The sequence below is a fragment of the Podarcis raffonei genome, chromosome 6, assembly GCF_027172205.1.
Source record: "Podarcis raffonei isolate rPodRaf1 chromosome 6, rPodRaf1.pri, whole genome shotgun sequence".
Classification (NCBI taxonomy): domain Eukaryota; kingdom Metazoa; phylum Chordata; class Lepidosauria; order Squamata; family Lacertidae; genus Podarcis; species Podarcis raffonei.
In genome coordinates this window covers 33,469,392-33,606,735 of record NC_070607.1, presented here as the reverse complement: position 1 = coordinate 33,606,735, position 137,344 = coordinate 33,469,392, and the positions used below count along the sequence as shown (strand labels likewise).

At 41.3% G+C, this 137,344-nt stretch overlaps 1 protein-coding gene across 2 annotated transcripts; it reads right to left on the bottom strand.

Annotated features, from left to right (window-relative positions):
- Window positions 1-37,234: 37,234 nt before the first annotated feature.
- Window positions 37,235-120,397, bottom strand: ADGRL4 (adhesion G protein-coupled receptor L4). Of its 2 annotated transcripts, none has more exons than XM_053391959.1 (16): window positions 119,690-120,397; window positions 117,940-118,104; window positions 79,873-80,025; window positions 73,926-74,081; window positions 72,220-72,293; window positions 71,244-71,423; window positions 70,952-71,135; window positions 68,919-69,035; window positions 67,584-67,777; window positions 63,629-63,805; window positions 60,893-61,096; window positions 59,951-60,171; window positions 58,342-58,408; window positions 40,881-40,972; window positions 38,608-38,776; window positions 37,235-37,789 (listed from the first exon to the last, which is right to left on the bottom strand). In XM_053391959.1, exons 1-16 carry the CDS (start codon window positions 119,814-119,816, stop codon window positions 37,727-37,729), a joined length of 2,343 nt encoding a protein of 780 aa, XP_053247934.1. In that variant the 5' UTR covers window positions 119,817-120,397; the 3' UTR covers window positions 37,235-37,726. The 2 variants fall into 2 exon arrangements, with proteins under 2 accessions (XP_053247934.1, XP_053247935.1); XM_053391960.1 differs by having other exon boundaries at window positions 72,220-72,290.
- Window positions 120,398-137,344: the final 16,947 nt, after the last annotated feature.

The window sequence follows — 137,344 nt, the reverse complement described above, 5'->3', positions numbered from 1 at the left end:
CTAGACTGATGTTAGTGCATATCATCAAATATGTTCCTTGGAAGATGCCCAGAGTAGCTGAGGCAACCTAGTAAGATGGCTAGGGCATAAGAAATTTATGATTATGATTATGATTAAAAATATTATTCCTGTATCTACACACGCCAGGTTAATAATACTGGTGTGTGTGTGTGTGTGTGGATGCTTTTTGTATATGTCAGAAGTTAAAAACTTCAAATAATTCTGAGAGTTATTATTCATTACATAGGAACATGCCTTATACCGTAACAGCTGCTTATTGAGCTGAGAAGCAGAGAAAGAAGAAAGTTTCTCCAGCTGCTGATTGATTTAGAATATGAATGGAAGCCCACTGGGTTTCTGAAGCCCTTGAGTCTGAACTTGAGCTTCTATTTATTGGAGGGTCTATCCAGAAGCTGCCTCTCCTCTGTAATGATATTATTACATTTACTCAGAGTTGTGTCACCTATCTACAGGAATAATGAAGGCGGTTATTGCCGTGCAAGTTCACCTGAATTCTGCTGAGCATGTGAACCAGTCAGCTATGCAAAATAAAAAGGAAGCACATTTGCAGTGTATTATCAAGAGTGCCATTCAGCTTCGCAACAGCTATGCTCTGAAAGCATGAAAATTGCACGGATTGTTCAAAGATGGAGCTACTAGAGTGCCTCGTTGCTGGAGGTGAATGAGTGGACAGTGAAGGAAGGAAGTATAAAGAACACGAGGGGAAGATGTGAAAACATGGAGTAAAACTTTGGGAAGCATCTAAAAATCAATAATTATAATTTGGATTATAATTTGGTCTTTTTATGTTAGTTTTTTATTTTAATTGGATTATGATTGGATATATTAATTTGATGTTTTTTATTGGAAAATTAATAAAAATGTTAAAAAATAAAAATAAAACATGTGCAGGCAAACTAAGGCCCGGGGGCCGGATCCGGCCCAATCACCTTCTACATCCAGCCTGTGGATGGTCTGGGAATCAGTGTGTTTTTACATAAGTAGAATGTGTGCTTTTATTTAAAATGCATCTCTGGGTTATTTGTGGGGCATAGGAATTCGTTCATTCTCTCCCCCCCCCAAATATAGTCCAGCCCCCAACAAGGTCTGAGGGATGGTGGACCGGCCCCCTGCTGAAAAAGTTTGCTGACCCCTGATCTAAAAGTAGCTAACTCTGTGATACCCCTCTTAGATTTATGGTGACAAGCATCCTTTCAACTGGGGATGGGGACAGGGGTAGACAAATGTCCCATGATGTGTCTCATTCCTCTCTGCTACTGCGATTGAGTACTGCTCTGTGTTGTGTTCACAGTGTGGCTTGGAGCTCCAGGCACTCCCTCTATTTTGCTCCCAACATGATTCTTCCCACACCAAGATATGCAAAATGTGAGCGCCTACCAACTCCATGCCCTATGGCGTTGTTAATGCAGTGCTTCTCTTCACATGTTCTTGCCGCACCCTTTGGCTGCTTGTCAGAGGAGAGTTCCTCCCTGGGTAGGACTTGAACCCTTGTCCTTGGAGGGCTGTGTGCGCCTTGCACATGGAGTTGGGGGCTCTGTTATGTGCCTCAAAAACCATCCTTGTGAGTAGCACGAGGGGATTTGAACCCATGTCTATCAGTATGCCTGGGGACTTGCAGTAGAGAAGTTGTTCCTGGGTGTACCACTGGGACTGTTGGAGGTTTAGCATTGTCTTGCATGTTATGTGTGTGGTGATGCAAGGAGGATGTCCTTACTGTAACGAGCTCATTGGCTGCTTCTGTCTGAGGTTTCCCTGTCAGCACAGTCCCTGATTGGTGTGCACTGGCAGAGTTTCCAGGAACTGTGCTTCTTGTCATTTCCCCACCATTTTGGAATGTTCTCAGATATGGTGGCTTCTCCTTTGGATATGGCGGCTTCTCCAACCCTGCAGCAGGGCTATATATCCCATCATGTAATAATAAGTATAGAACTGCTCAGTCAAGGAACTATTATAACGATAATGCATAAGTAATTCACAATTTATTTTTTAAAAAAACACTTGGAGGACAAAAATGAAGCATGATTACTCGTGAATTTATCAAAGAAAGAATGTAGAACTTCACAGTGCTACTGTTTAAAAAACAGCTCACCTGCAATGCCCCCAATATGTGAACATAATTGCCCATAATTTCAACACATGAAGGTGAGAGTAAAATAATACATGATGCTTCTGTATGCTTATGAGGGTTGTGGTGCAACACAGGTGGATGGTTTGGATTTACAAAGTGCTTTCTCCATAAATGAAACCTGAATAAACCTGATGAGAATGATCCCTTCTACTATTGTTGTCCTTCCATAGCATATTCTTCTCTTGTAACAGAAGTCTTATTATCTGTTGCTGGATTGCCACCAAGAGCCCCGAAGTCTCCATGTTTTATATTCACATTGTTAAATTATGGTGCAGTGAGACCATTTTCATACTGTTCATATAATGCCAAACAACAAAGCAGGGATTAGGAAAATAACTCCCAAACAAAGAAACAAAATGCTTGCATGGATGCAGATAGTTAAGCACTGAGAGTTTATTTATCCTGTTTCTAAAGAAGGGTTAAAATATTGTCTGTTTTCCATTCACTGTTCCCAGGGCTTAGAAAATTCTAATATCACTGCTTTTGTGGAGTAGGATCAGCCCTATCATGAGGCAATATGAAGCAGCACCTCAGGCAGCAGGTACTGAGAGATGGGGAGTGGGCAGACCATTGTGTGCTACATAGCCTTCCCTGAACCCTCTAAGATTCTTTCTCCCTTTATTAGGAGACAGATGGGGAATCCTACCCTGTTGGTTCTCCTCGACCTTCCTGTGGTTTTGACCTTGGGGTTCTTCTGGAGGGACTGAAGGAGGTGGGGTTGGAGCTACTGTATTCCAGTGGTTCTGCTCCTACCTGCAGGATTGCTACCGGAAAATAGTATTAGGAGATTGTTGCTCAGCTACATGGCTTTTGGGCTGTGTGGTTCGCAAAGGGTCCATTCTGTCTCCTATACGGTTTAACATCTATATGAAACCACTGGGAGCTCTCATTCAGAGGTTTGGAGTACAGTGTCATCAGTATGTTGAGAGCATGCACTCCCATCTCTCCATTCCATCTGAATCAGGAGATGCTGTGAAGGTGTTGGACAGGTGTCTGGAGTCAGCGATGGACTGTATGGGGGCCAATAAACTGAAGAGGAATCATCATGATAGCCATGGGGCTATGCCAGCATATCATTCTGACACACAAAGCAGGCCATATGGTAGCCCTGGTGCTGAACAAGGAGTTGTTAGTAGTTGTGGAGGTAGGAATGTCCCCATTCCTAGATCATTTTCTGGTGAAATTTAGATGGATCTAAATCTTTCTGGAAAGGATAGTGTATCAATTAAATTCTCACCCATCATTCTTGCTCATGAAAAAAGGCCTCCTTTGAAGCAGGTGATTGCAACAAGTGTTGCCAATCACACATATCCCCTTTTTTATTAAGGTGCTCAGGTGGATGCTGGCCATCTTCCTCCAGACTCTGTGGGATGAGATGGATTATTGAGACCAATTTTAATCTTATTGTAGGTACCTGGTTTTGGTACCAAAGCAACTTCGACCATCCTGATAGATGGTCTCTACTGGGAGAGAAGACAGGGGACGTGTGACACTTCTGATTCTCCTTGACCTCTTAGCAGCTTTTGATACCAGGGACCACTGTATCCTTCGGGATTGGCTCTGTGAGTTAGGAGTTCATAGCATGATGCTAGACTGGTTCTGCTCCTACTGACAGGGTCACTTTAAAGAGTTGCACTGGGGGACTTCTGCCTTTGCAGGGGGTCTCACAAGGATGCAGCTTATTCCACATGCTCATTCATATATAAAGATTCTGAGAAAGGGTATCTGAGGATTCAGGTGAAGTGTCACCAGTGTGTTGATGACACCCAGATGTGCGTCACGTTGTCCTTGGTTGACACTGCAGACATGCTCAACCAGTGCCTAAATGCAGTAAGGCATGAGTGAGGGCCAATAGAATTAAGCTTAATATTTAAAAATATTATCAGGCAGTATACCCACGTTTTAAATAAAAAGAAATATGTCACTTTGTATCACAAAGTACCAGGTCACCGAGACTCCACTGATAAAATGTGCACAGCGACACTCATTTTTGTGCCAGTACAAATAATAGGTATTAACATTAATCTAAAGGCAATGAAAACCCATCTCCCAGGATTTCAGCAACAACAGGGGCATCCAGTGACCCAGAGTGTGATTCTGTGCATATTTACCTGGAGGGTGAAGGTCTTTTCTGGGTCCAATCAGAAATACTACAAGTAAGTGCACTTAGGACTGCAGGCTCAGTAATCTAAACATATGAAAATCAAAAGGAACTGAAGGCAGAGTTTAGTTTTAAATATATATTGTAAAATAAGGATAGCATGAATATGCTACAATGCTATATTTTAACAGATAAGGAAAGAATACGTTACATTTATGCAATAGTTTTATGCTATGTTTACTCACGTTTGTTTCTCTCCTTTTTTTAAAAAAGCCTTCAATTAATAAATTAAAATACATTGTGTCTCAACATATAAACTGCCAAGACGGCACAGACCTGTGCTAAAGAAAGGGAGTGGACAAGTTAGGACAAGAGTTCAACAAACATCTCTGATTTGACATTATCCTAAAAGGCAGCCATCATTCAGGTTGGATTAAACAGTACACAAAGCATACTAGAAAAGAAAGTGCAGAGTATCAATGGGGGAGGAATTAGATTATGTTTGCAATCAAAGCCAAATTTATCAAATTTGCACTTTCCAAAACAATGTGAGAACAAAAACACAGACATCTTAAATTTTGCGCTTATCTGAATTTTGTGATTCAATTCTCCAACAAAACCAATGTTTACAAAAAATCATGTTTTGGGATAAAATGTGCATGACACTGAATATATCCAAGAAAATAACATACAAAATGCATTATATCAGGAAACATTGTTTGCAGAAATGTGTACCTTAGTCAAAATTGCATACACAAATGTGTTTATTTGGAGAAATCCACAAAAAAAGTTGATGAATTTTCTAGAGCATTAAAAAAATTCATAAATTGCTGCAGGAATGCGGGGAACTGAATTTAAGATTGGAAATTGTGTGGGGGTGGTAGATTGTTGAAGGAGGGGCCCTGGGTAGAAGGCTGTAAAATATTGGTCTCCTAGAGAGAGAGTGGGAGGAGAAAGGAAAGATACCAGCCAAGAGCAGGAAGGGCCTTACTACTTTCTGTGGGTGGTAAGGATTAAGAACTACCGTATTTTTTGCCCCATAGGACGCACCTTTTCCCCTCCAAAAATGAAGGGGAAATGTGTGTGCGTCCTATGGGGCGAATGCAGGCTTTCGCTGAAGCCTGGAGAGTGAAAGGGGTCGGTGCGCACCGATGCCTCTAGCTCTCCAGGCTTCAGGAAGCTATCCGCAAGCCTTGCAAGCCCGGCGGGAGTTCCCGCAGGCTCACAAGGCTTGCGGGAAGCAGCCAGCAGCCCGAAGCATGGGGCGCCCTCCGGAGGCCGCCCCCTGCTTCGGGTGGGTGTCCGCAAGCCTCACGCGCCTGGTGGGAGGTCCCACTGGGCGCGTGAGTCTTGGGGCGGCAGCCTGCAGCCCAAAGCACGGAGCGCCCTCCGGGCAGGTGTGTGCAGGGCTTGGGGCTGCAGCCGCGGCTGGGGGGGGAAATAATTTTTTTTATTCACTTCCCCCCCAAAAAACGAGGTGCGTCCTATGGGCGCCGGTGCACCCTATAGGACGAAAAATACGGTACATTTAAGAGAGGACTCCGCATTCTATTTTTTCCCTTGCTGTTTTTTCTGTGTTTTTTTAAAATTTACATTAGTTTTCTATATCTTATTGAATCATGAAAAACTTTTAATAAAAATATTAATGCTGAAAAAAGAAAAGGAAGAAATATGATAAATTGAAAGAACAGACAGATATTTCCATCCCCAGGTGCCTAGAAGTGGAACCATTTGCTATAGAGGAATTTTGGCAGATGTTCTTTTTTAGTATTAAAAACTGTCTCCTAATTTCAAATCTTGTAGTAACTTACCCTAGGAACCTGACTGAAAGGGTAGGATATAAAATGGTATAATGAACAAAGAAATGGAATTGAATTGACACGCTAGTGCCCTTCACAGAGGCATTGTAGGAAGGAAGGACCCTAGCAGTGACCATAGCTCTGCCCTATTACTCACAATGCCAGGTCTATCAACATAACTGGTAGATTCTAAATCTTAAAATAAAGGCATTGGAAAAATAAGAAGTCACCCCACTACCATGGTAACCCCTCTCTCAATGTGGTACAGATCACCTTTTCTGCAAACCCTTTCCTCAGTTGGAGGTTCACCTGAAATGCGCCCCCCCCCATATTAGGTAAAATCCAAAATAGGGAGGAAGTCCAGCAGACAGAGTCACAGTGGGTATTGAGGAGAAGTTTTTGCTGTCGTCATTCTTGATCCCATTTCTCTCCCTTCCCTGCAGTCTACTCATTTTGGGCAAATGGACCTGGTGTTGGTGACTTAGAACAGGATAGGGATTCTATATTGTGTTAGTGCACTTACACAACCCACTTCCTAACTGTTTCTCTGACTGGGCCAATATGGCAGCATGTGTGATGTTGTCAGGCCCATGCAGAAGGGGGACAGCCAGGTGCAATTGCCCTGGGCCTCAGAGGACTAAGCTGACCAGCAGGCCCCACCAGGGACTGGCTGCTTTTTTGTTTGAGTTTATAACTTTATTTCATCAAGGTTCTTGCCCCAGGCCTCAGACAAGCTCTGCACGGGCTTTAATGTTGTGGATCACACAGACCCAGTGTACCCCTCAGCAGGTGTACTTGTGTACTTAGCACCCCTCTTTCTCTTTGAAAGCCAAAATAATTTTGTAATAGCAGGTTGCGTGCTCAATTTTAATTTGCTTGTGGATGGGCAAGATGGTAAATGTGAGACTTTGGATTTTTCAGTACTGTTCCAGGTCAGAGTGACTCAACTGATAAGAGAATCAGTGTAAAATATTAAGACAGCTGCACTTGCTTATTTACCAGTACAAATAATTGGCATGGACCCAGTGATTGCAAGTAAGACAGCAGAATCATTGCAGGGTATCAAAAACAGCACACTGTGCACCTTTACATGGAAGTAAGTCCTGCTGTGTTCCACCAGTCACACTCAAACATAAGCATGCAGATGATTATAGACTCCCAGTGTAATCCTATGCACACTTCCTTTGTAGTAAGTCTTACTATCTCCAACCATGCTATGTTCATCACAATGTTATGCCTTGTTAGAAGTATGTCCCACTGTGTTTGAAGTTTATTCCCAGGTTAAGACTGGAGCCTTTGTAATCTAACCATGGAAGAACTAGAAAGCAGTGTATATAGAGTTCAGTTTTTTAAATGTGCAGTGTGTTATACAGATAATATACAGATACAAATATGATAATAAGATAATACAAATACGATAATGCGGTTCTATAGCTATAATACAAAAGCTATAGAAAGTACGAACTACACTGCTGAGTACAATTTCTCACTTCTGGATTCTTTACAATTACAGTATCAATAGTTGGTTAGTTGCTGCAGACTCTTCTCTTCCCATGTGACTGAGCTCAAATGATGACTGTTATTATTAGTGTTCAGAAGAACCCTTTACAGGATTATAGCCAACATCTGCTAGGACTGCAGGACTTTGCTTGCTTGCCTGGTCCATAACCTCCATGCATCTACTAGCCTTACCCTTCAATGTCCAGAAATTGAGTGGGAAATTATCTAGGAGGATGCCAGTGTGAAGGGAACCCTCTGTGTTCAGTGGGCATGGTCCTGATGTCCTTCCCACACATTAAATATACGCATAAGAGTTGCATTCTGAGGATCCCTATTCTTGTTGCACTCTCTAGTTCACATTGTGTGTGTGTGTGTTAGAGATGGGCCAACTCTCCTGTTAGGTTAACCTAGAATCACCAGAAGTCTATTCTGAACCAATCCATGGGTTTTGGGAAAGTATAAATAAGTCGCAATACTATATTTTAACAGATAAAGAAGGAATGTGTTACATTTATACAATAGCATTATGTCATGTTTAACTGCTGATTCTCTCTCTTTTTAAAAAAAGCATTCAATTAATAAATTAAAATGTGTTCCACAATGCATTTTAATTTGCACTTCATGCCCAATCCTGTATCAGGCCATAGGGTGTGCTTGCAGTCTGGTGAAGAAGTCCCAGCCTCCATCTTGCTTGTAAGTGAATGGGCACCCTCAAGCACAGCATGCAGTATGTGGCAACATGAGGAGTGGAGCAGCTGAGGGCACATAGGCACGAGCTGTGCCCACCCCTTTCCCTCTTTTGCATTGGAGAGAGATAATGTAGAGAGATATTCTGTCTTGCAGCCAAGGACAGCTGTTAGCAGCACAGAGGAGGGAGGGCTGAGTGCACAGCAGCCAGGAGAAAGGCTGGTCTGCTGATATAGACTAGAATGGCAGCAGCAGAAATGCACCATGTGAAAACAAAAATTCACAGCCTGTTTCTTGGGCATTGGTTTGAATTTTAGCTGTATATAGCAAGCGGCTTTCACAGCTTCTGTTTCTCCATCTCTGGGCTCCTCCCCCCACATTGGATCAAACTTTGTTACAGGAGCTACAATGCACAGCCTTCTGCTAGGGAGGAACAGTAGTTATGTGGCCTGCTCTTTAGCAACCTGCCCTGGGCATCAATTATAAATCCAGGCAGTCTATTATAATCCTAGGATCCCACTGACCAGGTTTGCATTGTAGGTCCAGTAGCAAAAGTGCCCAGCTTTGGGTACATAAGCCCAGGCATTCTTTTGACTGGCATTTTAATGTGCCTCCTAACCCCAGGTGTGCTTCAGGCTGTGAGCCCATCAATTTCTCTTGGCCAAGGCATGTAATTGGCCAGTTTTATTCTGGTTTACTGGCTGGAGCAGGCCTTTGTGCTTGTTGTCCAATTTAGACACACAAAAAACATTGTAGTTTTCCTTTTACGTACACAGTTTTAAAAAACTGCAGTTTGCCTTTTATATATAGGCATGTTTATTGTGTTATACCTTAGTTTGGCCTTTTAAGGACCAATAACATTGTTATGAGCATGGTTTACCTCAAGCACAGACTGTCACTTTCACCATTTCCATCAGAGTTGGCCCACTCATCAGGAGGGGTGAAGCACTCGCCTCAGGTGGTGGAAGCGCAAGAGGTGGTGCCTCCATGGGTTCCCTGCCCATCTCACCACTTTCACTGCTGGTGGAGAAGCAACTCAGTTAAGGGAGGCTGTGGTGGCAGTAGGGAAGCACAGCATTTAGCTGCAAAGAGTTGCTGCTGGTGTGTCCTGCCCCTAGGGGTGGAGAGAGACCAGTGGCAAAGCCTTGCAGAACACACAAGTAGTCTAGTGCACAGTTGTCATGGTCTGGTTGGATGCAGAGGAATGGTGGAAGGAACCAGCTGGGGAACCACCAAGGGGTTTTGGAGCCCAGGAAATGGCAGTGGGAAGACGGGGAAGATGAGGTGCCAGAAGCTGAAGTGGTAACAGGGCTCAGTGAGTTGGGAGAGTCAGTGGCAGAGAGAAGTTAAGAAGCAGAAGGTGAAGCAAGCACATGGGAGGAGGGTCAAGAGGCAGAGATGATGTCCCCCTCCTCCCGAAATGCAACAAGCTCCCCTCCCTGCTGTTGTTCTTAATGCGCAAACAACATAATCCACACCAGCCTTTATTAAAAACCTAGGCAGGGTGCAAATTGTCCTCAATAGGTTTTGCTCTCTGAACACTTATTGGTGATGGACACAATAAGTCAGTGTTTGGGTATAGAACCAGTTTAGCCCTGTGCACTTAGCAGCTCCCCTCTTTCAGAAAGCAAAAGTAATTATGTAATAGCTGGTTATGTGTTCAATTTTGATTTGCTTATGGATGGGTAAAATGGTAAATATGATACTTTGGATTTTACGGTACCAGGTCACAGTGACTCAACTGATAAGAGAATCACCATAAAATATTAAGACAGCAGCACACATGGATTTGCCAGTACAAATATTGGTCATGGACACAGTGACTGCAGGTCACAAGCAATAGGACAGAATGATTGCAGAGTATCAAGAAACAGCATGCTGTGCACTTTTACATGGAAGTAAGCCCAGATGTGTTCAACCAGACTTACTCAGAAACAAGCATGCAGATGGTTATAGATGCTCAGTGTGATCCTATACACATTTCTTTGTAGTAAGTCTTCCTAGGAGGCTGGAACATGGAAAATAAACTGATTTGTTTCTGATTTTTTAAAGACACAAACCAATTCACTTTTGGGCCAGTTCAAGAGAACCAAAGAATATTTGCCAATTTCAAATTGCACATTATTTTGAAGAGTAATTAATTTTTTTCTTTTAAAAAATGGTCCCAATGTGACAAAATTACACAGAGGAGCTAAGGTTATGTCCACCAGGGTTGCCATAAGCCTGGGAAAACCTGGACATGTTCTCTTTTGGGGGGCCAACTTGCCCATCTGGGTGGATATTTACATTTTAAAGGGCTTGGACGGCTTGAACTACTCTGCACGCCATGGCTGCTGCCAGCCTGTGCCAGGGAAAGAGGGGCATGGGCATGGTGGCCCCATGCACCGGCGCCCATGCACCTCTTTCCCTGGCTCAGGCTGGTAGCAGCTTGGCTCTTCTCTTTTTTGCTCTTCAAGATATGGCAACCTTAATATTCATATTAGCTAAGAAGGCACAAATCCATGTGTTTAGAGTATGCTGATATTTTTACATACAGATTTGCAATGGAGCTACCGGCTGCACTGTGAGAGTTTTCAGTCAAGATATTCCACCATGCATTTTCGAATAGAGATGACCTCTCCATAGAGGTGTATTTGCAGGAGCTCTGTGCACACAGTAGATCTGAACAAGGAGTTGCTTATTATAGCTGCACTGGTGGACTAATGCAGGCCATCTTTTAAGTAAATATTCCTGTTTTGATAATATTTCAACAGGCATGCAGGAACTATCACATACGCTGGAATCATTATTGGGTGAAGTATGCAAAGCAATAGCCCCATTCACATCTTAATCACATGTAGGGCGCTTTTGAAGTAAAATGGGCTTCCCAAGATTGTGATTCTAGCATGCAGTGAGAGGTCAGGATACAGTCAAAGTCAGGTTAGATGGGTCTGTAATTCAGTGGTAGCAAGGCATGTTATATGTGATTAAGGTAGGAGAATTGGCACAGGGTTCAGTAATGAGAGCAGAGAAGAAGATGTTGTCTATCATGCTACACAGTGCTCATCGGATGTCAACAGTTGCAGGAATCAGAGAAGGTGAATGAAGCATTAAAGGAGCCTGGCAAGTCCCAGAATGGGCAAGCAGGGGCTACTAGGTTTCAGGATTTAATGCCAGGAAAGATGTGCATCTTTCTAACATTTTGCTTGGCAACAGCAACAAACAACAACAGCAGGCCCATGTTAGGAAACCGATTAACACCGGGAATAGTTTTATAGCTCTGCTCCCTCCCCTGTCCTTTCCACATTAATTGGGAACTCTCCCGCTACAGTCGGTATTAACCTCATTACGGAACAGGTAATCATGAAGAGAGGTTTCTCTAGAGGGCTGTGTTCATGATCAAGAAGGATGGAGCTCTTACTTTCCATCTAAACCTGATTTTATTCAATTTCACAAAAATCTGGCGGTGAGTAATGAAGGAATCATTTTCTATGAGCTCATTGAAGGGGAGCTATGTGAGAGCTTCATAGTTCTTTACATTCAACAGTACACGAGTGAGCCTTTGGGGCACCTTAAAAAAAAAAAGTTTCGAAACACTTGATTTCATTTAGTCTGAATTCAAAGAGTTTAAGCAGAGAAATTGCCTTTACACACATAAAAATGAAGGGTTTTTAAAAGGATCTTTTAGCTAGATGACAGCAAACCTGCATTTTGTAATACCACAGGGGTTCTTTTAATAAGTCACCGAAAAGTTCCATTTGATGAGGTGAGCCTAGGATTTTTCCCTCTTTCAGACTTATTATAGCCAAGGAGGTGCTAACCTAACACAATGGACAAGGGTGTGCGATTGCAATTCAATAGAGCAGGCTGAGTTAGTACAATGCTAGGAAAAGGGGGTACTTAATGCAAGGAGTGAAAGCGACAGTGTCGGTAAAACAAGAAGTGTGCTTTAAAATAAGCGACACCTGGAGCTGCTAGTGAGTAGACACTTAACACAGCTTCACCACAAACTAAAGGCAAAATAGCCTTAACTTTGATAACCAAACACACTAAAATAAAAAATGCAATAATGCTAAAATAAATCATAGCAATATTTTGGAGTCTTGTAGCAAAGCAGCAAATTAACAGAGGGTTAACCCTCAGCCAATAAAGCAAGATGAGCGCCGCAACCCCAGAGTCGGCCACGACTGGACCTAATGGTCAGGGGTCCCTTTACCTTTTAATGTACCATATGTCAAATGCATCTTCCTTGAATTAGAACATGGATGGAGAACCTCAGACACAGGGACCAAAGTTGCCCATGCAGGATTCTCTATCTGCTGCATGGCTCTCTCCCCAGGCCACAGGCCTTACAAGCCCTGATTTGCACCCAAGCGCTTTGGTCTGCCTGGAATGTGCTCTGGAATTCTGATCATGCCTCTTGCTTGTCTGGATGCAGAGAAAAGTGTGTGAGCTTGCGAGGAAGCTGTGCAAAGGTAACATTTGCATTCACTGCTTTGCCCACTTTTGCTGGTTTTGCCACCTCGGCCTCACCATTGCAGAGTCTCCAACTGCCCCCAAATGGTGGGCCCATCACAAAAACACTTATACCACTTATGTCATGCAGAAACGGAATGCAGACGTGCAGGGGAAGGCAGAGATGGCGGAGGCCTGGCCGCTCACAGTGGTGCAACGGGACCTGTAAGGCAGAGAAGAGGTTAGGGCACCAGCTCCTCAGTCACGCAGGCACACAAAGGCCCTTCACTGACCATAGAGACTGCATTGCTCGTGTGGAATTGCAGCCTTGTAAACATCTGGTGTGGGTGTGTCCTCTGCTGCCGAAGGCTGGCTGATGGACGCTTCATGATTTTGGCATTTATCATCCAAGGCTTCCGCATATAACCAAGCCATTTGGTGGCAGAGTATTGTTACATGCTCCTCTTGGTATTAGCCATTGGGGCAGCTCAGCAGCCCCACCCTTTCCCCATATTCAATCGGAAGTGTGTGTATATAGGGGGAGCAAGTGGGTACTGATGTAGAATAGAATGTCCCTATTTTCATCTGAAGAATGTTGGAGGGTATGTCACTGGAATGTGGCCCTCAGAAAGTTTCCCAGAAGGGAATATGGCCCTTGGGCTGAAAAAGTTTTCCACACCTAAACTAGGAAGTCTTAGCTTGGTTAGATATCACCTCCAGTCTGTTAGATGCATGTAGGATATTTGTGTGTTATGGCCTTTGTAATGGGGCATAGAAATAGTCTGCGAAAGGGTGGGTAGCACATATGAGGCCTGTGGATAGAGAAGAATGTCACAGTGTAAGGCACTGACAAATTGAAGTAAAACGAGAGCCATCCTGCTGGCTCTCTTACTGATATTGCATGCTTGGGCTTCCACAGCCAATGATATCTTTGCATTGCATATGGATGACTGTAGAGAAGACCTTATGCAGGAGACGTCAGAGGCAGGTCTGGCCTGAGAATACAGCACAGAGACTTGGTAGCTTCGGTTGTACAGATGTCACATGTCTATTCCAAGGAAGAAACAAATCTGAAACTTAACTCCACCCTTCTGCAGCACATATTGTTTTGTAGCTTGAAGCAAAATGGGAATGTGCCCTGCTAAAGCATTTAGTTTAATGCAGAGTTGCAGTGGAAGGCATGTGGGCTCTCAGTGAGAAATTTGCTCGACATTTGGTCAGAGTCTCTTGTTGCTTTGTTGTTGAACAATTGCTGCTTTGGTTTTGCTGTTTTTTATACAGCCTTGCATATTGTTGGGTTTTATTGTGTTTTTATTGCACCCTACCCTGATCAGCCCTGAGCGCTCACTGGAAGGACAGATCCTGAAGCTGAGGCTCCAATATTTTGGCCACCTCATGAGAAGAGAAGACTCCCTGGAAAAGACCCTGATGTTGGGAAAGATTGAGGGCACAAGGAGAAGGGGACAACAGAGGACGAGATGGTTGGACAGTGTTCTCGAAGCTACCAACATGAGTTGACCAAACTGCGGAAGGCAGTAGAAGACAGGAGTGCCTGGCGTGCTCTGGTCCATGGGGTCACAAAGAGTCGGACACAACTAAACGACTAAACAACAAAAAACAACCCTGATCTTGCTTGTTGAAGAAGCTCAGTATAAAAGTGTTCACATTTGTAATAATGTAAACTGCCCTGTTATCCTTGGTTGAAGGGCCGTCTAGAAATCAGTCTATCAATCAATCAAACAAACAAACAAACAAACAAACAAACAAACAAACAAACATCTTTCTAGCTATTTCTGGAGCCCATGGGGAAAGTCCATGGCATATTGGGAGATCATTCTCCTTGCACGCAAAAGGTTCCAGATTCAATCTCCAGCAATCTCTGGGTAGGGCTGGGAGCAGGGCCATAGCTAGCAGGTGGTGAGGTGAGCCCCTGCCAGGGGCGCAAATGAGAGGGGGGTGCAAAATCAGCTTTAAAATATGTCCACAAATATCTCTATAAATAAAAATATCGATTATTGCCTCATAAGAAAATGTTTTAAATAGAGGTGAATTGAATGGGTGGAGGGCAGGGTTGGAGAAGAGGCGGAAAGAAGAACTAATTTGTCCATGGGTAGGGGGCGCAATCTGGTCGGTTCTGCTCTGGCTCTGGCTGGGAGAGAACCAATGGCTTGGCAGTTTCCTTTATAAAGTAACACAGAAACTCTATGCTAGAAAAGCATGGTATTCATGCTGAAACCTAGAAAGGCTGGCATGTTATTGAGAGACCGAGAAAATGTATTTCTATTTCCCACAAAGTGTCCTGTGGTTACAGGTTCTTGCCATAACATTCAAAACCTGCACTGTGTCAATTTCTGTAGGTAATTCAGGTGAACTAAATTCTGTACATTTTTGCTGACCTGGTTTATGCTGCCCTGCTTAATACATAGCAATGTCCCTTTTGCCAGTCCACATGACAGGCTCCAATGTGCTGCATGAACCCTTGATCTAAGGCAAGTAAAACTGTTGAAAAATGACAAGAAATAAGGCAAGAGGGAAAGGTGGAGGAGAAAGTGAGATGTGTTAAGTGCTAAATTTCACATAGCACTGGGCAAAGTGCACTGCTGAGGGAAAGTAGTGCTTGTTTCTGTTGTAACTGCTGGAATGATACGGTTTGGAAAGAATGGTGTCATTGAGAATACATCTGATAGTCAGGGATGCATCCTGATTTCATTTTAGCATTCACATTGCAAGCTTTTCCTATACCTAGTTAACACCTTTCTGCATCTGTTTAAGTGCACTAAATACAAAACCAAATGTTGCAAAACATCTGCTTGCCAATAATTGTAAAAACAGTTAAGGCTGCCAGTTGATTAAAAAATGCTATAGTTAAATTGACCGTGCTACCTTTTTTGTAATGTACCACTTTCCCCTGCTCATCTTTGTGTATGGAGGTTAGCCTCACCGGTGAGTACATGGAAAGAAATAGAGGAATGGGCTGATGATGTAGGAATTCTGTAAAACCCATTATCAGTGAGGCCAGTGCCACGTATGCAAGAAAACAACCTGACCACAAAGCTGGTAAAAACCAGTTTAGGAGGAACCCCATGCTGATTGTTAGAGTGAAAAACAACTCCAGACAGGATACAAGAAGGACTCTGGATGTATGGTAAAAATGAGTTGAATGAAGTTGCATTGAAAGGACTGTGATTCGATGAGAGACAGCAGAGCAATGGGATGGCAGAAGGTGGCTGGAAAAAGGATAAAACAGCCAAGACGATGCATTTTGCCTATATAGATTGCATTTGAATGGAAAGCTTTTACAGACTCTCTGGGCTCTGCCCTGTTACTGAATGAAATCTGACCAGTTGGGAGCTTGATGTGATGTGAGAAAGGTAATTCCGGTGGATCACGAAGCATCCTGGCATTCACTCCCATAGATGTTCTAGGATGATGGACTGTAGCTCTCTGCTGCTATCTCCCTGCAATTTTTGTTGAAAGGATTCTGCCAAAGGAAGCAAACAGTTCCTATTACACAGTAGTTTTGAAGTTTTTTTGCAAGGTCTTTTGCATTAGCAGAAGGGTGAATTTTAATGTTGTACAACAGAAGAATCCAAAGCAGCAGTTGCACTGGTGGAAACTCGTTGCAGTAAAATTATCAGAAACCTGCTTATGCATTCTCTTGCACAACAATGTCACACTGGCTCAAAACAGTTCACCAGTGGAGCAAGTGTACCATTAAATGACTTCAGCATAGGATACAATCCAGTGCTTTATGCAGTAGTTATGAGCAATACACTTGATCATTTTCCCAATGTAAAGTGTGTCCCAAGCACACATGTCTGAGGCTGAAACGGCTCTTGCTGTTATTACCCACAGTCAGAGCAATTTTTAAGCAGGTGATTGCTTGATGGAGAATTAACATCATTTTAAATAATGCATGAATGGTGAATCCTTAGCATCAACATGATCACTGACATGATCACCAATAACTCCATTTGCCTCCTGGAGGGCTGCTCATACTCCATCCGTCAATTATTTTCCTGGACTGGAACAAGTGCACATACAATTTTGTCTTATGCTCTCTGCTGCTCTTTTGACTTCAGGCAGGAGAGCCTATGGAAATTACAAACCTCATAACATTTCCCATTGCGCTGTACTGTATGAAATCTTCAAACTACAATTTTGCTATAAAAAGAAACCAGCCTGACAGAGAGCGGTACACACAGTGAGATGCCATCACTTCTTTAAGAAGATCTTTGTCCCATGAGCTGTCCCAAATTGAGAGAACAATGTGTATGTGTCATGCTTCTCATACTGAAGACCGGCCAGGAGACTGGTTACTGGATAGATTGACAGATAATAAAAAGAGGTGAAGAAGCTATATACTTTGGCTTCCACCCAGTTGTTTTCTTCATTCATGGAAGGCTCTTTGCTCTAGAGGAGGCTTCTGTAATCAGGGGGAGGAAAGAGAGGTTTGTGCAAATTTCCCTCCCTCTCTTCACCTCCCAAACGGTTCCAAGGGATCCTCAATCCCTCTGGAGCAATGGTTTTTTTTTTTTTGCGGGGGGGGGGAGTGCAAGGGGCTACATAGAAAAGGGGGGAAATAAGGGGAACTGCCTTCCTTTCTCCTATTTGGGAAAGCTTCCACTGGATCATCTAAGTAGCCTGTCAGAGCTGATATATACAGTACAGTGGTACCTCTGGTTGTGAACAGGATCCGTTCCGGAAGCCCGTTCACAACATGAATAGAACGCAACCCACAGCAGCGTGTCTGCGCATGCGCCGGTCATGTTTTGCCGCTTCTGTGCATGCGCATGACGTCATTTTACAAATCTGCGCGTGCGTGAGCAGGAAACCCGGAAGTAACCCTTTCTGGTACTTCTGGGTCACTGCGGGACACAACCTGAAAAAAGTTTCATGAAGCAAACGTAACATGAAGTATGACTGCACCTCAGCAAAAGAGATGGCCTCTTTTGCCTGCAGCTTCCCAAAAGACACACAGTGCAAGAGTCTTGGAAGGGAGATGGATGAACTGCAGCAACAGGCCATGGTGCTTCCTCAGGTCTCCTTTATAAGCACTTTGGGCTGATCTTAGAGCAAACTGTTTAGACCACGTGGCAAAACCCTCCTCCTTCTCTGTTCCTACTTCAAGTGGATTTAGTGCTGGAACACCAACATCAGCCATTCCTCAGGCTATGTGCTATTTGGGATGAACATTTGACACCACATACCTTGTATTTCCCCCTTCATGGATCACTGCATTGTCATGGCGAATGGGCTTGAATATCTCCAAGAAGCTACGAGCTATGCCATGCAGGACCACCCAAAACCGACAGGTCATAGCCGAGAGTTTAGACTAAATGTCATCCACCTGGAGAAGGAACTGGCAAACCACTCCAAGTATTTTGCCAAGAAAACTCTATGGACATATAAAAGGAGAAGAAATTGACAGTTTCCAAGGCATGCTCTGGTTCATGGGGTCACGGAGAGTCGAACACGACTAAGACGACTAAACAACAACAACCTTGTATTTTGGGGAGCAATAAATAGAAAATACAATTTAACAGGTTCTTAATAGCTGGGCAGTTGTATACAAGAGATCCAAAACATAAGCTGAATAAGAACCCTTCTGTTGTTATAATAATGCATAATAATGCAAAATTAAGTGGACAATGCAATATCCTATCCCTGTCAGCAACCATTCTATTACTAAATTGAAGTAATTTCATGACCAAAATGCAAGTATAGTAGATATGATGACATATTTTTCGATTTCAGTGCAACCAAAATGGTTAAAATTCTGTTTCTGGTTATTTTAAATGTGCAGCTGTTATTCCTGGTCTGTAGTTATATCTTCACCTCATATTCCCCTTGAACAGCTTTGCACGGCGATAAAAGTAAATGATTTGAATAGGATGCAAAAGAGTAAACAAACCTTTACCCTGCAATTGTTCTGGGCACCATGAAAGAACAAATAATTCTGACAGGGAGACAGGGAACAGGTCAAAGTGGTCTGATGAAAGTTTGCTTAAAAGCAGAGTTTGCCAACATACCATTTTATTTTATTTTAAAGAAATTCAGGGTGACCCAACAGCATTTACAGGTACAAAGCTAAAGCAATCACTGACTTCATTCGCAGACATAATTCCTGGTTTCTCCAGTACAGGTGTCACTTTGCTGAAAGAAGTACTTTCCTTGCATTTTAGAGCAGGTGGACAGAATTCTGTTTACTTCTGCAGCACATGGCATTTATGGCTGTGCCTTAAAATGTCATCTAAATTCCCTTGAAGTGTCATTGTAATTCCCTGGAACTCCCCTTTATTCCTTTTGTTATGGCAATATTTATATCCCACCTTTCCATAAAGTGCTCAGAACAATTCGCAGCAACCATATAACATAAAACCATATAACCATTAAAAAACACAATTTTCAAAGAAAAGGACTAAAGAGCAGTCAAGAGCAGCCAAATATTAACACACCAAAAATATCAACACACCAAAAATTAGTCACACCAAATTCTTTGGAGAGAGCATTCCACAGCCTAAGGCTCAGAATCTCCCCCACTCCCAGAATCTGCCTCTGTGCCCCAGAAAGGGATTACAGGGGATTTTTTGGGAATCCAAAAAAGCCCAACTGTTTTCCCCAACCAATTCTTTTCTTATTCTGTTGTTTCTTTCATGCTTGATATCAGAAGGGGGAGAGGTGAAGGAACACCTCTGTACGTGCATGTGTATAGCTAAACAGAAAACAGTGAACTATTCTTCCCTAAGGTCTGAATTTAGTATTTCCTTTTTCCATGACAAAGCTCTTTGTGTGTATGCATGTTACCATAATAAACACTGAATTCTTTGTCATTCTCTCACACATTATGTTACCAGTATTCTAAATGAATATCAAGAAGAAAATTTGTGCTGATGTGTCCTCCCCTTCCTACGCTTGTATTCTCCTAATTCAGGCAAATCCAAATCAGCCATTGTTAACTGTATCCACAAAGGGACTATGGCACAGGACCCTCCACCTTGGACATTCCTACAATTGTGTGGGGTTCTCCATCATGGAGAGACTGCAGAAATGTTCAACTGAATGTACAGTTGCCCTTCAGATCTTCTCAAGCAATACAAAAAGGTCAAAGGTGGAGAGGCAGCCCCTCCATAGATATAATTAACCAATGCCTGTATAGGGATATATCTTTATATTACAACTGAACCAGCAAATTGTAGTCTGAACATGCACTCCACACAGGGTGGAAAACCATGGTTGGAAGCTGGCAAACTACAAGTCCATTTCTGATCCTCCATGCTGTGGTTTCAAAGATCAGAAATATTGTGTCTGAATTTACTGAAAGCTGGCTTTTTATTTCTCCACACTGATGGATTCCGGGCCTTCTTTTCCCCAAGAGGCACCACTTAAAATAATGCTTTTGTTGAGATATTATTTGATGGAAGGTGCTTAGCTCAGATTCTAAGCTTCTTCTTTTATTGACCTCAGGGGACGCTTTATATGAGAGTCTTTTCTAGAACTCAAGAGTGTTTATTTTCTACTGAAACAGCTGCATTCCCTTTCTGGGCCATCTTTTCCTTTAAAGCTATGTCAGCTCAATGGCTCCTAAGGCTGGTATGTAAGTGTTTATGACAAAGCACCTTTATCGAAACACTGCAGTCCCCAAACACATTAACAGTATCGTCTTATACATGACTGCTCAGAAGTAGGCCCCATTGAGTTCAACGGGGCTTACTTCCAAGTACATAGGTATAGGGTAGTTCCTAACACACTCTGAAGCATATACTGGATTCTCTGTCTCATGTTTGTTTCATAATTCTAATTTGGCTGTATACTTCTTGACTCAGTACATAGTTAAATTGTGGAGCTTGCTCCTGCAATAAAGGCCATTAGTTTGGATAGCTCTAACAGACATTTATTTATTTATTTATTTGACACATTCATGGGGGACAAGGCTATCAATGGCTACTAGTCATGATGGCTGTGTTCTGCCTCCACTGTCAGATGCATTATGCCTCTGAATACCAGTTGCTGGGAATCACAGGTGGGCAGAGTGCTTTTGAAGCCATGTCCAACCCAGTGTGGTGTAGTGGTTAAGAGTGGTAGACTCATAATCTGGTGAACCGGGTTCGCGTCTCCGCTCCTCCACATGCAGCTGCTGGGTGACCTTGGGCCAGTCACACTTCTCTGAAGTCTCTCAGCCCCACTCACCTCACAGAGTGTTTGTTGTGGGGGAGGAAGGGAAAGGAGAATGTTAGCTGCTTTGAAACTCCTCAGGGTAGTGATAAAGCGGGATATCAAATCCAAACTACTACTACTACTACTACTACTACTCTTCTTCTTCTTCTTCTTCTTCTTCTTCTTCTTCTTCTTCTTCTTCTTCTTCTTCTTCTTCTTCTTCTTCCAACATGCAGGCTCCCCAAATGCACCTTGTAGAACATTGCGACAATTGGATTACCTTTTCTGGGGTAAAATGCACTTGCCCCTCTTATATTCACAGATTCTTTTCCAATATTTTTTGCTGCCCTCTCTCCAGCTGGGTCGGAGACTGCAAGAAATACAGCAGTGAGGAAAAGTGGCATTGAGGAAGCATTTACAGAGCAGAATTGTTGGGTGCTGGATGGGATAAGAATAGAAATGAGGGAGAAATCATATCAATTTGCGTTTAAAGACAAACATACAGAATTCATGCCTCCTAAAACAGTAAGTACAGGAACTGAAATGCAGCCACCGTTCAAAACTTACACTTTTCTGAATTTTGCAATGCAAAATTTTTGCAATGCAATACAAAAATGCATATACTAAAATAAAGTGGGCATAAAGGCACATATATTAGTGAAAAGAATGTGTGTGTGTGTATATATGCTTTCTGCTAGGGGGAAATTGCTTACAAAAGCATACAGTATATATCCGACAAAATCCCATTCTGTAGATTTAGGAAAAACACCAATTCGTCTTCTCAGGGTCATTTCAAATTTTTGTTATTCTGTTATGAAAGCAACTAAAAAATACCATTGGTCCTCTCATATTTAAAGGCAAGACCACCTCCCTGAAAACTGGGGGACAATATTTGGTCCATGTTTGGTTTAGAACTCTCCACCTACAGCCATTTCTGCTGTTTAGGTTGCTTCACAAGGATTATCCAGCAGATGGCAGTAAAATGATACGGCATGACATCTCAAATGTCAGAAGGCTGTAAAGATGGGGAAAAGGTGTACTTGCAAACAAAGGCTCCTTCACTATATGTATTTTAAAGATCTTTCAGTAGCTATCTTGAGCTGGCCTTCCTATTTGAAAGAAAAGAAATGCAACAGAGATGGGGAGAGCAGAGAGAAGGTGTGTCATAGGGATGTGTTGAGGTGAGAGTAAATGTATGCTTTCTGAAAAGAGTCCTTTGTTATGTCTGGGTAAATGTGATATAAAAGAAAATCTGCATGGAACCAGAAATAAAATAGTATATTTATTAATATCCTCAGGGCAAGAGAATCTCTCTTCCTGAAACAAGGGGAGGAAGGAATTATACACATACTCCATGGCCTATTAGTGTTAATGCAAATTATATGTGCAAATCCCTGAATCTCATGAGATAACTCCTGCCACAGAGGCAAGACAACAAATTCTTCCCAGCACAAACTCACTTAAACTAATCAGACGAAGAGATCCATTCTTTTCATGAAAAGATTGCCACATGAAGGGCTATGTGAGTGAGGCAGGCCTTCTAAGGATTACATCTGTAGCTGATTTTCTTGATACTTTATGAAGGGGAGAGGAGAATCTGCTTTGCTAACTGCCTGAGGCAGGAAAGTTTTACAGAAAAGTAGAAAGATGAAAATAGACTGAGCTATACAAACATCTGCGTAGCTGACAAGCCTCTTTTGAAGGGAAATAAAAATACCAGTCATGTGACCCAAAATCTCCCTCTGGTCTCCCCTTCTCCATGAATTCACTTCTCTGATGAGAAACCAGAGGGAGTTCTTCCATGAAAAGTGATATCCTTCCTCTTCTTAAATATTCTGGTTGATTCTTGGTCAGATGTTGTAGATTTAATCCCTGGACAACCCTTATTTGCAGGCCTGTGATTGTTAATTGCTTAAGTCAGAGTCAGTGCAAGACATTGGGTTACTTAGACAAGCCAAGCGGCTACCATTCCTACTTCCGACCCTCTTCCTTCCACTACCACCTCATCCACTATCTCCTTAACTCCCCCCCCCCATTTACTCAATCTCCCCCTCCTCAATACTGCCATCTCTGCCCTTTGCATATTGCTAGCTTTGCTTGGAAAAAGGGTCTTTGCTCAGAGCAAGGCACTATGGGTGAGGTCACCCTGGGAGCACTGGCGCCCCCATCCAGCACTTTGCTCCACCTCAAACATCAGCTTAAAAAACACTTTGAACATTCATAGCAATTTCAAAGTTTTAAGGCGATTGTGCTATAAAGTTGTGGTTTACAGATGCAGTGAGTCAGATACTGACTGGGCAACCTCACAATGCCTTTCTCAGCAATGCTAGGAATGCATGTACCGCAGTAGCAAGGGTGCATGGGTGGGCGGGCAAGAAGGGAAGAGTAGCAACAGTGGGTGGGTAGGAGGGAGGGAACAGGTGAGTTGCAGACAAGCAGCAGATAAGTGGCAGGCAGGCGGGTCAGTTGGCTGGCTATATGGCCACAACTTTGTTGATTACAGATGTCAGGTGGTTTGACACAGGCATTGGATGTGTATCACAATATCAGCCACCCCGGTTGAGCATTAAACAGTCTTGACCAAGGTTAAGAGTCAGCCTATGCGTCACATCTGGCTGACTCACCAAGATCACTGAGGGTGTATTTCCTAAGGCCCATGCACCCCTCAGCTGGATATTTGGACATGAAGCATCCATCCAGGCATCCTTATTGGGATATTCCATGACAGCAGAGCAGGGTGGCCACACACCCTGCCTGTGTGGCAGAAGAAGAAGAAGAAGAAGAAGAAGAAGAAGAAGAAGAAGAGAAGAGTTTGGATTTCATATCCCACTTTATCACTACCCGAAGGAGTCTCAAAGCGGCTAACATTCTCCTTTCCCTTCCTCCCCCACAACAAACACTCTGTGAAGTGAGTGGGGCTGAGAGACTCCAAAGAAGTGTGACTAGCCCAAGGTCAGCCAGCAGCTGCATGTGGAGGAGCGGAGTTGCGAACCCAGTTCACCAGATTATGAGTCTACCACTCTTAACCACTACACCACACTGGCCCACCTCAATGCCTTTTCCACCAAAAAGATGTGATGATTGCTAAGAGGCAAGCAAAACTCTCAGATAGGAAAATTCCTCCTTGGCCCAGAATGTAATCCATAGCAAAGTCCCACAGGGCCATTCCTCCTAAGTATCAGGTGGCCCATAATCTTGAAATTGAGGGTGGAGCATCCAGTGTAGACTGATGACTGGGCCCTGGCATGGCCATCTTTATATGGCCAGTCAGCGGGGCAGAGAGAAAAGGTTCCCTCTGAGGTCTGCTCCCAAGCCCTGCCACATCACATGCCCACGATTGGCCAAAGGGCCATGCGGGTGCGACTTCTGCAATTGGCACAGCAAGAGGAGGTGGAAGCGCCTTTTCCCACCATGCCAAAGTCCAGCCCCCACCATGGCCATGTCAGAGCCACAACAGCTGCATGTGGCATGGTGCAAAGGGGCATTCTGGTAAGTGGGTGGCTACTTGTTTCATTGCACTGAGAGATGGTTGAGATGATTGACTCATTCCAACTCATGAAGGGGCCAGCCCGGACAGTTGCAGGTACCCATTGGTTGCTAACAGACGGAAATGAAGTAGTAACCAAGTTAGTTTTGTTCTTCTTATTAGACTTCTTTATGCCTCTTTGTTACTGATCTGCATCTTGTGGCTTCACATCATAAGCAATTCCTCAAGTACTGCATTGCTTTGGCTGTTCCCCCCAAACAACTACCCCCACCACTATTCTTCTTGAAGCAGGAACTGAGTCCTGAATCCTAAACACACTTACCTGGAAGTAAGTGCCTTTGAATTCAATGAGATCTACGATTGACTATACATGCATAGGATATTTTTCCCCTTTTCTGAAGTCCAGATGAAACTTTGAAACAGAGTACATTTCTCTTCTTCTTTAAAACACAGTGAAAAGCTGTTGCAGCATTGCTGCAATAATTTGTTTTGCCAAGGGGAACAAGGAGTTTGTTGACAGTGGTTGGCAGAAGCTGAAAGCCGGATTCAACAACACAAATGCAGCAATTTTATTATTAGAAAATCGTCTTCAGATTGGAAGGCCATTCTATTATATTCTTGTTGGCAACAACAAGAATACCATGTTAATTTGACTTGCAGATTTGCCTTGATAGTTAATTGCATTGCAATTTATTTATTTTAAAATGTGTATTCTGCTTTTCATTTAAAGTAAGTCCTGGCACAGATTGGAAGAAAATCCTAAAGCAATAAACAAAACAAAACCAATGTATCTGCAAAGGGGGGGGGCAACCCATTCCATTTCCTATTCTATTCATGCTTACTCAAAAAATAAGCCAGTTACCTGGATTCAAACCTTTGACTAGGCTATCTTCCTCCAGTGCAGCAGTCTGCTCATTGCACTGCCAGTTGCATATCACTTTGAGTAGTGATCAAATGGTTGCAGCTGTTGGTATGCAACTACCAAGAGATGCAGGTTACTATGCATATAAAAATGTATTGTTTTAAGGCTGTGTTTTTCAAAAACCTGAGAAGGATGAAACAGGCTAATGAATGGACACACGTGAAAGTGGCATGGACCAGAAGAGATCTGTTCATCCATACGTCCTGCACAAGCTACAACAGGAGCTCCCAAATTTATTTAACCAGGGTGCTTACAAAACCAGAGCTAATGTTAGAATAGTGGGGTGCATCTGAACAAAAATCAGGATCAGGAGTGGTACCTCCACCCATCTGGGATGGATCCAAGCAGTGCTCTTTTTCTAGAAAAAAAGAGGGGCTGGAACTCCCCATGAACACCTCCCTCGTTCTTTTAGAATGGCAATGGCACCCACCTGAGAGGTGCCAGAACTGTGTTCTGATGAGTTCTAGCTGAAAAAAAGCCCTGGATCCAAGTATATATGGGAAGCATGTTGAACTAGTGTCAAAGAAGAATAGTTAGGTAGCCTAGATAATAGGTTTGCTTCTCTTTGTTTTATTATGTGACTACCTGATAGAGCTCTGGACTGCCTGCCTGCTCTCAAATTGTTCCTGTCTAACCCTCCATTGTATCTTATATGACCCAACATCCACCACTTCCATTTCATGTTTCAGTTGACTGTGATCTGATGATAAAGGCACTGGGGAACCAGACAGTGTAAATCTGACGATAAGATAGTGAGGCTGATGCTAGAAAATTGCCACCGATTGACATAAGACAAAAGAGGGGGGGAAACATCAGGAAGCAAAGAACTTTTGAACTCATTTAAACAAATATGTAATAGAGACATATCTTTCTTACAAGAATAGATTTTGCTAGTGCCAAGCCAAAACATCTAAAAGCTAATAACTAAACAGAGGCATCCAGCACTCGTCTGCTGTGAGAATTGATCTTTGAAGCACAACGCCCCTGCCTTTCCCAAAACAATAGACAGGCAGTGTCCTTTCAACTACTGTGGATAAAGACCTACATCCAGTTTTCTTTTATTGCTCCAGTGGTGCACTCAGAGAGGAGGATCCCATTGTGTCTGTATGCTGGATTATTGCTACACCAGGCTAATTCAACATAACAGTCATGTTCCTATACTCTTCTTCTTTCTTCTTCTTTGGCAATCACTTGCAGCCGAGTAAGATTGTCTTCCATAAATATGGTTTTTACAGTGAGTCCGTAAGTGAGTGTGGAGGCCGATTCAGGATCCACACGTCCTTCCACAGTGGGGACTCCCAATGGGAGTTGATCACGATGAGAGTTTGCCAAGTGTGCCCTCCTCTTAGCACATTTCTCCCTTGCGTCTTGAGTTCGAGTGCTTGCAAAGTCCATGACACCTTCGGTAAAGGCTGTTCTCCAATTGGAGCGCTCACAGGTCAGTGTTTCCCTGTTGTCGGTGTTTATACTACACTTTTAAAGATTTGCCTTGAGAGAGTCTTTAAACCTGTTTTGTACTTGCCCTTTCTATGAGGCTGGGGTTTGGTGTGGCACCTCTTTAGCCAACAGAAAGTGATGGAGGAGGAGGAAGACCACCAGAGAGTTCCTCTGGAGTGAAATGGTGTCTCTTTGGGACCCTAGTTGGTAATATGACAATCACCTCTTTTATGCTCAAATTGGGTTTAAAATTTAAAGACAAAGTAAAAACCTTATCTTCCTAGCCATCGGGATCCTGATAAATGAGAGTAAGTTACCTGAAATGTCCAGTAATCCTACCATTTCCTGAGATAGCAACGGAGGGTAAAAATTAACATTCAGCTGAAGCAACACTCCTGGGGAATTTCTAGGCAGGAAGGAGCCTTAAGGCATGATTTCTCAATTTAGAAGGTGATTTTTCCAGAGGAGCACAGGACATTAGGGAGCAAGTTGTGGAGAACAATAGACCTGCCAGGGGTTATTGCTTGAGACGAGATCTGCCTTGAGGTAATGGCAGAGCTGCCTCTCCTCCGCCATTTATTACTGGAATGAAACCTCATTCAGCTGATGCAGGCTACCCTTGTCAAAATTAATCAGAATTCACTTGATTTCATAATAGGGTTCTGAAAACTCAATCATTATTCATCTACCTTTCCTTTTCTTTTGTCTTTGTCACTTTTTGGTGTTTTGACACTTGTGGCAAGCATTCCCTTCTAGCAAAGTACTCAGTCACCTATCATCCTTGTGCTCACTTATGCACTCCTAGTCTAGACTTGGACCCTGCATGGTGTAAGACTGTGTCATCCATATGCAGGTTGTAGTGACTGCAGTAGTGATCAGTGTGGCAGAATGGGGTGGAGTGGGCTTCCCAATGCAGAGGTCAAGGCAAGGCAAGGGGGAGCAAGGCAAGACAGTGGGGAGGTTGGCATGGTGTAGCTGCTGCAGCAGAAGCAACCCAATGCTCCTTCCACTGTGATGACACCACACCAACTTCTTTGTAACCTTGTTCCTACCCTCTTGGTTACTAGCAGTGACCTCCATGTTGGGAAGCCCGGTAAGCAGCACTGCCCCCCCCCAGCTACAACTGTGTGACTGTATCTGTTGGATGGTTCTTATGTATACCCTTACTGGAGTGCCACAATTGAGGGCACAGTAAATCACAATCATATCCTCTGTTGTGCCTGTGTGGCAGAGAGGGAATATTTGGGAGAGGTTCAACCAGGGGGGTCTCCATTGATTTATTTGGAAATATTTTAACATACACCCAGTGGCGTGGCGTGGTGTGGCGGGGGAACAGGGCGGTTGCCCCAGGCGCAAAATTTGTTAGGGGCACAAAATTTCAACACCTGGTGTTGCCTCAGTACAGCTGCACACTTCAGTCACCAGGCTCTGTTGAAAACAGCTTCTCCACGTGAACTAGGAAGTGACTGCGCCAGACAATGGAATGAATTTTCGTTTCTTATCTCTGCAGCTGTAATGCCCTGGGTGATGCAGACACCTAAGGCAGTTGAATGTGCATGTGTATTCCATCTGTTTCCCTCCCTCAGAGCTGCCCTGGATGCTGGCAACCCATGCTATGCCACTGCATACACCCACCTGTTTACCATTATGCTGCTGTTAGGGGTGGGGCTGACTTCTGAGTAAACTTTCTGTAGAGCATCTACTTTTCCTCAGCCATGCCAGTGGTAGTCTCCTGTCAGTGCAAAGGTATTGCTACATCAATATTTCCTTTTTGCTGGCTTAGTGTCGTGGTCCACTGAAGCCAGAAGGTATATGAAAGATCCTATCCCACCCAATGATTCTATGATTCAATCATTATGCTTATAATATTTTAGTAAGTCATGATTTTAAAAGCAGAAACTCGGTGAAGGAAAAGATACGTTACTTGAAATAAAACCCTTCATTTATGGAGGTTCTGATGCAAAGGCTCCCTTCTAGTTAGCTTTATCATCAGCTCTAATAGGACACTTGTCTCCAGAGACTATGGTTACCGTGGTTCCAGATGGCCTTCAGAATTCTCCGAAGATTTGCTGCCGTGATAAATGACAGATGTGGGAGCTGTAATTTGGCTTTTAGGTCCAATAACGTTAGTCATGGTGAAATCCCAGTAAACTAAATTGCTAGTTATCATGAGACAGCGGTAAAGAATTACAAAGTCTTTCTTTTAATACTGAAACAAGGAACCTCAACAGAATGAAGGAAACCAAATTACCCTTTCCTATAACTTCCTCTGCTTTTAAACCTACTTCAAACTGTTTATAAGAATTTTGCAACAGAATTGACGATCGAGGCAATGCCACAAAACAGATTTGGCAAATGAGGGGAAAATATTATTATGTTATGAGTTTTAAAAACTGGAAAGCAAAAACACCATGACTATATTGTTCTTTATGGAGTTTCATTTTGCATATAGAATTGTGAAGAAATAGCAAGGTGGTTATCAGTTTGGTTGCTATTTCCCCCCGAAAAAAATGACAACATGACGTTTGTCACTCTGTGTTTTGCATTTAGATTTGAACTGGTGCAGATTGAAATAGCACTAAATACATTATATGAGTGGGTGGTTATCAGGAGCTGCACCTCTACAGCTTTCCCTTAGCTCTATGGCCCAACCCAGGCCCAGATTAAATCTAGGAAGGCCTGAGCTAGGAGAATTTGGGAGGCCCAAACTTAATAGCATCTGATCATGAGAAACAAAACCTTGTTCTCTTCTTTACTGTTACTAACCAACTGGGTCTAGATAGTATAATCTGCCTGTTAAAAAAAACAGACTGCAAGAGGCCCAAACCCCCCTCCCCTTAGATTATGAGGCCATGGACTGCAGTTTGCTCAGCCCATATGTAAATCTGGCACTGTCCTAATCCACCCGAATCCCTTAGTGGTGGTGTCTTGAGTTGGCTTGCAACAATAACATCCAAAAACCACAGGTCATTTTTGTTATGCCAACTCCAATACCCTAACAACTGGCATGGCAGATAATAGGATGAAGTCTTAAAAATCATGCTAGTTTTTCCACTACAAAGTCACTAGCCATACATTAGTGAATCCATGTGATATTTATGTCTCAAAGGATGGCATCTCAGACCAACATATTGTTGACAATATTCACAAAGCAGTGGCAAAGGGAATGGGGTCAAAGGTCTCAACTAGAAGATGTGTTGAAGATCTAATTAGTCCAAAGCTTTGCAAAGATGGTGGCTTTGAAGACAGCTTGCTGAAATCTAGGCTCATAGACTTTCCCCATTACTGCAAAACATTTTCATGCTGTGTCTACAAGGCAATTGTGTCCGATTCAGTAGCTTCTAATACCCTCATCTCTCTTGGAAGTGTTGCATACAAATCATCTATTAAAAAGGTAGAATATGTGATATCACTGGAGTTTTTTTTAAGCTTCAGTCCTATGCCTTTTCAATTTTGCTTAGCTTCAGGGGAGATATCCCTTCAAACTGCAATCATGTAATGCATCTCTCATTTCCCCAATAATTCATAAATCTGCTTTCCTCCACTACCACCAGTGCTTTTCTTTTTGTGTTGTTGTGTGCAAATAAAGACCATGTGTTTCTAAATGAGATAATTCTGCAGTCTTTGATTTTGGATATAATTCCAGATCCCAGCCCCCTCACCAAGACACTAGGGGTGTGTGTGTGTGTGTGTGTGTGTGTGTGTAGGAACTAAAGCTAGTTATAATGTGACTATATGAGCCCTTGATTGAGGGAGACATAGTGTTAATATGTTGTATGGAGAAGTGGGACTTTGCTCCTGACCTTGTTCCCATGGCTGGAACAAAGCTCATCTGCAATGCATGGACTTTGATTGCACAGAGAGAGCCTATGCTTATGCAGTCTTTGAGATCAGCAAGGCAGCCGTTGCCTAAGTGAAGTAGCCATCCCTCTTTTCCTTGCACCGATTTGGGTAATGCTCTCTTTCCCACAATACTTTACAGCACAGTCCTAAGCATATCTACTCACAAGTAATTCCTATTGAATTCAGTGAGACAGAGAGGTAAGCAGGGTTAGGTAAAGGGATCCCTGACTGTTAAGTCCAGTTGCGGAAGACTCTGGGGTTGCGGCGTTCATCTGGCTTTATTGGCCGAGGGAGCCGGCATACAGCTTCTGGGTCATGTGGTCAGCATGACTAAGCCACTTCTGGTGAACCAGACCAGTGCACAGAAATGCTGTTTAGCTTCCTGCCAGAGTAGTACCTATTTATCTACTTGCACTTTGATGTGCTTTCGAACTGCTAGGTTGGCAGGAGCAGGGACCAAGCAACGGGAGCTCACCCCGTCGCGGGGATTTGAACCGCAACCTTCTGATCAGCAAGCCCTAGGCTCTGTGGTTTAGACCACAGCGCCACCCGCGTCCCAAGCAGGGTTGGGATAGCAGAATTTGGGACTCAGCAGTATCCCTAACCTACGCTCCCCTACCTGCACTGTAATGTTCAGGAAAGGAGCAATACCCATGGAGAAGCACCTAGAACAGGGGTTGTCAACCTGGTCCCTATTGCCCACTAGTGGGCATTTCAGGATTTTAGGTGGGCGGTAGGAGGTTCTAGGGCACAAGCAGAATCCTCCTTCCATCGAGCACTGGTGGGCGGTAAGGAAATTTTACCATCAAGAAAGATGTATTAGTGGACGGTAGGTATAAAAAGGTTGACTACCCCTGACTTAGAGTCTAACCATGACTTTTCCTGTGGCCAACAATGTGCCATGCCTTTCTTCTTGGGAAGTGGGACAAAGAGTGCATCGCACAGCATCTGTGGAGGGAAAGGTCAACATTATGTTTTCAAAGCACGATACGACCCAGCAATTCCTGTTAGGTTAACTTCTTTTTGTGACTTGGAAAATTCAAGTTACATTGCATTATTAAACTTTGCATCATGGAATTAGCATGAATTTAAGCCTCTGTGAATGTTAACAACAGTGTTTAGGGACAGCGGGAATAGAGAACAGAAGGCAGGGGAAGGAACGAGGATCCATGCAGAGCAAAGGTCCTACACTCTGGCTAAGGGATATTTTCTAGTTTAAAAGCATTTTGCATCGCCTGCTCATGTGGAAGCTAGAAGCTGGTCTTTGAAAAAAAATAAAATTTAATTCAGATTATCAGGATTCCCTGAGGGATAGCTACCAGAATCTGTGTTGGCATCCTCACTTTAAATTTTGTGATGTGATTGCAAATAAACTTGTGCTTAGCCAAAACCTTTCATCCAATTTCCTAAAAAGTTGTATTCACCCATGAAAGAGGCTGCTATTTTCAACCTCTTTTGAATGATGCTTTAGAATTTCTTTAGACTGAATTTAAGGTATCATTACCAAGTGGCTGTGGATTGGATGAGTGCTTTTCTTACATTGATCCAAAACTTTGCAGCCTCACCAGCTGCTTGGACCTCTTGATTTCAAAAATGCCTCATTTATTGCCTCATCAGACATTTTACCCTGGTATTTAATTGAAGTGTTGGAAGAAAGGGGGTTGGGGACTATTGAGCACCTGAGAGCAGAGCTCCCATTGATTTTGTTTTTAAGGGTAGCTCTTCCTTTTACCGTAAAAAATATTTCTGCACTCACTTCTTTAAAAGTAAATAGGCTTCACAAAACATCATAGGAATACAGTCTTACCTTCGGTTGAAGTAGCTTCGGGTTGAGCGTTTTCAAGTTACGCTCCACGGTGACCTGGAAGTAACGCTCGCACATGCGCAGATGCTCAAAATGACGTCACATGCATGCGCAGAAGCGGCGAATCGTAACCTGCACACACACAGACATGGGTTGTGTTCGCTTCAGGATGCGAACGGGTCTCCAGAATGGATCCGATTCACATCCAGAAGTACCACTGTATTACAAAAGGTAGGATATGAATGAATGAATGAATGAATGAATGAAGTATATTTGTCTCATGAAGAGTAGACATTTAGGGTTTTTAGTATTGGGTATGTTTCATGCATTTGCATTTTTTAAAAAAACACTGGCTATTGAATCATTACTAATAATTTAAATTTTCAATCTCTCCCCCAATTTTTGTGCCCAAGGATGGTATTAAGCTTTACTCATTCAAATTAGACCCATTCAAATTAATGCATAGGACCTCAATAGGGCCATTAATTTCAACAGGTCTTTTCTGAGTAAAGCTTAGTTGAATACCACCACAGTACTATTTTTCTAGAAAAAGAGGTGCCGGAACTCACCACGAACACCTCCCTTGTTCTCTTATAATGGCATTAGCACCTGCCTGAGAGGTGCCGGAACTGAGTTCTGGTGAATTCTGGCTGAAAAAAAAAAAAACTTTGTGTATTGTACTGTGCCCAAAAGCAAGCAAGGCAAAAACTGATTTGGCTAATATCAGGAACCCTTGCAGAAAATTTCATTTTACAGGTCTACCTTAGGCTAAGGTTACCAGACGTCCCCGTTTCCCGGGGACAGTCCCCGGATTTACAGATCAGTCCCATACGAAACCAATTGAAGTTGAAAAGTGTCCCTGGATTTATTGAAAAAATCTAGTAACCTTACCTTAGGCCCAGTGCATAAGAAAAGTGAAAAGACCTCCCTTCTGGAAGGGGAGGATCTGGAAGGATCATGTGTGGATGGAAGGAAGGGAAGACCAAAGGAGTTGCATTCTTCTCCAAGTTAAAGCAAAGATGAAAAAGAATTTTGTGGCCATTGGGCCTGGCCTGCACTTTAGGCGTGCATTGAAAGTGACATGGTCCATATTTTCAAGCTGGGAAAAATCAGTGTTGGCGACATCCCTAATTGATTTCAATAGCTCTTGCCGGCTTGGAGGTGCACCTGATTCCCCTTGTGCATATTTCTTATTACTCGAAAGCTACGTGAAACATTTCCTGCTCCTAAGAATTATCACTGGATTAGAAGCAGAATGGAGCATACTCTTCTCGAAAGAGATAGGATTGTATTTCACTAGAAAATTGAGTGTGTAACTTTACCACAGCTAAATTGTTTTGTACAAGGTGGATTAGGTGAAGTCTGCTACAGTAAGTGACTAAATAAGACCAGCGTGGCTTATATCCTTTTGGCAGAGAAACATGAAGAAAGCCGAATGTTGCGAACAACTTTATTATGCTGGCATCTGACACTTTAGCCAAGGCTAAATGGAGTGTCAATGTACTGAACATGTTATGCTTCCCCTTCTATTCATTTTGTTTATAAATAGCTTTTCCAGACAGGCCCAGGCTGTGGCTATGTCTTGACTTAACGTAGATCTAATCTAAAAGTCTAGCAGTTGACAGGTTGGTTAACATTTTATCTCCCCCAGATGTGTGCATTTGCAGCTCTTTGTATTTCTTATACGGTATATTCGGGACCTTGTGCAATGCTTACATTAGGTGGGACAAGTTCGCACAAGCCATATATATATATATATATATATATATATATATATATATATATATGTTAGGATAGCTGAGAATTAATTAACCACACAGGAACTTTCTGTACAGAACAGGTTGTGCCTTCTCAAAGTTCTGTAGGGATTTGGGGCAAGATGTCTACAGTGGTGAGCCTTCCTGAAGCGTGCCAACACCTTGTGACCCCTGTGCATTTTCTTTCTTTCATCCTGCTTCCTCAGGCAAGTCCAAACAGTAGATGAGGCAAGTGGAAGCAGTTCCTCCTTCTCATTACTGTCAATGCTGTGAGGGAATGACAGCAAAGAGGATAGCACTAGCATTGGATACAACCCATTGATGACTAAGCTAAGTGCCCAAACCAACAGCAACAACAAAAGACAAGCCAAATATCCCATTTCTCCCCAATTTTTCACAAGGGATTTCCCTTTGTCCCCAAAATGGTTAAATAACCCCAACTCAGCTGGTGTTATTGGCTCAGAACTGAACCTCTAATCTTTGGAAAATGAACATGTGAGAAGTGGTTGTTATCCTACCCGCTAGACCCTCCATTGTCCTCAGTATGTTGATCCAAGTCTTTACAAAGAGCCTACATGCATACAAGCTGAAAGCATATACAGTACTGCAGACTTTGTGTAGCAGGTTGAGCAGAGGTACAGTGGTACCTTGGGTTACATACGCTTCAGGTTACATACGCTTCAGGTTACAGACTCCAGAAATATTACCTCTGGTTAAAAACTTTGCTTCAGGATGAGAACAGAAATCGTGCTCCAGCGGTGCAGCAGCAGCGGGAGGCCCCATTAGCTAAAGTGGTGCTTCAGGTTAAGAACAGTTTCAGGTTAAGAACAGACCTCCAGAACAAATTAAGTTTTTAACCCGAGGTACCACTGTACAGCGGTTGACTCCCTTCTGGATTGTTTTGGTTTCCTGCTGAATTGTGTAACAGAATCCTAGGCCCTTGATTATTTCTTTATGCGGCTTTGAAACCATGAAATCTAGAAGGGATTTCAACCCTTCATCAAGTTAGCAAATTAGCATGTTACATAAAAATAACATGCCCTTACATAGAAGGAGGGCTCTGTCAAGGAAGGCTTCTGGACACCTGAAGAGCTCCCCATGCTTTGCCAGGGATGGTGGTGTAATTTGGGGGTGTGGGAGGGACCATGTGTGAGGTGCACTGAAGAAAAAACAATACATGTGTTTAATAGAAGATATGGTTCTTGGAATTGGAAAGTAGGAGTGATTACAACAAGGTGAGTAAATAATTAGTGTGTCCAGAGGTGTTTTTAAAGCAAAAAACAACCCCCAACCCCCCAAAAAAACAAAACAAAAATTGACATTAGTATTACAATATAAATATAATCCTCTGGTTGCCAAGAGGTTTGAATGCTAGAATGGCCACAATGGGAAGCGGTTGTTCAGCAGAAAATGGAAGAGTCAAGAAAAAACAGCATTCAGTGTTTAAGGTGTGGTTCTAACGGAGATTGAAAACCTGTGATTAGACTACACAACTTCACATTGCAGGTGGGGACTGTATGTTGCTCATTAATAATAATCATAAAAATACTGCAACTGTAGGTTTTGGAGAAAAGAGTTCCAGCCTAATTTCCTCACCACATGCTCCTTTTCTATGTGTGGTTTTGTTTGTTTGTTTTTATATTGAGGAGCGTTCAGTTATGCAATTTTCAGAAGCTGTCCCGGTTTCTGATTTGATCCCGGAATGTCCTGCTTTTCCTTAGGATGTCCTTATTTTCATCGAAGAAATGTTGGATGGGACCACGAGTCATCTGAAAGCAGCCCTGTATAGGGAAGCTTTTTTTAAAAAATGTTTTATACATGTTGGAAGCTGCCCAGAGTGGCTGGGACCACCCAGTCAAATGGGTGTGGTATAAATAGTAAAATTATTATTAATATGGAACAGGATGTCCCTATTTTCATCAGAGAAATGTTGGGGGTATGTTCTTCATATCAGACAGTGGTAACAGGGCATCTGTTCTGCAACACTACACTTGCTGCTTGAAATTTCCAGTGTTTTGTTTATGGTAAACATAATTAAATGCTAGGCCCCTACATAACTGCAGGGTCTTTGAAAGTCAGTTCCAAATACAGAATGGAATGGTGGACGGGGAGGGGACAAATTACTTTTAGTAGAGCTAAGTTTTCTTTTCTGAACACTGATCTGTTACCATTATCATCATCAACATTATTAGCAGCCACTCTGGTATTGCAGCACTCTTATTGACAGATTTAATAGAAGGGATTCATTTCACTGAATAGGCGGAGAGTTTAATACTTAAATCTAAGCATTTATGTTCACCTGCCATTTGAATGGTCCTGTAAATTTAGTTTTTTTTAACCAAACCCTCCTGGAGGAACTATGCGCTTCTGAAGGACTCTCTATCTGTAGATCTCAAATAAGTTTTGACTCCTTGAAATCAGTCTGTCAGTGAATAAATTGGACATGGAGAGCTCTTATTGGAATCAAATTTGATTGTTTTATGCAAGATACTTTGCTCAGACACAGGAAATTGTGTTACACTGAGTCAGACCATTGGTCCATCAACTTCAGTATTGTCTACACAAACTAGCAGTTATGCTCCAGCGTTTCAGAGAAGAAGCCCATCTGTCTCGAGAGTTGATGGAATGAGATTCCGGGACTGAAGGCAAGCAGCTGTGTTAGCAGGACGTAAACCTGGCAGGCAGGGGTTCCCAGACATCAAGACCCCTTCTCAGCCTCGCTGATGTAGTCCAATGGAAAGCAGAGCAATACATTTGGCACCAGCTTGGCTGCAGGAGTTGCCAGAAGGAGGTTACAAGATTCCATCCAACCATCTTAGGGACTCCTTGGCCTCTTCTTCTACTTAAGATGTTCTGCAAGGCAGGGGAGGTTGAGGATAAGAGTTTTCCTTATCTTAGATGGGCTATGTTCACAGGTTGATGAAACCATCTGCCCCACACCTCAGCTTAAGTACAATGTTAATGTGGCATACTACGGGGTACGTATGGATTGTGGCTAACATCTTGTGTACTCGGCTTCAAACTGCAGTGGTGGGAATGCACTGGAACTGGAATAAATGGGAATGTGTGCACCGCCTTCGTGATGCAAGCCCCTTAATTGTTTCCATGTAAATGAGGCATTGATGCACACACAGAACCACACAATTATATCTACAGAAAGAGAGAGAAACCTTATTTTTAATCTAGCTGTTTTCAACAGTGGACACTGAGTTTTGATAAAAGTAAAATCTTTTTATTAACACTCTAATGGAATTTACTCTCTTTAAACAGCAATAAGCTAAATTATTTTCATTTCCAAGTCAGCAGGTATGACATTAATAGCAAAGCCACTCTCAGAAACAGCTTTGCACACTGGGCTTGCTCCCTTCTGAGTTACAACCATTAGCCCTGAAGAGTCCTGAGCTCCTTTAGAAGCCTTATTTGTTACACAATAAACCAGTCTGTCTTGTATAGATATGCTGTTTGTACACAATATAGTGTGCCTGAATGCACATTTAAGTACAATATCTATACTGGAGAGAAAGTAATTGATTTAAGAGAGATGACAGCTCAGTAGCTCATTTCATACTTTCACAATATAGCAATTTTTCTAAAGCCTCTCGTTTTCTCCTTTCTTCCACGGTGCTGCTCATCTTAGCTTTCCATCAATTTACCTTAAGCATCCAAAACAGCAAGGGACGTTTCTGAACAACCTAGAGTATTCATCCTGGATCTGAAATGAAAAGATGGAATGAACACAGTGGCTTATTAACAGGTAAATATATGTATTTTAAGCATCTTCCAGAGAGTGTGGCTTATTCTGTTATAAAGGTTTTTACATAATTTGGCCTCAGAGAGGATTAGGGACGATGCTGAAGGGGTTTTCAGAATGCAGGCTGCAGGATCTTACATAAAGGCTTCAATCCAGAATCAGATGACTATAGTTAGTAAACCTCTTTAATTATTTCATAGGATTATTGCTGTACAATCTGAAATGCATTGCTTCTTAAATTGTAGATCTGTGAGACATAAATCAGATTTCAGAGTCTTAGGACATGATTGTGAATTATGTATGTGCACGAATTATTTTATTCATCTACGGCTGCAATCCTTAATACACTTACTTGTTAAGTGCGGCCCATTTAAATAAATGGGACTGCCCAGCTAATATGGATAGGACAGTAATGTAACTCTTCTAGCTTCTCTGCCTCTGACAATCTTTCACCCTTTTCTCTCTGTTGATGCTTCTCAGACACAGAGCACACCATGCTGCCTTCTGCTAAGGGGCAGCACAATCCCCGAGCCGGGGTGAAAAAAGGGGTCAGCTGAATCAACTTCCCTTTAAATACCCTACCTGGTGAGCTTTCCCATGCCTGTACCTTTTGGGATGACTCCTGTGGGAGAGCAATCTCTGAGGTTAAAGGGCGGGGGGGCAGAAAACTTATGAGAGGGGTGTTTAAAAAGGAGGGGTCTTTTCAGTTTACAAATTTCAAGGGAGGCTTTGGCACAGCTGTGCCACATGAAGCATTTCTAGGTAGAAGAAGTACTCACTTTTCGTGACAAAACACAAAGAAATATGAAGATGAACAGTCCTTGAAATGCATTGAAGATTGTAAAAAGGTATGCAGTGACCACTGATCCCTGGATGACATGAAGCACGCCAAAGATCCACGTCGCCCCAAGGAGGAAGAGGAGGGAAAGAGCCCCCCGTGCACAAGATCTAGGTAGAAGCAAGAGAGTTAGAATTTTCTCTCTCCCTCCCTCCCTTTCCCACCATATGCAGGAAATGATTTTTGCAGTTGAAAAATCCCTGAATGCTGCATGGCAGTTACATGGTTCCTCCTTTAGGGTGTGCTGCGGTGCTGTTGCCGAAATGATATTCTCTTGCTCTCATAACGAAACGGGAAAAAAAACCAACAGCAACAAAAATCGCAGAAGAAAGAGTAAAAAGTGGACGGTTTTTTAAAAACACTGCCTGTCTTAATCTTCAAATCTGTTTTCTCTGGTGTATTGCAGAGCCATATGATTTGATTTTAAATCTACTGTTAGTGTAATTCCCCAAGGTAAAACATATGTCTGTTATGAAGTATACCCCCTAAGAAACCTTGGAAAAAATGTATAGTATGCTCTTAGGTCAGCACATGTGCATGACATCAAAGGGATCTTTTGGCTGTTTCTCAGTTTCAGCCTCGGAGATAGTGCTGGCTGTAAAACCAGACTTTCTCTTTATATTAAAAGGATTTCGCTTTTACAATGCAAAGGAACTTTAAATTGTGGCAGGGTCAGAATACTGATGTCCTAATAGCATACAAATCAATTGCCTCTGATTCCCCCACCCTCTTTTTTTGTTAACACACTGTAGTCTAAGTACACCCAGCCCTGCTCATGGACTCTGACAAATTACACCATGTTGTCTCACAAATGAGCTCCTTGATTAGTTTTTCATTTTCATTTTCAGTCCAGCAGTTGCTGGACTTCCTTTCCACAAGAAAGCCTTTTCTCTCCCCCCCTCTTTTCTTTTCTTTTTCTTTTTTGGTGCTGCTTCCAGAAAAATGAATAATTTTTTGACTTCATTAGAAGCAGTGCACTGTGTGAAGCTGATAGGGCGAGGAACAGGAGAAAAGTGATCAATCAAACAATTGCTAAATCCTAACTATAAATCTAACGCAGCGAGTTGAAACTGCAGGAGTGTTTCTAAGCAACAAAAACAGTAAGTTGTTTTCAGTGGTCCCTGTAGCACACACACACACACACTCCAGCCTTGCCAGCACAAACGGTTTTCAAGGTCTCTATAAATCAGTTTTAAAGAAAATGAGTTGATCGGGAAATCATAGCAGCACACAAAATAATAATTAAACAATCCCGAAAGACAAACAAATGAAAAGGCAGGTTTGTTGAACCCTCCCCCTATTTCCCTCTCCTCAACCAACAGAGTGCATCACCCAGAAAGCAAGGGGACAGAAGAGAAGTGTTTTTTCAACCCCATTGATTTCAATGGGAGAGTGAAACAAATTCTGAGCTCCCCCATAGTGAAAAAAATGGGCATCCTGACTGCAATCCAGTACTCACTTACTGGGGAGTAAGTCTCTGTGAACTCAGTAGAATTTATTTCTGTGTTGGCATGCATAGGATTGCACTGTAAGTTGGGACTATGCCTCGAGTTTGGCTTAGGAGTTTTCCCCTAGCAAAATGTATTGGGGGGAAAGGACATATGGCAACAAGTATTATGATTTTCTTTAAAATCCCCCCAAAGCCTAAAAACTTATTTTTTGGGGATAACTTTGCCCCTCAAAGAAAGCTCAACAACTTTGCCCCCTCCACAAAGGCATTCGTTGGTCAGGGTTGTGGCAGTGATGGTCAGGGTTTTGGCCGCTTTGGGGTGACAGGTTGTGTGTGGGAATCAGCCGCGGCTGCGGTGGGCAGTTGCTGGCAGCCCTGAGGGGGAAGTTCTGCCTGCTTCCCTGCCATGCACATGTGAGGTGTCTTCTCCAGGCACTGAAGAAGTGCCAAGAGCAGTGGTGATGGGGCAACGGATCACATCATATGGAAAAGTGAGTTGTGGTGTAGGGTGGCCGAGTTGCTGGGCCCTTCTTGGAGGAGAAGGTGGGGAAGTTCCGCTACATATCCTGTTGAGTTCTGTGGGGCTTACTCACAGGTAAATGGACACCCAAGTACAGTCATATGTCAGCAAGAAAAAAAGCCTTAATGCAGTGTAAAGTACACTTTCCTTCAGGAGTGATGTTAATATAGAATTACATCAGTGGGTAGCTGTTTTCAAATCAACTGGTTTTCATTTTTTAAAAAGAGTCAAAGTTGAAATTTACCTTATATTTTCATAGCAGCTAACTTCTGGCTTTAGCATGGCTGTTTGTCGAAATACTTTATAGATAATGACACCAAAAGCAATCAAATTAACCTGGAAATATATACATATATGTATTCAGTTTAACAAGATGAACGTTGGAATTATATCTGTGTTTCATATTTAAAGCAAACAAATCAAACCCCTTCTTTCTGTTGAAAGGAAAGAGCTATTCTGATCCTTTTAATAGAACAAAGAGTACTACAGTAACCTAGGTCAAAGACGAATGTAACTCTATATCCTTTCAAGTGTATAATTAACAGCAGTCTGCAAATGTTTATTGAATTTATTGGCAAATCTCTTTAGGTTCTGGATCAGAATTCTCCCCCAAAGTAGATGTATGGAATATGTATTCTCGGTTAGGCATTATATTCATTTGAAAATACAAACCCACTGTTTCCTACTAAGTAACATTAGCAACATCAAGGGTGCGTTAAAATCTTTGGGTGTAAAAGATACAAGTGAAAAGTTTTGAATTTCAAAGGTACTTTTGGTAAAAAGGGTAACATACTATGGACTTGGTATTAAGCTTTGCATTTGTTTGACTAAGAAAAAGCCAGAAAAATATGGAAACGAGGCATGGAACAAATAACAGTATACCATAAATCAGAGAGCCAACCACATATGAGCCAACCACAAATGATACTACTGAACAGTGATGGCTTTGTCTGAGCTACCACCACAAAAATGAGCAATAGCCTGCTTTATCTCTGGGTCAAAGCCCTCTTTCTCCTAGCCACCCAGCCCTTTGATCCCCCAATCCTCCTGTCCCATTTTCTGCTGGTGGCAACAGTAGCAGCATATAGTAAGCCCACAACTTACACCTTCCCTTCCCTTGAGGGCACACCAGCAAAAATGGTGCTGATGGCCCTCAGGTGCAGTACATTTCCCCAAAGCCTCCAGGTTTTGGAGAAGGTAGGGAGAGACCATACCTTCTTCTCTCTCCCTGTGACTGGAATGTCATTATTGCTGCTGATGCCATTGCTGGCAACTCAGACTTGTAGGTAGAGTCTAAACCAAAGGGAGACAAAGGGTGTTGTGGAACAGGTGGGAAGGGGGGTAAACCAGGAATTCCTCCATGCCTTGGATTTTTAATTCAGCCAGAAGAATTCAGGGCCTGCAATGCTCACATCTTCTTTGACGTGAATGCTGTGAGCCACGAAAAATGTACCTGTGAACCTCACTGATGTTTGTTGAGTGCATATATCACATGGAATAAGAAAAGAAAATGTCCAAATGTATGCAATACCCAGCATAATGTAATATAGTATCCGATATAATATCTTATACCAATATATCTTAGAGATCAGGTGCTTTTCACTTTGAAAGAAAGCAGCTCTCCCACATAGGAAGTGCTCCTTAGAAAGTAGCAGGGAAGCGCTAGGTTAGGTACCTGTGAGGTTTGTTCAATAAAGTTATGCTAGTGTTTGAAGTAAGTGGAAGCGTCTGATCAGCTATTCACAAGCAGCAGTTATTCACCAAAAATATCCATGAGTAACAGCATATCAGTATTAAAAGAATTATATTGCGGAGTCCACCTGCACCTCTATCAATAACAACAGCACATTCCTTGAACAAAGTTTGCCTGAAGAAAGCTTCTGAAGTAGTCTTTGGTGCTTTATAAAAGCTGTACAATACTCCACAAAGTAAAATAGGGACAGTTGGATATGTATAATTCTTTCTAGTTGAAGAATCAGTGCCTGAGTATCCCCCATCCAATATTTCTATGGTCCTTTGTATGCTTAAAAAGCAGAGACATCACCTTGCCAACAAAGGTCCGTATAGTTAAAGCTATGGTTTCCCCAGTAGTGATGTATGGAAGTGAGAGCTGGACCATAAAGAAGGCTGATCGCTGAAGAATTGATGCTTTTGAATTATGGTGCTGGAGGAGACTCTTGAGAGTCCCATGGACTACAAGAAGATCAAACCTATCCATTCTTAAGGAAATCAGCCCTGAGTGCTCACTGGAAGATCGTGAAGCTGAGGCTCCAATACTTTGGCCACCTCACGAGAAGAGAAGGCTCCCTGGAAAAGACCCTGATGTTGGGAAAGATGGAGGGCACAAGGAGAAGGGGACAACAGAGGATGAGATGGTTGGATGTTCTCGAAGCTACCAGCATGAGTTTGACCAAACTGCGGAGGCAGTGGAAGACAGGAGTGCCTGGCGTGCTCTGGTCCATGGGGTCATGAAGAGTTGGACACGACTAAACGTGCCCTAAACTAAACATGCTACTATGTGCAGAAAGAGGTAAGTGGTCCACCAAGACCCCAAACAACAACAAATTGTTTGCACAGGGCTTCACCCCCTGCCTTGTTTATGTGAAAGATCCTACACCAGGTGTTCCCAAACTATGGTCCATGGACAATCAGTGGCCATTGACTTTCCTTCAGGTGGTCTCTGACATATCTGTGAAGGACACTTAATATTTTAATTTTATAGAGTTCTATGGTATTCAGATTGTAATGCAATTAAATATGATATAACAAATAATAGACACAATAAAAACTACATCTGAAACTCACACAGCATCTAGCCTGTGTATTTCAAGTGCTACTATGTGCAGAAAGAGGTAAGTGGTTCACCAAGACCCTAAGCAAATGGTCGGTGGAGGGGAAGTTGGGGAAACTATGGCCTGCACAATCTAAATGGTATGCAAATAGACTTTGTTTGCTTGATTTGTTTACTTATTCAGGGGCCCACAACTGTACAGGCAAAGCCCACACAAGTAGAGTTTGTATGTGCCCACAAACTTGTTCACATATTATTTCCCTAGCGTGCATGGAATTGGTTCCTCAGATAAAGAAATCCATCTGGCATAACTGAAGGGCAAGTCAAAAAGCTTTCACTTGAGAACTGTCAGCTTTAATTGGAGGTGCTGCTGGTGAAAATGGTGGCGAATAATATCTATTGATATTAACCAGTTGGGACACCTTTTTATCGATAAAACTATTCAATTAGTTTTAAATGTGTTGTTTTCATTTGTTGGTGTTGTACACTACATTGAATGTTTTTATAGTGGGAAAGTGGAATAAATATCTTTCCATTAAGTAAGTAACCCAGAGAGAAAATTGTGTTTGAACCACAATAATAAACAGGAACTGTTGCAGGCACATGCATCTCCAAGCCTTACCTAGCTGTTTCCTGACTTCCTACCCCACCCTGATTCTCCTTTCCGAAGAAAAACATCCTTTGAGTTTAGTCCTACCTGCTTTTTCATTTACCCAACACCACAAACCTCAGTTTACACAGTGACCCTAAGTGGGTTTGTACCAGACCAAAAGTGCTGGTAGGTGGACACATAGAGAGAGCCTGCTGTGGAGCAATGCCTGAGGACTCCTGCTGTTGTGGGCCATTGCTGGTGTCCTACCCCTTCCCCTCATCTTTCCCCTTGGATTTGTGAAATTCTAAAAATATACTGAATGAGCTACATTTCAGCTGGCTAGCTTTTTGCATTCTGTCTGTGAATTCTTGATTGCAATTGTGCCAGTTGGTTCTTATGGATTTGCATCTGCTGACTGAGTAATATTAATGTAACATCCACTTGTTTCCTCATCTATATGCTTCAAGAGAAGGGTGGGGGGAAACCCCACTCATATTTAAAACAGCAATTGGAAGCCCATTGTAGGGTCCATGATGGGAAGCCTAGATGGGAGATTTTGGTGGGGTGGACAATTAAGAATTTGTCTTAACCACAGTCTGGGTTTGATCACAAAGGCATTATTTTAGAAACACATGCTTTATTTCTGAACAGAAAATCCTGCATGTAGGTGACCCAGGGCTATGTGTGCCAGCCCTGCCTCCAACATCTCTCTGTGTGCAGACTGTAAAATCTCTCTATTCCATACCTTCCTGTGTTGAGCAAAGAAGATCTGATGGGAGCATCTACCTGCAGTTTTGGGTGGTATCCACAGAGTAGGGAGGCTAGTTTAGCAGAGCTCGTGGTTGTATGGTGATTTCTACTCACCTTCAAGTGGATGTGGATAGAATCCCCTTCAGACCTTCTATGTTCAACATCAAAACGTCTGAGACTAAGTGGGCAGGCATAAGGATGTTTGGAACAGTGACCCCCAACATGGACTGATGTTTCCAATTCAGGCATAATGCCCAAAGAGGGGGCAAAACACCTCTATGATGTATTATCACACTTAACAGTTCACAATCCCTTGTGCTTAGTAATAACTACTAGGTAGTTAGTGAAGAAACAACCTGAGACAGTCCATCTTTTCAGGGGCTACTTAAAAGACCTGAAGAAAGTCTTGGGGGTGGGGAGCAGGGAGACAAAAGAAGAGAAGTCCAGGCCAGGAAGTTTATGTCATGCATTTAACACATTTAATATATTAACTTTGTTAAATACATGTTTGCTAATGTACAATAAATGTGGAGGTCAATATGAATGTGGCAGATAGAAAAATGGGGCTAAGGCCTTTCCCATGCATACTGCATTCCTAACACCAAACCCTGAAGATGCTGTTTGGAGGGAATCTGCTATTAGCACCAATATTTAAAATTCTGATATACATAATACTTCTGAAACCAACAGTTCTTGAAGTTAATTATACAATTAATTTGACCATTATAATAATTATATGCAGGCTTTTATATAATATACATATTCTGGTGAATAACAGAGGAAATTATTCACTTTATCTCTAGCTGGCATAATGTGAGTTTGGAATGCTCTTATTATAAGTGGGGCAAAATGTAGTCGGAACACAAAAGGGTGATACTTGGAGGATGCATGAAGTTTTAGGAAACTAGATAGCTAATGTAAACGGCATCAGCCTAATCATCTAGTCTAGACAATGCTCTCATACTCTTTGACATCTAGGTGGCATCTAAGTGGCAAACTAGGAATTTAATTTCAACTTCATGCGTCTCTGTCCTAATTATGGGTTGGTTTTGGAGTGTAGTTCTGCTCATGGAATGGTCATTTCAGGTTTGCACTCATGGAAGAGACGAGGTGAATTTCACTGATTCCCTATTTACCCGTCACCATGCATCCTCCCATCTACTTTTTAATGTAAGGATCCCTCAAGCATAGTGTGAAAAGTAGTGTGAGAGGTTACCAAAGGAAATGGGAATCCAGAAAATTGCTTCCTGACTCATGGGTAGGAGCTTCCACAGATGGAAGGGCACCATTGGATCTAACCCAGTGTGCCTCCTGTTGTATGTTTAATTCTTCTTTTCTCCATTTGGCTAAACATACCTGCCATCATCTCCCTTAATTTCCATGCCCTATCCCTCTCTTTCTGTCTTCTGCCATGCATCTTTCTTTGCTTCCCTCTGTTTTGAAAATTTGATTATGTCATTTTAAGTGCTTTCTCAAGATATGTTCCTGTAACAATGGATGCTATCTCTCCGTAGATTTGGAGACAGTATTTTAATGCTCACATTTCCCTCCCCATATTTTGTGCCACACCAAAGTCCTGGTGCTTGAGATACACTATATATCAAAGTTTCTAAGCTCGTATGGAATTTACAGATGTCCTTTGAAAGTTCTTAAGTGTTTAAGTAACAGTTTTGAATATATTCTTAGAAAGGTGGGTCCCCTTCCCACCTGTTTTTATTTTGTGGTCTTACACCATCTGCTGTAAGTGGGTGAGTAGTTGAAGTGTACTAGAGGGAGAATTAAAGTTGGAAACTATCGTCTGAGTTTTAAATACACCAAGAACACTCATAAAAGCAAGATGATTCTGGACAAGAGCCAACTATAATTCCTATTGCTTGACAAAGGAAAAACCTTGGACTTTCCTGTACAATTAAATAAACAAATACATGGCTTCTCATATACAAAAGAATGTAGCTTTCAACCCAGAGCCACCCACATGACTCTGGTCCTAATGGTGTAATTTTCTGCTTGTGAGAGATCTACTAGTATAATCATTCACTTTCATTGTGTGCTGTTCATGGTTAGGACTGTTTAACATTAATGGCTACTAGTATTTATTGTTTTCTTTTTCATTGGGTGACATGACATGTCGGGTCCAAATAATGCTGTTAATAATGGGATGATGTTAATAGAGGAAGGTTCAGAGATGCGACCCATGAGGCACAATCCACTGGAAAGATCTCCTGCACAAGTCCCATTGAAACCATGTGTATTCCTCAAGAACACATTAAATGACGGATGGAAGATGTGCAAAAGCATGGTCAAATGTGCCCTGCTGTAATTTCGATGTCCTGTATCATAGTTCTCATTACCTCTTTACATCATTATCTGTGGTAACAAATAATGAGCTGCTGTAAAAAGATAGGTTATGCAGGAGACTGAAATCTGCAATTTTTGCATTCTTACATCAACACGAAAAGGCTTATGCTTTTTCCTCAACAGTAATGTGAATGCAAAATCTAAATGGGCAGCAATGAAATTAGCCTAATTTTTTTATGTTTAGGTAGCACAACTCTCCACTACATCCCCCCAAATGCACTTCCCCTCCAAAGCCACCCCCCTTTGAGTTGGGAGAAAGTATTCAATGAATCTATCACATATACATGGTTAGATGGGTCAGATATGTGTGGGTCTCAAAATCAAGTGCAAAACTCTACACTGCATTTTCCAAAATGGGAAAAACTCAAAACAAAACTATATTGGGAAAAAGGTCACAGAATCAGAGAATCAGAGAGCTGGAAGGGACCAGAAGAGTCATCTAGTCCAACTGCCTGCAGTGCAGGAATCTTTTTGCACAACATAGGGATCAAACCCATGACCCTGAGATTAGTAGAGTCTCATGCTCTACCAACTGAGGTCATATGAATCCATCATATGATTTTTTTTATAAAAAAAACACAGCAAGGAGAGAGAAGGGTTATGTCATGATAAAGGCTGTGAACACATGACCAGCTTAAAGTGAAATTAGTTTGCTCTTTTTCTCTGTTCCCGTTGAAGTTGGTTTGGGGGCAAACACATCAAAATGCAGTGCTTCATAGGAAATGACAAAATAGATGTGGACTGTGGCTAATGTCATGTGTACACTGCTTCCCAAACCAGTGGTGGGAACACACTGGATGCAGATTAAATGGGAGTGTGTGCATAGTCAAAGAATTAAGGGGAGGGGGTATGGCTGAGTATTGTTTAGTAGCTCAACAGGCAATGCTGTGGTGAAATGATCCTTTCGGGTTAACAAGCTGAGAAGCTTGTCTTGCACAGATATCCATGAGAGCCAAGGACACTTATTAAAGTAGGGCTACTCTCAAACAGCAGGGAAATCCATTTTCAGTGTCCAACTGTGAGATTGCTTCCTGGAAGGAGATTCAGAAAGAAAAGGCTTCTTGGCTTTTCAGGGAATGCAGACAGAATATGGTAGCCTACAAATCCGCTCCACTTCCCAGTGGGGAGAAGTTGCGGTGGACCACGTGGCCACCCACTCCCCTCCAGGAGCAGGGGACGAAGTCCCACATCACCCAGAGGTTCCCGGCCACATCATTCGCCAGGCAGCCAATCTGCTGGCAGGGGGCGGGGCGGGCGGGCATGGATGGGCCCCATTTGAACTGAGGCGCGAACCAGAGAGCTTCCTCTTGGCTCGCTTCCTCGATCGTTAGGCACTGATTGATCTTATGATGGGGGAAGGGAGGTGTGGCCATCACCTGCCCCTCCAAGCTTAAGGGTATTCCATTAAAGGAATCTGGGGGTGTGGATCTTGTCCGAAGCCTGGGGTAGGGCTAGGGCCATGCCACGACCCCATCGGGAAACCAGGGGGAGATCGAGTTGGTTTGCATTGACAGGGCTCCCCCTACTGGTGGTTGAACCTTACTGGACTCCCAACGTGATGGGCAGGAGTCAGATACAGTCGGGTCAATTCCAATGTCTAAGCCAATCCTGCTCACATTCTGTAACCAATGAAGTTGTGGCCTAAATTTGCCCAATAACATTAACCTAATATCCATGTCCTTGTGTCTTATTCATCAACAAGGGGGTGGTCTTGGGGTCTCAGCATGCAACATTTTTTCTTTCTACTAGCTGTCATAGAGAAAGATGTACTGGTAGCATTACAGGAACACTGAATGGACTGAATCGAGATTCTCAAGTTATTAGAACGTGAATCTGGATTATTTCCAGGTACAAAGGATATTGGATCATTCTTGTGGTCCCCAGCTACAGCCAAGCCTGTTGTGGGGTAGCGATTTGTATTTGTCCCTGAAACTATTTCAAACTGCTTGATCCCAAAGGTATTTGACAAGGCATAGCTGCCCATACTGTAGCTTATTTATATTCTTAGCAATATCTGATTCCACAGCTTTCTGTGTAAACAACAAAAAAGTAAAACATCTTTTAAATGAAAAGCTATTGAACACTACAGTATACAAAGAAACCCGCCAATGTACTAACACTATTGTGCCTGTTTACAGATGGAAAAAACAGCAAGTATGAATCATTGTAATTCTAAGTTCCTTCAGAGAGAATTACAAGACCATATGATATCCTAGCGTGTTAGATTTTGCATTAGGATCCATGACTGAGTTGTAAGACATCCAGACAGCTCCATATTGAGCACACATCTGAGGAATACAAGTTATTTCATCTTCTGTTGGCAGTTTGCTTAAACAGCTGGCTTTGAATGTGTTTCTTGCCTTATGCTGGCATACAGGAAGAAGAGCTGAATTTTGATTTGCCTAGCCATAGACTTTGTTCAGAATTATCCAAAGAAAGGCCACGAGCATCTAATAGTTTTCTAGAGCAATTTTTGGTGTACATATATATGAATGCTTCACTTAGATTTTGTCACCTCAGCTTCAAAGGAGAATAATTTCTCCTGTCTATTCATAGTGGGTTATGGGAAATCTGATGGTGTTGGCAGGAGGAGGGTGAAGCATGTTAAATTGCTGTGAGGAGAGTAATTAAATCCACCAGCTGTAATTTTTGTGGTAATGGGTGGCATTTAACAGAGGAAGACAAATTTTGATGATGGAAACCTCAGTTTGAAGAATGAGGGAGAAGAAAGGATATTAGAATAGGCATAATACACTGTCTTGGCTGACTGGTAGTTAAGGATGGCTGAATCAGTCAATTCTGCTTTCTCTCATATTCTCATTTTCCACTCTTAAATTGAGCATTCCACATTTCCACATCAGTTTCAAATATTTTGAACAAGTTCTCATGAAAATTCGGCAGCATTTTTACTGTGAATTTCTCCTGATAGACATCTTTTAATACACATACCTTTGCAAAGCAATATTGCTCTATATAATGCAGTTCTGAATGCTATTTTCACAAACATATGCCTTTCCATGCAGATTTTACCCTTATATATGCATTTTTTGTACACATTGTTTTGCCGGACAACTGTATTGAAAAATTCAGATAAGTGTGAATGTGAAAAGATGACTGTGTTTTGGTTCACAATTGTTTCAGAAATAGCTTCTTCTATAAATGTAGATCATATTTCTCCCCTGTCCCAATCTGGTAGGCATTGCACTAGGGGAAATGTGGTCTTTAGCAGATAAGCAATGCCCTATACAGTATGGCATGGAAAATGACATATGAACTAAGACGGAAGCGCTACAATATTCTGCCTTAGTGGGCTTGTTATGGTTCTTGTGCAGTAACGTTTAGACAATAAAAGAGTTACTGTTAATCTTCTTCAGTCTCTGGCATTCATTAAATTAAGGCAGGGATAGTGGAAGCGCATACTTACTAATGTTTTTGATCCCCTTCCTTTGTTTTCTCATTCAGCCTGCGTAATAATTGTGAATGTTTGTGATAGAAAATAGTTGTTATTTTTACCTGCCCATAGTCTTTAAGATGGGATATAATTACACTGAAACAAATGAATGGCAGCTTTCTAAAGATATGACTGGGAACAGGATGGGAAACATGACGTGTTCTGCTTTAAGTTACTAACAACCCAACAGAAGCTCATTCAATGAAAGGCAGGTGCATGGCATTGCTTTATAGTTTATTTCCTTTAACAATGACAAAAGGCTTCCAGTTTCTCTCCATTAACCATCACTTTGAGCAGCAGTGAAACTGCAATCAGTAGTGCTGTAATGTCCTAAAAAGACCCAATGGGAATGATGCTATGTCATGATGTAACATTGTTCCCTTGGCCATTGTTGGGAAAAACAATGAGATATTTAAATTCATGACTCACCAAGAACACCATCCTATCCATACCAGAAGTCCACCGGCAAAGTCACTTGGAACAATGTGTGTAAATTGCATTGGGCCATTCTGTGGGTCATTTCAGTACCGTGAAGCTGCTGGCTGAAACTCTGACAGTACTTCAACTGGTGGGAAACACTTTGTTTGGTCATGGGAAAGAAACTGGAGAATCTCCTGCTGCCTCTTCTCAAAATGGGTAAGTCTCATTTGCCTCCTCCTAAATTGCCTCACAAAATGGCTTTTCTCCCTGCTCACTTTCAAATGCATCTTTGCAATACAAATCTCGCAAGGGGAAAACATAGCTTGGAGGATGCAAGGCAGGACTTGGAGCAGAAGGGTAGTTTGTGGGAAAAGAAATTATCTTCACACAATGCACAACTTCTCCATTTTCAATTGCCTGCTCTGAAGCTGCTTTTTAAAAAGAAAGAAAAAGAAAAGGGGGAATTATATCATGGTTCTAATATGTGCATTTGCACATAATGCGCCGTTAATCCAGAAGAACGCATTCACTTGTTTGTACAGTTAAAATGCTAGTCATTGGGATGATAGGTCTTCACAATGTTTTTCACAAAGCAGGAGAATGCCCTGATGTTGTCTTACGAGTACATATATTAGTACTTGATATTATGTAAAATAATTCTAGAGTTAGCATAACCAACCATAATTTTTAATTGAGTGCTAAGGGTTGTAAAATACACAAAAATCTGTTAATGCATATGCAACAGATCTGTGTTGACTTGGAGTCATAGTCACAGTGGAACCCATCCAATCAATTAATCATAGATTGGGGTGTGCCCCCCCATTCTTTTTCACACAGCAAGAAGAATGCTTGCTCTTACAAGGTGCTGTTGTTTTTGCTGTTTTTCCTTGTGCAGTCCCAACGATTTCAGAAAGGCTACTGTGGGTGGCATGTTTCCAACTGGAGATGTAGGCAGCAATCTCAAATGACTGGTTTGGTGACCTGCAGAAGCTGGTGAAGCCACCCGCTGCCCCAGTATGCAATTAGATGTTGCCCAACATTTGCTTGAATTAGCCTGTGATTTTATATTCATTTACCTGGAAGTAAGCCCCATTGAACTCAGTAGGACTTCTGATAGGCATAGGATGTTAGTGGATTATGTATGAATGTAAATATCCCATCGAGACCAAAGGAATTACTTCAACGTCTATTGTTAGGCCAAGTCTTAATTGCTCCTGCCACTGAGGCAAGCTATAATTTTTTTGCATCTTTATGCCCTATACGTTTTGCAACTGTTATTATTATTACAATTTATACAGATCTTAATTGGCAAAAGCACTCCAATTTTACTCGGCTCCATTCTTACTTTTCTGTAATGTGCAACAACACACTTTTGTACCTGCATGAAAAAATATGAAGCTGCCACAAAGAACAGTGCAGAAAGGGGGGAGCATTATAAAAATAATTAAGGTTAAACTGCTTGGGGGCAAGTGCAATCAAAACAATCCTTTACAAACTGTACTGTAGCTGAATAATTCAAAAAGCAACTATTCTGAATATAAGCAAATTCAAAGGGAGACGATCCCCTTTTGTACCCCTCCCCCCCGCCTTCTGATAGAAGACTACTGAAAACTGTCTGGTATCAAAGCTTCTCATGGATTAGACCTTCTGCAGCTTTCTGTTTCTACAAAAAAAGAGACAACCCAGGAAAGGGAAAGCTAATTCTAAAGATTTTGACACACTACTTCTGAGTCTGTTGAGTGCTTCACATTCAAAACTTCAAAAATGAAGCTCCCAAATCATATCTTTTCTACTTTCTCAGGCTCTCGCTCAATAATTGATGAAACCATCTATATGCTGATGTCAAATCTTAGAAAAACGGGGATGGTGGTGGTGGGGAGAGAGATGTCTCCTGCTGCTCTTTTAGTTATATACTCGCTTTAAAAAAATATCATATTAGATATGGCTCCTTCAAAAACGTCTGATGTTCAGGAGCAGCTGCATAGGCATCATTCTCCCCAATGACCCTTATTATCAATGTTAGAATTAACAAGCTTGAATTCTGATGTGCAATCTGGCATGAATGAGGACAGATTTCTGTCTTCTGGCTAACGGATGGGTGAAAATGCTGCTTCGGTGCTGTTCAGTCAGGATGGAAGGGAGTTAAGCTGATAACAATGCAACAGCTTAAGCCGGAAAACGAAAATGTATGCCATATTAATTGCCTGAAATTGCACACAAGCTGGCAGTCAAACAATGAAAGGTATGTCTTGCTGTCTGATTTCTCTCATTATCATCTCCCTGATGAATACACCTGCCCAAATGCTTTAGTTATTTCCTCTAGTTTGACACAGCACTGGAAAATATTTAAGAACAACAACAAGAAGAAATACTGGGAGGGGGAAGGAAAAGAGGGGAGAAAAGATTAAAGGTTCTGTGAAGGGTATGCCTAATTTTTTTAAAAAAATTATTGTAGAAAAACTGGACACAGATACCAGTAATAAATCTCACCGAACTCAATGGGACTTGCTTTTGAGTAAGACATGTATGCGCTTCAAGGGTCAAAACAGACATGACATTAATTGCATGATTGCAAGTAACATGTCTAGTTTTAAAAGTTTAAATAGTTGGCACTCGGCATCAGCACTGTGTGCAGGGGAAAGTTTCATGTTTAACCCTTTCCCCTATGTATGGTCCTGATGAAATTCAGTCCCCCCACAGTGGAAGTTATTTAAGAAACCCACAAATGGGGCATTTTGGGGGCAGAGCTGGATCAGACCCTTTGCTGCTGTTGCATGATGTCTATGGGCCTGATCCAGGCCTCTTCACCATACCAGCCTTGAAGTCTGTTCAACTTCAAGTGTATTTGTCCTTGCTCCCACTGTCTGCACTGGCTGTGAAAATGGTGATGTCTCTCAAGCCCTGTTGTTGCTGGAAAAGGTTTGGGTTAACCCCTAAATAAACATAATAATTATTTCACCCTACCATTTTATAGCACTTCTTGTCCATGGATCATAATTATTCTTGCCTACTTATGCTGGCAGCTTTTCTTTATTTCCCAATCTCCTGCACCACCTTTGTTACTCTGTTTTAAAATTAGATAATTGCAACCCCCCCATCCTACATGACTTGTGTGCATTGATCTAATCTGAAACACAGCCTTAGATATATTGGTTGCAGTGCTGGAAAGGCTGTTAAGAGAAACAAGTTGGGGAAATTATCTTTAGCTTGCAGCTTGTTTTATGCAGGTTTAAAACACTCCTTTCCCCCTGTAGTTCAATCTATCAAATGTCTGACCCACTCCTTTTCATGTATACTTACCCAGAGAATAACAATAAAAAATGCTTGATATGATCAATGAGGCTAATGGCATGCACTTCAGAATTCTAATGGCAGATTGGTATTAATGAGTACGTATTTTAGAGGGGAAAACGTGTTGTTGATATGCTCAGAGAAGAACAAGTGCTTTTAGATTAATGACTAAGTGAACTAGGATTTTCTATGAAGACATGTCAGATTTGCCTCAAAAGAAGTATCTGAAGTACCCAATGCAATCTACAGTCATGCACTCATTAAGTTATATGCAGCCTTCAAATAATATCGCAGCGTAGTCTAACTCACTAATCTCCCCCAACACAGGCCTTTGCAATAGCAAAAAGATCTGTATCCACAGGACTGTGTGAATAGTTCTGTCTGCCCAAGAGAACTTTGGACTTGTGTTTCTTCAACACTTCTCTTTTGCAATGGAAAAATAGTTCAAAAACAGCTGGGTTTTGGCATGGTGGTCAGCCTCTAAATGGAGTAAGATGAAAAGTCCCACTAGGCCCACATCTATTGTCCAAGCCCTTTGGTGCACCCCAATGTGTTTTTTGGATCTTGGCTGAGATGTTTTCCTGCTGACTAGAGGTATAATATTTCTAAGAAAGCAGTAAAGCTGTGGCATATTTGTATGTGTTTTACTTGAGAGCTGAAGTCCAGAAAAGACTGCTTTGAAAAGGCTATGAAATTGTTGCCATCTACCCAAAACCTTAGTTTGTTCTGGGCATAAGCTTTCGTGTGCATGCACACTTCTTCAGATACACTGAAACAGAAGTCACCAGATATATAGTGAGTGAAGAAGAAGAAGAGTTTGGATTTGGTATCCCACTTTATCACTACCCGAAGGAGTCTCAAAGCGACTAACATTCTCCTTTCCCTTCCTCCCCCACAACAAACACTCTGTGAGGTGAGTGGGGCTGAGAGACTCCAAAGAAGTGTGACTAGCCCAAGGTCACCCAGCAGCTGCATGTGGAGGAGTGGAGACGAAAACCCAGTTCACCAGATTATGAGTCTACCGCTCTTAACCACTTCACCACACTGGGTGGGGAGGGGTATTATTCAGAAGGGTGGTGGGAACAGGTGATTGGCTGATAGGTGTGGTAAACCTGTTGACAACTGTTAACGACTGCAATTGGTCTTACGGGAAAAAGCAAGAGGTGAGGTGGCTAAAACAGCTTTATCATGTATAATGAGATAAGAATCCAATGTCTCTATTCAGACCAGGTCTCTCCATGGTTTTAAGTTTGGTAATAAGTTGCAATTCAGCAACTTCTCTTTCCAGTCTATCTACCCATTAGTGCTTGAAAGCCACAATCATGTACAGCTTCATTCTGGTGGTTTCAGTTATTCTTCTAATTCCTGCTCCATAAAACAACATAGTGCCCTATTTCTGAAAACTCCTGCCATCTTGTTCAAAATAGCTTATTCACTCCACCCAGGCAAAAAAAAATAAAAATAAAAATGGAATGCAGCTTACTGAAACAGAACACTGCAAATATTTATGTTAACAAAATTTGTAATGTTGCTATATGGAATCTATATGCAGGGGTTACCCATAACTCAATGCCTCTCAATGAACGACAGCTGCCATTATATTTTGGATTGCATTTCACTTCCTTAAATTCTCGTTTGCAATTGGGTACTAAGCCATATTTACTTGTGAATATTTCAAGATGTTTTGATAGTCAGGTTAACATCATTGCTGATGTGTCCAGGAATGTGTGCATGAACTCCAGGCATCTGGGCATGTGTGAGGCAGTACTTATTGGTCCCTGGATCAGGAAAAATCAGTTTATCCTTTGGCCACAAATCCCTATAATCTGAAAGAGTTTGTATGTAGGTTGGTCCTAATGGTGTTCAGCACATTGATTCACCAAAGCTTCTGTTAGTGGAATAAGGATTTGATTCTTTTTTCCTGATGAAGACCCCACCACAATCTACTCTGAAAGGTTGAAGGAACACATAGGAACAGAGCAGCTGAAGTATGGAGAGGAAATCAGTAAAAAAATAAACTTCCCTTTCCACTGATGGAAGCCTTTGTCGGATTAAAGACAGCCTTCTGTCTGTGTAAGGGATGCCATTGGATACAAGGATGTGTGTGTGTGTTATTTTGGTTGCCTTTTCATGAGAAACTACTTAATTCACACTTTTTGAACCAACACACAAACTGAAACACATATATCTTTCAAAATTCACACTTTTCTAAACTTTGCAGTGGAGTTATCCAACCATATATACAAAAATGCATTTACTGGGAAAAATATGTGCTTCGACATGCATATATTTGTGAAAATGACAGATTATATTATATGCATTATATTAGGGGGAATTGCTTGGGGAAATGTCAGTGATAGTCAAAAGCTACACAACATTGTGTTTATTAGGAGAAATTCACACTGAATTGTTGATGGATTTTTAATGAGGGATTTTTTTTATTTTAAAAGTGCAAATTGTGGGTAAATTCAGTCATGTTTATGATTATTTATTAGTTGCTTTCCTCACAAAAGTGGCTCTAAGCATCTTACGAAAACAAGATTACAGTAAATAGCAAGTAACTAACAATTAAAACCTCACAATCCAACTATACCGATAAAAGACTGGTCTTACAGACCCTACCCCACTAAAGCAGGCTACAAATACCTGAAATTCTTCAAATTAATGTCCAAAAACCAAGGTTAAAAGGAGAAGTTTTTAAAATTGGAAAAATGAGAAAGTGAGAGAAACTGAAACTGGCAGATCCCTATTAGAAACAGCCCTCTATCTATCATCTATCTATCATCTATCATCTATCTATCATCTATCATCTATCTATCTATCTATCTATCTATCTATCTATCATCTATCTATCTATCTATCTATCTATCATCTATCATCTATCTATCTCTATCTATCTATCTATCTATCTATCTATCTATCTATCTATCATCTATCTATCTATCTATCTATCTATCATCTATCTATCTATCTATCTATCTATCATCTATCATCTATCTATCATCTATATCTATCTATCTATCATCTATCTATCATCTATATCTATCTATCTATCTATCTATCTATCTATCTATCTATCTATCTATCATCTATCTATCTATCTGTCTAATCTATCATCTATCTATCTATCTAACTAACTGCTTTATAGATTGATAGTTACAGTATTGTGTGCTACTTTAATCACATTTTATTAACAAATAAATAAGGACCAGAAGCTACAGCTTAATTGCCTACTCACAGCATCTGCTCTATCACTTTGCCTTCTAACATTTCTTACTTGATCTCAATCCATTTTTACATGTGTAACTTAGCGGCACTTTGAAAATATCTTCATGCACTCAAGCGTGTTGTTGTGGTTGTTTTAGAAAAACACACCATATTTTTGCTGCTGTTGTTTATAATGGGACACCAAAAGTTTCAGAAAGATCAAACCTGAAAACATTTCCAGTAGGAATTAAAAAGGCTCCTTTTTCCCAGAAGAAATAGAGGCTATCAATTCTTGACTTGCCTGCCCATGTGAAATAGTGGGTTTTTGTCTCTGATGTCGCAATTTTGTTTAAAATAGCCTTGATGATGGCAGGGTACACGCGAATGATAAAATCATAAAGATGACAGCCTAATCTTCAAAGATGACCGATCACAGATAAAAGATTAAATAACTCAGCATTTGAAATACCAGATTATCTGTCTCCTGGCATCGTGTCTGTGTATCCCTCCTGCTGAGTTCTGCAGAGATATCACTGACATGTAAAGATGCTACATCTTACATACCAGAATTGCTACAGAGAATGCCGTTCCCTCAGGCCGTCAGGTTGAAAGAAACAGGCCCTCAAATGAAATATTAGTTAATCAAACATATGTCTGTGAGACAGGCAAAGTACTTGGGCGCGTAATAGATAAGCATATTTTAGCGTGGCTATTTAAAAACAGCTAAAATAGTTCATTTTACCATATAATTAGCACTCACAGGTGGGACAGTGATGGGTTAGTGATTATTATACACCTTTTATTATCAATTTTATGTACCCCAATAATAAAAAAGCCATACTTACAAGAATGATTAGACATGCTGGTCCTATAAAACTCCATATAAAGTTGTTCTTTGTGCTGAGCCAACATCTGAAAAGTAAACAGTGCATAATGTTTGCAAATTTGCTTACAGATGAATCACGCCTGTCTTTGGAATCAGGTGTTTCTGAAGACTGGAAATGACTGCTAGTTGTGATGACTATATATATTACCTCCAGTATCAGAATCAGTATGCTTCTGGGTACCAGTTGCTGGAGAACATGAATGGAAGTGTGTCATTGAGTTCATGGCCTGCTTGTGGCAGGGCCGGATTTAGGTTTGATGAGGCCCTAAGCTACTGAAGGTAATGGGGCCCTTTATATGTCCAGCTGTCCTTTGTCAACAACAAATTGTTGCTGTTTTTGTGTGTGTTGAATATATGCCATATGGTAATTTATGGACCTAATAGGTATGTAGGTTTTATTTTATTTGTTTTTTTATCTTATATTTTGCAAATGTAATCCATTTTTTTCCTTTAAGTTTTTTAGGGGCCCCCAAGAGAGTGGGGCCCTAAGCTATAGCTTGTTTAGCTTATATGTAAATCCGACACTGCTTGTGGGCTTCCCATAAGTATCGGGTTGCCCTCTGAGGGAACTAAATGCTGGCTTAGATAGGCTTTGAGTCTACTGGGCTCATTTTGTGTTCTTACATTATGGCCACTAGATATGTGGTATTCCTCATTGTGGGAAGCCTATTGCTGAGGGAAGCCACAAGCCTGATTGTCTGAATTACCAGACTAGTGACCCTGCGTGATATTTTTTTTCACCCAACATATCATGTTAAACCCAAAATAATAGTCATCATAAAACAATGTTGAACAACACCCCAACCTCTGAGTGTTGCGAGATTCTTTTATCAATGCTGCAAAACCATTTTGTTGTGGTTTCAGCAGAAGGAAAAGAGGACCATTCATTTCACAGAAGGGGGCAGTTCTGTACAGGCATGATATGCCCACCTCCTTATAGATATGGCAGCTTGGATTGCACATCTGAGCTACCACAAGCATAAAAACCCATCTGGATCAGGGCATATGCCTTTGCGTCTACAACTTAACAGTGAAAATTTCCATAAGTATCACAGTATGTATTCCCTGCAACCCAAGAAGCAGATGTGTGCAATCAAGTGTCCATGCATTCATACCCTGGTGGGTGTGGATTTCATGCACAAACGTGCATCTGTCTGGGGCTAGATTCCTTCATCTAGTACTCAGAACTGCCTCAGAATATCCAGAGACTGGATTGATACCAGTGTGCACAGCACTGACAAAATGGCAGGGGTTGTGAGCATTAGCTTCAATAATCTGTTTGAGGGAAGAGTAGATTGCATACACCTTTCATAGTTGCAGAGAGGCCACACATCTCTTTCTGAAAAATAACCACCATAGTCGTCAAAGCTGGCTGGGCCAACCATTTCTTCGATGGATAGTCGCAGTCCAATATAATGTACACAGGAGTGTGCAGGCAACTCACTGTTATGTGAACATAGTTTCCTATCAGAAACATGCTTAGATGATCACATCTCAGTGGGCTGATGCAGGAAGAAGTCATGTCAGAACTAACTATAACTAAAGTCAATATGTAAACAATGAATTACACATCAGTTCTTTCGTAGTATTTGGATCCTAGTGCGGCAGAAATGCCAACCACCACTGCTGGGCTCACGTAGCCAAAGATATAGAAATTCTTGTGTAAGAATCCTTTATTGTAGATTACTCCAACAACTATAAGGTACAGGTGAATGCCTTCGATACACATCCACGCGAAGGCAGCTAAGAGGAAGTAATGGAGTAATCCAGCAGTGATTGAACAGAATAGCTAGAAGGGAAAACAGAAAAAAAGCGTAAGTGAATAACATAAAAGACTCCATATCTTGCAATGCAGGTTAAAAATGTTGTCATAGTACAGTACCAACAAAACCTCTTCCACTGGAAATTTGTCTCGATAGGAAAATGGCCCAGGCCCTGTCATTACTTTTCTGTAAGTACACAGGAAACCACCAAACCCATTTCATTTTAAAACTCAGACCTCATGCTCATTTCTTTTTGCCTGTGTGCCTACAATCACATGAAATACACAAACTGATGAAGCAGATGATATATATTTTCCGTAGAATGTGTTCAACCTTATATATACCCCCTGCTCCACATGGGCATGTATACAAACAGCCCCTTTTTGCACTGAAACAAGACCAGGACAACCCCTGCCAAAGTAAATTGGCATTAACACCTTCTGATATTAAAGGAACATGGTCAATTTAAACTCAGTTAAAAATCTGTTTCCATTTTGTCTTAGTTAAGGGTCCCATTCTCAGAGTGGACCTCTGGCAGAAGACCCTTCCTTCTCTTCAATGAGGCTTACACTTTCTGAATGGGATTTCCTGGAATCCTTAAATGAGTGTTTTATATCCACAGCTACTTGTGGGTAAAACATTCACGGGGAAACTGGGAAATGCTACTTGCATCTCTGAAAAAGGCACTTTAGAGCACACATTTGCTTTCCTACCCAACTTGAAATGGCATGAGGAAAGGCCACGTACCTTATTATTGTTCATGTTAATTCCAACAAGAAAAATTAGCTCAGCCAGAAAAAGGCTGCAGCAGAGATTTTTGTGAATTGTTGTCCTTGTACTTTGAATTTCGCTGAAGAACCAGAAAGTGAAAATGCACATGGAGAGGCAGATCAAGGAGATAATTATTCCAAGCTGAGTAATTCTTGTGAGAATATAATAATTTTTGTCATCCTGGGAGGGGGAAATAATAATATAACATATTGGAGAGAATGGCTAAAGAATAGCTTCTTTAAAACCTCATTTGATAATGGAGTTCTGATTCTATTTCATTTCCCCCCTCCATACTCCTTGTTAAAATACCCAGCCAAGTTATTGGTTGAAATGCTTTACACATTTTTTAATTGATTTTATTAAGGTACTAGTTGGCACAAGGAAGTGTGCAGGGAAAAATCATAGAACTTGGACGATAGGACTTATCTCCCCCTCTGCCTGTGCCTTCTAAATTTGCTCTGGAGGATTGGGGGAAACCCCAGAACAGGTTTTGGGGAGTGCAGTGGAGGTGCAGGCTATCTGTTATCTGGTTTTGCATTGGTATGCCTGGATAAATATAGATATCGATTTCTTCAGGGACTGTAGAGATCATCAGATTGAACTGGCAATTATCTGTCACCAATAGCCATAGAGCCCAGCATATTTCTTTTCCAAGTAGCTGTCATTAATTTAACTGCCCATTAATACTTTATGACAGAATAATGTAATGGATATCATTTGAAGTGCTTTGAAAATTATCCCACTCCAAGGGATGGAGCATAGACCTGGGTTTTTCTTTTAAATTTTATTTTTAGAAAACAAAAACAATTCACTCTTGACTTGTCTTGTAACTTGCGCCTCACTTGCTTTCAGATTAATATTTTAAACCCAAATTAAGTAAACACCCCGCAGATGCAAAACACACCCTTGTATTTGAGGACTCCTCATGAGCTGCAAAGGAGTCTAAGTATAACTCAAGGGAGGGAGCTTTTTATTTTTGGACAGAGGATTTAGCCGACTTGAGAGTATTAGCACAAACACATTGCATTGACACATGCTGGGCTCTTCATGCTGACAGATTCTGCTTCTTAGTTGCTAAAAGCAACTTACAATTTCAGTTCAAATGTGAGGGGGTTTTTGTGGAAGTGTTTTGACTCTCTCTCTCTCTTTTTCTCTGTGATCACTTGGCCTGTATTTAGAATCCATGTCCATTTTATGGCGATCTTCCTTTAATCTGATCCTCAGCTATGTACTTCTTTTTAAATTTCTTACTGAGAATATTTCAACTGAACAAAATAAAATAGAAATAAAAAAGTGAATAAAAAAATCTAAAAGGAGGGGAGAAGGTATGTTATATCACTATATATGCAAATGACTACAATTCCATATATGCTTGTCTAATATTAATGTTATTATACACAGCAGTTGTTTTTGTTGAATGCTAAGTGCTACATATTCGAAATGGGCACACACAGCCATCACAATAAAGTATTTCCACTTTTTTGTATCATTCTACATTTGCTTTTTCTTTAAATAAAAAGCACTATGGTTTTGAAAAGTCTGAAGTTCTGTTTGTTCATACATTTCTTTTTAGTCAGGTTTACTTCTGAGAAAAATTGGCCTATTGCATATTCTGTGGTCATATCCGCATCTTACATAGTTTATGCCACTTTAACCAACCTAGCTTCCCCGAAACAACCCTTGGAACTGTAGATTGTTAAAGGTGCTGAGAATTATTAGGAGGCCCCTATTCCCCTCACAATTCCCAGGGTTTCCTGGGAAGATTGATTGTTAAAGCATTATGGGAATGGTACCTCTATGAGGGGAATAGGGGTTGCCTAAAAACTCTCAACACCTTTAACAAGCGACAGTGCCTGGGAATCACGGGGGAAACCGTGACTGTTAGTGGCATAAATAGTACTTTTACAGCTGCTCAGTGACCGTGAATGGTCTCTCTGCCCCATTTTCTGTTTATAAAATGAAGATAGTAGTGACTTAAGTCTCAGGGTTATTGATAAGCATGAATAATATATAGATAATAAATATTATGGGCGTTGAAAAATGCTCAATGGCAGTTAAAAACAAATAATAAACGGGGGGAGAGTAGAGTAGTTAGCACCCATTTAAGAGATAGCATGTGCATTACATTGTTATAGGGATGTGGGTGGCACTGTGGGTTAAACCACAGAGCCTAGGGCTTGCCAATCAGAAGGTCGGTAGTTTGAATCCCCACAACGGGGTGAGCTCCCGTTGCTTGGTGCCTGCTCCTGCCAACCTAGCAGTTTGAAAGCACGAAGTGCAAGTAGATAAATAGGTACCGCTCCGGCAGGAAGGTAAACGGCGTTTCCGTGCACTGCTCTGGTTCACCAGAAGCAGCTTAGTCATGCTGGCCACATGACCTGGAAGCTGTACACTGGCTCCCTCGGCCAATAAAGCAAGATGAGTGCCGCAACCCCAGAGTCATCCACGACTGGACCTAATGGTCAGGGGTCCCTTTACCTTTACCTTTGCATTGTTATAATGGAATATTCACAGTGTGAAGTTCAGGGACATCCTAACCATGAAAATATCTACTGCTGCTAAAGAATTATCCCACTGTGTATTTGCTCGGTGAGAATAAAGTGATAGACCAAGCGAGGAAGGAAGTAAAAATTTAACTGCAGAGACCAATTGGTTCTACACACAAACTATCTAAAGAAATTAATAAACACTATATTTAAAAAGAGCACTTACAACTTCAGAGTTGTTTGAGGACATCAAAACAGCAAAAGGGGTAAGATGATTGCATCTGCATGTGGTATGGGTGCTATTGAAATGTGCTCGTTCACATCCTTCTGTAGACCAGTTTCCTTCCATTGTGTCTTCTGAATAATTCCAAAATGCACACTTAACATCTTTTTTGTCTACAGTCTGGAACAGAAGGAAAATGTTTAATGGATGGCAAGAGGCACAAAGCCACTCAATAAGAAGTATCTGCTACATTAGCAGAGGCAATTCATCACAATGCCTTTATTCTACAAAACCCAGAATCTGAACTGTTCATAATTCAGGTTCAGGAGAAACACAGGAATAAAAACAAAGAAAATCAAAACAGAAAGATGAAACAAGATAGGTAAAAGAAGGTAGACTAAAGAGAGGAAGGAAAACTACACCTGCTTTCTCCTTCTTTTCAAACATTGTTCCTGAGTTTTAGAAATCAACAGTCCAAATAATGGATTTAAAAATGTCTGTACAATTAATATGTTTGCTCCTGTCCATTTCTAGTGGCCTTAATTTGACCAGGACTTGCTAATTCTTCTCTTTCCAGAGAGTGTATTTGACTGTACTACAGGCCTTGGACTTTTTGCACCACCTAACCTTCTAGTCTTTGAAATGGGTTTGTGGGAGGAGAGGTCATTGTTTTGTTGTTTTTGTTTTAACTACTTGTGTGTCAAAGCCCCCAACCCACCCCCAGGAGAATAAAGACACTAGGACACAGAATTTTAGGTTAATGTTAATGGGCAAAATTTAGGCCACAACTTTATTGGTTACAGAATGTAAGCCATATTGGCTTAGGCATTGGCACCAACAGACTATATCTGACTTCCTGCCTGCCTTGCAGGAAGTCTGTAAGGGTAAACCACCAGTGGGGGGGGGAGCCCGCCAATGTGGATCGACTCGAGCATCCCCTGGGTTCCCAATGGGGTCATGGCGTGGCCATAGCCCCTTCGGATGAGATCCACGCCCCTGGATTCCTTTAACGGAATACCCTTGAGCATGGAGGGGCAGGTGATGGCCGCACCTCTCCTCCCCCCCACATCGCTATTCCAATGCCTAACCGCCACATGAGCCCAAAGCTTGCTGCCAATACCCTCACACCTGCAACCAAACTCCTATTCCTTTGATAATATCAGCCAACCAGACGTCATTTCCGCCATTGGAAAGATGAACGCCATCTGCCCAATAGAGGGCCTCATTGCTGTAGGCAATTCCTGGGTGGCAAATCACATGGCCACCCAGTGCCAACACCTTCCATGTTACAGCACGATCCAAGAGTTTCCTGGCCTTGTTAGTGGCAGCTGGGCAGCGACTGTCACGCCAAATGTGTCTCTCCATGAGTTGTGACCATAAAATAGCCATTTTGTCGAAGGTTATTGACAAGTCCTCAAAGTCCTTTTTAATGCTTAGTTTCAAGTTGCCCGATTGGCCACTCACTGCCTGGCATAGCCGGGCCCCCTCAGCTTAACATGGGACACAGTCCCGCCCCAACGCTGAGGTGGGGGTGGGCCTGACGGCGAGACCGCAACCCGCCCCCACTCAGAAGTAGAAGCGGTTTACTTGTGTTTTTACCTAATATTTTTATCCTGTGAACTGCCCTGAGATCTTGTGATGAAGGGCGGTCTATAACTCTTAATAATAATAATAATGTCCCATCTTTCTTGTTTTAGGCCCCATCTGCACCATACATTCAAATCAGCATCATGCCACTTTAACAATCAGGGCTGTAGTTCATTAAGGGAGTGGAGAGTTGGCAGAAGGCTGTTAATTACCTCGCAGAACAACAATTCCCAGAGCTGCTGGGAAGAGGGATTGATTGTTAAACCACTTTGGGAATTGTAGCTCTTTGAGGGGCCTTAGAACTCTCAGCAACTTTAACCAACTATACTAAGGTCAGCCTGGATAGCTCAGTTGGTTAGAGCATGGTGCTGAAAGCGACAAGGTTGCAGGTTTGATTCCCGTATGCGACAGCTGCGTATTCCTGCATTCCAGGGAGTTGGACTAAATGATCCTCAGAGTCCCTTTTCCTATTCTACCATTCTATTATTCTATGATTCCTAGGATTCTTCAGGGTAAGTCATGACTGTTTAAAGTGCTATGATACTGCTTGCCTAGTCTGGACTTTCATCGTTCATATTATTGCCCTTATCCTCCTGCAAAACAACATCAAAACCAAAAACCTTTCCTCGGCTTACCTGCTAAAGGTGCATACTGAATCATACCAATTTAATCTTCTACTTTTTATTTATTTATTATATTTGGATCTTGACTGCCTTCCCCCCCAAAATCATTATGACTTCTTCACAAAAGCCCTGGGAGGTAGTAGACAAGGTCAATACATCGTTACTTCGCCAAGAATACTGTGTGGGATTTATGGCTGAGTCAGGATTTAATCACAGGATTTAATGCCATTCTACTTCCTATCAACTTCTGTCTATCATACACTATGTAATATCATGTCTTTTAGCACAGGAGGAAAGAAAGTAATTATATTAATTTCTCTAAATTTTCAGTGAAACTGTTCTTTTTCTGCCCCCGCCCCTCGATTAAAAGACTTTTGAGTCATCTTTCAGGTCCAGTGCCCTCCCAAGAAGAGATACAAGATAGTTAATGAATTACAAGCACAATAAAAATAGCAATATAGTACAAGAAACAGCAAATTATGCTCCTGAAAATGATAAGTAACTTCATCATAGAGTGGCTGGGGAAACCCAGCCGGATGGGCGGGGTAGAAATAATAAAATTATTTAATAATAATAATAATAATAATAATAATAATAATAATATAATTGCAGATTTGGAAGGACAATCTGCCATACAGGTATTGAAGTTGCACTCTTGGCATTATCAGTACCAGGCTCTATCCAGGCTTAGCATAGCAGCTAATGAAAAGCAGACTGAAATTAAAGATTTTAAGATTGTTTTTTTTAGAAATTTCCGGTGGTGGGACTATAAATACCTCCTGAGGGAGGATATTCCACAGATGTGAGGCTGCTTCTGAAAGGCCACATCTTTTGAATCTAGCAACCTCTGATCATCAGGCTAGAGAGCAGAGCCCCAGAAACTTCAAGCTCAAGCTTCAAGCTCAAGCATAGAATTGTAGAGTTGGAAGGGACCATGAGGGCCATTTGATTGACCCCTGCAGTAAAGGAATCTCTTGCCCAAATTGGGGCTCGAACCCACAACCCTAAGATTAAGAGTCTCATGCTCCACCATCCAAGTTATCCCAATATCCCATTCTCATATTGATGTAGGTAGCCCTTTGGAAAACCTGATTACAAACCATCTAGGGTCATAAATAACACTTTAAATAGGACCCACAAACAATAGGCAGCCAGTGTGACTGGTACACAATACAGTAGGTGGGATGTGATCTGATTCTTTGTCCCCCTCAGGCATTCATACTGCCACATGCTGTACCAGCTGAAGTTTCCAAATAGCCTTTAATGGCAGCCCACGTACAGCAGATTACAGCAATCTTCTGCTGATTGCCCACCACGTCACCTGTTTGTGCGATGCAGCACCAGCGCCATTAACTTCAGTGCCCTGCTAGATTTTGCTCATCTGCTTTTGCCTCTCTAGGCAAACATGGCAAATGCAACAGATACACAGCTTGTAAATGGAGAATGTTGAGAGGTGAGGAGGAGATTCGGATTACGCTAACCAATTATTGACAATTGTGTAGTAGAACCAACATGCAGTTATTAGTCTTGTCAATTCCTATCAACACTTTGCAGCGCTAACACACTCCCTCCCTGGCACTTGCTGAGCGGAAATCAGAATTGTAATTTCCCCTCTAATCATATTATACACACATATCAGCAAATGACATAGGTGTGAGTGAACAACCAAATGAAAACAGAGTAGCTCCTTGTTACAACATAATTGTAGGCTTACTTTTAATCAGGTGATCATTAGAAAGAAAACCTACCTGTGCATGTTTTAAAGTCAATGTTATTTTCTCTACTGGGTACAGCATAGGTGGCGTGGAGTGAATTGCGACAGCTATAACTGATGACCCTACTGTCTCTCCATGCTCTGAATTTTCCTCCAGTGAGAAGTTCTGCGATGATGAGAAGAGAGAGCCAATATTGCTGTACCGCAGAAACACAACTGCAACGGTGCCTATCAATCAAACAAACTGTGCTTAGTGGGTTGTAGCTTGTTTCCTAACAACCCTGAAGATAATAAGGAAATGACAAATAATAGATATCTGTATTTATTTTGCATGAAATATGCATAGCAGGATTTTTTTTTTGCAACACAGTTATTGAAAAGGTTAAGAGACAGTGAAGAATGTCTGCCTCTCAAGACAATATAACCCACCAGTATTAAAAATGAGTGTTTGTGATGCAAAATTAAGCAGATGGGTCCAAACTTTCCCTATTGTGACTGGAAGGGCTCCTTTGATTCAGAGAAGGCATTGAAGTCCAGCAGAGGCTCCTGCTGAAATGAGGAGGAATATTTTGTTGTTGCTGTTGGCAATTTCCTCCATTGCTCCTGCAGCTCCCAGTGCCACCTCCCACACTGTTTTCTCCCCCATACTTCCAGAGCAGATATTCAGGAGGAACAGGAAGCTGCAGGGAGGAGGAAACTAGCAAAACCTGCCCCTCCTTTCCTCTGATGTCATAGAATCGTTGAGTTGGAAGTGACCATGAAAAACATCTATTCCAACCTTCTTCAATGCAGGAATCTTTTTGTCCAATGTAAGGCTTGAACCCACAACCATGAGACTGAGAGTCTCGTGCTCTACTGACTGAGCTACCCTGTTTCTGCCTTTGAGAAGAAATCTGCTCATGTGAATTCTGGATTCAACCCTGTGCTAGTGAAAATCTGTTCTGAAGAGTTTGGGAGAAGTTTGCAGTCTAGGAAAAAAAGTGGCTTGGGGGATGGTGGGAGAAGGAGGAAATGAGTGAAAATCACCTCCCCACTTTTCCTAGCAGAGAACATCTGTTGGGCCTTGGCTCCTTCTGTGTACAGGTCCATTCATGGAAGTTAACTGGATCTATTCCAGAGGTTTGTTTTGTTGTTGCTTTGCAATTATGCTTTGAATATTTCCAAGAGCAGGCATTTGATCCTTGCCAAGGGTGCATCTCTAGTGAAATATCTTTGAGAAATCACTGAAATTGCATCATTGGGATTGGCTATCCCAAACACTCCTGAAGGATTTACTTTCCTGAATTTTGCAAAGGAGGAGGCTTCTGGAAAAGCCCATTGAACTTCACTTCTATAGCCTTATTCCGTGAGTCACATTTCTCTCCCTAACCTTTAGAAGTAGTTGCTTCCTTTTTCTTTGCAGAGACCTTTATAATCTCTCCTCCCAACTGCACATGCTGGTGAATGTGCTCCATGCGCTGTATATCAAAGGCAAGAACTTTGAAAGCTGCAAAAGAAAAGAAGAAAGGGGGAAAACTCCTTTGGAAATCACAATTACATCCCAGCCTACTAAACCTCACACTTCTGCAATTAGGTTTACACTCAGCTGAACATTTATTACAGATGTCAGCACAAAGTCCAGCCAGGTAATTTAAGAGCGAAGACGCATGCACACACACGCACACACGCACCATTGTGTGGTTCATATTTGTTCAGGAGTTCGTTAGTTCTAGTAGGCACAAATCTTTTATTTCCATTTTTGTACCTTTCCTTGGAAAAATGCAGCCCCTAATTTGCTTTGCGTTCAATGCATTTCCTAAAGAATAATGGAAACTACTTTCAAAGGAACAACCTTTTTATTAAGAATGCATTTCTGAACTGGAATATCAATTGCCATCTTTAAAAGCATAGTACCATTGAACAGTTTTTATTTTATAATATTTGGAGGTAGAAATGAATATTTTATTATTACTACACAAAGATACAGCTACACAGAGTACAGCTGCACTGCGCTTTAATGATGTCTGTTTCTGAAACCAAAGAAAGCAACCTAATATGAACCACCCTGGACAAAAAAAAGGACATTAGAGGGCATAGAGTCCTTTTAGTTGCTTTGCTCTGATCAATGTAGTGCTTCAGTCACCCATAAGGCAGCAGAAAGGTCAATCAGACAGTTAATAGCAAAGCAAAACAAGCATTTGACTAATGGGGTGGGATTACTTAGCTGGACTGCCTGTTACTTATAGCACAGAAAGCACACACCCTTGTGATCTGAAGTTTCCAGCAAACCAAATATCAGCAAATGTTTTTGAGAGCAAAGGTCCTCTTGCCAAGGTTGCCCCGCACAGCTGACTTATATGCATCACTGGCCGGCCAGGCATGAAAGCAGACAATGCCTGGCCAACCATCAAAGTCTTTGATTGGACTGGCCCATTTAAATTTCAGGTTTGGGTGGGCAATCACGCCCAGCAGACCGGCCAACCAGAGAAATTCCCAGGTAGGCAGCTGGCAACATGAACTCTGACCACCCAGGGATGGCGGCTAGGATGGGGGGGGGGAGGTTTCGAAACCCTCACCCACCTGGGAAAAGGTGTGCAGCCATTTCAGAGCCTAAAAAGTAATTCCTATTGGGGCAGCCTGCAGCTTATGCACTTCTATGATGAAGTGTTGCAGTTTTATGATGAAGTTTTGAGGTGAAAAGCTGGGTGATGTATGCTAATGGGACGCAGGTGGCGCTGTAGTCTAAACCACTGAGCGTCTTGGGCTTGCCGATCGCATGTTCGGCAGTTCGAATCCACACAACGGGGTGAGTTCCCGTTGCTCTATTCCAGCTCCCATCAACCTAACAGTTCAAAAGCATACCAGCGTGGGTAGATAAATAGGCTTCACGGTGTCCCATTGCACCAGAAGCGGTTTAGTCATGCTGGCCACATGACCTGAAGAGCTGTCTGTGGACAAACACTGGCTCCCTCAGCCTGAAAGTGGAGGTGAGCACCACACCTCATAGTCAAATTCGACTGGGCTTAACCGTCCAGGGGTCCTTAACCTTAATCTGTATTCTAATAGACTGAGTTCTGCAATGGCATGGCACAGCTGTGGTTACTACTCACTAACTAGCCATGGCCAACTGCAAACTCTCTGTCTCAGTTTTGTGTCTGATGCTGACCTATCTCATATGAGTTCCTGTGATGCCATGATGCAGCTCCTGGAAGACACATGCAGAAGGCACAGTGAAGAGACCCTTTAGATTTCCAAACACAGAGAGAGCTGGATAGAAGAGTAGTGTGAAGACAAATGTCTTAATTGAGACTATACAGCAACAGCCTCTGCAAGGCATTCACACAACATTGCTTCCAATATCAACAGTCTGTCCTGGAAGGAAAACGGGAACAGTTTTCAAATCATTTGCTCCCTTTTGCATACCTAAATCACTGGCATTAACCTCCACTTCTGTTGTCTTTTGAAAGCTCTGTGCCATGAGTGCCGTGGTTTCTTCTGCAGCATGCATCAGTTTAGTGAGGCTTCTTCTTCTGTTGGCTTCTGGGATAGCTTCCCACGCTGCAGTTTTATCCTTCTGAACAAAATTGTTCACAGTATTAATGAATTCCTGTTAGATTAATAATAAAAAAGTACTTTAGGTTATGTGCTATATCTTATAAGTGCTCCCCACCCTGCAAAAATAGATCAAATCTGCTGCACGGCTCGATTCACTTACATTAAGAGTTAGATTATAGAGCATTTCATTGTCAGAAATCGTGTTATTCACGATGGCTAGCAAGGGAGAAGATACAGATAATGCTTCTATGTAGGAAATCACATCCACAGGTGAAATTTGCCCTACAGTGTTTTGATTGATTTCTTGTAATACAGCCAGGGGTTCTTTTATTTTTCTAATCTGAAAGAAAGTTAAAACCATTAGGCATGACATTCCTAACATTTACAGTCAAATTCATATACATTCATATTCATTTATCAACATTAGTTAACAAGATGAGCCGACATGAGAGAGTGAATAGAATATTGGATGTCGACTTGGAAGGCTCAAGTCTCAGTCTATTCATGGCTTACTGCAGGAGTAGGAAATCTGTGATCCTTCCGTTGCCACTGGATTCCAGCTCCTGGCAGACCCAACCAGCATGGCCAAGGAGTGATGAGAGCTGTAGTTGAATAATATCTGGAAGCACACAAGTTCCCCAGACCTGGCTCACTGGGTAGCCTTGTGTAGGTACCCATCTTTCCATATAGAGTGTACCATATAGGGTAGCTGTAAAAATAAATCTGGAAAACCCAGTGTACAAGCAGGTGTGTCTAACACAGGGTGTGCCAGATGCAGGGCTGGTCCAAGACATTTTGGCACCTGAGACAAATGACAAAATGGTGCCTTTCTCCACCAGAAAAGAAGGGGTAAGTGAAGATCTACATCAGGAACAATGGTGGCAACTGCCCCGTGGATCCTGCTGCCTGAGGCAGTTATGGCACCATAGGTGGACTGGTGCTGGTCTGATATGCTGCAATAAGCAGCCATAATGGCACTGCAACTGTCAGGCAGCCCCGCAGCCCAAGTAACGTATGCCATTGCAGCTGCCATCTTCTTAAGATTGTAGTACCAGAAATATTATCAGTATCATTTCAGGACAGAGGGAAAGTAAAAATAAGATTTGACAATAGATAAATATGTGAGTCTTACTTACTTTGGCTAAGGTTCTGTTAATATTTTCAGCTATGCAGTCATAGTTCAGTTCACACTTTGGCGCTGGGATTGCTGCTGATATTAAAAGGGGATATTAAGGTCTTGGCATACAGTCATTTCAGTCTGGCTGATAACTAAAGCTCCAGACTTCCCCATTCGGTATGTTTTAAAAGCCAGAGATACTTTTTTTTGTTAAATTGGGTTGGATTTGCATGCAGCATTGTGAATGGCTCGACATATATTCATTCATAGCTAACTGTGAGATGCAGGATTGAACACAGGGTAATCTCTTTGGGGAGAGATATGTACCAAACCACATACACTCAGCATGTATCCAAAATTGAATTGGACTCAAAATAGACGAATATCACCCATTCCTATTTTAAAAGCATTTACAAAGCCATAGATAGCAGCTACCTTCTCAGAAGATGCTTTTCTGCTCCTCTCACACACAGGGCAGAATGCCCTTTCTAAGCTGCTGCTACTGCTGTGACTTTTACAAACTTTTTGTTTTTATTTTTAAGAATGCTCTTATATATCCAGGAATGTTTTATAAAAGTTAAGATTTATGTAGCTATAATAATAGATGGGCTCCTGCCAACCTAGCAGTTCGAAAGCATGTCAAAAGTGCAAGTAGATAAATAGGTACTGCTCCGGCGGGAAGGTTAACGGCGTTTCTGTGCACTGTTCTCGCCACATGACCCAGAAGCTGTACACCAGCTCCCTTGGCCAATAAAGCAAGATGAGCGCCGCAACCCCAGAGTCAGCCACGATGGGACCTAATGGTCAGGGGTCCCTTTACCTTTGATGGGAACTCATCTGATTAATTATGAAGCTTCTTTAAAAAATCAGTGACATGCCTGGCTTTGTTCTTTCTCTTTTGTGGTTTTATAAGTTTGATTGTATGGTGTCTTGAACCTTTTAGGGATAGATGTTGAATGGTCAAAACCGACAAGTGTGGCTACCCTATGAGGTAACAGCACTGCAGCTCCATGCTATCCATGCTGTGACATCACAACATTCTGCATTTCTCTGCCCCAATCAGTGGCAGCCAATTTTGTGGAGTGAGGGTGAGGAAAACATGGTATATCATGGTGATGCCACAGCATGAGGTAAGCAATACTGCATGTTATGGCAGGTGCAGTTAAATGTGTGACAGCCACATACTCACTGTAATGCACTGATACTTGTCAATGCATTTTTAAATTTTTATTTTAAAAGCCACTTGTATTTAAACCGACTTGGACGAAAAATTCAATCTGAACCAAAAAGACACCTGCATGAATCTAGATTAAGCAAAGGTGATTTCATCGTACCAAGTTAGCATTTCTGTTTACATGTTTTGCCCAATCTTTACTCAAGTGTAACACAACTTTGGAATATCTCTAAGGCTCTATTGATAAAAGCAAAGCTACAATCATATAGTGTATTTGACCCCTTAACGGTTAATGGACTTTGGTTGGTAAATAATAGAAGAAAATCAGTTCTGTATTTTATAATATACGACAGGCTACTTCTATTTTTCAGCAAACACACCTATCAGTCTTTTCTTCCTCTTTTAAAAAGCATAATAATAATGCAGGTATTCACATCTTGCCACTTTTTTATATCCAGCTGATTAATCTAACTGAAGATAAAGAGTTACCGGTGGGCCTCTCAGAAGATATAGTTTTATAATAACACATAAAGCTCTATAATATCATTTACCTTGGCAGGAAGTGCCATCATTTGGCTTAAACTGTAATTTTCCTGTGGATGGTTGATAACCTTCCTTACAGGAGCAGTTATATCCTCCATACACATTTTCACATTTCGCATGATCTCCACAGGCAGCAGTTACTGGTTCAGCGCACTCATCTATATCTGCAAATATTGTGAGAAATTGAATTTTAAAAAAGGTTTTACATACTAACACCTTGCCGCTTTGTTGGTAGTAGCCTGATGTGCTGCAAGCAATCACATATTGAAATTTCACATCTACATTTTTTTTTTAAAAAAAGCAGCAGCAGCAGAAAGCAAAGCTATTGATCAAATGGAACAGAAACATGTGTGGCAATTAGGCAATTATAGTGCCTTGCAGGATAAAAGTCAAGGGAATGAAAGCAGGGCTAAATCTCAAAAAATGGAGATAGCAGTGTGGCTCAAGTGTGACTGAAAAGTAGACCTATCCAGTGCCGGATTTACATATAAGCTAAACAAGCTATAGCTTAGGGCCCCACTCTCTTGGGGCCCCCCAAAAAATTAAAGGAAAAAAAACCTGGTTGTACAATTCCAAAATATAAGATAAAAAAACAAAATAAAACCTATATACAGCAACAGTGTTTTGTGTTGTGTAGGCCCCTATGATGTAAGAAATGGGCCGCGCCTGCTAGCCTGCTCCCTAAGATATCACTGGTTTGCTCATGCCTACACTCTGCTATTTCTAATTATTAGTAGTTTGATCATATATTTACACCTAGTATTATTTCATGTTATAGCAAGTTTCTAGAGAGTAGATTATGAGTCTTTGCAAACTGTGTTTCTAAAGGAACTTTTGTTATTGCCAAATGCCAATGTGTTTGCATTACAGTGGTACCTCTGGTTTTGAACGAGATCTGTTCCGGACGCCCGTTCGCAACCTGAAAAGAACGCAACCCGCATCCATGCACACTTGGGTTGTGAATGGCCGCTTCTGCGCATGCGAGTGACGTCATTTTGTGTGCATGCACGAGTGGTGAAACCCGGAAGTAACCCTTCCGGGTCACCGCGGGACACAACCTGAAAATGCTCAACCTGAAGCAAACGTAACATGAGGAATGACTGTATTAAGTTTGTTATGAATAAAAAATCATTTTAAGTTACAGCTTAATAATTATTTCACTATTAATATACTACTTCTTAATTGTATTTCAGTCCAACAATTACTTTGATAAAATACATACTTTGTTATGTGCAAATGGCTTTAAATACCTATTAGGTCCATAAATGACCATATAGCATATATTCAACACAAAAAACAGCAACAATTTGTTGTTGACAAAGGACAGCTGGACATATAAAGGGCCCCATTACCTTCAGGAGCTTAGGGCCTCATCAAACCTAAATCTGGCCCTGGACCTACCTGTACCTGACAGGAAATCTTGGCCCCTAATCTCGATTGTGCGAGAACTAGCTGTGGTTTCCCTGTGTGACAGAAATGCACTATGCTGATGTTTGGGGGGTACTTTTGTATGTTTTATTTATTGCAATGGTGTAGCGTGGTATGCTGGTGCACAGGGAGCACTGAATGATCCCAGCCTCGCAAAGTGGCTCAGGGCTGGCAGGGCGGCGTGAGAAGGATTCAAAGCCCTTCAATCCCAGCCTTGCCCTCATTTGAAATCCTGATCTCCAGCCAGCCCTCTTTACCTATCCCAGGATAGGGGGCACAATATAAAGCTCAATGTCATTCCATTTATCATGCTGCATGGAATACCGTTGTTAAAATTTCCCACAGGCAGCATCACCTTTTCCTCTCTCAACATGATAAAAGAATAGGCTCCAAGTAACCTCTGCATAGTAGGAAACTGTAAACAAGACTAGTTTGATAAGCAGGATAATGCAGAACACACTGCTGCAACATAGATTCACTTGTCAAAAAATGCAAGTGTCAAGTACAAGGAAACCGTGGCAAAACATCCCTTTTCATAATGGTTGAATAGATCAGTCGGAGATCAGTTTATTATTACAAGGGTTTTTCTCTTCATGTCAGCTGCAAAAAAAAAAAAAAAAAAAAGGGAGCTGGATTCCTAAATACAAATAAATGGCTTTCTACCAAGGGACAGACAAACTTGGAACAGCCTGCAATGCCTTTTAAGCTGAGTGACAAAATAATATACTGCATATCGATCAGGTTTAGAAGTGCACTTATAAATAGAGTATTAAAAATTAATGCATAAATTAATACTAACAGCACTTTCTCCCCAAATGCGATAAACACTGTGCAACGATAGTTATACATAATTCAGCGTAGTTCAAAATTATAAGCACAAAAGGAAGAAGTTAATCACCACTATAAATCATTTATTATAAATTCCTTCCCCACCCCAACATATAATTCATAATTTTAATAAACTCAAGGTGTAGTTCAAGAACTGCTTACACAAGGACTGGCCAGTTGAGGCTAATAAGAAAATACATCGGATTGTCTTTGGAAATCTAAGGTGAGCTTCAAGGATGCCCAAGCATGCTGGCCACCTGCCAAAATGCCGATCATCCAGCAGGGGGACCACTGTCGTCATGAACCTTCTGGATCTACTCTTTGTCTTCACCATTGGATCCTGTTTGTTTATCTGTTCCTCACTCTAGCCCATACTATATAGGGGAGAAAAGGAAGGGCAGTAGATCCCATGCCTTGCTTGCCCTGACTGACAAGCAACCAGAAAGTGATAGCCAAGAAGAGGATGAGGAGGAACAGCAGCAGCTGATAATTTGGGCGGTGATGAGATAAACCTACTGTGACAGTCCAGGAATATTGCAGTTAGCCTAGGACTGTTTAAGGTGAAATAGAAAGTTGCCAGGTTGCACAATAATCTCTTCTCTCTCAACCCGGTGTCTACCACTGACAGCTCTGATCATCTTTTGCAGGGTGGAAGTGGAGAAGATGGGTTTTAAGCAAGCATGCTCACATGTCCACACCCTTAACCAATTAAGTGCTGCCATGGCTAACGGTCAAAGATTACAAGATCAATGTAGGATTTGAAACAGCAATCTTAAAGAGAGTAATCCCCATTGAACACAATGGGATTAACCATACACAGGATTGTGCTGCCAGTGTCCATTTTGTCTGCCACTGATATTCTGCTACTTCTCAAAAGCGAGATGGGCACCACAACCCCATAGTCGCCTTTGACTGGACTTAACCGTCCACGGGTCCTTTACCTTTTACCTTTACTTCTCAAAACTGCTATTTTTTTTGTTGAGTCCAGAGATATATTCTTGTTAAATGTGTTTGTGGGAAGGGGAATTATAGGGTTGTTTTTGTTTGTTTTATTATGTATTTTGTATTCTCATTTTGTATTTCATGTTTTGAACTGCCCTGGGAATTTTGGCCGACAACAACAACCGTTCCTCACATCAAAATGGAGGCGCTTTTTGCGTGGTCGCACACAGCCCCTCCTGATCCTACGTGACCCCTGGAAATACTGCCTGGCTTCACCCGCCCCCCCCCCAAGCTGGATACCTGGAGGTTCCCACCTAACCTCAGACAGTTAACCAATCCCAGCTGAGGAGGCGTTGTCAGGGGAGCTGGTCCGCCCTACCCACACAATAGAGGGTGGAACTTACCTGGGAGTCCTCAATTGACTCCAGAGCTTCTCCCACCCTGCCCTCCCTCAGTTATGCCTTCTTTTGTAGGTTAACCTCTTCTTCACAGGTGTGCGAGCGCCGCTACATCATTGGTTGCTGTTTAAGGACCAGGAAGCAAAACTTCACAACTTTAGTAGTTTCAGGCCTTGGGCGGAATCCTTTAGTCTATCTTCCCTAAATGGGGGGGGGCGTGAAGCGGTCACCCATTCCCTCTCTACGGGGGTGATCCCAGGGTTCCCTGTTAAAGGGGTTGTTTTGAGGGGAGTCATTGGCCATACACCAATAGGTTGTCAGTGCTCTCCCCTGTGTTGCAGCGAAATGGGGGGCGGACTCTCTGCTTAAACATACGTTTTCCAGAGCCAGCCCGATCCCCACACTAGGATAACCCTGATGTTCCCCAGATCCCTGGCTGGGGACTGGGAGGGATAAACGCCCAACGCCTAAGCCAAGGTCTCCCTACATCTGAATCTTTTAATAAAGTTGTGGCCAATTTCAATCCCATAGCACATGAGTCATTATTTCACCCAGGTGTCGCCTGGGGTTGGGGGGTCTCCACCTGTCCACGCAACAACAACAACAACAACAACAACAACAACAACAACAACAACAACAAATAATAATAATAATAATAATAATAATAATAATAATAATGACCACTTTCTCTGTGTGATCTCCTATCAAGCCATGAATCCCATTTATGGACAACAGGGTCTCACATTCCCAAAATCAAGAACAAAATACTTATGGCATTGGGGTCAACAGTGTTAATAAAAAAGAGTTTCATAGAAGTATGAAGCAATCTTAAAAAAAAAAAGTTAAACAGTCACCTCCATAGGCATTTATCTTATATTGGGTGTACAATGAGAAGAATTAATTAACCAGTACAAGGAAGTGTGAGAGATGTATCTCAAACAAGCTGCAGTCAACACAGGCATAATATACTTGCCAAGAGAATGTGGATTTATTGATGTTTTCCCTAGTCCCAGAGGGGGCAGCCCAGCATCATGAGAAAAAATGCCAGAAGAAGAAAAAAACAACACAATATATATAGTTCTTCCAGAAAAGAGGAATCCATTGGGTCTATAAAAAGGTTAAAGAATACCTTTTTTCTAGTAGATTTTTATTCAATATATATCCTAAATATATTCTGTTTCAGATATGTAAATTCCAAAGAGTACGTAACATATTGTAGAAGGGTAGACTACAGTATATTATGTTTATTTTACTTGTTAACTGTGGTTTGAGCTTGATAGGATATTGAATAGACAAATGGGGTTCATGGCAAGCTTTTCCATTTACTATAATTTAAGGTAGCAGATATCCATGTCTGTAATGAATAAGAGCACAGAGCTGTTCCTGATATAGCAGTGAGTGGGGAGTCCTTTGAAACACCATAGCCATAGCTCAGTGTTAAGCACCTGCCTTGCATGCACTACTGTATGTTCCAGGTTCAGTCCTCAGCCTCCCAAGGTAAGGCTGGGAGAGAACCTCACCCCAAACCCTGGAGAGCCACACCCAGTCAGTGTATAGACAACCCTGATATGCATGGACCAATTGTTTGACTTGGTATAAGGCAGCTCCCCATATTCCTGTTTCAATGCACTTCTCCTGGGCTCCTGGATCCTTCAACTAGTGAGAAGACACAGTAGGTGAATATGAAGACGTATGAAGTTAACTTGGTGAACATAGTTCTTCTGAGAAGCTTGGACTGGGAGGACCATTTCCAAAGGCTCATCTCTCAGGAACGGGCCTTGCTGCTACACCCGCTGCTATGTGTGAATCCCGGGTATGGGGCAATGTAAGCGATATTACCCTGTAGCCTTATAGATACCCGAACCCTACTTTTTCCTTCTCTTTGCTAGAGCTCCAATTCCAGCAGGACAGGGTATGTCAATGATGGGTGACTATGAAACCTCCATTTAACTTCCTCAGAACATCAGCTATGGGGTCGGCCTCCCCTTTCCCCAATTCATGGTAGGAAATGTGAGGTTGAAATCCTTCTTATTACTTATCCAGTCAAGTGGATGGTAGACAAAAAAGGATAAGGCAGAAAAAACTATTTGTGGAACTATTATGCTTGAAATGTCCTGTGTTCTTTGTGGGATGACTGAAAAAGGTTAGCTGAGGCTAACTGAATCATGTTTATGGGAGGATATCAGGATTTACAAGTTTATGATTCAGAAGCTGAATGAAAATAGAGTGGAATATTTAAGTAGAAGTTTTATGACTGGCAACAAGAGACTTAAGCTCTACAGTTCCATACAATTTTTGGTGGTTTATATCGAACCAGAGAAAACACGCAGCAAAAGAAGCATATCTCCTGGTATCTTACCTACACAAGAAGTCCCATCATTGGTCACAAAGGTGGTATTACGATTACTCGACCGGAATCCAGGTACGCACATGCAGTAGTAACTTCCTACTGTATTTGTGCAGTTGGCATTTTCTCCACAAAGTTGTGTGACATTTGTACATTCATTGTCATCTGCAAAGAAACAAAAGCAAATCATTCCCAAGCTCTCTGTTCAAATCTCTCTCCTCTTCTGCAGAATTCCAGGAAATTATATCGTGGACAGGACTCTGTCTTCTACTGATGGAAATGCTTGAAGAAAGGATGAATCCATTTCCAAACAACAGATTCAATATTTATCCAGACTAGAATCCTTCAATAAACATTGATTTGTTTGTGGGTTTATGGCAAATACTCATTACTTGTAAATTGTAAATGCTCTATAGCCATCAGTGAGAATGGAGAACCCACACAGTGTCCAGCTTTCATAGAATTGTATAGTTGGAAGGGATCCTGAGGGTCATCTAGTCCAACTTCCTGCAACCCAATGCAATGCAGGAATCACAACTAGCTCATACATGGCCATCCAACCTCTGCTTAAAAACCTCCAAGGAACAGGAGTCCACCACCTTCTTTTAAAAATAAAATAGAATTGAGACTTTCACATTTGCAGAGGTCTCTAAATACTAACCTAGATAATCTGAACCCACATTATGTCGATATATATAATTCCCCCCCCTTTCCATATTCAGATCTTTGCATTGCAATCCTACATGTCTCCAAAGAAGTAAGCCCTGTTGTGTTCAGTGGAACTTAGTCTCACTGACACGCGTATAGGACTGCAACCTTAATTTGCTTGCCATTACTCATTGGGGTTTTTTTTTTGTAAATGATTCATTGGTTTTTATAACAGGTTTTAAGAAAATAATGTAGTTCACATTTCTTTTGATGGAATAATTGAATTATCAGGAAAATTATAAATTCAAAATCTGGAAACTAATAGAGATGATGAACGTGTTCAGAGAGCAGGACTATGCAAAGTACAGAAAGGAGGTATTTGCTAGTTGAGTATGGTGAGATACCCCTTCATGGATCACTGCCTTGTCGTGGCGAAGGGGCTTGAATAACTCCAAGAAGCTATGAGTTATGCCGTGCAGGGCCACCCAAGATGGACAGGTCATAGCCGAGGGTTTAGACTAAATGCGATCCACCTGGAGAAGGAACTGGCAAACCAGTCCAGTATTTTGCTGAGAAAACTCCATGGACATAAAAAAAGGAGAAGCTCTGAGAAGAAAGTGACAGTTTCCAAGTTCATGGGGTCACGGAGAGTCGAACACGACTAAGACGACTAAACAACAACATGGTGAGATAGCAAGAGGACAATGAATGAAAGTATATAGTTTTTTTGTAGGAACATACATATGTTGATGGCTGGACCTTATTGGCGCATGTTTAGCTATTTAGTGTACCCGTTTCCCAATGGGCTGCTCCAGATGAGTTACACCCCCTTAGTCCCCTCACTAAATAGTTTGTATATTTCAGCAATCTGCTGATATTCTCATTGGCCTTGTTTGCCTTCATTTGTGTACCTCAGATTGCAATCAAAGGACATGGTAGGAGTTTTGGGGTACCATAAGGTGTTTTTTTGGCAGGGGGGAAGCACACCTTTGAATATTAGTCCAGAAACTTAAAGTGTTGCCCAAGGGACAATTAATCAACAACATTCATACCAGCTTGCTTATTCAAGGCTGCTTGCATATACAGAAGCATTGAAGTGCCTACAGAACATGCGTGCCGGGTTTTCCCCATTTACTGTCATGTTACAGACAGTTTCTGTCAGCCTATTCAAGCAAGGAACCATTCCTGGCACTGTGCTGACTGAAGGGAGAAGCATTCAGTCACTCACTGAATGTGAGAGGTTTATCAAACAGTAGAAGATAGAATCTTAATCGTTCTTTATGTGAAGGACAATTGACATTTTGTTTAAGAAAACGATGGGCTTCAATTCTTAAGTGAATGAGCAAGAACACTGCAAATGTGAGCCTTTATTTCATTTCAAGAATACATGGCTGCTTTCAACCCTCTGCTTATTATTGTATCCACCTCCTCCAAACCCTCTCCTCTGCTAAGCTTCAAGTATAAAAGTTGCAACATGCTTCCCCCCACCTTCAACTTCAGATATAAGTGGCACAGTGTAGAAAACATGCTTTTATTACAACCCTCAAGGGGTGCCAGGAAAACTCCCCAAGTGGTATAAATTGTCTCGTATGGTGTTCACTATTAAAAACTTTTACAGTTTTGGCTAATTAACTTTATCATGGTGTTGGCATTACTCCCTCAACTAGATGCTTGTAAAGATTTTACTGGAGACTCATATACAGTGGTCACACTCCTGTTCACAAATTCGTTTTAGACCAGTGCTGCCATTTCCCTCCATTTTCTAAAAGGAAACAAGCTCCTTTTATTGTTTCCTTACAAGGCTGGCTTGTGTTTAGTCACTGGGCCTGACTGACTAAATTCCTGTGGAATTAAGTTGCACTCAATGACCATCTGCAGGAATGACGGACTTAAATGGACATGCTCTAAGAGGCGCCTTCTTATTTAATACTAGGAAGCCAATGAAGTTGCGCCAGCAATATTACTCTTGATTTATTTCAGCGTCAGCCTCAGGCCCTGTATAAATAGGGTAGAAAAGGATTTCTGTAATCAAGTGCCTGGAAAAAGTTAAAGCAGTTCCCCCCTTAAAACTATGCTTTATCATGATCTCTTCCTTTTAGTTTAATTTACACTCACATTCTAAACCAAAGGATGTAGGCAGCAATAATACTTCGCATTTGTATAGTGCTCAAAGTGCTTCATATATATTGAACCTGTAAGGTGGATTAGTATTATTATGCCCATTTTCTATATACTATAATGCAGTATCATTTCTACTAAACTATTCTGGTGTTAATAACAAACATTGTCAAGCTGCCATTTATTTCAACTCTACCACCCCTTGAAATGGCAGCATTTTTAGGTTGAGCAAAATGTAGTCCTCTGCTGCTTTGTCCATCATAGTAAGCTATCTGCCCCCTCCTCAAAATATTAGAATTCACCCACCTTCCCCCCAGTCTCCAAATACCCATTTATTTTCACAGGAAATAAGTAGGTATATAAAAATGGTATGCGTGGAAATTTTTAGTTTGGTTTACATTTTGATATATACCTCTGCTATTTGCACTTCCTGAAATAATATATAACCCTAACTGTAGGTATCCTTGAAATCCACACTTATCCAAATTTTATGAGGCAGCTGTCCAACCAATAATGCATACAAAAATGAGTGAATTGGTAAAAAGTGTGCATTAATAATAATAATGGCATAAATTAGTGAAATTATCATACACAGTTGCATTACATTAGGAGAAATTGCTTGCCAAAAAACGACTGTCACATTTGCTTGTCTAAAGCATTGATTGAATTGACATAGAAACAACTAGTAGCTAGTGATGTTCAGAAGGAGCTGGTAGACCTTTCCCCTCTCATCTGGAGGGCCATCCCACAGGTAGGAGAATAGACTAGGCTTTGCCTACTCTTATTTGGATATTACTGGTTATTGTAAGCAACTCTGGGAATTATTTAATAATAATAATAATAATAATAAATTTTATTTATATCCCGCCCTCCCCAGCCGAAGCCGGGCTCAGGGCGGCTAACAACAATAAAACAATACAAAAGTACAACACAAACAACACTCTAAAATCATTCATTATAAAATTAATTAAATTCAAGCCACTGGCCACCATTGGGCCAGAGCTCCGCGAAGATTGCCGAGGGAGGGAGTCAGGCTGTGCCCTGGCCAAAGGCCTGGCGGAACAGCTCTGTCTTGCAGGCCCTGCGGAAAGATGTCAAGTCCCGCAGGGCCCTAGTCTCTTGTGACAGAGTGTTCCACCAGGTCGGAGCCACAGCCGAAAAAGCCCTGGCTCTCGTTGAGGCCAGCCTAACTTCTCTGTGGCCTGGGACCTTCAAGATGTTTTTATTAGAAGACCGTAAGTTTCTCTGTGGGGCATACCAGGCTGAAGACTGGGACAAAATGCTAATCCTAACCCTAAAAATTATTCTTTAATGAAATCATTTATTTTTCTGCCAGATGTACACTATGCAAAAGAAAAACTTATTGTCACATATGGTAGGTGTACATAAGGATTAAACCTCTATGGAATCAAGGTATGACACTTTTCAGTGTAGTTAGATGGCAAACAATTGTACTCTTGTGCTTGTTAAGTGTCTCTTGTTTCTTTACAAACAAGAAGAAGGATAGGGTGAGAAACAGAAGATGTAGAGGCCACAAGCAAGTTTTCCTGGCCTAGAAATAGCTGTGAAAGCAGGGACGCCTTCTTAAGTAAGGCAAAGCACTTTAGGTACTAAGTACTTATACAACGTTACTGTTTAAGTGTGCATTGTTTCTTTTTCAAAGGAGGAGAATGGGAAACTCTCATGCACTGCCCATGTGACCTCCTGGGTACCACTCATGTGACTTCCTAGGCACCGCCCCTAGGTTTAGCATCCACCAGCCATGTGTGAATGGTTGTACTAAAGTCAGGAAGAGTGGGTTGTGGCCACTGATGTAATCCCATTTGAACAAGCACTTCTGCTTGTGCAATGGAACTGCCTCTTCCTCTACTTTCTCCTCTAAATATACTCTGGCTTTTCCTCCAATCTAGAGAAAAATTGGGGTGCATGAGAGGACAGAGAGGAATTGTTCCATTGTGCAAGCAGAAGTCATTCCGTGAATGGGATGTGCGAGCATATTTTTTTTAACATTACATTTATAACCATTGTTGTTATTGGCATAAGCAAATCTGACCTTTCTAAGCCAAATTTAATTTTTTTAAAAGGATGGAAAAAATTATATAAGGACAGTGAATATCTATCCTAAAATAGTCCTCTTCACTTCTTACAAAATATTCAAAACATATTAGTCAACAACATGCTTCTTAATAAATCAAAGTCTTGAAACGCATAACACAAATCAATTCTGGGACCCAAGGGCTTAAATTTATTCTTCAATTTTTTTATCATAATTTACAATGCTATTGAATGCTGCATGGTTTGAAGGAAGCAGCAAACTGCAGGGTTTATAGATCGGGAATTTTCGAACCTTTGTAAACAAGTTTGTTTTTCTCATCTTGGCCAGAGCAGATATTCTTGAAAGCAATCAGGCATTCATTCTGTGGTTGCATTACTACCTGGGTTAATTATGCACAACCAAATAACCACCGGCAAAGATACCTCTCAAGCATTGCAAAACAACGTTTGGGGAATGCACTGGAAATTTGTGAAAGGTCCAGATATAACTGAAATGCTGTTGTTATTACTATTATTTTAAATAGGGGAAAAAGAAAACTTTACTGGACAAGCAATGATCGGTAAATATTGACTTGCTAGTGAAAAAAGCTATGTTCAAATCAGTTCTACATTTTTGATCTTTCAGGAGTTCTGTGCTGCTCAGATGCTCTGCCTGAGACACATGAAAAGGCATGAACACATTGATTGGCTCCCTCCATTCAAAGGGATGGTAAAGTCATTACAGTCAAATGCCATTGGGCTTAAGGCATCAATGGGACTAATGGAATTCAGATACAATTTTAACAGTGTACAGCAAATTATTAACATCATATTTTTATTTGATGGCAATGGTGTATTGTTTGCATCCTCCTTGTTCCCATTAAATGTCTCAATGCCAGGAAATCATGAACCATCCATATGGAGTAATACAAATACAGTTTTCTACATGATGTCAGAAGTTATCAAGGGATGGCTTGGGCACTTGCTACCTATCATGGATAGAGCTTTTTCATCATTTGAAGAACTCCCTATTAAATAATGTGTTTGCCATCATATGGCATACCGCTGAATATCTATTTTTCATTCACTGAACCTGTATATTAAGTAGACTAAAAGCCTAAATCTGTGCCAAGGCAGTCAAGTCCATTGGTTTCATCATGGTTAGATGCTCTTCAGAGAATATGACTGAGGGTTGACAGTGCACAGGTTTTCCTTAAGGGCGACATATGTATAGATTTATAAGAATTGTTCTTCTAAATTTGTGTGGAAGCCAATGAAATTGATTGAGTGGCCATGAGTGGTTAAACAAAAGCCAAAATGTCAAGGGCAAGTTTTTAAATGGTGCAATAATCTGATGGTTTGATCCAAAGGGTTAAATGATCATAAGATGAGTTATGCATACCCTAGAGATGTTTGAAAAATTCAATATTTGTGAATTCCAATATGGCCCAAAGTTATCTGGGCACTCTGGACTAACGTGCTGATTGCAACTATATAGCATTGCTCAGTGGAACTCTGCCTTCCTCGCCTCTCTCCTGCATCCCCTTACATATATTCAACACCTGCTTCATAGATTTGGGAAACCCTCCAGAGCAGAGTTTGGGGGCATGCAAAAAGAGGATAAGGGGAAGTCATGTTATGCAAGCAGAACTCTACTCATGTAGCATTGGCTACAAACCATAGTTATGCATTAGGTTTTGCAGTTCCAAATGTTGCAGAGCAATCCTTAACTCAAACTCCGCCTCCAACATTTTTGAAATAGAATAACATTTACAGTGCAATTCTATAAATATTCACTCACTTCTGAGTGGATATTGAGTAATAAGTAAGTCCCATTGATTTCGTTGGTGTTGGGAAGCCAGGTAAGCAATGCTGCCCTGCCAGACTCTACTGGCTTTTCCCCACATGTGATTGCCATTCCGTGAGCTCCCCACATGGGTGGGACAAATCTTGCTGCTGATAAAGGCAGCGTTGTTGTTGTTTATGTTGTTAGTAGTACACACTGTGATTCTGTGGCTACTTACTAAAAATGAGTCCAAGTTAACATAGTGGGACTTACAGCTACACAAATATGCTAAGAAATCCTAGCTACATGAATCTAAAAATAGATTAATTTGCGTAGTGTTGTAAACCTATTTCTTGTATTCTAGCCCAAATTGTTTAAAACAAATTGTTGGCCTTTGCCCTTAATCATAATTGAAAATTAATGCGCTCATGGTTAGTATTCTACATAGAGTAGGTACTTTGTATGTATTTACTTACATAGTAAATTTTAAGATGTATAGTAAAACATGATCTAACCCAGCTGAGATAAGAGGAAATATTTTCATGGAAGTCATTTTTCATTAAAACAGTCTGTCTTGGCTGTTATTCTGAGTGGTCAGCAATATAATCAAGGACATAGCCTTGGTTACTCTCAGCTCTACAAGAGATGACTTGAGTCTTCTTTCTCACCAATGCTCCTTGCTCAGTCTCCAGACCCACCTCTCATGCCATCACGGCATTGGCCTGTTGTTGCCACTGCCATCCTGGGAAGGATAGGGATACATGGTCCATAACTGCTGTTGAGGAGGTATGGGGATGAGGATGGACTGCTGGCTTTTAGTCACCCACAACACAGCCTGTATCTTCTGTTAGGCTGCTGCTGAGACGGCCCAGTCTTTCATTTGTCACCCCATACAGCCAAGTTATCAGCTAACAGGTAATAAACATTACACTCATTTTACTGAATGCCCACATTCACTTAAATGGAGCTTCTACTGGAGTAGTTCTTGATAGACTCTGTCCAAAGTTTCTATAGTCAGTTTTCCCCCACTACCACAAGAGAGACGGTTCAGGCAAAAGGATGAAATTCAGCCTGATTCCGTCCAGAATAAACCTGGACACCAGGTCCCGTGTGGCCAAAACCTGTCGGGGGCGAATTTGACAGCTTCAGGCTGGAGGCCACTGAGGGGCCATCACAGCATGAAACTGGACAGCCCTGCCTCGGAAGTAAGCAGAGCCAAGGCAGCTGGGGAATACATTGATTCATTGCATCCTGCTGTTCTCCTCTGACAGCGGCTCTCTGCTGGCATAGCCTCTGGGGAAAACTGGAGCTGCCTTTACGTACTGTAGCCCCCAAAGGGAAGCAGTGGTTGAAGTGGCTCACTTAACCCCTCCAAAGCAAGGAAATGAAGGCTTCCTGTAAAACAAATCCCAGCGACATTCACCCTGCTGTGCTCAGCTTGTGTAGAGGTCTCAGCACAGTGGGCAGTCTGACATATATTACCCCTTGTGCTGCTGTGCTGAGTCTCCAGTTATACAGAAGACAAAACAAGTTCACGGCCGCAATGCCCGGATTAATCCTCACCTTTCTTTCAGGTGGTGCTTGGATAAAAGTTTTAAATCTATATGGATAAGAGTGAGGTTAACTCTTTAAAAAAGTAGAAGACCAGAGTAATCATTTGTATCAAGACATGAATATTCACATGAACATGGACATGTTTACTCAAATCGTGAAGCATGGGAACACTGTATTGAAAATTCACTTGGGAATAAATTCCTTATTGCCCACAGAATCCTTTTATATTTGAAAAGGATCCTTTAACACATCAAATACCTGGAGAGGAAAAATCAGACTGTTATGAGCTTAACCACACACAAAATCACTGTGGTTAGTCTGAACTATGCTTTACTCGAGCAATCCAATTTCAAAGCATGGTTTAGGAACTTGTTTTAACAAACCAAAGTTAAAATCAACCACAGCTCCCTTTTTGATGGCAACATTACTGCTGATTTACTTCTGGTGTGGGAACTGGGAATGGAGACTATGAGGTGGAGGCTACATAGGTGCACTGGTGGACACACATTTATATTGCGTCAGCCCATGCGCTTGCACAGCCCTGACCTTGCCACTGCCTCTCCCCACACCGTCCAAGGAAGCAGCACCTATGCTCTCTGCCAGCTGCTCCTATAAAGACATTTCCAATTTTGATTGGAAAGAAGATACATGCTGATACAGAATTTGCCCAGTTCCCTCCTGTCTCATGGATTCATGCCCATAATTTCTCATTATCTAACTTGATTAATCTAGCTCCTCATCTTCTTTATTTTTGAGTTTTCCTTGATATCTGGCCAACTGAATACTTTGCTTGCAGCTGAGTTGTGCTTTAATGTGTTTTCCTCTTTTTATGTTGTACAAATGAAAGATTACAAATGAAAGATTTTCTTCTGATGATACTTCCTAAGTAAGGCTGAATTGGTCTTTGTAGCTAACCAAATTGTTTCCCTCTTGAGAAATACTCATCCCAATCATGCTATTTCTGTTGTGAAGCCTGATGTTACAATTTAGAAATGGGGTTTTGGGGAATGGATTACTGGTTGGGGTCTGAAAACTGAAAATGCAGTTTGGGGGGGATTGCAGAATGGGGGGAGGAACCTTTTTTACTTTCCTTCTATGTGATTTACAAGAACCCCTCCTCATTAGAACCGTTGGTTGAACTGACCCAAGCAGGATGATTAAGGTCTGTGTGGAGATAAACTTTAACCAAAAGTATGCTTTATGGAGACCGAGAAGCAATAAGAGCTTTTGGGAATGGCGCAGCAATTAATTCGGAGTCGCCATCTTGCCAAAGGATTTATAGCCGGGAGGAAGAACGGACTTGTTTTCAGACTGCATTCCTAGTGAATCTCCTCAGAGGTTTTGAGAAAGGAGGCAGATTGGTGAAGATTAATGACGCTAAGACTGTTTTGATGTATGGAAGTGATGTTATATGGAAAACGTCTGGATATGGCTACTGGATAAAAATAATAATATCCACGCAGGATTACAAACTATTCTAACCAGCTTGCGGAGACTATCAGAGGTCACAAAGTGAAAGGAAAAATATATGAAAATAACAACAAGAGATGTGGAAAAATAATAAGAAAGGACTGGATAGTACTGTGAACATCATAAGGTTAGATTTGTGGACATTAAAACAGCAGTAAGAAGCAAGAAGTTGATTGGATCCCTTCGGAACTTGAAATATGGGTACCCCCAACAAAAATTTAAAATCTGGCTGTGTAATTTGGAATTTATGTAATTTGGTTTGATTTGATGTGATTGGTCGGTTAATAAAAAATTATTCATAAAAAAACCCTGAAATTGCGTGCGCAGCCACAGAGTCCCCCACCCAGCACGCCCAACTGCTAAAGGGGGTGAAATAACTGGACAAGACAACTGACTGGGGTTTAAAATGGCCAAAACTTTATTGATTTCAGATGTAGGAAGCCTTGGCATAGGAATTGGGCATGGTTAAGGCAGCAAACAACTTAAATGAAGGGTGGGGAAAGGGTGGGTGATGTTGTGATTCAAGGACCCGCCACCCGCTTGAGGATAAGAAAAACACATGGACACAGTATATTAGGTTAATGGGCTAAAAAAGGCCACAACTTTATTGATTACAGCATGTGAGAGGTATTGGCTTAGGCATTGGATAAAACAACAGAGCGTGACTCCACCCCCTCAGGGAGGGGTGAGTCTATCAAGGGTTAACCACCAGTGGGAGGAGCCTGTTGATGCAAATACAACTGAAAGCTTGCCCTGATGCCACTGGGGGTCGTGCCATGGCCCTAGCCACCAGCAAGGGCGTCGGACAGGATCCACGACCGCCAGATTCCTTTACCAGAATACCCATAAAATGGAGGGGTAGGTGATAACCACACCCTGCCCTCCAACACACAACCATATTCCAATGCCTAACCGCCACCCGAGCCAAAAGAGGCTTGCTGCCAATACCCTCACAGCTGCAACCAATCCCTAAGGCTTCTGATGATGTTGGCCAGCCGAATATCATTCCCGAGGTTTGAAAGGTGAACTCCGTCATCACGAAATAAAGACCATTCACTGAACCAGATGTCAGCATGTTGAATCACTTGGCCATTCATATATCGCGATTTCCGACGAGAAGCAGCAGCACAATGGCTGAGACACGCTGCCGGGCCGTGTTTGAGCGGCTAAACCCCACCCCAAGCCTCTAGCCGATTCGCTGGCCACCTGGGGGCGTGGTGCGGCAGCCAGAGCAGCTGGGCAGGGAGCGGAACACCCCCTGCCCACGCGGGAAATGGCTCCTGCTCACAACTCCTCCCCTCCCTGAGGAGGAGAGGCTCTCCCGGCCAACTGGATGAGGACGGCAAGGGAAGCTTTATTGTTGGCAAGTGGAGCTGAATGAAGCCTGCCTCCCTCAGGTCCACTCACCAAGCCACACGCCCTGAGGCCACTGCAGATTGGCGCATTTGAATCGGCAAGTCTGGCGGGAACCCGTGAGCCTCGGCAGTGGCTGAGGGGGCCGTGATATGCACAGGTAATGACTTGCAAGTGTGAATGAGCCGGTCAAGACCTCGAACATCAACGATAACAGTTTCACATAGCAAGCCCAATTCTTTTCCTGTGGAGTCAGTTCACAAGTTCATCTTCCCGTGACCAACTGTTGACGAATCAAGGATCAAGCTCCAAAGTTTGCCTAAGTCTCACAGAAGTGCAGAGTGCCTTTGCAACTCCTCATTCATTTCAGTCATACGTCTAAGAGTAATTCGAAGTATGTGTCAATTACAGAATCCATTTCATGGATTCAGTATAAAGCAGAAGCATTTTCTGTACGCTACAAGAAGTGACAGCTCTCCCCCAGAAAAAAACATGTTTAGCAAGACCTCACAATGGGATGTCACATTTGAGATGTTCCCCTACCAAATGTTCCCAACTCAGGAAGCCACAATAATCATGAAATCAACATTGTTCTCAGCCCTAACCAGTCACAGAAACAAAGAAACAAATCATTGGACGAATACAAACGTTAATGCGGCTGACATTTAAAATAGCTGATAAGCTTATACAGTGGTATTTAATACAATGAATATATAATTAGAAAATATAATAACTTAAGGGGGGCATTTCTTTATACTCTTTATCTTTCATTCATTTTTCTTAAGTAATAATTTTTTTGAGGGGTGGGGGAGAACTTAAGGGGGCTTGTGTTTAGCAAATTGGGTTTAGACATCCAGCTGAGACCCTTCCATTATTGGGGAGCCTTATGTGGAGGGCTTATGTGCATTCAGCTTATTATAAGTAAGGAAGCCTCTCTCTCTGCAGATAGAGGTCTTTGCTCAACATGTGCATATCACATGTGACACCGTATGTGTAATTGGAGGTGGGGCCAGCAGGAAAGGGCTTGCATCCCCTCCACACATTGAACTCTCTAACTGTATGAGAATCACGGGCACATTGCCAATCCCTGCCCCCCTGCAGCATGTAAACCGTACACATTTTAGAGGCCTCCACAAGTCTAAGGGAAAAGGTCTGAAGTGAGAAGCCCCCTCTACTCATGCAGGCTCCCAACGTGATATGAGAACCTGACCTGGTGCTATCACAATAACTACATGTGAAATTTTCACACATCTAGAGATACAGTAAATTCTCTTAATCATTTGCCTGCTTGTGCATAAGAGGCATGGTTATGTTACTTGGTTAATTCTCTAGAAAACTGTTTCAGGGAGACTTTTCTATATGATCCCCATAGAAATCCCATTTACACTGCTACTTATTGCACACAGCTGTTCCTGCTCTGCAGTTACCAATAAAAAGGACTTGGAGAGCCCCAGAGAATGCAGCAAAGAAAGGCACATAAAAGGCTACAAAGAAAGCACAATTTAATTGTTTCATAGGACATATTTTTCCACTTTTAATAGGAAAAATACAGATATTTGTCTGAACTGAAATTCTGTCAGTAAATATAGGAAATGTATTTATTGCACGTTGCTCACAAGCCCTCCATTTTTTGTGCAGTTATGCAAAACATCAGAAACAGAATAAAATGCCTCTATAGGCCAGCCATGTATGGATTCCCTGGATGCATGGATTCCGTCTGCATCTGTGAAGCAACTCTTGTGCTGCACTAACAACCCTTCAGCTGGTCTTTGGTTGGCTATTGGCTTGCTTGCTAAGACTCATTCAGAACAGATCATTTCCTAGACATGGCAGTGTAAATTCTTGTAGATGGATCAATTTGTCTTTGGACTTAAAATCTCAGAATGTCATCACTAAAGCAAATGTATAACCATTTTGACTAGTATCTATTGGTCAGATTTAAACAGGCGACGTATATTTTAGGTTAACACATTTTAAAGATGTTACTTGACACATTTTTAAATACAGTGTCGCCTACATTTCCTTTCCCTTTATCACCTCATTATTTGATATATAGCTGCAGCAAAAGATTTCTAGTTATTATGTGAATGTAGAGTGGGTTCTCATGAATTAATCTCTTGACCCAGAAGAGCAGATCAAAAAGTTCCATGCTCTGCTGTGATATGGTAAAACTTACTTTCTACCTTCAGGAAAGCAGGACAATCCAAAGGCCAAAACTATACTTAGTTGTAGGCCTTATTCATAACCCACAAGATAATCATTCTTCTTCTGTACATTTCTCCTACACGCCTTTCAAAGCCTACTGCAACTGGAGCCTTCGTCACTGTGCACTTTCACATTTAAATCTCTTCCTCTGCGAAAGGGTACTGCCAGTATTCCAGGTTTCTCATCTGTATTTCAGACACTACTTAGATCAAAGCAAGGAAAAGGTCAATGCATGAACCTTAGAATTAAGTTGTTTACGCTCCCACATGCGACACACAGGAGCTACAGAGCAAGGACACCCAAGGCAGCATAAACAAATCGAATATCTTTTCCTTCCTTGTTCCCTGAAAAGTACTGTTCTTGGTTCCTAATCAGAGTGTTACAATATATTTTCCAGCCAGAAAGATTCTTTCAAATTCTTTTCTCCATCAATCACAACAAAGAAGTGCTAGTTGCGAGATAATTGCAAGTTGCCAGACCCACCAAGGGCATCCTCAAGTTCCCAGCTTCTTTGCCTAGACAGTGGCTGGCCATGACAAGCATTTTATTAGTGGATGTGTTGTTGTCCTCATCAGATAAAATTATATTGTGTGTTCCCCCCTCCCACTTTGCTTTTACAGCTCTGGGCTTTTCCGTTACTGGACCAGAACTATCAACAACGTAATTGGGAATGGATGCAGGAACAGTTTATGTGGTTTGCAGGCAATGACAACCAGTGTAATAATCATACTTTTATTTGAGAAAAAGGACACATGGTTTATGTTGCAGTTTCTTCCTGTCAAGACATAATTGTAGAGTCATTTTGTTTGTCTGTGTTCCTTTCCCAAGGGTGGGGTGGGGTGGAGGAAGTAGATAAAGAGAGGGAGAGAGAAGGAGGGAGAGAGGAGTTCCTTCAGAGAAAACATTTAATTGAGAAACGCAAGTCACTTTTTAAAATCCCAATTCTAAAAACCAATCCAGTTTTTATATGTATAAAAAAATGCAATTGCAGAGATAGGCAACAACTACCTTCTACATTCATTGTTCTTCACAATGAATTATTCACCTTTCACAAGTATGTATCTTATTTCCACATGCCTGGCTAGATCGTATAAAAACTGAAAGCTAATAAAGAAAACCATTTCTGCGGTATGAAACAACTAGTGTAATAATAATAGTATGAAAGCCCATTTAATTTTCCATTGAAATTCTGTTCTGACATGGTGGATACCTCCTGAATTCCAAAACAGTCAATTTATTACTGTTCTATCTGTATCTTACCACAATATCACCTTGGAAATAAATTGATAAGCTCAGCACTTTTTTTGTTCAATCTCATGCTTGCAAACACTGGCTGGGGATGAATTGTCATACAAGCTTCCATGTCAGTGTCATGGAGGAATCACACTTTAGAAATGGGTTACGACTCTTTCGGTGGAGTGTGGAATGGACTGACAAGAACTCAGGTGATGTCAAAGCATCCATGTCACTCACCCTGAACTAATATTAATAGGGATTTGTTTGCTTTGTGCAACGGATAAGGAATCTCTGAAAGCCAGGCCAACAGCACCTATGCAGAGGTCACAGTAAGTTCTAAAGATCCATAGCAGAGAATTTCTTCCTCTTTTGCACAAATAGGCTAATTTTCTACACGTGCAATGATTAGGAGCAGCCGCCTTATACTAAATTGGTTGGTATTTGTCTGTCTCAGGAGACGATGGAAGAGTGCGCCATCAGGGGTTAAGTCAAACTGTAGGAGAGTTATAGTGCCTGCTGTGGCTGTAGACACCAATATGGGAGAGGCGTATTTTGTTGCAGCTGGGGCAGAAGAAGGCATCCGTTGTGCAGATGCTGGTTTACCATGTCATTTCCCCCCTAAATTATCTAGTCCAGATTACAGTGACTTTGTAAGGTATCAGTCAAAGGCCTTTCCTCCATCTGGTACATGAGATTCCAAGGGAACTAACCAAGGCTCCAGCAATGTGCCCTACTGCCGAGCTACACCATTTCCCAATGGGCTGATCTCTCTTTGTGTATACAGTATTCTTCTTACTCATAGGAAAGAATATGAATCTGTCCACAAGCAGTGCCAAAGACCAATTTAAATGTTTTCAATACCACATTAAGATCACAAGTGGAGCTCACTGTGGTGTGGATGGCACTCATCATGGGCCCAAATGTGTGTGATCTTTTCTCCACACTATTGCTATTGGTTATTAGGGATAGATACACGCTTCTGGCAGGAAGAGACTAATATATTGGAATGATTCATGAAGTGAAAAGCTTTTGTTTTCTTTCAGGTAATTCTGGTTAAAGTCAAGATGACGAGACATTGCAGCATACATGGTTAAACCCTCCTGTACCACAATCGCCTGCGGTGTGGATGAGGAATAAAATGTTTGAAAGCTACCACATGGAAAAAAAGCAACTCAATCCATTCCTGCCTGTGGAAAGCTAGCATATCAGGAAGAACTGTTTTCACATAGTTTTTTACCCTGACATACTAGCTTGTCAGATGCAGGAAGTGAGCAACGAAGTATTTTTATCTGCATTCTGAAATCCAGACGAACTGAACTGACTGCATGATTGCATTCCCAAGAGCACATTTGCATTAGTTTTCCATGCTCCCATTTTAAAGTTTGAGGGCTAGGTGGAGAAAAGAACATGACGTCCCTCTATGAGCGGGGATTATGTGGTACTTTGGGACACAGTATAACTCACTAAAACAATGCAGAGGATCTTGACGTGTTAAGTCATATTTCCCCAAGGAATATGGCCTCAAACAATGGGGAAATCAGGAGTCTGTCACTAAGAAAAGATAAATCTGAACAACACAAACATAGTGAACACAAAAGTCTATGTAGGAGATGTTTACAGTTACTAATTGTACAATTACTGTGAAATCTCTTGCTGATAATATAAACAGATGATCTTAATTAATTGAACAGCTTAATTCCAGTGGGTGGAAGTGACAACATCAACACTTTTGATTATCTGCTTCCCATAGGAAACATTGTCTTCTTTTTCTTTTTAAAAATGTAAGGCATCTATCGCTAGAAGGAACAGGGTCCTCCTGTGTGAGCTCATGTTTTGTTCCAGGACCTAGAACAGGATTTATGTAACGTGATCAAATTGCCCTTTCACGTCAACCATATTTTTCAACATCACTGTTTCCACAGGCACTTCTATGCAAAGTAAAACCTGTTGCTGCTGCCTCTCTTATGATGCATGTAATCCAGAAACTAAAGCTAGAAACTAAAGAAAAGAGAGCATTCAGGATGAGGAAGGGGGAGGAAAGTTAAGATAGTGTATTTTCAACATGTTTCCTTAAAAAAAAATAGGGGAGAAAAAATTGGTTGACATGCCAAAGTTGGTACTGAGCAAGCCAATGTTTGGATTCTAATTCTGCATGTTATTTCCTGTAGTTAACCCACTCCAAACACACACATTTATGCCCCCGCAAGAAAGTTTGAGGCCTGCTAGAAACATGTTCATAAGCCCCTGGGACATTGCAAGAGTTGCTACCATTGTTTATCAGAAAAGCTTCCTGTGTACCTAAAAGTTACATAGTTGCATGAAATGTGACAAGTTCAACTTGGCCAACTCTGGATATCTATGCTGCATTCAAACGAGGGGTGTGTGTGTGCAACTTCACAAAATGTAGACTTGATTCAGGAGAAGGGGAAGGAGTATTAGACAATGACAAATGTAGTGGTATGAACGGTTGTCAGAAGGGGACACAAATAAAGTATGATTACTTGCTAAGCTTGCCATTGCTTCCCATTCTCATGGGGTTTTATGACCAATCTACAAAGATTGACCTTTTTTTACACAACTGCAATTTTCTGCTTCAAGTCCTCCAAATATTGTATCTGTAAACCACTCCCTAATTCACATAATGTGGATTCAGAATATGCTGAAGTGGGTTATTGAATGTGTCACCCAGTTTTTAGTTCTCAATTCAAAACAAAGTTGATCATACCATTGTATTAAGTAAACTTGAGATTGCTCTTCATATCTCTCGATCTCTCTCTTCTTGACGCTTCCCCCCCACAAAGGCTTAGAGCAACAAAAGAACTCCAGAAAAATGGTACCAAGCAAACTACACTATGTCAGAGATTCCACCCATCACTGACAGCCTGGATTTTAAAAGTCCTCTCCAACGATAGATCTCACAACACTTCCTAAAGTTGATTTTACTTTTATTCAGGTCAATCTTCAATCAAGACAGTTCCATAACAGGGAAGAAGCAACCAATGAATTTCAAGATCCCTCCACAATGAAAGACAGAGTCAGGAATAAATACGTGCATTGATGACCTGGAAAGATACCAGCTTTCTCGTTTTGAACTTCAATTCCTATTAGCCCCAGCCAGCTGATGGAATTTGTAGTCAAAAATATCTGGAGGGCACCAGGTTGGAGAAGGCTGAAACAGACTAATTTGTCCATTCGGAACGCAATGTACAGAAGTGCAATCACTTAAAATATTTCCTGCCTCTCTCAGCTCCCTGTTTTCTGCAACATTTTCTTATGCTAAGCAGTAATTTCTTTATTCTCACGTAACACACATTACAGTTAGCCTGGAGTGCTGCTGAAAAATGGCTCCCCTCTGATAAATGACCTCTGCCTCAGTCTAAACTTATAGAACTGCATCCCATGTGGGATCTCAGCTATTTCAAGGCCCCTGATAACAGCAGCCACTAGAGGTTCAAAACACGACTGCAGGAATCCAAATGCTAAGTAGTTGTATACATGGTGATCAGCATGTGAGGCCATTTTCAATGCTTGTTGTGTGCACTGCAGCGTTTTCAGAAAAAGTTGGCTTTTGAGCTCTTAACTCTATTTTCTTCTATTTCTTTGTCAGAGAAACAGGTTGCACAAGGCCTTTCATGCCTAATATGCAGAAGGATGAGTTTGCAAGGAAAATACGTTTTGCTTCATAAAGCTCTTTCAGTGCATCCACTTCCAGTGAATAGATTGCCCTTTGCCCACTGCCCTGACTTTCAGATTTTTAGAACACACGGCAATGCTATTGAATCTGAAGGAAATGCAAATAGCAGTCATATGTGGCAGAGACCCAAATCTCCCGTGTTGTTGTCATTTGGGGCTCTTCCAGACTGTCATGATTTTCTGGTGGGACTGAATCACATACCAGCAAATCCAGGCTACACAATTATAGCTGATTGGGAGATATCTGGCAACAAACCCACTTCCCCCAAAGATTGGACTATATAAGGAAAGTGTTGATAAAATGCACCAGAAGGTGTGGAATAATGCTTGCTTAGATGCAATGTCAGCAAAATATTTGCAAACAAATCAAAATGAATGTTTAGAAGCATGCTTAGTAAAATCAAATAAAATCCTGTTGTCTTCTTAAAATGACTGCAAGTAATCAAAGGCCCCATCTGCACTAGACATTTAAAGCCATATCATGCCACTGTAAACAGTCATGGCTCCCTCCCCCCCTAAAAAAAAGAATAGGGGAACTGTAGTTTATTGGGTATGCTGGGAGTTGTTATAAGATCCTTATTGCCCTCAGAGAGCTACAATTCCCAGAGCTCCCTAGGAAGAGGAATTGGTTGTTAAACCACTCTGGGAATTGCAGCTCTGTGGGGGTGGAAATTTACTTCTTAAGAAAGACAGATAAAAATTCAGAAAGGCTGCTGAAATATCTCTGAGGAGCAGGCCCCAAAGGGAGTTGCTGTGAATACAGCCCTATTCTGAAGATGAGTATACGCAAGAAATTCACAGCCACTATATGCCAGCCCCAGACAAGTTGTCCCTATGATTGAGGGGGCCCGGCACATGTTGTGCGTGTGTGTTACATTGTCTGGAGGAGGTCAAGTACTCTGGAGGAGCTGGCCACCAAAGCTGTGCCACAACTCAGCTCTTGGCCTCCTTCACCCCCTCAACGTTGAGGGGACTGGCCCCTTTCCAACAAATATGGATGGGCCAAAGACACCTTGACCCCCTAGAGTTGGCACATGGCCCTAGACACCTACTTTACACAGCAGTTGTGCAATGAATGATTCACCCGAGGATGCTGAAAAGGCCCATAATGACACACACATATAAAGGAGTACTTTCCTTAACACACATTGATCACATTAAGATCACAGTATCATTCTAAAGAGAGGGATACGTCCAACTTTTTCATATGTGTGCCTATGATTGGACTAGGAATCAGAGGATAGTTTCTTAAGGCTAGAATAAAAGCAAGTGGTCTTGGGTATGAAGCAATAAATCCCCCTCAAAGTGCACAGATTATCGTATTTTTGCAATTTAGCTGAATGGAACAATGAATTTAATAAAGTTTATTCTTTAGCTACTATGGATAATATATATCTTTTTCTCTTAATAATCAAATTGCATTAAGGTAGAGGCTATTTACCAGACAGATATGGAATGTAAGTGAACAGCAGGGAGACTATTTTAAAATAAGTACTAAAAAAAAAGTAACACCACCAAAACAGCATAGATGAATAATACTGGAATGATGATATTTAGAACAATGTTTTGGATTCTCTTTACTGCTTCCATTTTAATAGCAAGTTTCATGTATATTTTAACCACCAAAGAAATGAACCTCCGCAACAGAGGCAGACATAGAAACTGTTTAAGCACTGTGCTGCTAAAAATAAGAAAAAGCTCCATGGGTATTGCAACCAATAAAACCAGCCATAATGCTTTTCTTCTCCCTTCACTGATGTTAAACACTGCAATAAGATAATGTCCTTACGATTTCCTAAATCTCCTCAATAAGGAGGATATTACCTACTTATTTAATTATTGAATCTCCTGTGACAGAGGAAGCTTTACTAGTAGCAGATCTAAGTCTACTGAATTATTTTCCCTTTCTCATTAAAGTGCTTTTGCTTAATAATAGCTGTAAGACCCACTTGGCAATAGAAAAGCAATGGCAAATACTGGCAGAAAGTTGGGATTGATAAGGGGCAGGTGTTATATGGTATTTATTTAGCAGCAGAACTACACAATTTGTGGTCTAGTATTAGTTCGAGATTTTGTGCAGTCCTTGGATCACAAGGCACCCTTACTGGACCCGTCCCCTGACTAGAGCCCTCTCCTTTCTACTGGACACTGCACTTTCATGTGGTCTCCTTCTGAGTCAAGTCCACACCATTGCCAAGAAGTAGAAGGTAAGGCAAGTGGGTGGCTCCTGCCTGCTGCCTGCTGCTTCTCATTTGAGGTTTTCCCCTACAATCAAGGAGTATACGCCTCGCACCATGCCAATAAACATGGGGCACCTTTGCCTGGCAGCGCTGAGACCCATATTTGGGGACAGCAAAATACCAGGGAAGGTTATGTGTGGGCGCACTGGTGGAGCCAATCCACCAGCAGCATACCTCCCTCCATGCTGCTCCACCCCTCATGGAAAGCAGTAGGAAAACCACTGCCAGGAAGCTATGGTTCTGGTTCCACTCCACCAGATCAGCTGCTTCTAATTTGGCACACCTAAAGGTGGGGAGATGTAGAGAAAGAAACAGCGCAGAAGCAGACCCAGAAGGCTCTTGGGGGAGGTCATTAGTGTCCCTTGATGGAATGTGAGCTTTGGCAGATACACCAAGCCCAAGATAGTTCTCCAGGCATGTAAAATATCTCGGTAGAGTCTCTGGTTTGTGGAGGGCAGGGCTGCTAAACCTGTAGGGTAGGGGAGCTGTCATGCACTTCAGGGACCAATCTACATGACTGTCAAGCTTTGTTTGCCTTGGTCTGATTTATAGATTTATTTACATTTCTGCCACTTTATTCCCAAAGGCAGGTCAGAATACATGCCGAAAGAGGACATAATCTCTTCTGCACGCACACTTGGAATGACAATATGAATCTGCCAGGGCAATGTAAGCACAAGGCATGCTTGCATGAGCCAACTATCTGTTTATACAATAGGATGTACTCGATGTTCAGCTAATGAGACTTTCCTTTACGCTACGCAGCTGTATAAATAGTGTCAGTTTACATGTTCCACCCCCTTCATATCTATTTCCTAGACTGGGCACACAGAGACCCCCCAGTCAGGATATGGCTTTTGTAACCCTTTTGTAGTCCTATGGTAAACTTCTATCATGCTATGAAGACTGAACTCTTGTAAAAATGTTGCACAATTGTTTGGCTCTGCTTTGAAAAAGCTGGGGTGGAGTTCACTGTGGGAGGCCAGTTCTTACTACCGTCAAACTTATCATAATAAGAAATCAGGTCAATTAAAACTATTTCACAATTACTGCCCAAAATCTCTCCAAGCTCGACTTGATGTCCACTTTAGAAAGAAATAGATCTGAGCTTCCTTTTCACTTAACAGCTACTGCCTGCGTTCCTGCCTCCGACTACTCTAGATGGAAAGTCATATTAACTTTGAAAAGTGTTCCTGTGAATAGACTTTCAAGTCAATACACATTTGAAGCTATTTGTTTTCCTATTTTCACTGTGGTTGTTATGGAAATAAGATTCTTTCTGCATGCACTATGAACTGCTTATGCAATAAGACTGCAGAACCGATATCACGTATTTGACTAAATTTTATATTAAACATTTATACCACATTGCTCTTGCCTCTGCAATAAGGATAAATATCTAAATTTCAATCATTAAAATATTAGGTTTGTGATGCACTAGGAACAAAAAAATCCCCCGATTTTATACTGAGCATGACTCTAGCAAACATGTAATGAACATCTGCACTGTAAGATGGATCACAATGAAATTTTCCTCATCTGAATGTCTCCCCAGTTGTTAGGATTCTGAATGATCTGAAATTATTTTTTGAAGTTGTTTCCCATGCATTAGCAGGTTTTGTTCAGGTCTTTTGCGCATGCAAGCTTTGTGGCAGTTTTTGGTTATGTCTTTTTCTCCCTTGCTTGTGGTTGATGTGCAGAAGCACATCTGGGCTTCGGTTAATGCACTGCAGAAAGAGGAATACTGATGTAATCATTCCATCACATTGAAGATTTCTTTTGTGCACTGGTTTGCAATCAGGGTGCATTGGTAGTTGTGCACATTGGTATAATAAGTAACAGGAAAAGGGTGCGAACTGAAAACTATGAGAGGCTGTTCATGTGCAAGCACTGAAATTTATTTTAAGAAATTGTCCAAGATATACCAGAAAGAGGAAAAGCTGAATGTAGGGCATCTAATATTTGTGGAAAGTGGGTTATAAGATGTTTTTGGTTTTGTTTTATTACCGGTATGTATTTTGTTTTCACATTTTTGTATTTTCATGTTGTGAACATCAGATGAAGGGCAGGATATAAATGTAATAAATAATAATAAATGAAATCAATCTAGAATGAATCTATGGAAAAATAATGGAATTGAAGGAGGGAAGGGTATATCTGCTCGTACCTAGACTGTAGCTTTCTGTATCCCAAGTTCAGTACTAAATAAAAATGTCCCTGGAAAGTACATTTGGCATGATGAATATACAGTGGTACCTCAGGTTAAGTACTTAATTTGTTCCGTAGGTCCATACTTAATCTGAAACTGTTCTTAACCTGAAGCACCACTTTAGCTAATGGGGCCTCCTGTTACTGCCACGCCGCCGGAGCCCGATTTCTGTTCTCATCCCAAAGCAAAGTTCTTAACCTGAAGCACTATTTCTGGGTTAGCGGAGTCTTTAACCTGAAGCGTATGTAACCTGAAGCGTATGTAACCTGAGGTGCCACTGTAAAGCTAAATATGCATAGCCAGTGTTGATCACTCAGTTATTCCCATCAGAATAATGGAGAGATGGATACCAATTTCAATTCAAGACCTCTTTCGTGAGATGTGTGAGGATTGTCCTAGAATAATGAGATCATTAGTTGTCTATGGTGACATTATATGCATTGCCTCTCTAGCTTTTCTTCATGTAGATACCTAAAGGATCACTTCAGCATGTCATCCTACAAACACCAGACTGCATCTGAATGAACCTTGACAGCAAGGAAACAACATCACTATTAGTTAAATTTTATTTGTTAAGAATATTTGTATCCTATCTTTCCAGTGGAATATTGTTCAAGGCTGCTGGCAATAAAAATCATCAGTGTGACAAAATTTTTTAAAATACACAATAATCCATTTTTTTTAAAAAAAGATATACCAGCAATATCACTCACCAAACAAATAAACAGCCCTAAAAATGCAGACAAAACTCTAAGCAGAAGAACACAAAACCTGCAAGCCAAGCTGGCCAAGCTAGTCAAAACAGAAGAGTGTTTTGAAGGATGGCTGTGTTTTGGTTCACATATTGTTCCAGAAAGTCTGAATTGGATAGGTTCGGCTTTAAATGTACACTGAATCTCTAGTCATGGTCCAGATGTTGCCATAGCCAAAGTGTCCAGTGCTTAGCAGTAAAGAAACTGGGACCTTTGACATAACATAGGAAGCTGTCTAATGCTGAGTCAGGCCATTCATCCATCTATCTCAATATTGTCTATACTGACTTGTAGTAGCACTCCAGATTTCAGACAGGGCTTTCTCTCAGCTCTATCTGGATATTTTTTGGGGGGGTTGATACTGGGACCTGTGTTCATAGCAGATGTTCTACCACTGAGACACAGCTCTCCCTCCAAAGCTGCAAAACACTGCACATTAAAAAGTACTATGAATATCATTAGTAATAGAAGTGAATTGAAGTAGCTATAGGTAATCAGAGGTTACATTACCTAGGCTATATTATTCTGTTTTGGTGAACTCCTTTTTGAATAGATCAATGTCAGCACAATTGTCCTTTTTGCATGAGTGTTATGTGCCAGGGCCAGTGGAATAGCAAAGCATCTGTTCTTCCACTTAAGTGTCCAGGATGTGATTTCAGAAATAATCTTCCCCTTGCTACTTTTTTGAGCGAGCAACAATGTGACCTTGCTGTCTGAGTCATTTCTCTTCCCTTCTCTGAGCAAAGCTTGTATGAGACACATTTTCTTTCCAAAGAAATCTAGGCTCTTTGCAAGAAACATATATTAAATAAAGATATATGCTAGTCACTGCTGAAGCTTATGTCCACTCTCAAAATAACTTGTTTAGATGGCTGGCCATGTGAACAGCCTTCATTATGAATAAAGCATCAAAACCGCTGCATATCCACTCGAGCTATTCTTTCAAATTGCAGCACCCATTACATGGCTGCCTTTAAAATAAGCAAAGATTGGATTCAACTGTTTGGGAGAAAATAGCCATTTATTGTGGTGTGTGTTTTGGGGGCAAGTTTCATTTTCCTTCTTGCAAAAACAAGATCTTTGTGTCTAGGTAACAAATGTGCAACATTAAATCATAACAAAAAGAATTGAGTTCTCACTTTGGCTTGTACAAAACTGTTCTGTACATGTGGATTTAAGCTTGAGTTTCATTGTTTTTAACAGGCTGTTCAAAGAAAGACCATACATATCTTGCAATGGATATACAGTGGTACCTCGGGTTAAGTACTTAATTCGTTCCGGAGGTCTGTACTTAACCTGAAACTGTTCTTAACCTGAAGCACCACTTTAGCTAACGGGGTCTCCTGCTGCCGCCGTGCCGCTGGAGCCCGGATTCTGTTCTTATCCTGAAGCAAAGTTGTTAACCTGAAGCACTATTTCTGGCTTAGTGGAGTGTGTAACCTGAAGCGTATTTAACCTGAAGTGTATGTAACCTGAGGTACCACTGTAGTCCTGTAGAGAGGGCTAAAATCCTTATGCAATCAATGAGCGGATGGGGCTTGGGATAGCGTGCTCCATCCTTGACCTCCATGAACTATTTGTGTACAAATTTGTGTGTGTGTGTATGCTGTCTTCATGTGATCTATGCCCTACACCAAATGCAGACAACATTACATCCACTCCAAGCATAAAAGGAAAAGAACCCATTAATCATCTACGCAGTGGTGAAATGACACACATGGAGGAGGCAAAGGTGTTTTTAAAACCATATAATTAATTAAAACCTTGCGTAAATCAAACAAGCCACTGTTTGCATCTCTTTCCAGAAGTCTGCAGGGATCTACAGTGGCTATCAAAAAGAGTCACTAAAGTACTCAAAAAAATGAGAGGATCAAACAAGTTACAGCCAATTATTCTCCTGCTATTGCCATACTGCGGGGGTGGGGGTAAATGTGACCAGACTGAAAGCAGCATGACCACAATAAACCTTATTCATGACAGTTAGTCTTCCTGAGGAGGAAACTATAGCCAGGATAAATCCAATTCAAGAGGGGAGCTAAGCCAGGATGGATGAGGACAGATGATATGGAGGACAGGTGATAGACCTGCTGCCCTGTCACAATGAAAAGATGAGGTAGTTTTTAGACCCTTTTATAACTCAATGGTTGCATGACTCAATCCATTAAGAACTATAAAGCATTCTGGATGCAGTAGAGGGTTGTGTATTTTCGTTATTATCAATATAAGGAAATCTGTACTGAATCTATTGAAAATAAGTACAGCCCTGAGTTTCTGTTCTTCTATGTTTATAGTCAGTGATGGCATGAATACTCCAAACTCTTACATAGGCTATCATGCAACTGAAGTAATTTCCATAAGATCCCACTTTTCAACAACGAAGGCAGATTATTAAGTTTCCTCATCCTCCAAGCAAAACAAAACCAGCAGTTTCCTTCCCACACTATGGGAAGAGTTCAAGGTGAAAGAACAAATTTGTTCCAAACATCTATTGTTTCCTTTGACCTTCCAATATACATAGAACCCGTTATTGCAGCTACCATTGTCACAGAATCAGTTTGTATTAGACACTGCCTACTCCACAAGTTGTGTACTGTCTTTTCAAACCATAGGCTGTAATTCTCCAAAGTGGCATGTTCAAGCTGTAGTGTTAGATGGCTAGAGGAGGTGGCAAAGAGAAAGGGGTTTGGAAATGAGCTTTTAGAAGAAGAGTCTATGCATAACCCCAAATCAAGACCCATCTCAAAACAAGAAAAAGGAGTGCCATTAAGTGGATTATTTAGGAAAAGTTTTGGGCAAACTCCAATTACCTCTCATGCATAGGCTGTGCTTTTTGGAGCAGGGGGAATGGTGTGCTGGTACACATACCTTGATAAATGTAATGTGGGAGCCAGCACAAAATGACTGCCATGAGCATCAAAGAAAGAGGTGGTGGTACTCTGTACAGTAGCCCAATAACACTGCGTTAGATAATTGTTTAAAGCATAAGAACCTAGTGCATCCAAGTTTGAAAAATGCCTTCAGGTGGTATAGTGTGGAGTACAGCTAGCTAAGAAATTTATATTCTCCTTTTGAAACTGGCAGTCATATTTCAAGATCAAAAGTTGCTTTATGAAAAAAAAGAGGTACCTTCAAGAATATGTTTCAGAGTGGAACAGTGCTCCTGTTCAGGGTTCCAGACAAGCACACACTTTTCTGAGAATACTCAATTCCATTCCTTTTGCCCCTCAATTTCCCCCTTTCCCTCCCTGACAAACAGTTAGCAATCTGTAGCCACTCAGCATTCTTAGTCATCATTAGGATTTGGGGATTTTTTAACTCCCCCATATTTTTTTCCCTCCTCAATTTTTATTTTATTTTATTTTGCATTTCTCTGTATGTGGATGGTTAGGCTTGCCATATGTCAGGAAAATTTCTAACATGCCCTGATTTCATGCTCATAGATATTTTGAAAACTGTATTCTTGCACATACAATCAAATGAGCATGCACAACACTTTCTGCTTACACTCATTGACTTCATTTCAGATCTGGATACTATGGAAATAGTACTACTTGCTGCATACGGACATTGAAATGGCTTTTCTTTACACTGCTATTTGTCAATGGAACAATATGTTTCTCAGGTAGGTACAAGATAAACCGGATGTTCGGTTAATACATTTATGATTTCTTAAGCAAATCCTAGAACATCCTCTTTAAATTTAATCTGATTGACTCAAGAAGTAGAAAACAGACACTTCCCTTCGGAAATGGAACAACAATTGGCAAAAGGTTAAAGATGTTGAATTACAGAGATGTGCCTGAATCTATACGGATAGCAGAATGGTTATAGAAAATTGTGGGTTCTTTTCAAAGAAACAGGAACTGGCTTTTCTGTATCATGTCTTGTTATACAATTTAGAATGCTCCTATGGCAGCAGAATAATGAGCAGAGCATCCTTGTGTTTTGAAGTCCTACCGTGTTCGATATGACTCACTTCTTAGTTCAGGGGAAGTCAGCACTGATGCCTTTCAGAATCCAGTTGTTGTTCTATGGCTCTCAGCAAGCCTGGTCATTGAACATGTTGACTGGTGTTGATGGGAATTGGAGTCCAAAAACATATGAAGGGGGCAGCATAGTAGCTACCCCTGTCCTAGTTAATGTATTTAGGACCGCAGCTTAAAAGTGCAAATTTAGGGAAGCCTCTTTTTCAACTTCACTCTATACTCAAACTGAAAAAGCAGGTGTAGCTGAAGAATGCTTTACCAACACTAGCTTCTCCTGTAGATGGATGAACTGTGCCAATCCTACAAGACTAACAGGATTCATATGGCATTGCAAATGTGCAATCCCTCATGTTGCGGCAATGTAACTACATTAAGTTACATTGAAGAAAGCAGAAATGTTTGTAGTAATTGGCAAGGGGTAGGGGTGAGGAACGAAGACATCTGAAAATTAACATTCAAAAACAACATTTAATTTCTGAAGTGAGGATGTAGTGAAAAGTATCTACTTCCCCATCCCTGGATTCCCTAAATTGCAAGTCATTCATTTTTTTAAAGTCAAATCTAAAACTATTTTATTTAATAGTTAAATATGAGTCTAAATTGCAACCTGTACTCAGACATTGCTTATCATTTAGACAGTGGCAGTCAGCGTCCATTGGGACTGGTAGGGTAGGAGGCAGGAAGGCCAACAGTAGATGGAGCCATAGCCAAAAATAGACAGATCCAACCATTTTTAGTGTTGTTCCTTCTTAGTTCAATAGAAGGAACATATCTTCAAGAATAAGCTGCAGTATTGGATAAGGAATATGGAAAGTTTTTTTCAGCCTAAGGGCCACATTCTCATATGGAAAACCTTTCACAGGCCACATGCCAGAAGTGGGTGGGGCAGAGACAAAAGTGGCAGAATCATAAATCCACATGATACCTTTTCTTCAGTAGACTAGTTTCTACATGGGCTGTCTTCTATCTGGAAGCAAGAGGCATTATTAGTGTTGCATGTCAAGGCCCCCAAGCCACCCCCCAGGAGAATAAAGACACAAGGACACAGAATTTTAAGTTATTGTTAATGCGTGAGGCTGAAAGGGAAGCCTCAGAGTCACGCCACAGCTTAAATCGGCCCCGACTACGCCCCCGAAGCGACCTGATTGGCCACCTGGCTACATGGTGTGGCTGGGGTCTCCCAAAGCATGACGCGGGACACCGTCCCACCTGCTGAGTGGGGTGGCCAGGAGGCCTGACTGCAACCTGCCCCCACAAAAAAGTGGAGCCGATTTCAAGGACACATTCCAGCCAAGCAGAAACATTCAAAGAGGGTGTGAAGCCAGGCCAGTAGAAGAAGTGATTGGGAAGGGAGAGTGGTCTGAGGCAAATATCCCAGGTCAGATGGAGAGGCTTGGGGGGCTACATTCAGCTCCCAGGCCTGAGGTTCCCTACTCACACACCTTGTTTTTCCTTTGTGTTGCAAGACTAATGAACCAACTTTCACTGTGCAGTTATCATTTGCTTCTAATTTCCTGCAAGCTTCCCTTCATAAATAATGTGAGCACAAAAAATAAACTTGACTTTTTCAGCCTATCTAGTTTCCTATGAGGGAAACTGGATTGGTCCACCTATTCTGCCAAAGTAAACATCACCCAAATTCTTAAACCTGAAGGGGTACTCCTGTGCTCTTCTTAGGGATAAGTGGCCCTGTCAATTATGATTCCCCTCTGTTCACTACATTTCCACATCAGTTTGTGCCATTTGTTTTAAAAAGTTGTCATGAAAATCAACCAGCATTTTAGTGCAAATCTCTCCAAATATACAAAATTTTCTATGCGATTTTGCTTAACGTATATTTTCACTAAGCTGTTTTTTCATGATACAAAAATGCATTGTATGTTCTTACCACATATATATGCATTTTAATGAAATCTTTAGTATATGTGTTTATGCAAACTGAATTGAATTTCTTCCCCATCTCTAGGCCTCATCTTGAAAACATTTCCTGGGTCAAGAACTATGAGAACTAGAAGAACTTGGGACAAAGTAACTCGCTCCAAACTGTAAGAATTTGCTTTTCTGAAACTCAGAGTTGTGGCTTAGCCAGGCTGTTTAATTAAGTGAAAGAGAGTGGGACCGACTACTGCACTTTGGCAATTTAGAAGTCCTGTATTTTATTATGATAAAAATCATAAGAGGCCTTTATGTAGTTCAGGACTCTGTTTTTATTTCAATGTTATCTAAAAGAATTGCTACGAAACTTCCTGAAGATGGGGTTTTAAAAAAGTAAAATAAACACACACGCACAGAGAAAGAGAGAGAGAGAGAGAGAGAAAGAAAGAAAAAAGAAAGAAAGAAAGAAAGAAAGAAAGAAAGGGAGAGTCAGTCTTTGTATCACTTGGTTATCTTGCAGGATTTATTGCCTCATATTTAATAAACCACTTTGCTGTGTGTTGCTTAACTGGTAAGCAGTTATTGAGTCAAAATCAGAAGACTGCTATAAAATCAAACTGTCCCCTTTTTGTGTTCCAAGAACAGAATGTTCTAATTGACCTATGGAGGGCCGCCTTCTCAACTGCAACTCTTTTTGTAGATGCTGATAAAATTCCAAGCATGCAGGGAACCCTTACAAGAGTCTGTCTGAGCTCAGGTTGAGAAGAGAATTAGTGTGAAGAGCCTCCATAATCACTAGCTTTCGGAATGCTTTTACAGTTCCATGCTGTGGAACTATGCCTCGGGCCAGACTTTGCAAGAACCAGCTTGTAACCTCAGGCTAAGGTGATGTGAGCTAGGTTAGACATTCAGCCCACATGTTTCTCATAAGAGAAAGACCAGACATATCATAGAAAGAAGATATTAAGAGCTGCTTGATACTGAGTCACACCAGTGTGGTCCTTCTACCTTAGCATCATCTACACTGAGTGGTAGACGCTCTCCCAGGGAAGTCATGCAGAGAGAGAATGCTTTCTCACCTTACAATCTTTAGATCCTTCAAGTTCATAGAACATATTCTTTATGTGCTCTAAGAAAATATACTTTGTGTGTATATCACCGAGTTCTGGTTACACATACAAATTAAAGAACAAAAATATTCAAATCCTACTATTTTCTATCATAACTAGTCAACTTATTGAAATACAGTGGTACCTCAGGTTACATACGCTTCAGGTTACAGACTCCGCTAACCCAGAAATAGTACCTCGGGTTAAGAACTTTGCTTCAGGATGAGAACAGAAATTGTGTTCCGGCAGTGTGGCGGCAGCAGGAGGCTCCATTAGCTAAAGTGGTGCTTCAGGTTAAGAACAGTTTCAGGTTAAGAACGGCCCTCCAGAACAAATTAAGTACTTAACCCGAGGTACCACTGTACTTATTTTTTATTGATTCAGTTGGGTCCTAATACTCAATATAGTTATGCCAGGGACAAAAGCAAAGTATCTGCTTGAATTTATTGGGTCTCTTTCCTGTGTGTGTGTTGTTGTTTTTTTGCTCTCAGCTTCTTCCATTCTCCATTTTGTTGCAGTCTAAGCTTGTTCAGCATTGCAGAGCTTGTCTGCAAAGCTACACTAGCCATCACCAACAAGCACACACTGACTTCTCAAGTTTCAGCTTCCTTCTGTGAGAGCTCTGCTGCTCCTGTTTCCAGTGCTGAGTCACCAGCTAGCTTAATTCAGATCAGCTTCTGCCAGAGTGAAACTTTTTAAAGGTAACCTCTTTAGAGCATTCCAAATACAATGAATTCAAACATACATTTTATGTACATTAAATGTATAACTTTGACATAGATCACATCCATGCAATACATGGCATGCCCCCAAAGAATTCTGTAAACTATAGTTTGCCCCACAACTCTCAACACACTTAACAGACTACAGTTCCCAGGATTATTTGGGGGAAGACGGGTGCTTAAAATATATGGTGTATATGTGACCATAGTGTTGGGTGGGGTCTTGTAGGCCATCCTCCTTAATGCAGAGCACCCTCAACAGTTGACTATCCATCTCTGTTTGAAGATCTAAGCTAGGGCAAAGAGATCCAGCTTTTTGAAGTTCCAGCTACAGCAAAGCCATCACCCCTACAACTAATTGGTTACACTGTAGTGTAAACCAGTGTTTCCCAACCTTGTGCCTCCAGCTGTTTCTGGACTACAATTCCTATCATCCCTTGCCACTGGTCTTGCTAGTCAGGGATGATGGGAGTTGTAGTTCAAAAACAGCTGGAGGCACAAGGTTGGGAAACACTGGTGTAAACTGTCAATAAATTTATCCTAATGCTCAATTGAAATCGACCTTCCTGTAGCTTAGGGCCCATTATATATAGCCCTACCTTCTGGAGTAGGTGAGAACAAGTCCTTGCCTTTTTACAAGGCAACAGTCCTTCAGGAATTTGAAGAGCACTATCTTAATACCTGCTGAAAACACATTGTCTTCCAGTGGAATCAGTTAACACTTTAAGTTCTGCAGGGGCGGGCTTTGGTAATATGGCATGTGAGTGAGGACAAAATTTTGTGGATCCCCTCCTTAATATTTCTTATTTTCACAATAATTCCTTTGGGTCCAGTTGCCTTTTAATGGATCTTTGCAATAGGTACCTATATTATTATTATTATTATTATTATTATTATTATTATTATTATTATTCCTTTTGTGCTTCCATGGCTAGGCACCCTGTACATGGGAACTGCCTACACTGCCCTAAACCCAACGCTGAATTTTGAGAGATCTTAAAGTTAGATAAACTGACTTGATTGGTATGTGGAGGGAGTTCTGAGTTTTCATGTATTATGTGCAGCCTGTGCTTTTCAAAATATCTTTGCTGTGTCTGGGAAATCATTGCAACAGGACAGCTGTGGTTACATATACACGGGCTGCACAATTACTTCAAAAACTCTGGCAAATATAATTGCTGTGCAGTTGGAAAGGAGACACACGATGGCTTTTCAGAGCCCCAACGTCATATGGAACTATGCAGCCTCACGATAGCTGGATGAGCTGCTAGTGTGGAGATTGATTCATCTCTCAGAGTGTAAATTGCGACTGACGTTTACAAGGGATTCTTGTGGCTATTGTCTCTTCCCCTTCCTGCCTGCCGGCCTGTGCAGAACAAACAGCTCAGCTTCATTGTCCTGCCATATTTTAGAAAGTTAAAGTAAACACTGTGATCACGCTGTTTACTTCAATATTGTGCCAGCGAAACAGCAAATTGGCAGTCAGCAGTCATCAGGCAGCCAGCAGTAAAACTATACAACAGTACCGGAAAGCTGCAAGTATGTCAGCCCGTTTTATCCCTAATATAGGAGGGGAAATTCCCAAACATTGCATTTCAATTGGCTTCTTTGTCACCTACTGTTATTCAGTCGAGTCTGAATTATTTTTCTGGATCTGGGTTATTTGCTGCACGGAAGTTCCATTTCTCTGTAATTTAGATGTGATTTATATTCATACCTAAAGCTGTAATTGCAATTTAAAGAAGCAGCTCAGTCCTCTAATCTGAATTCGTCATCTGACTCCTTACCATCCTCTTTCACACCCAACATCACCATCAGCTTTCTTCATGATTTTAGCACACGCACGAACACACACATTATCCACAGCAATCCTTTTAAAAATGTGCACCTATGAGATTTGGGTGGCCTTGTTTTCCCCACTATGTGTGACAGGGATGGGTAACCTGTGGCCCTCCAGATTATGTTGGACTCTGAATCCCATAAACCCCAGTCAGCACAGCCAGTGGCAATGGATGATGAGAGTTGTAGTCCAACAACGTCTGGAAGGACAAAGGTTTTCCACCCCTGATTTATCCCAATATTGTGAGCAGTGTTGGCTTTCTAGTGCATTGAACAGGAGTCTTTCCGTCCTGAAAACTGAACCATAGCTCCCTGGTGCATTTGGCAACTTTAGCAACCACCACATGAAAAGAATAACGATAAGATTAGGATATATTTATTCATGGCTCATCTTACAACATTTGCTCTTTTTATATTTTTGATAACTGCCTTTTTAAAAATGCTTTTTAAAAATTTGCAGCATGATGCTGCAGAACTTGCACAAGAATTTTTAAAATAAAATTTGCTATTAGCTGCAAAAATGTTGAGATCTGTTTTTAAGATTGGAAAAATGAGAATCTCGGAGAAACAAAAAAGACAGATTCTTCCATCTCTACTCAGAGGAGGCTCATTGCAATGAATGGGCCTATCTTAGTCATGCCCTTTCATTTCACTGAGTCTGCTCTGAATGAGATTAACATGGGACACAACACATTGATCTTTAGTTCCCATTCCCTGCTTGAGTAATCCTACTCGACAAAGTTCCTTTCATGGACAATCTGGAGAAGACAGATTGCGTTATTGAATCACTGTCTCTTTAAAGAGTAAAGAATAGTTTCATAGCAGTATACACATTAAATGAATTAAACTGACAACTGTCAGTTCAACCTCTTTTTGCTTTCAAAAAAATCATACAGCTCCTTTGTTTAAAAAAGGTTGAATGTTACTGCTGAAACCAATAGCTACTACAGCTTCCTTGATTATATCAACACAAAGCTCCAGAGTTAGGAATGGAGAAGGGAGGTATTTAAATAACATCATTAAGGATATCATTAAAAGCCAGCTATTACTGAACAGGTGCAAAATTGTTAAATTGCTGCTAATGACAGCAACAGTGAGCGTTGCCACCTATCTAACTAACATGCTTGCACTGTGTGTGTCATTTGGCGAGCTGCGGCTTATATGCGTACATGAAAGAGAATCTGCATTGATGATAACAGAAGGACTGTTGTACTAGCAAGCAAACATTATAAATTGAAGAGTAACAGGCATTTATCTCCAGAAGCCCTTCCTAGGAAAAAAGTAGAGGAGAAACACACACTCACACTCCAAGATCTAACATATCATTAAGTCACAGCATTGCTCCACTTCTTTTAGCTTCAAGCTAATAACTAACCTGACTATCTTTTAATCCTTTTAAGATCTTATCCAATTAACAGCAGATGGTAAATATGTTCTTAGAAGACTACAAAGAAGATTAGCTGACTTGTGCAATCCACTGCCTTCAAAAAATGCCCTTTTTTTGCTTCCCAAGAATATTTCCTGCACCATCGATGAAAACCAATGAATGAATAGATAAAGAACCCATCCACATGATGCTGACACAAAACTTCACACATACACTATGCAAAAAGAGGAAGTAACATTACCCCCTTCTTTCCTCCACCTCTCCCTCCACAAACTCACAATGCCTACAATAGCAATGTCTCACACCAAATGTAACCAACCTGTAGAAAAGACTATGAATTGAAGACAGATACACTATATGTAGCTTTGTTATTCCTGAAAAATTTTCAGTAAAAACCATTTAAAGAAATTTCCTACTATCTTACCCACCTTCACCCAGAAAGCTTGGGCAGCTGCTGGGGCTCATGAACTCTGCCAGGGACCACCATTGATGCTGGCCCTGGGAGCCACCAACCTATATAACTCACTATGGGGTACTGTGGGGAAATTTAAAATGGTGTCCTGGAGTTCTCTAATGCAGGAGACGACTCACCTTGCCAAAGCCAGTGAAGATGTTCTTGACCACAAACCACAATAAAGCAGTGACCAAACAACAAAAAATACAGTATATCCAAAATAAAAGAGACAAAGGCTAGGCAAACAGAAACAGTTCAATGGGATTTACTCCCAGGTAAGTTGGTGTCAAAAAAGGATAGAACTTTCTTTATGTATGCTACAACAGCAGCAAGAATACTTATTGCAAAGTACTGGAAGATGCAAGATTTACCCACTCTGGAAGAATGGCAGATGAAGATGATTGACTGCATGGGATTGGCAGAAATGACTGGCAGAATCCGTGACCAGGGAGAAGAGTTGGCAGAAGAAGGCAGCAAATTTCAAAGGCCAGATTTTGTATGCTTAAATTTTAAACTAGCAGTGTGCATGTGCGTGTGTGTGCAGTGCTTTTTTTCTGGGGGGGTACACATTTTGTGAATCTTCGTACTTTTGTTCATTTACTGTATTTATTTCCCCCGATTTGAACTATAAAATGTTGATTTTCTTGAATCAAAATGACAGTACCCCTAAACATTTTTTTAAGGGAAAAAACACACTCTCTCTCTCTCTCTCTGTGTGTGTGTGTGTGTGTGTAATGTATCACATTTGTTAATGTTAGTTTAAAACTTCCCACAATCCAGGAGCTTCAGATTTCAATGCTCTATGACTCCCATAATCTCTGACCATTGGCCATGCTGACGGGAGGGGCACAGCTCAGTCATTCCTGGTTTCATGGAATAATTCAGCATGTATTTGGCTCACGTTAGTTCTTTTGCTGTGTGACAGAAGACGCCCCCTTTTCCTTTCACACAGTGGTGAAAATAAGGGATTTGGAGTAGTAACAAATTCATGTGATCACATGAAAATTAAAGACTCATCACTTGATAAACAAGTTTCTCATTGACAGGAACATGATAGGAAAAATTGCTTTCAGGGTAACTCCATTCCAGTAAAATCCATTCCAGTCAGCCATGTAGGCTATGACACGAATATAGTCATTGTCCTCTCCTTTTCTGTTATAAACAGAGATTAGACTGACTATGATGCTGACTAGAAACAGCGTCATTTTGTGTAATATTCCCCCCCACATGCCTTTGTCACTATCAGATTTCTAGAAGCTATGAATACACAGGCAACCTAAAACTCATTTATCTTTCCATAATTTTTATTTCATGTTTTTGTGTGTATGCCTGTTGACTAAACTTGGCCCAAGGGGATGGATTAATACAGTTAGATGATTTACTGTTCTGTCCTTGATCCTGTCATGTCTGGATAGCCCAGTTGGTTAGCATATAGTCCTGACTGCAGGTTTGATCCCCGTACAGGACAGCTGCATATTCCTGCACTGCAGGGGGTTGGAATAGATGATCCTCAGGGTCCCTTCCAACTCTACAATTCTATGATTCAATGTGTTTTGGGACGGCCATTTCGTCCACCTTGGGGCTCTTTTCTTTTGTCCATGCAAAAGTCTGCTTAGGAATGCATAGTTGAGTATTAGTATTCATGGAAAATAGAAATTATTTCAGTATTTATGGATAAGGAATGGGTGTTGGGGCAACATGCTCTACCCCAACCAATGCACATTAATTTGAATGTTTGGAATGGATCCCTGTAGCTCCCCATATATTTATTATTCACAGATACTGAAGAACTAAAACATCTGACATTTAAAAACAAATGGGTCAATATGGTTTAGGGAGTCATGGACAGAAAAGCTGGGCACTTTTCTGGGAGCAGGCCTTATCGAACAAGGTGTGACTTTTGTCCGAGTAAGAAAGAATAGGCTTGCTCTGGCAGGGAAACAACAGCGGAGCGAGTATGAATGGAACCCCCCACTGAGGATTTTCTCTCATCATTTTTCACTTTCCATTTTTATTTAGGTGAAATCCAGTGAGAACCTGGTGGGAGCCCTCTAAGAAAGTGAGCTACTTTCATCCATTGCATTTGATCTTCCTGTGAAATCCCCTCAGGTATTCTACATGAAGGCGAACTCTCAAAAATTAATGCTTTAAGTGAGGGGAAAGAGAGAGGGATCAACACCAACAGTCGGAGACCATCCTGACTTCCTAACCTGAGTCCTCCGATCCAGGGCTCTCTTCGAAAGAAGCAAAGAAAGAGGAGATGCATCAAAATGATGCCAACAATCGAACTTCATCAAATAAGAGAGTCATTATAGAAGACTGAAAAAGCCCCGCATTTCTTTTGAGAGATGTTGGCTCGGTAGGAAATCCAAAGCAATCTTCAACTGAAATAATTCAAGCCTTTCAGTATTTTGTACAAACTACAGTTATACCTTGGATCCCAAACACCTTGGCTCTCAGACGTTTTGGCTCCCAAATGCCGCAAACCCGGAAGTGAGTTTTCCGTTTTTTGGAACCCAAACGTCCAATGGGGCTTCCGTGGCTTCTGATTGGCTGCAGGAGCTTCCTGTGGCCAATCAGAAGCTGCACTTCAGTTTCTGAATGTTTTGGACTTCCAGAACAGATTCTGTTAGACTTCCAAGGTATGACTGTATATAGAATCAGAGTTGGAAGAGACCACAAGGGCCACCCGCTGCAATGCAAGAATCTTTTACCCAGTGTGGGGCTTGAACCCATGACTCTGAGGTGAAAAGTCTCTACCAACTGAGCGATCCTATGCTTCATTTGTTAAAGTTTTTTAAAGAACAGTTTTGAGGCTGTGCAACCCTCCCCTCTCTCCACACACTTTCTTATTCTCATGACTTTTGGTGCTACCTCCCCATTTAGCCTCAGGGATCCAGCCAGCTAGCCAGAGCCCACACCAGAATACTCTATTTCATTCCCAACCCATCTTTTCTGCTTTTCATTTCCAAGTGATTCTACCCCCCCCCCATGGCCACTGAGCATGCTAATTCCTCATTGATTTGTTTGGGTGTATATGTTTGTGAACATTAATCTCTTAATTATATTTAAAAATATTTCTCATACTCTGCAAACCCTAGGGTTTCCCAGAGCATGCACATTCCACCCTTGCCTTTTTCTTCCACAGGTCCCACCTGGGTCCCAATCCTGTCAGTGCTCACTACCTGAGCTCACTAGCAAAGGGAGATACTTTGGTGACAAATTTAGTTTTCCACAAGTCATTCAAAAATGAACAAAGTCTAAAATAATCATGCAACCTTCCTGCGTCTACATCTACAAATCATGCTGGAATGACAAGGTTGTCAGAAGAAGAGATTGCTAAAGATAACCCAATAAAATAAAATAAATAATGATTTGTAAGAAACTCCATGAATATTAGCTTGCTTACCATAACATCCATTTTTGTCTGGTTTCTCTATGCCGGGCCCACTGAATCCTGGGCTACAAAAACAGCCTTGGCGTCCATTACGAACTTCACATTTTGCACGCTCATCACATGGGATGGTACAGTTCTGGGAGGAGTAGCTACTGTCCAGCAGTGTGGACATGAACACTAAATGGAATTTAAAAGAAATGTGAGTTTGGCATTTGTAGTTGTTGAGTTCTGAAATCAGTTTTAGGCAACCATTAAGTTGAAAAATCTTATTGCTAAAGAGTCCTGTAGAACAAGGCTTGAAAACAAAATTATAACTGCTGAATGAATGATTTAAGCTCAAATATCTAGGCTTTCAAGTATGTGGATTTGTCTTGAAAAGCATCAACCTCCAAGTGTGTTCAGTAAACACAAAAATATTGCACATCAAACAAAGCTCCACAGTATTTTTGAATAAACTATAAGTGTTTAATTCTACCATGTTTCCCTGCACAGGGCAAAAGTGGCAAATAGTTCTTAGTCCAAAGAACACAACAGAGGAGACAAAAAACATTGTGCATCTGCAGGACACCTCCCCTCCCCAAAACAAGCATTTTAACATTACTTTTTAATAGCCCTAGTCCAACAATGTAACTTCATGGAAGATTACATTCACACACAATAGCAGTATCATTTCGGAACACTTTCCCCATTTTTCAAGGCTACAGTATGACTATCTGAGCTATTTGCTTCATCTTGAGTGTGATAATGGAGCCCAGGCAGATTTTCAAATTCTCCTTACGTCTGGTGATTGCAACGAGTTTCAGCATTATGAAAGTTTGCTTTCGAAAACATTAAGTATAAATTCATTTCCCCGTAATGGCAACCCTTATTACTATTTCACATAAGCCACTCTGAGCTTCCCTTTCTCTCCCTGAAGAGTGGCAAATCTATTTTCTGAATAAATAAATAAATGCATTAACACAAAGGAAAAGGAAACAGAATGCAAACAACACAGACCAAGCCATTGACTCAGACGAAATCCCTGTAACTTCAGGGGAGCTTACTATCTTTTAAGGGTGCTTAGGATTGCAGCCTAAACTTCATAAAGTCAGCTGTTGTTGGACAATACTCTCCTAACCCTAATATTATTTTCTAATATTTGAATCGCCATCTTAGTGCTTTATGTCCAAGATTAATTACTGGAGGAAAAACAAGAAGTAGCTTTCTATGAATAATAATGTCCAAAAACATTTTAAAGGTCATGATTATACAACTTTGTAAATATATAATTCTGTTCCCTTCCTCTATTACATTATGCATTATTTATGTGCTTCTTCCCTACAGAAAACCTCTTATTATTATTTCCGAATCTGGCCATCTGTGAGATGTGGCCTTGGTTTAACAAACTGGATAATATTCACATTCACCACTGCCGCCGCCAATGCAATAGCATTTCTGTCTTCTCAAGGTCAGAATTCATTTGAGCTCACGGGATTATTGTCGTCAACTTCTATGCATGCCAGTCTTCTGCAGACATTAGAGTTTCTTTGCCAAGGTGGTTTTGACAAATCTAGCAACTTCCAAAGCTGGACCTGAGAAACTACTTGAGATTCAGACCATTGGTCCATCCCAGTCCTACTTGAAGATGCCAGGGACACTCTATTACTGTGCTTTGGTTGTCCCACATGGATCTCCCAAACTTTCTCTTCCCTATTTCCACACCCTGCCCACCAGTTTTGTCTCTTACATCCAACTTAACCATTCATGAAATAAAATTACCTACCTAGGACCAGTAGAAGTTTCATGGGTGATGCTTCTAAGAAGTGCTCAGTCTTGAATCCCTTTGTAACAAAATATCTGGTCCTGCTGGAAAATGTATGATCGTGGGCTAAAGGGTTGCACATGCCCATTAGAAGAGGGGATCACGGCGAAATGCCAAAGCTCTTTATTCTGCCATTTGCCTGTCCGTATGCTTCTTCAAATATTTTGAGGGAAGGATGAAGTGAGCTAAAATGCTGAACAGCAAATCAGCTGGAGAGCAAAGTAAAGGAACTGTATAGAAAGTTTGATCAAACAGATGAATGAATATGAGTGAGGATAGGTGCAGGAGACAGGCATGAGTACAGAGTTTAAGGAGATGGAGCGTTAGGGGCTAACAAGAAGATTTAAGAAAGATACAGGGATAGAACCAAAGACTGAGGATAGCACAGTGGATGGAGATCACATTGGACTTGGAAAGCTGTGGGGAGTAGACCAGGAATGAAAAATGAGCATTAAGAAATGGTGAGGCAGTTACCAGGATCCCACCAGCCTTGCCTGACGTGGGTTGAGCAAATCAGAATTCTAGCACCCCAAAAGAGTTGGTGAAATCTGTAGTTTGCTTCCGGGTCGACTGCTTTCCTTGGCTATCCAGAGATGTCCCAATCGCAGTCTGAAATTCGGTCACTTTAAGAGCAGCAGCATGAGAAGGAGGCACAGGAAATCCACTGAGATTTCTTTTGTGTGGAAAACAAAGATATAAAGCCATGGGAGGAAGGAGGCAGGAAGCCAAATGTGCAGCAAGGAATTTCAGGACCAGCAGGGAGGCTCAAAGCAGGGAGGTACGTGTTAAGGCCCTAAAGGGGTGATGTAATCATAATTAGAGGATAAGTGGCAAAGAATATTGGGGGTGGGGAGAAGATGAATTTTGCTACACCTAACAGAGAAGGGGGGGGGGAATATGGCAACATAATGCAACATAATGCAGGCAAGAACACGTCCAGTCTCTTTCACTTGGATATATTTTGCTTCCTGCTATACACCTTTTTCAAATTTTGTATTCTATTATTACTATCATTGAAAATATATTTCTATCCCACTTGTTTATGGCAGGAAAAGGACCTTGCTGCTGCTGCTGCTATCTTATAGTACCCTTGATTTCACTGGAACTCAGCAACAAAAACATGCAGTGCTCAAGGTAAGATGATGTGTGGAAAAGAAATGCTTAGAACTTTTAGGATTACTTGAGTGTGTGTTGGATTTTTAAAAAAAACCAAAGTGAAAATAGTGTATGAAGTCAATAAATGATATTATCAGGGAGTGCATAGTTCCCAAGAATAGAACCACACAACTTTTTCTTTTGAGGATAGGCAGCAACTGAGTGTGGTGCTAGGTGTGGACCAGCTTCACAGTCATGGGTGACTTTGCATTGTGAAAACCACACTAGTTATAACTCCAAAAGAACTGCTGGAAGCTCCCGTCCTGATGGCAGGTCAGGCTTTAGACTTTGGAGGCCTTCAGCACTGTTTACCGGACCTCATCTTCCATTGCACCTGAAGGCAGGAGGCTAGCTCATGGGGCATCTATGGGTTACATGGTACATACAGCTCTGTCTTCTAACAGCTTGCCAGTGCTATCTGTGCCTCAGGCAGCAGAATGTGAGGTGTGGTAGGCAGACCCTGAAATACCACACCTGTGCTCTCTTCACCTAACAGCTTGTCTTGGTAAGCTTGGCTCCATCCGCTGGGTCACTTTCTCCTCTAACATCCATAGTTTATGCCCCTAAACCTGACTTATCCCTAGTTAGTTTTCCCTGATGAGGTGAAAGAGTTCTTCCTTCTGGATCTCTGAGAGCCATATCCATCTGGTCACCACAGAATTCAGGCCTCTCAGATCCATCTACATGACCTTCTCTCCTACGTTTATGGAAGACAGGAGCCCATTTGGGAGGGCACTACTGTTTTTCTGAAAAAAGATGTTCTGAAAGGCTATGCGAGACAAAACACATCTCACAACTGCAGCCGTTCTGTCACTACACATGGAAGTTTGCCAACTCTGTAACAGCAGGCAAGAGCCACAGTGACAGGAAATCTCTCTTTGCAAGAGAAAATTAGAAAGTAATATGAAAACAGGGTTTCCTCTTTCCACACCTACTTGGTAGGCTGGAGGCTGCAAGCACATTTCCCTCCGTTTTTAAATTCAGCTTTCTTTCTATCAAGGCGAAACTCTCATTGCCTGCATCAGACTACAGTGTAGTCTGCAGGCATAGAGTGGAGAGAAGCCATTTCTACTTCCATTTGCTGAGGTTGCAACACCTGCCATGTTACCCAGGGTTGAATTATTTAGCCAGAAGATGGGACGGCTTCTGCTGGTGGCACACTGTTGTCCCTCTGCACCACAGCACACAACTGAGCAGGTGCTGGGCATGCTGTCATGCACTTAATTCTCTTCCACTACCCCCCTCAAGGCACTAATGTGTCCTCACATCATGCAGCTGGGAACTGTTCTTATTTCCCCAAGAACCAGAAAGGTTGTTGTTGAGAGTTATTATGGCAATAGTGTAAAGTATTGTGTGAAATATCTTCCCAACCATAATATCTCAACTGTACATGGGTGTGGCTATGAAGGATGCTGAAAACAGCAACTTCACATCTCACCTTCCCTTTCCCCTCTCATAACATAAACCTTGAGACATTATAAATTTCTCACCATGGTGGGGACCTCTAAAGTTGGGAGCCTTTCTGCTTGTGTAAGCTTCCACATTTTAGAACCATGATCTTCCATGGTCCTAAATTGAAAAGGGAACCTACACAGGTAAGCAGCCTCCAATCTACAGAACATAACCTGCCCCCCCAACACACCTCAGGATGGGTGATGAAGACAGCCTGGGAGGATGAAGTTAGCGTGCTCATCCCAACTCTTCCTCATCAAGTGAGGGATCTAGGATGGGACTATAGTGACTCATGTGACATGACATCATTCTGCACCAAGTTTCCCGTCCCTGCTTTGCTTGATTGTCTGGAACTTGCAGAAGCAAATAAATGTGAAGTGAAATGACTCAACTTTACCAGGAAGTTTAGAGGACATGAAGTTGTTCTTTGTAATAAGCTCTACTTCTGGGATGAAAGCTGTTGTAGTCCTGTGCAGCCAGCCACAGCAGAGCTCAATGGAGGGAGAAGCCAGCCAACCAGCCGAGTCTCAGGGGGTATTCACCTGGAGGCAGAGTCTGTATACAACAGGCATAGGCAAACTTAGTCCTCCAGATGTTTTGGGACTACAACTCCCATCATCCCTAGCTAACAGGACCAGCGGTCAGGGAAGATGGGAATTGTAGTCTGAAAAACATTTGGAGGGCCGAGTTTGCCTACACCTGGGATACAAGGTTCAGTCCAGTCCTAAGGTCAGGAATATCTCAGTTCATGTAGCCAGACGATCCAGGGGTCAAAAAAAACCTGAGGAGCCAAGATCACAAGAAGCAAGAAGCAGCAAGGTCTGGCCTGGAATGACAAATGTTGTTTCTAGCAACTGACTGACATTGGAAACCCTGCTTAAGAAAGCTGGAGCTAGCTGGTTCTCATCAAGAGCAAGAAGACTGATTAGCAGCAGGTGGAGGCACTTCACTTTCTGCTCTTTCAGGCTGCTGCTCAGCAGGTGAAGCCGACTGCTGGCCCATGACAAAAGCACTTTCTGATAGGTGCTTCCTGTCTGGGTTGGTGTTGCCCTAATATCCAATCTACATGCAGCTCCACTATCACTAGCCTGATGTGCCATTTCAATAGACTATATCAACTTTGACCCTACTTGTTCCGAGCCGTCTAAGAATTGGGTTTAAGAATTGGCTTGTGTTTCTCCACAAAAAGATTTCCCCAAGGAATCACATTGTATTCTTGTGCTCCATAACAGACATATTTCTAATCTCTTTTGCAATGGGAAACTTACCATATTGGTTAGATATACACATGCACAGGAACTGTTTCCTGTGTATTTTCAGTAGTATTTCAACAGTATTTTTTGAGGACCGACAAAGAGGAGGAAAGCACATAAGAAGCTCATAGGTGAAAAGGAGAAAAAAAAGAGAGAAGATCTTGATGAGGAGCTTAGATGAGCTGAGAAGGTAGGAATGAAAGGTGAAAAGCGGAGAGGAGCAGGAAAGGGGTCAGCTCATAAAACCATTAAGGATAATATGAGAAGCTTACATCAGATGTTAGCAGGCAACGGGGAGCCAGCAGAGATGACAATTTTGGGAATGTCAGAGCACTATCTTAATGGAGGATTATTTTCACAACAGATTAGTGGTAAAACTGAATGTTGAGGGTATCAGCTGGAGCCTGAAGAAAATGAGGTCGCAGTAATCAAGGATGAAGAGGATGATGGACTTGACAAGTTTTATATTTTTTGTGGTGAGAATGAAGAGGAAATGGAAGATTTTAGAGACATTTGGGAGATAAAACCACCTGGATTTAGTGATAATATCTACCAGTATATAGGGATAAAGAGTGGAGTGACACATGAGAAGGAACAGTAGACCATGTGAGAAAATGCCTTCGAAATCTGCAATGTTGCCAAGACTTTCTTATTGCTGTGAAATCTCAGTAGCCGCTGATGGGGGGGGGGGAATCCCTGATGCAGTCAGAATCTGAAAAACTTTAGAGATGGGTATATAGAGAAAGAAAGAGAGTTATTTCCAAGAGTTGTGTAATTTTTTGCAAAAATGGTCTCAATGTTAATTATATATTAGGAAATGCAAGGGGCAACTGTACTGCCAGAGACAGTAGAAATTCTGTGAAAAACAAAAGTAACATCCCTTCACATTAGTCTCTTGCCCACTTCATTGCTATCTTTAATTTGAGACTCTGTATAGATTCTTCAGAAAGTAAGGCCAGCTTGGAGAAAATGTTTGATGGTGATTGTCCAATAAGCCCAGGCTTCAATAAACCAAATTTCACAATCTCAAGGGAGAGTTTATATCCCATTTATCAAACAACGAGAGATACTCACTTAGCTCATAACACATGCAGAATCTGGCCTTTGCAAATTCCCATATGAAATTACCTGATTTACACATCTCAGAATAATGTGTCAATTGGCACTTAGCTAATTGAGCTAATGTTGAAGAACAGTTGTCAGCAGTCTAAATGTATCAAAAGATGAATTTAAAACTTTATTTTGAGAGAAAGCACACATTTGAATATATATTTGGAAAGAATGCACACTTCACAATTCATTTTAATTTGGGTTTCAAAGTAGTTTGAGGGCTGTTGTTTTTAATGCAGATTAATCTGGAAGTAGCAAATAATGGAATCATGTGTAAAAATATAGACCAGAAAAAGAGCTGTCCATCCCTCTATGTAGCATAGCAATCTGTTTTGGGTTGTCATCAGTTAGTGTTGTTGTTAATGTTATTGCTTGTAGTGCATTCAATTATGCTTTCTATTGATTTATAAGTTTATTTCAGGGGTTGCCAACCATTTTGGACCTGGTGGTACATTGTGAGAAAGGGAGTCAGTCACAAAATGGCTGTCATGGAGGCATGATAGGGTTGCCATATTTCAAGAAGTAAATCGTGTCCTCCCTCCAAGAGGGCACGTGTTGCGGTGAGACCTGGAGACTGACCTCTTGTGTTGTGGGTGGGTAAGATTGGTCAGCCACAACACCCGATTGGTAGGTCCCTCAATGTTGGGTTCAATCTGGCCAATGGGGCACAGTCCAAACGGATCGAGGGACCTATATATACCCATGCACGTAACCCAGAACTTCCTTTTTTGGTGTGTGCATTCGGAACACCTCTCCCTACTTTTAGGGTTTTTGCGCTTGACCTTGCTATGCCGTTGTGTGTCATCTGTCATTGGGACAGGGGCACGGCAGGAATTTCCCCCATTTGGCTGATTGCCTGTTGCCATTTGGGTTTCGCCTGCTGCGTAGCAAATTGTCAGAATTTGTAAGGTTGCGGATAGGCTCTGCTTCAGGTGACAGGGATGGGAGAACACTCTCGCCATCCCTATGTGAAGGGTATTCTGTTAAAGGAATCCAGGGACTCAAATGGTTTGGTCAACCCCTGAGAGGGGGTTGTGCCCGTGCCTGAGTCCAGGGGGATAACTGGGTGGCGGACATAGTCTGTTCCCGGCTTTCTGCCTATCCGGGTGTTCATTCTTGGCTGACCTATGCTGGAGCCCTCGGTCACTGCTACCTGCAAGGGTGCAGGGAGCTAGTCGAACCGGAGCCTATGCAACCACTCACTTTCTATAATCAATAAAGTTGTGGCCTAAATTCTGCCAAAAACCAACTAGAATTTGAGTCAAGTGTGAATTTATTTAGGGGGGAGGTCTCTGGGTCTGAACACGTAAAAATCCAGACAGTTATCGAGCCCCTAACTTGTTGAATTTTTTTTGTGTGATCACCCGCCCATGCCAGACCATGATATGGAGCCAGAGCCCAACCACCTGCTCCCAAGCCAGAGCCTGAACCCAAGTCGCCCTCCCACAACCCCCCCACAACTGGAGCCACCAGAGCCCAATACAGAGCCCAAGCCCAAGCCTAAACCCAAGACGCCAGTGCCCAAAAAAGTAAAAAACCAAAAAAACAGAGCCGATACAGAGTCAGAGCCCAGCCACTGCTCTCAAGCCCGAGCTGCCGGCACACATTTTTTAAAAACAAACAAACAAACCCCTTTTGATTAAAAATGAAAAAAATCCCTTGAGTAGCCAGGTTGCCCTCCCAAAAGAGGCCATGTCTGGGATTTCCCTGACATGTGGCAACCCCAGCATGGCATAACAAAATGGCTGCCAGGGATAATGACACAACTTAAAGTTTCAGATATAGTTATTGCCAATTTTTCACCCGCTGTCCCCAAACAACTTTATATTTACCATGGTAGGTTAGCTATGTCCTGGTGGTCCTGATTTTGGAAATAGAGCTTTTAAAGGCACAAAAGCCTTGTTTTCCCTAATACCAATCCTCAAAAGAAGAATAAGCTTCTATCCTGCACCTACTTATCTGGGAGCAAGCCCTATTAATCACAAAGAGGCTTACTACTGAAAACTGTACAGCAAATTCTTAATGAGTGCCTGGACATTTGAATAAAGTTAGTCCCTACTGATTGATTTTATTCAAGGGGGAATTACACATCACTTTTACAGCAGGTACTTTTAAATACCAATTAAACATGAATTTGCAATGACATTTGTAAATCCATAATTTTGTTCACACAGGAATGAACATTGGTAGCTGTTGTCGTTAGCTTTGCAATGTAGGAAACTGCATATTAAATGAACCAAATTTCAACAACACGTTACTGAGCAAAGGGACTCATACCAAAAATAAGAGCAATAAGTATTTATTGGATAAGGCACAGTTAGTACTGCTGAATTATAGAAATTGAAACTGTAGGCTAGATAACATTTTTCATGGATATACATCTATAGAAGAACAAGCAGGAAATTATATGTGCAGTGTCTGTGTTTACTTTGGACAAAGCAGTATAAGAGATCTTAGTTTAAAGACTGTACTGGATTTAATGTCACTTGCCTCTGAGAAGAACCTTTGATGAAATCATTTTTAAATAGAGGGTTGCAGGGGTGAAGGGGAATTGCTGAAAATTGCCTGCCATACTTTCCCATTGACTGTTGCCTTCTATTGACAGGGCAAAGCCAACTGGACACCACTCATAATGGATTTCTGTGATCCATAATTATAACTCGTTTACATCTACAAACATTTCCTATTTGGCATTTTTTACCAGAGAAACATGACTCTTGTACCTTTCATAGTACTTTAGTAGCATAATCCTACATATGTTTGCTCAGAAGTAAATATAAGTTGTTTTGATGGGCTTAGTCTTGAAGCAAGTGTACATAAGGATGTAGCATAAAAGTGGTGGTACTTAGTTGTTTAAAATAAGCTTTTACTCTTTGATGTATTAGCTTTTTTGTGTACAAGATTTTGGCATGATTTTTTACAAGAGCCCCCCCCCCCAGTACATCCAGTGGTGTTGAGACTATACACATGCAAATCAGCTTGCTTGGGTCACATACCTTTAAATTTAGACAACCACAATCTAACTTGGTACTGGATTTGGAGTTTGCACAGCTGCAAATTTGTACAGTGATGCTATATATTCTGAATTTCTTTTTTTTTAAAGAATATTTATTAAGTTTTCCAATTTTTTAAACAAAACAAACAAACAAGACAAACAGAATCATTAAACAAAAGCATAAAATTCATAAACCATACTTTTAAATAACAAATTTCTCAGACCTCCTCATACTTCTCCTTCTTGTATCCCAATTAAGATTATTTGTTCAGCAAATCCTTCATTTAAAGCATTATAGCTTGTAACATTACCTTATTTTTCAAACCCCTTTTTATTTCCCATCTATGTTCTTATATATAATTTCAGCTAGAAACCTTTCATTTTCAATCCAACACCATCTAACTTTCTTAAGTTTTACAATATTTATGTAAATAGTCCTTGAATTTTTTCCAATCTTCTTCAGCCGACTCTTCTCCCTGGTCACGGATTCTGCTCGTCAATTCTGCCAGTCCCATACAGTCAATCAATTTCATCTGCCATTCTTCCAGAGTGGGTAGATCTTGCGTCTTCCAATACTTTGCGATGAGTATTCTTGCTGCTGTTGTAGCATACATAAAAAAAGTTCTGTCCTTTGGCACCAATTGGCCGACAATGCCCAGAAGGAAGGCCTCTGGTTTCTTCAGGAAGGTATACTTAAATACCTTTTTCATTTCATTATAGATCATTTCCCAGAAAGCCTTAATTCTTGGGCATGTCCACCAAAGGTGAAAGAATGTACCTTCATTTTCCTTACATTTCCAACATTTATTGTCGGGCAAATGATAGATTTTTGCAAGCTTGACTGGGGTCATGTACCACCTGTATATCATTTTCATAATATTCTCTCTTAAGGCATTGCATGCCGTAAATTTGATCCCGGTGGTCCACAACTGTTCCCAGTCAGCAAACATAATATTATGTCCAACGTCTTGTGCCCATTTAATCATTACAGATTTAACCGTCTCATCCTGAGTATTCCATTTCAGCAGCAAGTTATACATTTTTGACAAGGTCTTAGTTTTGGATTCTAGCAATTCTGTTTCCAACTTAGATTTTCCCACCTGGAATATATTCTGAATTTCTTTTCTAATAGTTTGTCATATTCCATTTGCCATATCGACTTCTACAGCTTATTGAGCTGATGTTTTCTGTGAAGTATCCAAGAGGCCTCAGTATTTTTTTGCGCTTTTTAAAAGTCCCTTTTGTGTTTTATTGCTCCTTGCCCACATAAAGAGCCTCTCAACAAACATACTACTTTTCTATTTAAAGCATCATTTACCTCACCATTTCCCCCTCACTGATTAGGTGAATAGGTGTCAGGAATATTTACCTTTACCCCTATTAACTGTGCCATTCTGACCTCTCAAACTGCACAACAATTACCCACAATTTTGGCATTGTTGCGCCTGCCATCATTTTCAGAAGAAACTCCAGGTTTCAGAAAGTTATAATTCAAGTTGTAAAATCTTATAGACATTCACCTAGAAGATCTGTTTTAAATTAAATAAGCATCTATTTATGAAAAAAAGTTGTGATTTTAATAATTTCTTTTTCATGCCTGTTGCTATAGCTCCCCACAAAAGAACACAGGAAATGTCAAACAGACGTACAGAACCATGTAGAAATAGTGTTAGGTGCTATTAAATTTTACTTATTAAATAATGTATCCTCTCGAGAGACAAACCTGAAGAATATGCAGCAAAAGCTTACTCCCAAGTAGCACTGCATAGGATTGTAGTTTAAAGCCTATAGTCACTCAAGGGATAGTCTGTTACTGACTGGATTCAATCTTGCACTGCTGTTTATAAAGATCCTGATAAAGACATATTTTGATTTTACAGTTCCTGAAGTCTTGCACTGATAGCTATTTGCACTGTGATATTACATTTGAATATGTTGTTGCCATTGGTATTTATTAACAGTGACAACCACTCTTATTTGTATAGCGTACAAAATTCTTCATCAGCCATCACACTTTAAAATGGTGTGGCAAACAATTTTATGTGGAATGCGCTTTCTCCAGATACTCCAATTTCCTTCCCTTTGCTTTAAGGGAAAACAAGATGGTCCCAGTCCAACCGTAGCCAAGGATGGAAAACTGCTGCCCAAACATGCAGGTGTGCATTGTGGCAGGACTTTTAGGGCAGAGGTATGGAGCACCGCACACGAGAATTAGCAGGAGGGCTGTCAAATGCAGCTGGGCTGGATTTCCACATTTTGAAGTACATGAAGTAATGCAAGTAATTATCTGAGAACATCTCCACCCCCATGAGACCATTAAGTCCGGAGACTGTTATTACCTAACTGCACCACTGCCTCCAAAATTATGTTCATCTAGATTTGTCCTGGCTGATAAGAGTTGAGTTTTCCATTTCTGAATTTAGTACTGAGCACTGTTCATGCTGCTTTAATTTATTCCTGCCTCTTCCCATTTCAGCCATTTAAGAGGCCTCTTTGTGATATCAAGTAACTCCAGTGAGGACCAAGTGTCAAGTTCCCATATTCTTTAAAGTATCACAAATGCTAACTTGCAAGGAAGGCATTATAAATGCAATTATATCATATTTTAGTAGTAATGATATTATTATTAGCTGGACTATCCAAGTGTTTAAGGTTTGGGATGAGCAATCTGTCAGTTTTCATTTCCCTCAGCTTCTCATTTTCCCAATCTTAAATTCAGATCTCCACACTTCCATGTCAGTTTGTGACTTATTTTACTTATTTATTTTACAAAAAGCAAAAAAGCTTAATGAAAATTCAACAGCAACTTTATGCAATTTTTCCTAATATAAACATTTTTGTAAAGCAATTTCCCCTTAATGCAATGCATTTTCTTATGTTATTTTCATGAACATTTGCTACTGTACCCTTGTCTATGCATTTCTGTAAACATTACTTTCCTGGAGAACCACATTGCAAAATTCAGAGAAGTGCAGATTTCTAAGGCCTGCTGTACTGCAGTTCATCTGTTTCAGAAAGTGTGCGTTGGATAGGTTTGTCTTTAAACATGGACCAAATCAAATTTCCCTTCTATCCTTATTTAAGAGCCTTCTTGATAGCTTGGTGGGATTTGGAGAGCATATTGTCAGACTCACTTTCTCAAATTGTTTGCATTTCTGTCACCTGTTTAGTTCATATTTGAAAGATTCTCTCATACCCCTCATAAACTCAGTTCTTTGTTTTATTTTCATGTACCTCAAGCTTCTCTTACTGGAGATTTAGGGCTATGCCCAAAAGCTGGTTAGAGTGATAAACCTCTCCTAAGTTGAGCTGATTTATGCTCGTTGAAAAGAGGGTGCCATCTTTTCCCTCCTGACATTGCAAAGATCTTCCCTTTCTGAAACTTGTAAAAAGAAGTCTAGACAGAATGTTGTTGTAGGACACATTCATCTGTGTTTATCATGTATTTGGGAAAGTTGCAATTAATTTTTATTCACTGGTGATAACTTTCTGTAGAAAGACTGGAAAGGTTGATGGGTACGTTGCAGATTTAAGTGATGTGCCTTGTTTATGCTGCTTCCTTGTGGGCCATTACTGTAGGATTTGAGTGGAACCATATGATTATAGTCTTAGGTTGTCATGCAAATAGACTAATTTTGTTCCATTTCCCCTTCCCTTCACTGTCCTTGTCAATAGGATGGATAAATCTCACACCTTATTCTGTTTCTGATAGACTTGTAAGGCTGTCATCAGAGTGGATTAATCTTGTGCCTGTGTTATCACAAAATTCTTTCTCCTAAGAATGACTTATCATTGAATTTAAAGCCCAATATACTTTATACGCAATCTGCAGCCTTAGGCTAGTGACAAAAATGTAATAAGAGCTAAAAATGGCACACAACTAATCCATTCTTATCAGGATATTTAAATTATAATTTCATGGTCTTCCCTCAATGCCTCATATAATCAAGGAAGAATAGGGAGAAAAATAATGTATTAGAAACTTCAGCTTCAAATGTCATTCTAAGGGAACTATTCACACACCTGGTGGATTGATATTGTCAATGGGCACAATTTATCAAGCTCCATTACTAACAGTGGAAATTTCCCTATTGGCTCCAATGGAAGGTGGAGTGATAAAGTTTTTATCTGGTGAAATCAGTTCATGTAAACACTCTGTATTTGGCTGGACACCTTTCCACACCTTTATCATATAGGGAAAAGGTAAAGGACCCCCAGACAGTTAGGTCCAGTCAAAATGACTATGGAGTGTGGTGCTCATCTCTCTTTTCAGGCCAAGGGAGTCAGTGTTTATCCACAGACAGCTTTCCGGGTCATGTGGCCAGCATGACTAAACCGCTTCTGGTGCAGTGGAAACCAGAGCACACGGAAACACTGTTTACCTTCCCACCGCAGTGATACCTATTTATCTACTTGCACTGGTATGCTTTCGAACTGCTAGGTTGGATCTTGTAGGAGAGTGGGTTGACTGGATCATACCCCATGAACACAAGCTGCGATTTGACCTTTGACACAAGATAATGACAAATCATGGCATGTGATTAACAGTTTAAACATGAGCATATCAATGGGTTCTGAGACCCTACGCATTGAAACTGGGAGAAAATTGTTTGCAAAATGCAAGTTTTGTCAGTGTAGCTGAAATGGGGAATATTGCTTAATTTTCCACAAGTGCTGCCCAAGCAATTCGTTGTGTAAAAATTGCCATCTAGAAAGGCTATTATTTTTTACCACATGCATATACAATAATGTTAAAATAATGGGACTTATTTGACTTAAACCTCAAAGAAGAAGAAATCAAAGTTATTGGGTTTTTTTTTTATCCCCTTGACATGGATCTTTGTGCAAAGTTATAAAATGGCTTGGAAATGAGAGGTTCTGTGTCATCATAATTTAAATTGTCTTAAGTGTTTGGACATGCTGCTGCAAACCTTTGAGGAAAACAAGCTCCAAATATAGATTTGAAATAAATTATTATGCTATGGGTATCTCTTGCCAGACAAAACAACATCTCTTCAAAATTCTAAATGAAATGGTTTAAACAACTGTCCCAAAGAGTTTTGCCAAGCTATTACATTTCCCCCACATTTTGCCAGTGTGGATGCTGGCAGCAGTCTTGCCCCCAGTAGCAGCCTGCAGTGAGGCAGGGACACAGAGTTGCCCTCCCAACACCAGCATTGTTACCTGATGACTGAGGGCAGCGCAGTGGTGAGGCTGATGCCCCTCTGTGGAGCCAATATAGTCCACACAGCTAAACTGGCCTTTAATCATAGAATCATATGATTCTGTGGACAAAGAATTGTGGCGATAGATAAGGGGGCTTCTTTTGTGGCAAGGAAGGAAGTGGAGGAGACATCCTGCTTTCAGCCCTGCAGTCAGCTTGGCATGAATCTTTTTCTCTGCAGAAAATCTCTCCCATTTTGGCTTCGTAATCCCCTCTGTTGTGGTTGTTTTGTGAATTATTTTTTCTTTTTTACATCTTTCTTCCTGCCTTCCTTGTTTGTCTTGTCACCCCCCCTTCCTTCTTCCTTCATTTAAATAATAACATTTTTTAAAAAAAGCTAGGTGCACACCCTAATGAGATGCGCTGTGCACACCTATGTTAAGGGAAAAGTAAATGACCCCTGGATGGTGAAGTCCAGTCAAAGGCGACTATGGGGTTGTGGAACTCATCTCGCTTTCAGGCCAATGGAACCGGCGTTTGTTCACAGACAGCTTTCTGGGTCATGTGGCCAGCATGACTAAACCGCTTCTGGTGCAATGGAATACTGTGATGGAAGCCAGAGTGCACAGAAGCACTGTTTATCTTCCCACCACAGTGGTACCTATCTATCTACTTGCACTGGTATGTTTTTGAACTGCTAAATTGGCAGGAGCGGGGACAGAGCAACAGGAGCTCACTCCATCACGGGGATTTGAACCGCCAAACTTCCGATCAGCAAGCCCAAGTGGCTCAGTGGTTTGGACCACAGCGCTACCCGCATCCCTATAACACCTATGACAACTGGCTCTTAACCATTGTTCGTTCCTTGCTTTTGTAGAATATGAAATCAGATGGAATAATTGCATTGAAGAAAGAGTGTGCTTTGTTTCCAGAGACCTGAAAATATACTAATAACTTTTTTTATTTTACTTTTAGGCCACTGAAGTTTGCACACATTTAAGAAGAATGACACAAACATAAAAAGTCCTTAAGATTACCAAAGAAGCTTGCAAGATGCCTGCTGTACTCCATAAAGTAATGAAACTTGCACCTAAGCAGCCTAAGGATAGTCAGAAGAATACACTACCAATCAGGCTTCTCTAAGAGTGTGACTGGAAATGCTTTCTATAATGGATGTTGAGCACAAGCACTGCCCACTGAATGGTGCTTTGAGGTTTAACAGACAACATTTATTGGTTTTTAAGAGTGTAACTGATATACTCTTAAGAAATACTTGACTGGTATGACAACTTTATTAATAGACACATGGCACTTAGGCTTTGCTGGAGACATAGCACAAATAGGCAGTATTTAATTTTATATGCAAATGATAGGCCATATGGTGCTTTTTTCTTTTTCTTTTTAAGCTTGCCATCAGTAGAACAAAAAAGATTTTAAGAGCTATGCAGTGGCTATTCTGGGAATCCCACACATTATACTGTATGTATGGAATAGCTCCGTGAAGCAGACATTTTTTTAAACAAAGGAAGGGCGGTACATAAAGCTCATAAGTCTAAAATGGCAAGAATTAGAGCTCCTCAGTGTGCCTGTGAGCAGACAAGGAGAAACAAAGCCTTGTGGCATAGCATAGTAGAATTGGGTTGAATTCCAGGGTAACATTTTTGATACCTACCTTCACAGATCACCCACATAACACAGGGACAAGGGCTGTAAAATGGGCTTCCATAGTAGCAAGGACTCTGCAGCTTAAATAAATACATAAATTGTGTGGTCATTACCAGTATGGAAACCTATTTAAGGGCGCTTATGCCTATGCTACATGGCTGATCAGTGCAGGGTAGGTATTGAAAATGTTACCCTGGCATATAGATGATCTATTTTTATACATTTTAGCAAGTTTTTCTGGAGTTTGGAGATGTCATAGAGAACTGGGTCCTACTTGCATATGTGGTGGAATTGTACAGACATCTGTGTATTTTGGAATATTATATATGAAGAACTTTAAAAAATAAATTTACATGCAAAAAAAGGCCAGAAACATTTCTATTAAGCATATTGCCAAAAGAAATAGGGAAATCAAAAAGAACATTGTTCATGTATAGTATAACGGCGGCCAGAATTTTAGTAGCAAGAAATTGGAACAATACAACAACACCTAACACGGCAGATTGGCAAATCCTAATGGTAGAATACCTGCAGCTAGCAAAGGCGACAGGAAGGATAAGAGGCCAAACAAAACAAATAGTCTATAAGGAATGGAGAATTTTTAAAGAATATTAAAAAAACTATGGTATAAAAGGAAACCTCTTGGCAGAACTAGACTGACCCTTGTATTGTATAAATATAAGTTCGCAGAGATGTAAAAAGAAATTATATAAGAAATAAGTAACTGTGCGGTATAAGGTAATCAATAGATAAAGTACAGTGAGACTAATTGGAAGTCACTTTTAATTTTTTCTTCTTCACAAGTTTCATAATTATTTGCATTGTTGGGAGTATAAATGATGTTTGTTATATTAATTTTGCTGTTTTTTATATTATTATTGTTGTTTGTTTGCTTGTTTGTATGTATATTTTTTCTTTTCCCCTTCTATAAATGTATTTATTTAAAAATAATAGAGACATATTATCGAAAATGTTACTCTGGGATTCAACCAAAGGAGGCATACATACAATCAACAAATATAAAAGAAGTGACACAAAAGGAACATGGGATTTCAGATAAGACATGAGGGAAAGCACTAAGCTTTGGCATGCTTGGTAGGATGAGGCAATTTGTTGGGATTTGCTACAGAGGCAGGGAGAGCTCTGAGGAAAAGAAGGCCAGGGCGACCCTAACACCAAAACTTCAGCTAGGTGGCCTGCTTCAATCCTTTCTTAAAGAGCAACCAGATCCATTAACTTGTTATAAGGCCAGTTGCTTCCTAGGGAGAGTGTGAGAAAAAGAGAACAAGGTGAAACAATATCTGTATTCCTTCAGAACCTCTTAAGGTAAAGATAAAGGTACCCCTGACCGTTAGGTCCAGTCGCGAATGACTTGGGGGTTGTGGCGCTCATCTCGCTTTACTGGCCAAGGGAGCCGGCATATGTCCACAGACAGCTTCCAGGTCATGTGGCCAGCATAACAAAGCTGCTTCTGGCGAACCAGAGCAGCACACGGAAACACTGTTTACCTTCCCGCCAGAGCAGTACCTTTTAATCTACTTGCACTTGACGTGCTTTTGAACTGCTAGGTGGGCAGGAGCTGGGAACAAACAACGGGCGATCACCCCGTTGCAGGGATTCAAACTGCTGACCTTCCGATCAGCAAGCCCTAGGCTCTGTGGTTTAGACCACAGCGCCACCTGTGTCCCTCAGAACCTCTTACCTTCCAATAAAAGTACTTCCCTTGCAAACTCACCTGTGGAGATGGAATACTTTGATGTAGACTTGTTCTTCCACACACCAGGAATAATATATTCACAAATCCGAAATTAACTCTCTGTTGTTGTTGTTGTTGTTGTTGTTGGGAGGCAATCTCTTTTGTGAACTAAGACCTTTTATCGGATCCCACCACATGCTTTTTTCCATGTAGAAACCCACACAGAATGCCACTGCATGAATGTCTTAGATGCATTTCATGGAAACAGGCAGGGTGAATTTGCAGTTCTTTTCCGCACTGAGAAATAAAATGGACACCATTGTATTGTATGGATATCACTGTTGTATGTGTATATCTCATTGCACAGGTGGATCTGTATAACTACGTGCATCTTAATGCAGATGCAAATGTGTGTCCATATCAAAATACCACACATGGCCATAGACATCTGGCATGCCCTTTCATGCAGAGGTGTTTCCAGATTGAGCCCTTTATCTACTAAAAACAGAGGTTGCTGGCACTTAACATTGTCCTTATATTTATTCATTTCTTAAGGCTTATGCTTCTTCTACCATTTAACATTTATATTGCACACACAGGCACACACACTCTCTCACACAAGTGCTAATATGTCCTATCTTGGCAAGAATTACAGCAAACAAACGCTTCCTTTAAAAGTTGTTATCTTTGTCAGACATGAGGTAACCAAGTACATGGGATTTGAAATAGTGAGAAACGAAATGAAGTGATATGAGGTAAAAATATATAAAAAGTGGCTAAGGTCTTCAGCCTTTTCTCAACACTCACTTTATGTATTCTTTCCATGCTATACAAAATATGACTTTGACAGAAAAGCCTACAGATGTTCATTTGTGTGCTTCTTGCGGTTTCTATTGGAAACGGCTAGATTTCACAGAGGGATGGAGACCCGGTGCTTATATTTTGTAATCATCATGCAAAAAAACTCTTATGGATCTTTCTGAACATTCTCCTGTATATACAAAATAGGCAAAAACTATTCACTGTAAGTGAAAGTGCACATAGCCACTTGGAAGTCTGGTCAATATTGCCAAGGCTTGAGAAGAATTCTACCGCATATTTATCTGTGTGATATTTCTTTGTTTAC

What these genes read in the sequence shown, in the direction of transcription:
- ADGRL4 (XM_053391959.1), bottom strand. Translation starts at nt 119,816, where the DNA reads ATGGGCATGTGCAACCCTTTAGCCCACGATCATACATTTTCCAGCAGG. An exon ending in GAAACTTCTACTGGTCCTAG is followed by an intron (nt 118,105 to 119,689) that starts GTAGGTAATTTT and finishes AATTCCATTTAG; the next exon opens with TGTTCATGTCCACACTGCTG. An exon ending in AGCTGCTATGAAAATATAAG is followed by an intron (nt 38,777 to 40,880) that starts GTAAATTTCAAC and finishes GCTTCTACCTAG; the next exon opens with ATCTTGTGCACGGGGGGCTC.